Genomic DNA, 144179 nt, shown 5'->3' with positions numbered 1-144179 from the left:
TATTTGAACAAGGTTGTAGAGCTAGTTCAACTCTAGTGTAATATTATTTGTACTAGGTTATAGAGTGATACGTTTCCAACGTATCTATAATTTTTGATTGCTCGATGCTATATTATCTACTGTTTTGGACATTATTGGGCTTTATTATCCACTTTTATATTATTTTTGGGACTAACCTATTAACCGGAGGCCCAGCCAAGAATTGTTGTTTTTTGCCTGTTTTAGGGTTCCGAAGAAAAGGAATATCAAACGAACTCCAAACGGAATGAAACCTTCGGGAACGTGATTTTCTCATCGAAGAAGACCCAGGAGACTTGGACCCTACGTCAAGGCACAAGAGAGGAGGCCACGAGGTAGGGGGCGCGCCTGCCTACCCCAGGCGCACCCTCCACCCTCGTGGGCCCCCTGTTGCTCCACCGAGGTACTCCTTTCTCCTATATATATCCACGTACCCCAAACGATCAAACACAGAGCCAAAACCTTAATTCCACCGCCGTAACTTTCTGTATCCACGAGATCCCATCTTGGGGCCTATTCCGGAGCTCCGCCGGAGGGGGCATCGATCACGAAGGGCTTCTACATCAACACCATAGCCCCTCCGATGAAGTGTGAATAGTTTACCTCAGACCTACAAGTCCATAGTTAGTAGCTAGATGGCTTCTTCTCTCTTTTTGGATCTCAATACAATGTTCTCCCCCTCTCTTGTGGAGAACTATTCGATGTAATCTTCTTTTTGCGGTGTGTTTGTTGAGAGCGATGAATTGTGGGTTTATGATCAAGTCTATCTATGAATAATATTTGAATCTTCTCTGAATTCTTTTATGTATGATTGGTTATCTTTGCAAGTCTCTTCGAATTATTAGTTTGGTTTGGCCTAGTAGATTGATCTTTCTTGCAATGGAAGAAGTGCTTAGCTTTGGGTTCAATCTTGTGGTGTCCTTTCTCGGTGACAGTAAGGGCAGCAAGGCACGTATTGTATTGTTGCCATTGAGGATAACAAGATGGGGTTTTCTTCATATTGCATGAGTCTATCCCTCTACATCATGTCATCTTGCTTAAGGCGTTACTCTGTTTTTAACTTAATACTCTAGATGCATGCTGGACAACGGTGGATGGGTGGAGTAATAGTAGTAGATGTAGGCAGGAGTCGGTCTACTTGTCTCAGACGTGATGCCTATATACATGATCATACCTAGATATTCTCATAACTATGTTCAGTTCTGTCAATTGCTCAACAGTAATTTGTTCACCCACCGTAGAATACTTATGCTCTCGAGAGAAGCCACTAGTGAAACCTATGTCCCACGGGTCTATCTTTATTATATTGATCTTCTATTACTTAGTTATTTCCTTTGTTATTTACTTTGCCTTTATTTTACTTTGCATCTTTATCACAAAAATACCAACAATATTATCTTTATCATATCTATCAGATCTCACTCCTGTAAGTGGCCTTATAGGGATTGACAACCCCTATTTGTGTTGGTTACGAGGATTTATTTGTTTTGTGGAGGTACGAGGGACTAGCGCGTAGCCTCCTACTGGATTGATACCTTGGTTCTCAAAAACTGAGGGAAATACTTACGCTACTTTGCTGCATCATCCCTTCCTCTTCGGGGAAAACCAACATAGTGCTCAAGAGGTAGCATAGAGCTAGTAAAACTATTTGAACTAGCCTTTAGAGCTAGTTCCACTCTAGTGTAGAATTATTTCAACAAGCTTGTAGAGCTAGTTCAACTCTATTGTAAAATTATTTGAACTAGCTTGTAGATCTAGTTGAACACTAGTGTAACATTATTTGTACTAGGTTATAGAGCTAGAGAAACTCTAGTGTAAAATTACTTGTACTAGGTTATAGAGCTAGTTCAACTCCAGTGTAAAATTATTTGTACTAGGTTATAGAGCTAGTTCAACTCTAGTGTAAAATTATTTAAACTAGTTTGTAGAGCTAGTTCAACACTAGTGTAAAACTATTTGAACTAGCCTGTAGAGCTAGTTCAGTTCAAGTGTAAAATTCTTTGAACTAGGATGTAGAGCTAGTTCAACTCTAGTGTAAATTTATTTGTACTAGATTATAAAGCTAGTTCAACTGTAGTGTAAAATTATTTGAGCTAGCCTGTAGAGCTATTTCAACTCTAGTGTAAAATTATTTGTACTGGGTTATAGAGCTAGTTCAACTCTAGTGTAAAATTATTTGAACTAGCCCGTAGAGCTAGTTAAACTCTAGTGTAAAATTATTTGAACTAGACTATAGTGCTAGTTCAACACTAGTGGAAAATTATTTGAAATAGCTAGTAGAGCTAGTTCAACTCTAGTGTGAAATAATGTGTACTAGGTTATGGAGCTAGTTCAAATGTAGTGTAAAATTATTGGTACTAGGTTATAGAGCTAGTTCAACTCTAGTGTATTTGTACTAGGTTATAGAGCTAGTTCAACTCTAGTGTAAAACTATTTGAACTAGCCTCTAGAGGTAGTTCCACTCTAGTGTAAAATTATTTGAACTAGCTGCTAGAGCTAGTTCAACTCTATTGTAAAATTATTTGAACTAGCTTGTAGAGCTAGTTCAACACTAGTGTAAAATTATTTGTGCTAGGTTATAGTGCTAGAGCAACTCTAGTGTAAATTTATTTGTACTAGGTTACAGAGCTAGTTCAACTCCAATGTAAAATTATTTGTACTAGGTTATAGAGCTAGTTCAACTCTGGTGTAAAATTACTTAAACTAGCTTGTAGAGCTAGTTCAACACTAGTGTAAAACTATTGGAACTAGCCTGTAGAGCTAGTTTAGTTCTAGTGTAAAATAATTTGAACTAGATTGTAGAGCTAGTTTAACTCTAGTGTAAAATTATTTGTACTAGGTTATAGAGCTAGTTCAAGTCTAATTTAAAATTATTTGAACTAGCCTGTAGAGCTAGTTCAACTCTAGTGTAAAATTATTTGTACTAGGTTATAGAGCAAGTTAAACTCTAGTGTACAATTATTTGAACTAGATTGTTGAGCTAGTTCAACTCTAGTGTAAAATTATTTGAACTAGCCTGTACAGCTAGTTCAACTCTAGTGTATAATTATTTGAACTAGCTTGTAGAGCTAGTTCAACTCTAGTGTAAAATTATTTGTACTAGGTTATAGAGCTACTTCAACTCTAGTGTAAAATTATTTGTACTAGGTTATAGAGCTACTTCAACTCTAGTGTAAAATTATTTGAACTATCCTATAGAGCTATTTCAACTCTAGTGGAAAATTATATGATCTAGCTAGTAGAGCTAGTTCAACTCTAGTGTAAAATAATGTGTACTAGGTTATAGAGCTAGTTCAACTCTAGTGTAAAATTATTTGGACTAGGTTATAGAGCTAGTTCAACTGTAGTGTATTCGTATTAGGTTATAGAGCTAGTTCAACTCTAGTGTAAAACTATTTGAACTAGCCTCTAGAGCTAGTTCCACTCTAGTGTAGAATTATTTGAACTAGCTTGTAGAGCTAGTTCAACTCTATTGTAAAATTATTTGAACTAGCTTGTAGATCTAGTTCAACACTAGTGTAAAATTATTTGTACTAGGTTATAGAGCTAGAGCAACTCTAGTGTAAAATTATTTGTACTAGGTTATAGAGCTAGTTCAACTCCATTGTAAAATTAGTTGTACTTGGTTATAGAGCTAGTTTAACTCTAGTGTAAAATTATTCAAACTAGCTTGTAGAGCTAGTTCAACACTAGTGTAAAACTATTTGAACTAGCCTGTAGAGCTAGTTCAGTTCTAGTGTAAAATTATTTGAACTGGCCTATAGAGCTAGTTCAACTCTAGTGTAAAATTATTTGTACTAGGTTTTAGAGCTAGTTCAACTCTAGTGTAAAATTATGTGTACTAGATTATAGAGCTAGAGCAACTCTAGTGTAAAATTATTTGTACGAGGTTATAGAGCTAGTTCAACTCTAGTGTAAAATTATTTAAACTAGCTTGTAGACCTAGTTCAACACTCGTGTAAAACTATTGGAACTAGCCTGTAGAGCTAGTTCAGTTCTTGTGTAAAATTATTTGAACTAGGTTATAGAGCTAGTTCAACTCTAGTGTAAAATTATTTGAAATAGTTTGTTGAGCTAGTTTAACTCTAGTGTAAAATTATTTAAACTAGCCTATAGAGCTAGTTCAACTCTAGTGTAAAATTATTTGTACTAGGTGATAGAGCTAGCTCAACTCTAGTGTAAAATTATTTAAACTAGCGTGTAAAGCTAGTTCAACACTAGTGTAAAACTATTTGAAGTAGCCTGTAGAGCTAGTTCAGTTCTAGTGCAAAATTATTTGAACTATGTTGTAGAGCTAGTTCAACTCTAGTGTAAAATTATTTGTACTAGGTTACAGAGCTACTTCAACTCTAGTGTAAATTTTTTTGTACTACGTAATAGATCTAGTTCAACTCTAGTGTAAAATTATTTGAACTAGCCTGTAGAGCTAGTTCAACTGTACTGTAAAATTATTTGAACTAGCCTATAGAGCTAATTCAACTAGTTTGTAGAGCTAGTTCAACTCTAGTGTAAAATAATGTGTACTAGGTTATAGAGCTAGTTCAATTGTAGTGTAAAATTATTTGTACTAGGTTATAGAGCTAGTTCAACTCTAGTGTATTTGTACTAGGTTATAGAGCTAGTTCAACTCTAGTGTAAAACTATTTGAACTAGCCTCTAGAGCTAGTTCCACTCTAGTGTAAAATTGTTTGAACAAGCTGGTAGAGCTAGTTCAACTCTATTGTAAAATTATTTGAACTAGCTTGTAGAGCTAGTTCAACACTAGTGTAAAATTAATTGTGCTAGGTTATAGAGCTATAGCAACTCTAGTTTAAATTATTTGTACTAGGTTATAGAGCTAGTTGAACACTAGTGTAAAACTATTGGAACTAGCCTATAGAGCTAGTTCTAGGGTAAAATTATAACTAGGTTATAGAGCTAGTTCAACTCTAGTGTAAAATTATTTGAACTAGCTTGTTGAGCTAGTTCAACTCTAGTGTAAAATTATTTGAACTAGCCTGTAGAGCTAGTTCAACTCTAGTGTAAAATTATTTGTACTAGGTTATAGAGCTAGTTTAACTCTAGTGTAAAATTATTTGAACTAGCCTGTAGAGCTAGTTCAACTCTAGTGTAAAATTATTTGTACTAGGTTATAGAGCTAGTTCAACTCAAGTGTAAAATTATTTGAACTAGCCTGTAGAGCTTGTTCAACTCTAGTGTAAATTTATTTGTACTAGGTTATAGAGCTAGTTCAACTCTAGTGTAAAATTATTTAAACTAGCTTGTAGAGCTAGTTCAACACTAGTGCAAAACTATTTGAACTAGCCTGTAGAGCTAGTTCAACTCAAGTGTAAAATTATTTGTACTAGGTTATAGAGATAGTTCAACTCTAGTGTAAAATTATTTGAACTAGGCTATAGAGCTATTTCAACTCTAGTGGAAAATTAATTGAACTAGCTCAACTCTAGTGTTCAACTCTAGTGTAAAATTATTTGTACTAGGTTATAGAGTTAGTTCAACTCTAGTGTATTTGTACTAGGTTATAGAGCTAGTTCAACTCTAGTGTAAAACTATTTGAACTAGCCTCTAGAGCTAGTTCCACTCTAGTGTAGAATTATTTGAACTAGCTTGTAGATCTAATTCAACACTAGTGTACAATTATTTGAACTAGCCCGTAGAGCTAGTTCAACTCTAGTGTAAAATTATATGTACTAGGTTATAGAGCTAGTTCAACTCTAGTGTAAAATTATTTGAACTAGCTTGTTGAGATAGTTCAACTCTAGTGTAAAATTATTTGAACTAGCCTTTAGAGCTAGATCAACTCTAGTGTATAATTATTTGAACTAGCTTGTAGATCTTGTTCAACTCTAGTGTAAAATTATTTGAACTAGCCTAAAGAGCTAGTTCAACTCTAGTGTAGAACTATTTGAACTTTCTTGTAGAGCTAGTTCAACTCTTGTGTAAAATTATGTGTACTAGGTTATAGAGCTAGTTCAACTCTAGTTTAAAATTATTTGTACTATGTTAGAGCTAGTTCAACTCTAGTGTAAATTTTTTTGAACTAGCCTAAAGAGGTAGTTCAACTCTAGTGTAAAATTATTTGAACTAGCTTGTAGAGCTAGTTAAACTCTAGTGTAAAATTATTTGAACTAGCTTGTAGAGCTAGTTCAACTCTAGTGTAAAATTATGTGTACTAGGTTATAGAGCTAGTTCAACTCTAGTGTAAAATTATTTGTACTAAGTTATAGAGCTAGTTCAACTCTAGTGTATTTGTACTAGGTTATATAGCTAGTTCAACTCTGTTGTGAAATTATTTGAACTAGCTTGTAGAGCTAGTTCAACACTATTGTAATATTATTTGTACTAGGTTATAGAACTAGTTCAACTCTAGTGGAAAATTATTTGTACTAGGTTATAGAGCTAGTTCAACTCTAGTGTTAAATTATTTGACCTAGCTTGTAGAGCTAGTTCAACTCTAGTGTAAAATTATTTCTATTAGGTTATAGAGCTAGTTCAAACCTAGTGTAAAATTATTTGACCTTGCTTGTAGAGCTAGTTCAACTCTAGTGTAAAATTATCTGTACTAGGTTATAGAGCTAGTTCAATTATAATGTAAAATTATTTAAACTAGCTTGTGATACGTCCATTTTGCATCATGCTTTTATATCGATATTTATTGCATTATGGACTGTTATTACGCATTATGTCACAATAAGTTTACCTATTCTCTCTTATTTTCCAAGGTTTACATAAAGAGGGAGAATGCCGGCAGCTGGGATTCTGGGTTGGAAAAGGAGCAAATATTAGAGACCTATTCTGCACAGCTCCATAAGTCGTGAAACCTCATGAAAGTCATTTTCAGAATATATAAAAAATACTGAGTGCAAGAAGTTCACCAGGGGGCCACACCCTGTCCATGAGGGTGGGGGCGCGCCCTACCACCCTGGGCGCGCCCCCTACCTTGTGGGCCCCCTGGTGGCCCTCCAATGTCCATCTTCTGCTATATGGAGTCTTTCGATGAGAAAAAAATCATCGGCCATCTTTCCGGACGAGATTCCGCCACCACGAGGCAGAACCTTGGCGGAACCAATCTAGGGCTCTGGCGGAGCTATTCTGCCGAGGAAACTTCCCTCCAGGAGGTGGAAATCATCGCCATCGTCATCACCAACGATCCTCTCATCGGGAGGGGGGCAATGTCCATCAACATCTTCACCAGCACCATCTCTTCTCAAACCCTAGTTCATCTCTTGTATCCAATTCTTGTCTCCAAGTCTGGGATTGGTACTTATGGGTTGCTAGTAGTGTTGATTACTCCTTGTAGTTGATGCTAGTTGGTTTACTTGGTGGAAGATCATATGTTCAGATCCTATATGCATATTAATACCCCTCTGATTATGAACATGAATATGCTTTGTGAGTAGCTATGTTTGTTCCTGAGGACATGGGAGAAGTCTTGGTATTAGTAGTCATGTGAATTTGGTATTCGTTTGATATTTTGATGAGATGTATGGTGTGTCTCCTCTAGTGGTGTTATGTGAACATCGACTACATGACACTTCACCATTATTTGGGCCTAGAGGAAGGCATTGGGAAGTAATAAGTAGATGATGGGTTGCTAGAGTGACAGAAGCTTAAACCCTAGTTTATGCGTTGCTTCGTAAGGGGCTGATTTAGATCCATATGTTTCATGCTATGGTTAGGTTTACCTTAATACTTTTGTTGTTGTTGCGGATGCTTGCAATAGAGGTTAATCAAAAGTGGGATGCTTGTCCAAGTAAGGACAGTACCCAAGCACCGGTCCACCCACATAACAAATTATCAAAGTACCGAGCGCGAATCATATGAACGTGATGAACACTAGCTTGACGATATTCCCATGTGTCCTCGGGAGCACTTTACATCATATAAGAGTTTGTCCAGGCTTGTCCTTTGCTACAAAAAGGATTGGGCCACCTTGCTTCACTTTATTTACTTTTGTTACTTGTTGCTCGTTACCAATTATCTTATCACAAAACTATCTGTTATATATAATTTCTGTGCTTGCAGAGAATATCTTGCTGAAAACCGCTTATCATTTCCTTCTGCTCCTCGTTGGGTTCGACACTCTTACTTATCGAAAGGACTATGATAGATCCCCTATACTTGTTGGTCATCAAGACTCTTTTCTGGCGCCGTTGTCGGGGAGTGAAGCGCCTTTATTATTATGAAGACTATTGAATTCAAATGGGATTTATTGGAAACAATTAAACACAACTCTGAAGATTGGGACCTCGACGAAGGTAAGGAGTCAGGTATGACACCTAAGTATGATTGTGTTAAATCTTTTATGGATACCGATGTTTTCCTTAAATTTAGCACTAAATATGGACTTGACTCTGAGATAGTAGCCTCTTTCTATGAATCTTTTGCTGCTCATATCGATCTCCCTAAGGAGAAGTGGTTTAAATATCATCCTCCCATAGAAGTAAAAGTAGCTACACCTATTAAAGTTGAAGAAAAGACTATCACTTATAATGATCCTATTGTTCCTACTTCTTATGTTGGGAAACCACCTTTCCCTGTTAGGATAAAGGATCATGCTAAAGCTTCAACTGTGGTTCGTAAAAGCAATATTAGAACTTATACACCTCCTGAGCAAATTAAAGTTGAACCTAATATTGCTATTGTTAAAGATCTCTTGGCTGATAATATTGATGGGCATGTTATTCATTTCTGTAATGAAACCGCTAGAATTGCCATACCTTGTGCCAAAGATAAACATAGACCTGTGGTAGGCATGCCTGTTATTTCTGTTAAAATAGGAGATCATTGTTATCATGGCTTATGTGATATGGGTGCTAGTGCTAGTGCAATATCTTTTGACTTATACAAAGAAATTATGCATGAGATTGCACCCACTAAGTTAGAAGATATTGATGTCACAATTAAACTTGCCAATAGAGATACTATTTCACCAAAGGGAATTGTTAGAGATGTTGAAGTCTTGTATGGGAAAACTAAATATCCTGCTGATTTTCTTGTTCTTGGCTCCCCACAAGATAGCTTTTGTCCCATTATTTTCTGTAGACCCTTCTTGAACACAGTTAATGCTAAGATAGATTGCAAAAAGGATGTTGTTACTATTGGTTTAGGTGAAATGGCTCATGAATTTAATTTCTCTAAATTTCGTAGACAACACTTTGAAGAGGAATTTCCTAGTAAAGATGAAATTATTGGTCTTGCTTCTATTGTCATGCCTCCGAGTGACCCTTTAGAACAATATTTGCTAGACCATGAAAATGATATGTTTATGAATGAAAGAACGGAAATAGATGAAGTATTCTTTAAACAGGAACCCATCCTGAAACACAATTTGTCTGTTGAAATCCTAGGGGATCCTCCTCTACCCAAGGGTGATCCCGTGTTTGAGCTCAAACTGTTACCTGATACTCTTAAATATGCTTATCTTGATGAGAAAAAGATATATCCTGTTATTATTAGTGCTAACCTTTCAGAGCATGAAGAAGAGAGATTATTGAAAACTCTGAAGAAGCACCGTGCTGCTATTGGATATACTCTCGATGATCTTAAGGGCATTAGTCCAACACTATGTCAACACAAAATAAATTCGGAGAAAGATGCCGAACCAGTTCGTGATCACCAACGACGGCTGAATCCTAAGATGAAAGAAGTGGTAAGACAGGAAATACTAAAGCTCCTTGAGGCAGGTATAATTTATCCCGTAGCTGATAGTCAGTGGGTAAGTCATGTCCATTGTGTCCCTAAAATGGGAAGTATTACTATCGTTCCTAATGATAAAGATGAATTGATTCCGCAAAGAATTATTACAGGTTATAGGATGGTAATTGATTTCCACAAATTAAATAAGGCTACTAAAAAGATCATTACACCTTACCTTTTATTGATCAAATGCTAGAAAGATTATCCAAACATACACATTTTTCTTTCTAGATGGTTATTCTGGTTTCTCTCAAATACCTGTGTCAGCTGATGATCAATCTAAGACCACTTTTACTTGCCCGTTCAGTACTTTTGCTTATAGACGTATGCCTTTTGGTTTATGTAATGCACCTGCTACCTTCCACAGATGCATGATGGCTATATTCTCTGACTTTTGTGAAAAGATTGGTGAGGTTTTCATGGACGATTTCTCCGTCTATGGATCCTCTTTTGATGATTGCTTGAGCAACCTGGATCGAGTTTTGCAGAGATGTGAAGAAACTAATCTTGTCTTGAATTGGGAAAAGTGCCACTTTATGGTTAATGAAGGTATTGTCTTGCGGCATAAAGTTTCCGAAAGAGGTATTGAAGTTGATAAAGCCAAGGTTGATGCTATTGAAAAGATGCCATGTCCCAAGGACATCAAAGGTATAAGGAGTTTCCTTGGTCACGCCGGTTTTTATAGGAGGTTCATTAAGGACTTCTCAAAAATTTCTCGGCCTTTGACTAATTTATTACAAAAAGATATACCATTTTTTGATGATGATTGTGTAGAAGCATTTGTAATACTTAAGAAAGCATTGATCTCTGCACCTATTGTTCAGCCACCTGATTGGAATTTACCTTTTGAAATTATGTGTGATGCTAGTGATTATGCTGTAGGTGCTATTCTAGGGCAAAGAGTTGATAAGAAATTAAATGTTATTCAATATGCTAGTAAAACTCTAGACAATGCTCAGAGAAATTATGCTACTACTGAAAAGGAATTCCTAGTGGTTGTATTTGCTTGTGATAAGTTTAGACCATATATTGTTGATTCTAAAGTAACTATTCACATGTATCATGCTACTATTAAATACCTTATGGAAAAGAAAGATGCTAACCCTAGACTTATTAGATGGGTTCTCTTGCTACAAGAATTTGATTTGCATATTGTTGATAGAAAAGGAGCTGAGAACCCCGTTGCAGACAACTTGTCTAGGTTAGAGAATGTTCTTGATGACCCACTACCTATTGATGATAGCTTTTCTAATGGACAATTAAGTGTCATAAATGCTTCTCACACTGCTCCATGGCATGCTGATTATGCTAATTACATTGTTGCTAAATTTATACCACCTAGTTTCACATACCAGCAAAAGAAAAAGGTTTTCTATGATTTGAGGCATTACTTTTGGGATGACCCACACCTTTATTGTCGGGGGAAACTGATCCACGAACACCTATGGGGACGGTGGACCGGGCCCCTTTCGCTTCGGCGGGGGGCGGAGGTCGCACGAAGAGCAGATCGAGGCGAAGCACACGAGCAGTTTACCCAGCTTCGGAGCTCTCCAGAGAGATAACACTCCTACTGCTGCTTGTCTGGTTGTATTATCTTCTTGCTCTAGAGAGAGAGCGTAGTGTTTTTCTGGGTTTCGAATGAGTCGAAACGAACCGAACCGAACCGAACCGAACCTCCCCTACGTTGTGCATGGGCCTCCTTTTATACGCTAAAGGGGTCACCGACAGGTGGCAACGCAGAGAAGGGTACAAATGTCAAAAGTGAGGTGGTTGGTATAGTTACTTGTACAGGGCACCCTACCTAACCCTGACGGCAGGGGACAAGGGCATTAAATGCCCGTCTGAGTCGCCCAAACAGTGCAGAAAGGGACCGTTAGGGGCACCACCGTTCGCCACGATGGCGATCTTGTCAGCTTCGCATGCCACTGCGCACCGCTGGCTGCACAGCCTCCCGCCACGCGCGCCTGGAGAGGCCCCCAGAACGACACGTTGGTGGATGTGCTGGAGCGTGGGCACATAGTGGCCGCCTGCCGCGGCAAGCGCCTTGCCGCTGCTGCTATCTTGTCGGGTCCGGAAGCTTGTCGCTCACCGGGCCTCGGGGTACCTTGGTTGGTCTTCCCGGCAAGCTCCTCTTGTCGGGGCCTTGTTGCCTTGCCGGAGCGCGAGGCGCGTCGCGGCAAGTTCCTTGGAGTGCCTTGGTTGGCCTTCCCGGCAAGCTCCTCTTGCCGGGGCCTTGTCTCCTGAGCTTAAATACTTTGTTCTTGAATGGCTCCAAGGGAATGACGGAGGATCTTGGCGTTATCCCGGCAAACCTTGCCGCGGGGTGCTGCAACTGCCCGTGCACAAGTTCGGGGTACTAGGGTACCCCTATTCTAGTACACCGACAGGAGCCCCCGGGCCTGGGCCAGACACGGTGCCGAGCGCTGTTGGGCCAGGCCCAAGACAGGGCACGGGCACACGCGGACTGGGCCACGCCGAATCCTGCTCCGTATCCACCGCGCTCTCCCCTAACGGCACGCGTTGAATGCGGCGTCGTGGGAGAGATTGTGGGTGGTTCTTTATTCGGAAGGGCGAAACGTCCGCCCCGTCCCTCTTTATAAGCAGAGGAAGCAGGGGTAGTTCGTTCCCCCTCGCTGGTTGCTACTACTCCACCTTCACGAACCTCCGCCACTCCCCCTCTTCTTCCCGAAGCCGAGAGAGCAGCGCTCCGCCCCCCATTGCCACCAGCATCACCAACGCCGTCGACCTCCCCCACCACCTCCGCCATGGCTCCGAAAGCCGACAAGGGAAAGGGCGTGAAGTCGGCCGAGGCACAGCGGCTCGCGGCGCTGCGGAAGGAGCGGGCGATCTTTTCCCCTCAGCTCGGCGTGCAGGAGCTGAGGGAGTACTTCTACCTCTTTTGGGCGATGGAGACGCGTGCACATCCGCGCACGAGGGTACTCCCGGCCGCTGCTTCGGAGCTGGCTCCAAACGGGTACCCATTCTTCGCGCTATCATTCTATTGCGGGCTCTGCCCGCCCTTCTCGGAGTTCTTCTGCGATGTCATGAACACATACGGCTTCCGCCTCCTTGACTTCACCCCCAACGCCGTTCTGACCATGGTAGTTTTCGCACATCTATGCGAAAACTTTGTCGGAGTCCACCCCAATGTTGCCCTTTTCCGCCACTTCTTCATACCTCGGGTAGAGAGAGGAGAGCCGCTTGCCGGAGGGATCGCCTGGATCTCGAGAGTCGGCAAGAAGGAGGCGTACTTGGAGGGTGAGCTCCGCAGCAAGTGGGATGAGTGGAGAGCGGAGTGGTGCTGGATCGTCGAGGAGAATCCGCAGCCCTTCACCGTCGTGCGCCAAGCTCCAATAGTGTGCGGCAATGACTGGAGCAACGTGGCCCCGGAAGACGAGAGGCTGAAGATCGCCATCACTAGGATTCTTCGTCTCAGGCTTGCCGGGCTCACTGTAGGCGCTGTAGGCGCAGATTTCCTCCGCCGCCGCATCGCCCCCCTGCAGGAGAGGGGGAGGCCCGCCTGGGAATTCAAGAACTCGGCGGACATCATGAGGCTGCGGCCGGGCCTCAACTATAACTTCACCGTCTTGGAGCTGGATGCAATGCTCCTGGAGTTGTTCAAACGCGAACCCCAGCACCCATTCACGCTGCCGAGGGGCGTAGTTCCTTTGTGCAATAATTCTTCGCTTGACCGGATCCGCGCCATGATGCCGTTGTGCAATTCACACGGAATCGTTCCAACTTGGCAAGAGCCTGCGGATGACGTCGTGCAAGCGTTCTTCGACAACTTGGAATAAGTGCCGGTCCATGCTGACGAGCAGAAGAGCCTCACCCGTGACACCACCGACGAGGAGCTGCAGCGCATCGCCACAAGGGCGGAAGAGGTTGTGGCCGCAGCTGCCGCGGGCGTGTTCGGGTTCACTGTGGAGGAGGCGGAGGCTGCAGAGGCGGCAAACCTTGCCGAGTGCGTGGAGTTCATTGGCGAGGAGGAGCCTGCCGGTTCCGAAGCCGAGCCGAGCGAGGCCGGCGAGGAGGAGCCTGAGCCTTCAGAAAACTTGCCGCAGGCGGAGCCCCCGGCCCCGCCAAGAAGGCGCCTTCGCAGGGCCGGGGACGCAGCGGGGAGGGAGCCGGGTCAACAGCCGCCGAGTCGTGCGACGCGCTCTACCGCGGCAAGCAATGTTGCCGCGGGAGCGCCTCACGCAGCAGCGGCAACTGGAGCGGGATCTTCCCGGGCCACCGCCACCGCCCCCGCCAAGCGGGCAAGGGATCCTACTCCTCCGCCTCGCCGCACCAGAGGGGAGCTGGACTTCGATCTTTCCGCGCTCAGCTCCGATGAGGAGGAAGAAGAGTAAGCTTCTTTGGTGCTCTTGTAGTTCTTCAATTTTGCTGTTTTTATCTTGTATCTGACTTGCTTCAATCTGGACTCCTTCCTTTTCAGGACGCTGGCCCAGAGAGCGGCGAAGAGGGCCAAGGCCGCGGTGATCGTCATTGAGGATGACCCCACCGTGTCAGCAGGGGGTGGGTCCGAGACCACCTTGACGGACACGGCAATCACTCCTCAAAGCAGCCCCCAGCGCAGCCCCCAGCGTAAGTTTAACTTTCTGTTGTCGGGCGCGCATGAGTGCTTTTTCCTTTGTTGATATCTTGTTTGTTGATTTGTGTAGGAGCAGAGCAGCCACATCAGGAGCGCCCGGAAGCTGGTCCCGAAGTGCCATCTGCTTCGACTACGCCGCCAAGGGAGGGGTTCCTGGTAAGGGAGCGCTCTCCGGCAAGGGAGAACTCTCCGGCAAGGGGCAGCACCGTCGATCCTGCGGCGGCCGAGACCGCAACTACAGATCTTGGCACAGGTAATCCACTTGTCCAAAAACTTTCCCTTGGGTTCTTCTTCTTCTGATTTTCTTCTCTTGGATTTTTGATTGGTTTTTCTCCCTTCTTCGTTCTTCAGACCCATCTCCCGCTGAGCCCATGGAGACAGAGGGCGCCGACGAGGAAGGAACCGGTGCTGATGAGGCCGCCGGCGAGGAGGCCGCCAAGGCTGCCGCCGCAGAAGATGGCGAAGGGTCGAGCGATCGCACTGACGACCCTGAGGCCGCAGGAGCGCCAGGCGCTGCACCGACCGCCGATCCCTCTACCGCTTCTGCGGAGCCGGGCTCCGAGGTGCCCCAGCCCGGCGCCTACTTGAAGGCTGGCGACGGTATCTTCATCAAGCTACCCTGGGCATCGAGCTCCAGGGCGCCGGTCGAGGGGGAAACCTTTGATGGGGAGGTGCTCGCCTCTGCTGGCCTATCGTTGGTCGACGCGCCTAGCAGCAGCAGTGGCAAGCCTGAGGAGGAGCAGCTGCTGCGGAAGCTGCTGTCACTCTACCGCGCCCGGCAAGCCAAGCTAGCTTCCCGGGAAGCGCTTGTCGCGAAGGAGGGAGTTGACATGGAGAAGCGCGCGGAGGAGCTCCGGGGCCAAAATCAAGAAGCTCTCCGGTCTCTGGCACAGGAGTGGGAGCGACTCGACGAGGAGCGCACGGCCTTCCTTCTCGAGAAGGCCGAGGCTGAGGAGGAACAAAGGCTGGCCGCTGAGAAGCAGTCCGCGCGAGAAGGAGAATTGGTGCAGTGGAAGGCCAACTTCGCAGCTACGAGGAGGAGCTCGCCGAGCGCGAGCAAGCACTTGGCGGGGCGCTCAAGGAGGCAAAGGACGCTGCCGCGATCGCGGAGGCCGCCAAGAAAGAGCTGGAGGAGAAGGTGGTGCAGCTGGAGGCCAACATTGGGAAGAGCGGCGAGGAGCTTGCCGCGCTCAAGCGTGAGCGTGAGAAGGATGCTGCCGCCCACGGTGAGCTGCAAGGCCTTCTTGCTGAGAGAGGCAAGGAGCTCAGCGCCGCCAAGGATTCCAATGCGGACCTGGAGTTGAAGCTGGCCATGCTGATGCAGACGCTGGAGGCCGCCAAGGAGCGGGAGAGGACCTTGTCGGAGAAGGTCAAGGCTGACAAGGCGCTGCTGGAGAGCATCGCAGTTACCCAGAACTCGTTCAGAGACACTATGGAGCACTGGACCGAGGGTCTGGTAAATATCGCCACGGTTATCAAATAGGAGCTGGCGCAGCTGGGGATGGAAGACTTTGGGTATCCCTCCGACAAGAATCTCCAACCCAGCGCCAAGCTCAGCCTATTCTTCAAGGGCGTGGCGACGACACTCCAGCGGCTCCGGGAGAGGATCCCAAAGCAGCTGGCCGACGAGTCGCGCAAGATCTGTGCCGGGGTTCTCCAGAAGGTGCTGATGAAGGTGGCCTTCCGCAATCCAGGCCTCAGCTTCACCAACGTCCTCAAGTCCTTGCCGCCAGATGCCGATCGGGACGCACTCAAGGCCCGTGTCGCACCCATTGTGGACAAGGTGAGCGAAATCAAGAGGGTCGAGGGCGGACGCGTAGACTAGGCCGCCCATTTCTTCTTTTCCCTTGTCGCTGCTAATCATGTTATGCAAACAGTCTGTTAGAGCTGCGACAAGTTATCTTGTAATATAACTTTATTTCTGTTATCAATTGCTATGTTATTTCCTCTACTAGATTCCTTTCTTTGTATGTTTTTACCCTACGCTTCTAGGGAACTTGTCAGCGCAGGCGCCCGAGCTGCGAGCGCTGAGTGCGGAACTTCAGCAGCCTGCTGGCGGCGCTGCTTCCGACAAGAAACCTTGTCGCGACTAGATGCAGCACACTTAAGTTGTTGAGCGGACTCGAAACAAAGTAAGGGCGCAACTAGCCATGAGTTGGTTCCTCCGCGCACAGGTTTTCCATACAAAGCAAGGTCGTTCGAGGAAGATAACTCAAAAATTTAAAAACTGATTGCTCAAACTTTGGCAACTTAGCTTTTCTGTCGTTTGCTTCCCGGCAAGGCAAAACTTTGCTTGAACGACGCCTGGTCCATACCACAATCTTCTCCTTCCCCCCCAGCAAACATGTGCACGAGGGAACCTTCTTTTCCTTTGTTGAAAAAGAAGAAAGAAGAGAAAATAATAATATGGAGCCCTTCGGCTCGTTACTGCTTACCGGATGTATGTGCTGCACAAAATGTCAGATAACACATGCAAGAAAGGAAACTAATGTATGAAATGGACAAGTTGTGCGGAGCACATGGGGTTCTATTTATGCACGGGATCTGCGCCCGGCTTTGTACAAAGGATTACATGCAACAGCGGCAAGACTTGTACAAAAGGTGGTTGCCGGAACGGGGTTCCGGCAACCGCGCCCTACGGGAAAAACTTAAGAAGATGTTCTATGTTCCAGGAGTTGCTCACCGGAATGCCATCTTCGGTCTCAAGGCGGACATCGCCGGGCCTTGTGACTCGTTTCACCCGATAAGGGACTTCCCACTTCGGCGTCAACTTGTTGGAATTCTTGGCGGACTGAACGCGCCGAAGAACAAGGTTACCTTCCTCGAAGCTTCTGGCCTTAACTTTGCGGCTATGGTAGCGGCGCAAAGCTTGCTGGTATCGAGCAGCTCGTACAGCAGCCTGAAGACGATCTTCCTCAAGGAGCAGCGCGTCATCTTGTCGCAGCTGTTCTTGCTCAAGCTCATCGTAAGCGAGCACTCGAGGCGATCCGTATACGAGTTCCGTGGGGAGAACTGCCTCTGCTCCATAGACTAGAGCGAAAGGTGTCTGGCCAGTGGCTCGATTTGGCGTCGTTCTGATCGACCAAAGAACCACCGGCAGCTCCTCGATCCAGTTTCTTCCGCACTTGCGCAGCCTGTCGAAAGTTCTGGTCTTGAGCCCGCGCAGCACTTCAGCATTTGCCCTCTCTGCTTGACCGTTGCTTCTCGGATGAGCAACAGAAGCAAAGCAGACCTTGGCGCCAAGGTCTTGGACGTACTGCATGAAGGTGCGGCTCGTGAATTGCGTGCCGTTGTCAGTGATGATCCTGTTAGGGATCCTGAAACGGCAAACAATCGACCTGAAGAACTTGACTGCTGACTGTGCTGTCACCTTCCTCACTGGCTGCACTTCCGTCCACTTTGTGAACTTGTCGATTGCAACATACAAGTACTCAAAGCCCCCGACAGCTTGGGGGAAGGGGCCGAGGATATCGAGCCCCCAGACCGAAAATGGCCAGAATAAAGGGATCGTCTGGAGAGCTTGAGCTGGCTGGTGTATCTGTTTGGAGTGGAACTGGCACGCTTCACACTTGGTTACTTGTGCAGTTGCATCCTGGAGAGCTGTCGGCCAAAAGAAACCTTGCCGGAAAGCTTTGCCGACAAGTGCTCTTGCGCCAATGTGGTGGCCACATATGCCTCCATGTATCTCTGCCAACAGCTTTTGTCCATCTTCCCGGCAAATACACTTCAATTTCACACCATTGAGTCTTCTTCTGTATAGTATGCTATCGACAAACTGGTACATACTTGACTGCCAGGCTACTTTTTCTGCTTCTTCTTGCTCTTCGGGAAGTTCTCCTGTCTGAAGGAAATGGACAATCTGCTGCGCCCATGCTGGAGCTTGTGGCTCGACAACAAGGACTAAAGGCACATATGCTGCTGCGGGAACATCCGCTTCTACGGCAAGGACTTGTGGCCCTGCTGGAGCTTGATGTTCCCCGGCAAGCTTGCCGGAGCGAAACTTGTCGGGAGCGTCTGCTTCAACGGAACAAACCATAAGGCTTGCCGGAGCAGACTGCCCCTCAGCGTCCTTGGTGTTGATCTTGGGGACTTTCTTGGCGGCGGCTTCGGGGAGCTCTGCCGGAAAGTAGTCACCAGAAACCAACTTCCTCTTCTTGCTTTGTCCAGTTGATGGTGTTACAGATGGTTGAGTCAACTTGAGCACAAAGATCCCTGGTTCCACAGGCAACTTTCGTGCGGCGCACTTTGACAGGCCATCAGCAATGTCATTCTGAACTCTTGGGATATGCTCCATCTGTAGGCCGTCAAAGTGCCCTTCTAGCTTCCTCACTTCATCGACATATGCTTCCATCAATGGACTCTGGTAGTTCTTGTTCACTTGGCGGACGACAAGCTGTGAGTCACCCCTGACAATGAGCTTCTTGATCCCAAGGTCTGCTGCAATTCTAAGGCCGGCAAGCAATCCTTCATACTCTGCAGTATTGTTGGTTGCTTGCTCCTTGGGAAAGTGCATCTGGACTATGTACTTGAGGTGCTCTCCGGTGGGCGCGACAAGCAGCACGCCCGCACCGGTGCCTTGCAGCGAGAAAGCACCATCAAAGTACATCAGCCACTCTCTGCTTGCCTCTTTGACGGGGATGCTCGTCTCTGGAATTTTCTCATCTGGGGTTGTCGTCCATTCTTCTATGAACTCTGCCAATGCTCTGCTTTGGATAGTTGAAGTGCTTTCAAACTTGAGGCCAAAGCTTGACAGTTCCAGCGCCCACTCGACAATCCTGCCTGTCGCTTTTGGATTTTGCAGTATCTTCTTCAGCGGAAAGCGAGTGACGACTGTGATCTCATGTGCTTGGAAGTAATGGCGCAGCTTTCTCGAGGCCATGAGGAGGCCAAAAAGCAACTTCTGCACACCAGAGTACCTTGATCTAGCCCCCTGTAGAAGGGAACTGACAAAGTAAACTGGACGCTGCACCATTCTCTTCTGCATCTTATCATGCTCCTGCGCAGATCCATCTTTGTCGGGACCAGAGCTTGTCGGCGAAGCCCCCTGCTTGTCGCTGGATGCATCTACTATGGTTGCTGGCTCATCATCTGCCTCCCTCTCCGCCACTAACGCAGCACTAACCACTTGATTGGTTGCCGCTATATACTGCAACAACTTCTCTTGCGGCTTAGGTGCAACAAGTATTGGAGTGGAGGACAGGTATCTCTTCAAGTCCTGCAGCGCAGCCTCCGCCTCCGGAGTCCATTTCATTGGACCTGCCTTTTTCAAAATTTTGAAAAATGGCAGGGCGCGCTCAGCAGATCTAGAGATAAACCTGCTGAGAGCAGCCACGCAACCGGCAAGCCTTCGTACATCCTTGACGCGCTTTGGTGCTTCGATCTGCTCAATGGCCTTGACCTTGTCGGGATTGGCTTCTATTCCCCGCTGAGACACGAAGAACCCGAGAAGCTTTCCGGATGGGACTCCGAACACGCACTTCTCGGGGTTAAGCTTGAGGTTGATCCTGCACAGATTTGCAAATGTCTCATCTAAATCTTGAATCAGGGTCGCCCTGTTCTTGCTTTTGACCACTATGTCATCCATGTAGGCTTCCACATTTCTGTGCATCTGCGGCTCAAAAGCGTGGTGGACTACCCTTGCGAATGTTGAACCAGCATTCTTCAAACCGAAAGGCATCCGTATGAAGCAGTACGTGCCACACGGGGTGATGAATGCGGTTTTCTCTTCATCTTCTTCTGCCATGAAGATCTGATGGTATCCTGAGTATGCATCAAGAAATGAAAGCAAATCACATTTGGCTGTGGAGTCAACAATCTGGTCGATGCGCGGCAAGGGAAATGGGTCTTTGGGACAAGCTTTATTAACATCAGTGAAGTCAATACAAAGCCTCCATTTCCTGTTAGCCTTGCGCATGACAACAGGATTGGCCAACCACGTGGGATGGAGCACTCCTCTGACAAGGCCTACTGCTTCCAACTTCTTTATTTCTTCTGCGATGAATTCTTGGCGCTCCACTGCTTGTTTCCTAACTTTCTGCTTAACGGGCCGCGCATGAGGACAGACGGCAAGGTGGTGCTCAATTACTTTCCTGGGAACACCGGGGATATCAGATGGTTGCCACGCAAACACGTCGACGTTCGCCCGCAGGAAAGCAACGAGCGCGCTTTCCTATTTGGGGTCAAGAGTGGCGCTGATGGTGAAGGTACCACCAGCGCCGTCCTCCTTGGCGGACACCTTCTTGGTCTCAGGTGGAGCTGCCATTGCCTTCTTACACTTGCCGGTGGAGCTCGATGGTGCGTCCTCGATGGTAGTGCAGCACTCCGAAGAGGTGCGCTTGCCGGAGTGGGCATCAGAGCTCTTGCCGGACTTGGTCTTCTTCTTCCCCCTGGGAGCTTCAGCGGCAAGTGTCCTGCGTTCTGCTGCGGCTGCTGCTTCCCGGTAGATCTTGTCGGCGCAGATAAGAGCATCCTTCTTGTCGCCAGGGACAGAGATGACACTTATCGGGCCTAGCATTTTCAGTACGTTGTACGCATAGTGAGAGGCTGCCATGAACTTGGCGAGTGTCGGATGGCCAAGGATTCCATTGTAAGGTAATGGAAAGTCGGCAACATCAAATGTGACCCTCTCAGTCCTGAAGTTCAGCTCGCTGCCAAATGTTACCGGCAATGTGATCTTTCCCTTCGGCTTGCTTCTTCCCGGGTTGATTCCTTGAAATGTACCGGTCTCTTCGAGCTCGCTGTCAGGGATTTGGAGTTTCTGGAGCACCGCGGAGGAGATCAGGTTCAAGCCGGCCCCGCCGTCAACTAGCATCTTAGTGACCTTGAGGTTGCGGATTGTTGGTGAAACCAACATCGGCAAGCACCCGACCGCAGTTATGCGATCAGGGTGGTCCTCAATATCAAAGATGATAGGCGTGCTGGACCATTTCAGAGGCTTGCGTGACTCGACGGGTGGTTCTGCTGCATTAACTTCCCGCACCCACTGCTTGAGCTGGCGGTGCGAGGTGTGCACAGAAGCACCATCGTCAACGCACAGGACCTCTGTGGCTTTCTGGAACTCCTGCTCATCAGTCTCCTCATCATCCATGTCTTCATCGTTGTCGTCATCTTCATCCTTGTCGCGGCCGCGAGGAGGTCTGTCTCCTTGCCGCAGCGTCCTCCTCGGCCGGGACGTTTCTTGCCGGATCCCCTAGCACCTTCCTGGGCCTTCTCCTTGTCGCGCCACTCGTATTCAGCTTTCTGTTGCTCAACAAACTGCTCGACTTTCTTACAGTTTTGGAGATCATGGCCCTTGGTGCGGTGGATCTTGCAATACTGCTTGTTGGTGCCGTCCTGCTTGTCGGCGACCGCCACCTCCGCGACAACCTCCTTGTTGGAGTCACCAACTTTGGCTTCCTTGGCGCTACCACCGTTGCCGGACTGCTCAACAACTAGCACTTCTTTGCCTTTCCTCCTTCTGTTGTTCCGCCGCCGGTTTTTCCTTGCCGGGGCAGCATCTTCACTGTCAGATCCTCCCGCTCCTACATTCTCTCTGGGGAGTCTCCTCCCTTCCTCAGCACGTGCACACTTGTCGGCCAGTGCATATAACTCACTGACGTCCCTGATCTTGTACATCGCCATTTCCTCCCGCATCCTGCGGTTCCGCACATTCTGATGGAACGCGCTGATCACCGCGGCAGGGTGGACGTCTAGGATGTTGTGCTGCACACTGCTGAATCTCTGAATGTACTTGCGCAGGGGCTCTCCTTCCTTCTGGGCGAGCAGATGAAGATCACTCTCCTGGCCATGAGGCTTGTGTCCGCCTGTGAAGGCGCCGACAAACTGATGGCACAGATCAGCCCAAGAGGATATGGAGTTGTCCGGCGAGTGCATGAGCCAGGACCTGACGTTGGGCTTGAGTACCAGCGGGAAGTAGTTGGCAAGGATCTTGTCATCCCGTCCCCCGGCAGCCTGCACCGCAATGGTGTAAATGCTGAGGAACTCCGACGGATGCGTCTTGCCGTCGTACTTCTCCGGTACGTCTGGCTTGAAGTTCTTTATGCTAGGCCACTGGACTTGCCGCAGCTCACGAGTGAATGCAGGGCAACCTACCGCGTACGGCAGATCGCCTGGTTCCCCTGGCGCATGCATGTCAACAGAGGGCCCAGTGCGCTTGTCGGATTGACGTCGCGCTTCTCTTCGGCGCTCGAAGCGATTTCGAGTGTCTTCTTGTTGCCGATCATGACGAACTTGGCGCTGATCGCGACGAGCTCGTGGATCCGACGATGCAGTGGAGTCGCTGTCGAGGTGGATCCGGCGAGTCGGCGATCTTGGCCTTCGGGGTGGTGATTGCATGGTAGTTGCACCTCCACCGGTTTTGTCGCCACCGGCTCGCGCCCGGCAACCCTGCCGCGGCGGCGACGCGCTCGGCCGCCGTGGAGTGTCGCCGTTGGTGTAGCCGATGAGACTCTGAATGGTGGCCCTCCATTCGTCGATCTTGTCCGACGTCGCAGGGTAATCTAGGAGTGGCGGACGGCGCGAGGAGCGGGACGGCAGTGGCGGACGGCGCGAGGAGCGGGACGTGCTCGGACTTCTAACTATGTTAGAAGGAGCAGTATCCCGTCCAGGCGACCGTGCCCCGCTCGTGCCAGCACGCTGGCGTGCATGCTGGTCTTGAGCGCCCCGAGATCCACCAGCTTGGTCTTGGCCTATCATGCGTATGGCACTGCAAGTGCCATGACGCTGTTGGTCTTGCGCCTCCTGAGAGTGGCGTGGAACATGTACAGTCGCCGAGGTTTGTGCAGCCTTGTCCTTGGACCTGGCAGCATAATGAGCTTCCTCGTCGACGTCTATTCTTCCACCGGCGTCCATTCCACCACCCGTTTGCTCCAACGGTGGTGGAAGTGACGTGGACGGAGCGGCTGCCGCCAAAGTCTTCTTCTTCGGTGGCATGTTGATGAAGGGAATGAAGATCTGGCTCGTGTGAACGCCGGATCAGGTTCACACAATCTCGATGCCCCCTACCTGGCACGCCAAAGATGTCGGGGGAAACTGATCCACGAACACCTATGGGGCCGGCGGACCGGGCCCCTTTCAGTTCGGCGGGGGGCGGAGGTCGCACGAAGAGCAGATCGAGGCGAAGCACACGAGCAGTTTACCCAGCTTCGGAGCTCTCCGGAGAGATAACACTCCTACTGCTGCTTGTCTGGTTGTATTATCTTCTTGCTCTAGAGAGAGAGCGTAGTGTTTTTCTGGGTTTCGAATGAGTCGAAACGAACCGAACCGAACCGAACCAAACCTCCCCTATGTTGCGCATGGGCCTCCTTTTATACGCTAAAGGGGTCACCGACAGGTGGCAATGCAGAGAAGGGTACAAATGTCAAAAGTGAGGTGGTTGGTACAGTTACTTGTACAGGGCAACCTACCTAACCCTGACGGTAGGGGACAAGGGCATTAAATGCCCGTCTGAGTCGCCCAAACAGTGCAGAAAGGGACCATTAGGGGCGCCACCGTTCGCCATGATGGCGATCTTGTCAGCTTCGCATGCCACTGCGCACCGCTGGCTGCACAGCCTCCCGCCACGCGCACTGGAGAGGCCCCCAGAACGACATGTTGGTGGATGTGCTGGAGCGTGGGCACATAGTGGCCGCCTGCCGCGGCAAGTGCCTTGCCGCTGCTGCTATCTTGTCGGGTCCGGAAGCTTGTCGCTCACCGGGCCTCGGGGTACCTTGGTTGGTCTTCCCGGCAAGCTCCTCTTGCCGGGGCCTTGTTGCCTTGCCGGAGCGCGAGGCGCGTCGCGGCAAGTTCCTTAGAGTGCCTTGGTTGGCCTTCCCGGCAAGCTCCTCTTGCCGGGGCCTTGTCTCCTGAGCTTAAATACTTTGTTCTTGAATGGCTCCAAGGGAATCACGGAGGATCTTGGCGTTATCCCGGCAAACCTTGCCGCGGGGTGCTGCAACTGCCCGTGCACAAGTTCGGGGTACTAGGGTACCCCTATTCTAGTACACCGACATTTATAAAGAAGGAGTAGATGGTGTTATTGCACGTTGAGTACCTGAGCATGAACAGGAATAGATCCTGCGCAAGTGTCATTCCGAGGCTTATGGAGGACACCACACGGGAGATAGAACTGCACATAAGGTATTGCAATCCGGTTTTTATTGGCCTACTCTCTTCAAGGATGCTCGTAAGTTTGTCTTATCTTGTGATGAATGTCAAAGAATTGGTAATATTAGTAGACATCAAGAAATGCCTATGAATTATTCACTTGTTATTGAACCATTTGATGTTTGGGGCTTTGATTATATGGGACCTTTTCCTGCCTCTAATGGATATACACATATTTTAGTTGCTGTTGATTATGTTACTAAGTGGGTAGAAGCTATTCCAACTAGTAGTGCTGATCATAACACCTCTATTAAGATGCTTAAAGAAGTTATTTTTCCAAAGTTTGGAGTCCCTAGATATTTAATGACTGATGGTGGTTCACATTTTATTCATGGTGCTTTCCGTAAAATGCTTGTTAAGTATGATGTTAATCATAGAATTGCATCTCCTTATCACCCACAGTCTAGTGGTCAAGTAGAATTGAGTAATGGAGAACACAAATTAATTTTGCAAAAGACTGTTAATAGATCTAGAAAGATTGGTCAAAGAAACTTGATGATGCATTATGGGCCTATAGAACTGCATATAAAAATCCTATGGGTATGTCTCTGTATAAAATGGTCTATGGTAAAGCATGTCACTTACCTCTCGAACTAGAACATAAGGCTTATTGGGATATTAAAGAACTCAGTTATGATTTCAAACTTGCCGGTGAGAAGAGGTTATTTGACATTAGCTCACTTGATGAATGGAGAACCCAAGCCTACGAAAATGCCAAGTTGTTTAAAGAAAAAGTCAAAAGATGGCATGACAAAAGAATACAAAAGCGTGAGTTTAATGTAGGTGATTATGTATTATTATACAACTCTTGTTTAAGATTTTTTGCAAGAAAAATTCTCTCTAAATGGGAAGGTCCTTACGTTATCGAGGAGGTCTATCATTCCGGTGCCATAAAAATCAACAACTTCGAAGGCACAAATCCGAAGGTGGTGAACGGTCAAAGAATTAAACAATATATCTCAGGTAATCCCATAAATGTTGAAACCATAACCCCGGGGAATACATAAGGGACACTTCCCACAATGTTTCAGACTTCGGAAAGGAATAGGTATGTCGTACGTTAAGTAAACCGACTCCAAAACTGTTTTTATGGCAATATTTCTCTGTTTTGGAATATTTAGAAAAATGGAAAAATAAGAAGCAGTCCAGGAAGGACACGAGGCCTCCACGAGGGTGGAGGGCGCGCCCCCTACCTCGTGGGCACCTCGTGTGCTCTCCGAACTCCGTTTTCTTGCATGTTATGTATTTTGGTTGGTAAAAATTCATTATATAATCTCTCTAAGGTTTTGACTCTTGTATCACGCAATTATCCTTTGTTCTTGTTTTGAGTTGTCCTGCTGCAGATTAGAGCAACATGTCGTCCCAGGATTCGGAAGGAGAAAGCTATGTGGGTGATTACCTTGCAGATCCTAAGGTCTATGGAGATGTGGAGCATTGTGGTTGGACTACGGAGGAATAAGAGGACTATGAACCTAAGAGAAAGGAGGAGACGAGCTCAGAAGAAGATGAAGTCCCATTACCTCAACCCGGGGACATGCATGTGGAGTTCAAAAAGTCAAGCCTCCCTAATAGGGCGAAGAAACTTAAGATCAAGTTTATCCCTTTTCGTCTCTTGCAGGAAAACAAGCAGGAACTATGCAAAAAGATATTAATCCTGGAGCAGGTGATTGATGACTTGAGGGATCAAAATTATGTCCTCAGGCACAAATTAAGGTAGAAGCCTACGCCATCAACTAAACCATCACCTCCAACTTCTTCACCAACAAAGGAGACATAATCACATGGGTATGGGCACTACCCTTGGCAACTGCCAAGCTTGGGGGAGTGCCCCGGTATCGTATCACCATCACTTCTATCTTTACCGTTTTTCTTAGTTCGATCCTTTTGGTAATATCTTGAACTAGCAGAATAAAATTTTAGTATGATCTAGTTGTGAGTTTTGCTTTATGATCCTTCTATGTAATCGAGTCTGTGAGCTATATATACTAAAGATTAGTGTTGAGTCAAGGGCTTGACTATTTTTCCATGATCTTGAGTGAATAAAAGAAAAGAGGAAGAATAAAAAGGAAATAAAAGAGATCATATAGATCTTATGGAGAGTAATAAGCTCACATATAAAAAGTATGATGAATAAAAGTTGTTGAGAGTTGACAAACATAGTTTTGGTCATCGTTGCAATTAATAAGAAGTAATAAAGAAAGAGAGGTCTTCACATATAAATATACTATCTTGGACATCTTTTATGATTGTGAGCACTCATTAAAATATAACATGCTAAAGAGTTGACGTTGGACAAGGAAGACAATGTAAGGGCTATGTTTTCTTACATATGAGATAAATTATATTGTCATGGATCATCCAACATGATTGAGCTTGCCTTTCCCGCTCATGCTAGCCAAATTATTTGCACCAAGTAGAGATACTACTTGTGCTTCCAAATATCCCTAAACCCAGTTTTTCCATGAGAGTCCACCATACCTACCTATGGATTGAGTAAGATCCTCCAAGTAAGTTGTCATCGGTGCAAGCAATAAAAATTGCTCTCTAAATATGTATGACTTATTAGTGTGGGAGAAAATAAGCTTTATACGATCGTGTGATATGGAAGAAATAAAAGCGACAGACTGCATAATAAAGGTCGATATCACAAGTGGCAATATAAAGTGACATTCTTTCGCATTAAGATTTTGTGCAACCAACCATTAAAGCGCATGAAAACCTCTGCTTCCCTCTGCGAAGGGCCTATCTTTCACTTTTATCTCCTGCCTTACATAAGAGTCATGGTGATCTTCAACCTACCTTTTTTACATTTTATCTTTTGGTAAGCACAACATGTTGGAAGATCCTGGTATATATGGCTAATTGGATGTGAGTTTTCATGAACTATTATTGTTGACATTACCCTTGAGGTAAAACGCTAGGAGGCAAAACTATAAGCCCCTATCTTTCTTTGTGTCCGATTAAAACTCCAAACCCATAAGTATTGCGTGAGTGTTAGAAATTGTGAAAGACTATATGATAGTTGAGTATGTGGACTTGCTGAAAAGATCTTATATTGACTATTTCCTATGTTATGATAAATTGCAATTGCTCCAAAGACTGAGATTACAGTTTGTTAGTTTTCAATGAATTTTACGATTCATACTTGAAATTGTGATTGAATTGTTACTTTGGCATAAGAGATCATATGACAACAATCATATAAGTTGTTGTTCCAAGAATAATCATGATGCTCTCATGTCTATATTTTATTTTTGTCGACACCTCTATCTCTAAACATGTGGACATATTTTCCGATTTCGGCTTTCGCTTGAGGACAAGCGAGGTCTAAGCTTGGGGAAGTTGATACGTCCATTTTGCATCATGCTTTTATATCGATATTTATTGCATTATGGACTGTTATTACACATTATGTCACAATACTTATGCCTATTCTCTATTATTTTACGAGGTTTACATAAAGAGGGAGAATGTCGGCAGCTGGGATTCTGGGTTGGAAAAGGAGCAAATATTAGAGACCTATTCTGCACAGCTCCAAAAGTCCTGAAACTTCACGAAAGTCATTTTCAGAATATATAAAAAATACTGTGCGCAAGAAGTTCACCAGGGGGTCACACCCTGCCCATGTGGGTGGGGGGCGCGCCCTACCCCCTGGGCGCGCCCCCCTACCTCGTGGGCCTCCTTGTGGCCCTCCGATGTCCATATTCTGCTATATGGAGTCTTTCGATGAGAAAAAAAATCATAACCCATCTTTCTGGACGAGACTCCGCCGCCACGAGGCGGAACCTTGGCAGAACCAATCTAGGGCTCTGGTGGAGCTGTTCTACCGGGGAAACTTCCCTCTGGGAGGGGAAAATCACCGTCATCATCATCACCAACGATCCTCTCATCGGGAGGGGGTCAATCTCCATCAACATCTTCACCAGCACCATCTCCTCTCAAACCCTAGTTCATCTCTTGTATCCAATTCTTGTCTCCAAGTCTGGGATTGGTACCTGTGGGTTGCTAGTAGTGTTGATTACTCCTTGTAGTTGATGCTAGTTGGTTTACTTGGTGGAAGATCATATGTTCAGATCCTATATGCATATTAATACCCCTCTGATTATTAACATGAATATGCTTTGTGAGTAGTTACGTTTGTTCCTGAGGACATGGGAGAAGTCTTGCTATTAGTAGTCATGTGAATTTGGTATTCGTTCGATATTTTGATGAGATGTATGTTGTCTCTCCTCTAGTGGTGTTATGTGAACGTCGATTACATGACACTTCACCATTATTTGGGCCTAGAGGAAGGCATTGGGAAGTAATAAGTAGATGATGGGTTGCTAGAGTGACAGAAGCTTAAACCCTAGTTTATGCGTTGCTTCGTAATGGGCTGATTTGGATCCATTTGTTTCATGCTATGGTTAGGTTTACCTTAATACTTTTGTTCTAGTTGCGGATGCTTGCAATAGAGTTTAATCATAAGTGGGATGCTTGTCCAAGTAAGGACAGTACCCAAGCACCGGTCCACCCACATACCAAACTATCAAAGTACCAAACGCGAATCATATGAACGTGATGGAAACTAGCTTGACGATATTCCCATGTGTCCTCGGGAGCGCTTTACATCATATAAGAGTTTTTCCAGGCTTGTCCTTTGCTACAAAAAGGATTGGGCCACCTTGCTGCACTTTATTTACTTTTGTTACTTGTTGCTCGTTACCAATTATCTTATCACAAACTATCTGTTACCTATAATTTCAGTGCTTGCAGAGAATACCTTGCTGAAAACCGCTTACCATTTCCTTCTGCTCCTCGTTGGGTTCGACACTCTTACTTATCGAAAGGACTACGATAGATCCCCTATACTTGTGGGTCATCAGCTTGTATAGCTAGTTCAACACTAGTGTAAAACTATTTGAACTAGCCTGTAGAGCTAGTTCAGTTCTAGTGTAAAATTATTTGAACTAGGTTGTAGAGCTAGGTCAACTGTAGTGTAAAATTATTGTACTAGGTTATAGAGCTAGGTCAACTACAGTGTAAAATTATTTGAACTAGGTTGTAGAGCTAGTTCAACTCTAGTGTAAAATTATTTGAACTAGGTTGTAGAGCTAGTTCAACTCTAGTGTAAAATTATTGTACTAGGTTATAGAGCTAGGTCAATTGTAGTGTAAAATTATTTCAACTAGCTGATAACCCACAAGTATAGGGGATCACAACAGTTTTCGAGGGTAAAGTATTCAACCCAAATTTGTTGATTCGACACAAGGGGAGCCAAAGAATACTGTCAAGTATTAGCAGCTGAGTTGTCAATTCAACCACACCAGGAAACTTAATATTTATAGCAAAGTCTTTAGTAGCAAAGTAATATGATAATAGTGGTAACGGTAGCAAAAGGTAACACTAGTAGAAGTAATGTTTTTGGTATTTTGTAGTGATGATAGCAATAGCAACGGGAAAGTAAATAAGCGAAGAACAATATATGGAAAACTCGTAGGCAATGGATTAGTGATGGAGAATTATGCCGGATGCGGTTCATCATGTAACAGTCATAGCCTAGGGTGACACAGAACTAGCTCCAGTTCATTGATATAATGTAGGCATGTATTCCGAACATAGTCATACGTGCTTATGGAAAAGAACTTGCATGACATCTTTTGTCCTACCCTCCCGTGGCAGCGGGGTCCTTACGGAAACTAAGGGATATTAAGGCCTCCTTTTAATAGAGAACCAGAACAAAGCATTAACACAGAGTGAATACATGAACTCCTCAAACTACGGTCATCACCGGTAAGTATCCTGATTATTGTCACTTCAGGGTTAACATAATAGGTTCAGATCTGAAGTTATGGCATTCAGGCCCTAGTGACAAGCATTAACCATAGCAAAGTCATAGCAACATCAATCTCAGAACATAGTGGATACTACGGATCAAACCCTAACAAAACTAACTTGATTACATGATAGATCCCATCCAACCCATCACCGTCCAGCAAGCCTACGGTGGAATTACTCACGCACGGCAGTGAGAATCATGAAATTGGTGATGGAGGATGGTTGATGATGATGATGGCGACGGATTCCCCCTCTCCAGAGCCCCGAACGGACTCCAAATCAGCCCTCCCGAGAAGTTTTAGGGCTTGGCGGCGGCTCCGTATCGTAAAACGCGATGAATTCTTCTCTCTGATTTTTTCTCCCCGAAACACAATATATAGAGTTGGAGTTGGAGTCGGAGAGGCACCAGGGGCCACGAGGTAGGGGGGCGCACCCCCCACCCTCGTGGAGAGGTGGTGGGCCCCCTGGCCTTCATCTTTTGCAGGTATTTTTTATATTTTCCAAAAAGTTGCTCTGTGAAGTTTCAGGTCATTCCGAGAACGTTTGTTTCTGCACATAAATAACACCATGGTAATTCTGCTGAAAACAGCGTCAGTCCGGGTTAGTTCCATTCAAATCATGCAAGTTAGAGTCCAAAACAAGGGAAAAAGTGTTTGGAAAAGTAGATACGACGGAGACGTATCAACTCCCCCAAGCTTAAACCTTTGCTTGTCCTCAAGCAATTAAGTTGACAAACTGAAAGTGATAAAGAAAAACTTTTACAAACTCGGTTTGCTCTTGTTGTTGTAAATATGTAAAGCCGGCATTCAAGTTTTCAGCAAAGATTATAACTAACCACATTCGCAATAATGCTCAGGTCTCAAGTTTACTCATATCAATAGCATAATCAACTAGCGAGCAATAATAATAAATATCGGATGACAACACTTTCTCAAAACAATCATAATATGATATAACAAGATGGTATCTCGCTAGCCCTTTCTGAGACCGCAAAACATAAATGCAGAGCACCTTTAAAGATCAAGGATTGACTAGACATTGTAATTCATGGTAAAAGAGATCCAGTCAAGTCATACTCAATGTAAACTAACAGTAATGAATGCAAATGACAGTGGTGCTCTCCAATTGGTGCTTTTTAATAAGAAGATGATGGCTTAGCATAAAAGTAAATAGATAGGCCCTTCGTAGAGGGAAGCAGGGATTTGTAGAGGTTCCAGAGCTCGGTTTTGAAACAGAGGTGAATAATATTTTGAGCGGTATACTTTCATTGTCAACATAACAACCAATATCTTCCATGCTACACACATTATAGGCGGTTCCCAAACAGAATGGTAAAGTTTATACTCCCCCTTCCACCAACAAGCATCAATCCATGGCTTGCTCGAAACAACGAGTGCCTCCAACTAACAAGAGTCCCAGGGGGAGTTTTGTTTGCAATTATTTTGATTTAGTTTGCGTAAAGCATGGGACTGGGCATCCCAGTGACCATCCATTTATCTTGTGAGTGAGGAGCAGAGTCCACTCCTCTTGAGAATAACCCGCCTAACATGGAAGATACAGACAGCCCTAGTCGATACATGAGCTATTCGAGCATATAAAACATGATATTTATTTGAAGGTTTAGAGTTTGGCACATACAAATTTACTTGGAATGGCAGGTAGATACCGTATATAGGTAGGTATAGTGGACTCATGTGGAATAACTTTGGGGTTTAAGGGATTGGATGCACAAGCAGTATTCCCGCTTAGTACAGGTGAAGGCTAGCAGAAGACTGGGAAGCGACCAGCTAGAGAGCGACAACAGTCATGAACATGCATTAAAATTAATCAACATCGAATGCAAGCATGAGTAGGATATAATCCACCATGAACATAAATATCGTGAAGGCTATGTTGATTTTGTTTCAACTACATGCGTGAACATGTGCCAAGTCAAGTCATTTAAATCATTCAGAGGAGGATACCACCCTATCATACCACATCATAACCATTTCAATAGCATGTTGGCACGCAAGGTAAACCATTATAACTCATAGCTAATCAAGCATGGCACAAGAAACTATGATCTCTAGTTGTCATTGCAGACATGTTTATTCATAATAGGCTGAATTAGGAACGATGAACTAATCATATTTACAAAAACAAAAGAGGTCGAGTTCATACCAGCTTTTCTCATCTCAGTCAGTCCATCATAAATCGTCATAATTGCCTTTCACTTGCACGACCGAACGATGTGAATAATAATAATAGTGCACGTGCATTGGACTAAGTTGGAATCTGCAAGCATTCAATAAATAGGAGAAGACAAGGCAATATGGGCTCTTTTGTCAGATCAACAATAATGTATATAAGAGCCACTTCACCAATTTAATTATGGTCTTCTCCTATCGACCCCCAAAGGAAAGAAAAGAAATAAAACTATTTACACGGGAAAGCTCCCAACAAGCAAAAGAAGATCAGGAAATATTTTTGGGTTTTCTTTTTAATTACTACTACAAGCATGGAAATTAAAACTAGCTAAAAGCTACAACTAATTTTTTTGGTTTTTTCTTAAGGTTTATTAAACACACAAGAAGAAAGCATAAAAAGGTAATAAACTAGCATGGATGATACAATGAAAAAGTATGAGCACCGACATCTAGCAATGAGTGTGTGAACATAAATATAATGTCGGTGGGAAATACGTACTCCCCCAAGCTTAGGCTTTTGGCCTAAGTTGGTCTATGGCCACGGCTGGCCTGGCGGATATCCATAGTAATAGCTGGGGTCGTACTGCGATGCAGTGGCTATCGCCTGCTGAGCTGCAGCGTGGCGACGAGCGGCCTCCGCTCTCCTCTCGTACTCATCTGCCTCCTCTCTGGTAATAGTATATCTTCCTTTTGCCTGATGATCAAAGAAGGCAGGAGCAGGGAGAGTAATGTGGACAGCACGCCGTCTGTCAAAGATTAGTCGATACTGGAGAGGTGATTCATTCCTCTCGACAAACTGGTGGTGAACCATAGCATTAAAGTCTAGGTAAGCAGGAGGTAATTCAATATCATCTTCGCATATGGCCACACCAAGAAAATTAGCTACACGGGTTGCATAAATTCCACCAAAGAAATCTCCATTAAATCTATTAAGATGCAACCTACGTGCAACAATGGCTCCCAAATTATAAGATTTGTCTCCTAACACAGCGCTCCTAAGAATACTGAGGTCAGGAACACACATATGACATGCTTCATCTTTACCATTTATGCGTCTACCTATGAAGAGAGCAAAATAATGTATAGCAGGAAAGTGAATGCTCCCTATGGTGGCTTGTGTTATATCTCTAGATTCTCCCACAGTTACGCTAGCAAGAAAATCTCTAAATTCAGATTTGCGAGGATCCCTTATACAACCCCATTGTGGAAGTTTGCAAGAAGTGGTAAAATCCTCTAAGTCCATAGTATAAGAATTTTCATAAAGATCAAACAGGACAGTTGGAGAATTACGTGAAGATGAAAATTCAAACATCCTCACAAAGGTACTAGTGAGATTGTGATACTGACTGCACTTCTATTCCTCGAAGCTCACAAGATCGGCGTTACGCAAATATGCGTTGAATTCTTCCTTAATTCCTGCTCGATCCATAAAATTTTCCGAAGGCCACTCACAAGGATGCACTGGAGCGTCTCTTGGTGGCTCTTCATCAGCATCACGCATTGCAAGCCTAGGTCCTTGCTTCCTTGAGGAACCACCTTGGAACATTTTCTTAAGCATTTTTATTCCTTTGAAAAATTCTTATTTTTTTAGTAACTTCAAAATAAAAGTGAACCAAACTCAATAATATTGACAGCAACTACTCCTACAAGTGCTTAGGGCCTATATCATGCATCAAAACTACTTTTGACCATATAAATTTGACATGCAAGCTCAAGAACAGGGTCACCTAAGCAGCAAAAATTTGCAATGAATAAAGCACTAGAACAAAAACTAATTGGACCAATGGAGGAGTCACATACCAATGAACAATCTCCCCAAGCAGTTTTGTGAGAGGTGCTTTGAGCAAGGAGATCGAAAATGGTAGCAAGATGAGCTAGAGCTCGTGCTTGAGCTGGATATTCGTGTTTGGGGGAGGAAGAAGGAGTGTGTGGGTGAAAGGATAAGTGGAGGAGGGCCACCGTGGGCCCATGAGGCAGGGGGCGCCCAGGGGGTAGGGCGCGCCCTCCACCCTTGTGGGCAGGTGGTTGACCCCCCTATTGTGTTCTTAGTGCCAAATACTCTCAAATATTCTAGAAAAAATCATATTTAAATTTCAGGGCATTTGGAGAACTTTAATTTTCTGGGTATTTTTATATTGCACGGATAATCGGATAACAGACAGAAAAATATTTATTTTTCTTTTATTTAATATAAATAACAGAAAGTAAAAGTGGGGTACAGAAGGTTGTGCCTTCTAGTTTCATCCATCTCATGCTCATCAAAAGGAACCCACTAACAAGGTTGATCAAGTCTTGTTAACGAACTCATTCTGAATAACATGGAACCAGAGGAATTTCGAATAACACTATGTTACCTCAATGGGGATATGCACATCCCCAATAATGAGAATATCATATTTCTTCTTGATAGTAGGAAGAGGAAATTCAAAACCTCCAAATATAATCGATGGAATTTTTCCAATAGAGTTGATACTATGAACTTGAGGTTGTTTCCTCGGAAAGTGTACCGTATGCTCATTACCAATAACATGAAAAGTGGCATTGCCTTTAGTGCAATCAATAACAGCCCCTGCAGTATTCAAAAAGGGTCTTCCAAGAATAATAGACATACTATCGTCCTCGGGAATATCAAGAATAACAAAGTCCGTTAAAATAGTAACGTTTGCAACTACAACAGGCACGTCCTCACAAATACCGACAGGTATAGCAGCTGATTTATCAGCCATTTGCAAAGATATTTCAGTAGGTATCAACTTATTCAAATCAAGTCTACGATATAAAGAGAGAGGCATAACACTAACACCGGCTCCAAGATCACATAAAGCAGTTTTAACATAGTTTCTTTTAATAGAGCATGGTATAGTGGGTACACCGGGATCTCCAAGTATCTTAGGTATTCCACCCTTAAAAGTATAATTAGCAAGCATGGTGGAAATTTCAGCTTCCAGTATCTTTCTTTTATTTGTAACAATTTCTTTCATATACTTAGCATAAGGATTCTTTTTGAGCATATCAGTTAATCGCATACGCAAAAAGATAGGTCTAATCATTTTAGCATAGCGCTCAAAATCCTCATTATCCTTTTTCTTGGAGGGTTTGGGAGGAAAAGGCATGGGTTTCTGAACCCAAGGCTCTCTTTCTTTACCATGTTTCCTAGCAACAAAATATTTCTTATCATAACGTTGGTTCTTTGATTGTGGGTTATCAAGATCAACAGCAGGTTCAATTTCTACATCATTATCATTACTAGGTTGAGCATCGTCATGAACATTATCAGTAACATTATTAGTAGTTTCAGGTTCATTACCAGATTGAGTTTCAGCATCATAAATAGAAATATCATTTGGATTCTCAGGTGGTTCAGTAACAGGTTCACTAGAAGCATGCAAAGTCCTATCATTTTTCTTTTTCTTCCTTTTAGAAGGACTAGGTGCATCTATATTATTTCTCTGAGAATCTTGCTCAATTCTCTTAGGATGGCCTTCAGGATACAAAGGTTCCTGAGTCATTTTACCACCTCTAGTCATAACTCTAATAACATTATCATTATCCTTACTATTCAATTCATTGAGCAAATCATTTTGAGCTTTAAGTACTTGTTCTACTTGAGTGGTAACCATAGAAGCATGTTTACTAATAAGTTTAAGTTCACCTTTGACATTAGCCATATAATCACCCAAGTGTTCAAGCATATTTGAATTGTATTTCAATTGTCTACCAAAATAAGCATTAAAGTCTTCTTGCTTAGCCATAAATTTATCAAACTCATCTAAGAATGGGCTAGCAAACTTAGTAAATGGGATTTCATCTTTATCATATCTATAGAGAGAATTTACCTTTACTACCTGTGTCGGGTTATTAAGACCACGAGTTTCTTCAATAGGTGATGGATCAAGATCATATGTTTCTTCAACATGTGGTAAACTAAGACCCTGTATTTCTTCAATAGGAGGTAAATTCTTAACATCTTTAGTTTTAATACCTTTTTCTTTCATAGATTTCTATGCCTCTTGCATATCTTCAAGACTGAGAAATAGAATACCCCTCTTCTACGGAGTTGGTTTAGGAATAGGCTCAGGAATTGGCTCCGGAGGTGTCTAATTATTTTCATTTGTCAACATATTATTCAATAGAATTTCAGCTTCATCTGGTGTTCCTTCCCTGAAAACAGAACCAGCACAACTATCCAGGTAATCTCTGGAAGCATCGGTTAGTCCATTATAAAAGATATCAAGTATTTCATTTTTCTTAAGAGGATGATCAGGCAAAGCATTAAGTAATTGGAGAAGCCTCCCCCAAGCTTGTGAGAGACCCTCTTCTTCAATTTGCACAAAATTATATATATCCCTTAAAGCAGCTTGTTTCTTATGAGCAGGGAAATATTTAGCAGAGAAGTAATAAATCATATCCTGGGGACTACACAGGCAACCAGGATCAAGAGAATTAAGCCATATCTTAGCATAACCCTTTAATGAGAACGGAAATATTTTAAGGATACAAAAGTAGCGCGTTCTCTCATCTTTAGAAAACAGGGTAGCTATGTCATTTAATTTAGTAAGATGTGCCACAACAGTTTCAAATTCATAACCATGAAAAGGATCAGATTCGACCAAAGTAATTATATCAGGATCAACAGAGAATTCATAATCCTTATCGGTAACACAGATAGGTGAAGTAGCAAAAGCAGGGTCAGGTTTCATTCTAGCATTTAGAGATTGCTTGTTCCATTTAGCTAATAACCTCTTAACACTACTAGGAAAAGGGCTATAGATGATATGGCCACTAATGGTGCACCATACATGTGGTGCGCCACTACTATATAGTAATGGCGCACCATGAGTTGGTGCGCCATTAGTGTGGTAGACACTAATGGCGCACCAGACCCACGGTGCGCCACTAGTAACAATTTTTTTAAATATTTTTCCAAAAATACTAATGGCGCACCAGGGAACAGTGCGCCATTACTAGTTTAACTAGTAATGGCGCACCTGCCACACAATGCGCCACTACTATATTTTTTTGCAAAACTACTAATGGCGCATCTCAAGCCGATGACCCACCGCACCGTCCCCCGCTCCACCGCCGACGACGACCCACCGCACCCTCCCCCGCTCCATCGCCGCCATCGACGACACCCCGCACCCTCCCCCGCTCCACCGCCGTCGACGACCCCCCGCATCCTGCCCCGCTCCACCGTCACAAATGAATGCAACTAAAAATCCAAAAAAATCAAATTTGATTATATTTTCAAATAACAAATTGGTTGATATTTTCAAATAACAAATGTAATGAATGCAACAAAAAATAAAAAAATTACTTATGGTGCACCGCTGGATGGTGTGCCATTGCTATGCCAAAAAATTTACTTATGGCTCACCGCTGGGGGGGGGGGGTGCGCCATTGCTATCTAAAAAAAACTTACTTATGGCGCACCGCTAGGTGGTGCGCCATTGCTATACCTCCCCCACTAAAATCTCGTCCCCAATTCCTGGCCGATCCCATCTCACATCTCTCAGCCCCTGCGCGCTGATGCCCCAACGACCCATGATGCTACCGCCCCTACGTGCGCCGCCGCCGCGCCCCCCACCACTGCAGCTCCTCCGCCGCCCACTGGACAGCAAGCCGCCGTGGCCCCCAACCATCCCGCCGCCGACGACCGCACGGGGTGCAGGATGACTGTAAGTGCATCTAGTGCCACCTCTAGTTGGTTTTGGAGTATTGACGACAAACCTAGTTGAGGGACTAATGTGTTTGTGAGAATTGCAGGATAACACAGGTAGAAGTCCCTCATTGATTCGGTTTTCCTACCAGAGATGACCCCTAAAAATGTATGAAGACATTGAAGTCAAAGGTGGTATGTGAAGACATTCACATTGAAGACTATGACAAGAGAAGACATCGCGTGAAGACTATGGAGCGCGAAGACTTAGCAGTTTCGTCGTTCTGTGTTTTTCTCTGTTGAGTCATAGGAACCACCGTACTGTTAAGTGGGGTCCAAGAGAACCAGTCAAAATGACTGAAGTGATGCTTAACCGAAATCCTATGTCTTCGAGCCAAGACTATGAGAGCAAATCTTGTCCAGAGTTGGATAAGTGAGCTTTGCTTGTAGCCCAAGTAAAGTTGTCGTGTGTGTTTGAAATCTAACCGTTGGAACACGTGTCCGTTCCTTAGTGACCCAGGTGAAGGAAATATGCCCTAGAGGCAATAATAAAGTTATTATTTATTTCCTTATATCATGATAAATGTTTATTATTCATGCTAGAATTGTATTAACCGGAAACATAATACATGTGTGAGTACATAGACAAACAGAGTGTCACTAGTATGCCTCTACTTGACTAGCTCGTTAATCAAAGATGGTTATGTTTCCTAACCATAAACAAAAGAGTTGTTATTTGATTAACGGGATCACATCATTAGGAGAATGATGTGATTGACATGACCCATTCCATTAGCTTAGCACCCGATCGTTTAGTATGTTGCTATTGCTTTCTTCATGACTTATACATGTTCCTATGACTATGAGATTATGCAACTCCCGTTTGCCGGAGGAACACTTTGTGTGCTACCAAACGTCACAACATAACTAGGTGATTATAAAGGAGCTCTACAGGTGTCTCCAAAGGTACATGTTGGGTTGGCGTATTTCGAGATTAGGATTTGTCACTCCGATTGTCGGAGAGGTATCTCTGGGCCCTCTCGGTAATGCACATCACATAAGCCTTGCAAGCATTGCAACTAATGAGTTAGTTGTGAGATGTTGTATTAAGGAACGAGTAAAGAGACTTGCCGGTAACGAGATTGAACTAGGTATTAAGATACTGACGATCGAATCTCGGGCAAGTAACATACCGATGACAAAGGGAACAACGTATGTTGTTATGCGGTCTGACCGATAAAGATCTTCGTAGAATATGTAGGAGCCAATATGAGCATCCAGGTTCCGCTATTGGTTATTGACCGGAGACGTGTCTCGGTCATGTCTACATTGTTCTCGAACCCGTAGGGTCCGCACGCTTAAGGTTTCGATGGCAGTTATATTATGAGTTTATGAGCTTTGATGTACCGAAGGAGTTCGGAGTCCCGGATGGGATCGGGGACATGACGAGGAGTCTCGAAATGGTCGAGACATAAAGATTGATATATTGGAAGCCTATATTTGGATATCGGAAGTGTTCCGGGTGAAATCGGGATTTTACCGGAGTACCGGGAGGTTACCGGAACCCCCCGGGAGGTATATGGGCCTTAGTGGGCCTTAGTGGAAGAGAGGAGAGGTGGCTAGGGCTGGGCCGCGCGCCCCTCCTCCCCTCCTAGTCTGAATAGGACAAGGAGAAGGGGGCGGTGCCCCCCTTCCTTCTCTCTCTCCTCTTTCCCCCCTCCCGAATCCTATTCCAACTAGGAAAGGGGGGAATCCTACTCCCGGAGGAATAGGACTCCTCCTGGTGCGCCCTCTCCTGGCCGGCCGCACCCCCCCTTTGATCCTTTATATACGGAGGCAGGGGGCACCCCTAGAGACACAAGTTGATCCACGTGATCATATTCCTAGCCGTGTGCGGTGCCCCCTTCCACCATAGTCCTCGATAATATTGTAGCGGTGCTTAGGCGAAGCCCTGCGATGGTAGTACATCAAGATCATCACCACGCCGTCGTGCTGACGGAACTTTTCCCCGACACTTTGCTGGATCGGAGTCCGGGGATCGTCATCGAGCTGAACGTGTGCTAGAACTCAGAGGTGCCGTAGTTTCGGTACTTGATCGGTCGGGCCGTGAAGACGTACGACTACATCAACCACGTTGTGCTAACGCTTCCGTTGTCGATCTACAAGGGTACATAGATCACACTCTCCCCTCTCGTTGCTATGCATCACCATGATCTTGCGTGTGCGTAGGAATTTTTTTGAAATTACTACGTTACCCAACAGTGGCATCCGAGCCAGGTTTTATGTGTTGATGTTATTTGCACGAGTAGAACACAAGTGAGTTGTGGGCGATATAAGTCATACTGCTTACCAGCATGTCATACTTTGGTTCGGTGGTATTGTTGGACGAAGCGGCCTGGACCGACATTACGCGTACGCTTACGCGAGACCGGTTCTCCCGACGTGCTTTGCACAAAGGTGGCTAGCGGGTGACAGTTTCTCCAACTTTAGTTGAACCGAGTGTGGCTACGCCCGGTCATTGCGAAGGTTAAAACAGCACCAACTTGACAAACTATCGTTGTGGTTTTGATGCGTAGGTAAGATTGGTTCTTGCTTAAGCCCGTAGCAGCCATGTAAAACTTGCAACAACAAAGTAGAGGACGTCTAACTTGTTTTTGCAGGGCATGTTGTGATGTGATATGGTCAAGACATGATGCTAAATTTTATTGTATGAGATGATCATGTTTTGTAACCGAGTTATCGGCAACTGGCAGGAGCCATATGGTTGTCACTTTATTGTATGCAGTGCAATCGCGCTGTAATGCTTTACTTTATCACAAAGCGTTAGCGATAGTTGTGAAAGCATAAGATTGGCGAGACGACAACGATGCTATGATGGAGATCAAGGTGTCGCGCGGTGACGATGGTGATCATGACGGTGCTTCGAAGATGGAGATCACAAGCACAAGATGATGATAGCCATATCATATCACTTATATTGATTGCGTGTGATGTTTATCTTTTATGCATCTTATCTTGCTTTGATTGACGGTAAGCATTATAAGATGATCTCTCACTAATTATCAAGAAGTGTTCTCCCTGAGTATGCACCGTTGCGAAAGTTCTTCGTGCTGAGACACCACGTGATGATCGGGTGTGATAGGCTCTACGTTCAAATACAACGGGTGCAAAACAGTTGCACACGCGGAATACTCAGGTTATACTTGACCAGCCAAGCATATACAGATATGGCCTCGGAACATGGAGACCAAAAGGTCGAGCGTGAATCATATAGTAGGTATGATCAACATAGTGATGTTCACCAATGAAGCTACTCCATCTCACGTGATGATCGGACATGGTTTAGTTGATTTGGATCACGTAATCACTTAGAGGATTAGAGGGATGTCTATCTAAGTGGGAGTTCTTTAAGTAATATGATTAATTGAACCTAAATTTATCATGAACTTAGTCCTGGTAGTATTTTGCAAATTATGTTGTAGATCAATAGCTCGTGTTGTTGCTTCCCTGTGTTTATTTTGATATGTTCCTAGAGAAAATTGTGTTGAAAGATGTTAGTAGCAATGATGCGGATTGGATCCGTGATCTGAGGTTTATCCTCATTGCTGCACAGAAGAATTATGTCCTTGATGCACCGCTAGGTGATGGACCTATTGCAGGAGCAGATACACACGTTATGAACGTTTGGCTAGCTCAATATGATGACTACTTGATAGTTTAGTGCACCATGCTTAATGGCTTAGAATCGGGACTTCAAAGACGTTTTGAACGTCATGGAGCATATGAGATGTTCCAGGAGTTGAAGTTAATATTTCAAGCAAATACCCGAGTTGAGAGATGTGAAGTCTCCAACAAGTTCTATAGCTAAAAGATGGAGGAGAATCGCTCAACTAGTGAGCATGTGCTCAGATTGTCCGAGTACTACAATTGCTTGAATCAAGTGGGAGTTAATCTTCTAGATAAGATAGTGATTGACAGAATTCTCTAGTCACCATCACCAAGTTAGTAGAACTTCGTGATGAACTATGATATGCAAGGGATAACGGAAACGATTCCCAAGCTCTTCGTAATGCGGAAATTGATGAAGGTAGAAATCGAGAAAAACATCAAGTGTTGATGGTAGACAAGACCACTAGTTTCAAGAAAAGGGCAGAGGGAAGAAGGGGAACTTCAAGAAGAGCAGCAAGCAAGTTGCTGCTCAAGTGAAGAAGCCCAAGTCTGGTCCTAAGCCTGAGACTAAGTGTTTCTACTGCAAAGGGACTGGTAACTGGAAGCGGAACCACCCCAAGTGATTGGCAGATAAGAAGGATGGCAAAGTGAACATAAGTATATTTGATATACATGTTATTGATGTGTACTTTACTAGTGTTTATAGCAACCCCTCAGTATTTGACACTAGTTCAGTTGCTAAGATTAGTAACTCGAAACGGGAGTTGCAGAATAAACAGAGACTAGTTAAGGGTGAAGTGACGATGTGTCTTGGAAGTGGTTCCAAGATTGATATGATCATCATCGCACACTCCCTATACTTTTGGGATTAGTGTTGAACCTGAATAAGTGTTATTTGGTGTTTGCGTTGAGCATGAATATGATTTGATCATGTTTATTGTAATACAGTTATTCATTTAAGTAAGAGAATAAATTGTTGTTCTGTTTACATGAATAAAACCTTATATGGTTACACACCCAATGAAAATAGTTCGTTGGATCTCGATCGTAGTGATACACATAATCATAATGTTGAAACCAAAAGATGCAAAGTTAATAATGATAGTGCAACTTATTTGTGGCACTGCCATTTAGGTCATATTGGTGTAAAGCGCATGAAGAAACTCCATGCTAATGGGTTTTTGGAACCACTTGATTATGAATCACTTGGTACTTGCGAACCGTGCCTTATGGGTAAGATGACAAAAACACCGTTCTCCGGTTCTACGGAGAGAGCAACAGATTTGTTGGAAATCATACATACATATGTATGTGGTCCGATGAATATTGAGGCTCGTGGCAGATATCGTTATTTTCTCACCTTCACAGATGACTTAAGCAGATATGGGTATATCTACTTAATGAAACACAAGTCTGAAACGTTTGAAAAGTTCAAAGAATTTCAGAGTGAAGTTGAAAATCATCGTAACAAGAAAATAAAATTCCTACGATCTGATCGTGGAGGAGAATATTTGAGTTACGAGTTTGGTGTACATTTGAAACAATGTGGAATAGTTTCGCAACTCATGCCACCCGGAACACCACAGTGTAATGGTGTGTCCGAACATCATAACCGTACTTTATTAGATATGGTGCGATCTATGATGTCTCTTACCGATCTACCACTATCGTTTTGGGGTTATGCATTAAAGACAGTTGCGTTCACGTTTAAAAGGGCACCATCTAAGTCCGTTGAGACGACACAATCTGAACTGTGGTTTGGCAAGAAACCAAAGTTGTCGTTTCTTAAAGTTTGGGATTGTGATGATTATATGAAAAAGTTTCATCCTAATAAGCTCAAACCCAAATTGGAGAAATATGTCTTCATAGGATACCCAAAGGAGACTATTGGGTACACCTTCTATCACAGATCTGAAGGCAAGACATTCGTTGCTAAGAATGGATCCTTTCTAGAGAAGGAGTTTCTCTTGAAAGAAGTGAGTGGGAGGAAAGTAGAACTTGACTAGGTAACTGTACCTACTCCCTTATTGGAAAGTAGTACATCACAGAAACCTGTTTCTGCGACACCTACACCAATTAGTGAGGAAGCTAATGATAATGATCATGACACTTCACAACAAGATACTACCGAACCTCGTAGATCAACCAGAATGAGATCTGCGCCAGAGTGGTATGGTAATCCTGTTCTGGAAGTCATGCTACTAGATCATGATGAACCTACGAACTATGAAGAAGTGATGGTGAGCCCAGATTCCACAAAATGGTTTGAAGCCATGAAATCTGAGATGGGATCCATGTATGAGAACAAAGTATGGACTTTGGTTGACTTGCCCAATGATCGGCAAGCAATTGAGAATAAATGGATCTTCAAGAAGAAGACTGACGCTGATGGTAATATTACTGTCTACAAAGCTCGACTTGTCGCAAAAGGTTTCCGGCAAGTTCAAGGGATTGACTACGATGAGACCTTCTCACCCGTAGTGATGCTTAAGTCTGTCCGAATCATGTTAGCAATTGCCGCATTTTATGATTATGAAATTGGGGAGATGGATGTCAAAACTGCATTCCTGAATGGATTTCTGGAAGAAGAGTTGTATATGATGCAACCAGAAGGTTTTGTCGATCCAAAGGGAGCTAACAAAGTGTGCAAGCTCCAGCGATCCATTTATGGACTGGTGCAAGCCTCTCGGAGTTGGAATAAACGCTTTGATAGTATGATCAAAGCATATAGTTTTATACAGACTTACGGTGAAGCCTGTATTTACAAGAAAGTGAGTGGGAGCACTACAGCATTTCTGATAAGTATATGTGAATGACATATTGTTGATCGGAAATAATGTAGAATTATTCTGCAAAGCATAAAGGAGTGTTTTTAAAGAAGTTTTTCAAAGAAAGACCTTGGTGAAGCTGCTTACATATTAAGCATCAAAATCTATAGAGATAGATCAAGACGCCTGATAAGTTTTTTCAATGAGTACATACCTTGACAATATTTTGAAGTAGTTCAAAAATCAAACAGTCAAAGAAAGAGTTCTTGGCTGTGTTACAAGGTATGAAATTGAGTAAGACTCAAAGCCCGACCACGGCAGAAGATAGAAAGAGAATGAAAGTCATTCCCTATGCCTCATCCATAGGTTATAAAGTATGCCATGATGTGTACCAGATCTATTATATACCCTACACTATGTTAAGCAAGGAAGTACAATAGTGATCTTAGAGTAGATCACTGAACATTGGTCAAAATTATCCTTAGTGGAATAAGGAAATATTTCTCGATTATGGAGGTGACAAAAGGTTCGTCGTAAAAAGTTACGTCGATGCAAGTTTTGACACAGATCTGGATGACTCTAAGTCTCGATCTAGATACATATTGAAAGTGGTAGGAATTAGCTAGAGTAGCTCCATGCAGAGCATTGTAGACATAGAATTCGCAAAATACTTACGGATCTGTATGTGACAGACCCGTTGACTAAAATTATCTCACAAGAAAAACATGATCACACCTTAGTACTCTTTGGGTCTTAATCACATAAATGACGTGAACTAGATTATTGACTCTAGTAAACCCTTTGGGTATAGGTCACATGACGATGTGAACTATGGGTGTTAATCACATGGTGATGTGAACTCTTAGTATTGAATCACATGGCGATGTGAACTAGATTATTGACTCTAGTGCAAGTGGGAGACTGAAGGAAATATGCCCTAGAGGCAATAATAAAGTTATTATTTATTTCCTTATATCATGATAAATGTTTATTATTCATGCTAGAATTGTATTAACCGGAAACATAATACATGTGTGAGTACATAGACAAACAGAGTGTCACTAGTATGCCTCTACTTGACTAGCTCGTTAATCGAAGATGGTTATGTTTCCTAACCATAAACAAAAGAGTTGTTATTTGATTAATGGGATCACATCATTAGGAGAATGATGTGATTGACATGACCCATTCCATTAGCTTAGCACCCGATCATTTAGTATGTTGCTATTGCTTTCTTCATGACTTATACATGTTCCTATGACTATGAGATTATGCAACTCCCGTTTGCCGGAGGAACACTTTGTGTGCTACCAAACGTCACAACGTAACTGGGTGATTATAAAGGAGCTCTACAGGTGTCTCCAAAGGTACATGTTGGGTTGGCGTGTTTCGAGATTAGGATTTGTCACTTCGATTGTCGGAGAGGTATCTCTGGGCCCTCTCGGTAATGCACATCACATAAGCCTTGCAAGCATTTGTCACGACCGGTTTTCTGGGTAATAAATTTCCAGAAAAGACCGTCGTGCTCATCAGCCCCAGGATTACTGTTAGCTGATGAGGCTCCAACTTGATACAGAAATTCCAAGCAGAATACAACATATGTAGTACAAGACCATTCTGGCCTGTGAGTACAACAAATGGTTTCTAGTGGTTGATGGCGGAAGCGGGTTGTGAAACATCAGTGTCTATGGGACTCCATTTCCCACGGGAACAGCTGACCAGGTTAACTCCTATCTTCGCGAGGCTGCTATCTCCATTACTTAGGTTCCGGGGCTGTCATCGCGTCGCTCTTCTTCGTGCAAGAAAAATCTGGCCAAGACAATAGCCAGGGACAAGCCAGTGAGTACTTTGAATGTACTCGCAAACATTATGAACATAGGTATAATATAATAGTGATGTGCTGAAAACATTTTATGCTCATGACGTCAGTAAAAAATAGTAAATAAATTTCTGATGCGTGCATGCGGTTATTTATAAAATTGCAATAACATAGTAGTATTAAAATTTATGAAACAAATAACAAGCAATGCCACAGTCGGGCGTCTTAGCGACACCACATAAAGGGCTTTAAAAGAAATGCCACAGTCGGGCGTCTGAGCGACACCACATAAAGGGCTTTAAAAGAAATGGCACAGTCGGGCGTCTGAGCGACACCACATAAAGGGCTTTAAAAGAAACAATCATAGTGAATATCCCGGAGGTAGAACCATCCCAGAGATACTCGATAATAACAATAATATCACGGGTTAGTCAACAATAATAATAATCATAATTATCACAAGTCACAGGTAGTAGTTCCAGTTCTGGTTAACAGTTTCACCTCCGAAGACCGACACTAAGACCGACACCTGACCCATCCCAGACTGTAGTCCCTAACCATGGACACGGCTATTCGAATAGGTTTATTCTCTGCAGAGGGTGTACTCTTTACCCACGAGTAACAGAATTCTTTAGTCCATCGGGACTAATTCCGTCTACGGTCTTTTTGTTGAAAACACACCTAACTTGCACACACCAGCTTATCTCACACGTGTCTTGAATCACCCACGACACCTGTTAAGCAAACTCTAAGTGGGGAGGCTACAACCTCGCGTAGCATGGGATCAAATTTATATCGCGCGCTCTAAGGGGTGGCCTCCCCTCTCGGTCCCAACCGGAAACACCCATGCCCCCGGACCAGGTGGCCTGCCTACCAGCTACAACCGGTATCTTCCACCATGGCCTCTCTGTACGGTGTGTGCTAGAAAGAGGTTGACAACTTACTGAACTGTACTCTACTTGCTGTAGAGACGAGTGGTAGTACGAAACAAGTATGGGGGTTACTGGCACAAGACTCGATCTACGGTCGACTCAGGAGGTTTAAGTATTCCCTGCATGATTAGTATAACGAATATATTTCATCCAACAGAGTCACCGCTCATATCACCTTGCCATGCCATACCAGACATAACCATCCCGACGGAGACCGGCGACAAACTCATGCCTACCCAAGGCAGAGGTTTTCCCGGGTTCCTGCCGGTATGCATGCAAGGCACATGAGGGTGATTATCATCACAAGTGTGTCCATTTCCAACAGCATGGAAATCACTATTATGCACCCATGCATATGATCATATCACATGAAATAACAAGTTTCTCCAAAGTGAGGTGATGTTATGAACGTGTCATCGAACACACAAAAATATTATGCCGAGGTTCAGAATGCTTGCCTTCAATGTGTGGAAAGGCAGGGTGCACTCCAAAACTTGAAATATTTCTCCTCTCTTCAAAAATCCTATTTTAGCAATATAAAAGAATTAACACATAAAATAAAAACAGCACCAAAAGTTGTTCTGAAATTTTTTCAAATAAATCTTAAAATAAACTAGGTGAAATTTGAGAGAGGTAGGGAAAAAATCATTTTATTTGGAGTTGTATTTAAAAAGTTATAGCCAGTCAAAGTTCTGGTCAAAATCTGTTTTTAATAAAATCAGGAAAAGGAAAACGTTTCAAACGAGATTACGCTTTCGGTGCAGAGAAAACGTATTTGCGCCCTTTACGCCTCCACTTAACCACGTGGACCGGCGCTGGGTCTCTGACGGTGGGCCCGCCTGGCCCACTGGTCAGGTTTGACCAGTCGCCCGCGTCGTCTCCCTCCTCTGCCCGAGTGGAGCGGGGCTCCGGTGATCATCGCCGGCGAACGGTGGCTCCGTTCGGAAAGCTGACGCCACCAGTGGATTCAAGGGTCCGAGGTGGTCACTCTGGTAGTCGTAGGGTCGTCGGAGGTGGAGGATATCGCCAGGGCGAGCTCCGCGGCGGAGGGAAGCTTCGGTGGTAAAGTGGTTTTGAGGTGGCGGTGGTTCCCGATCAAAATCGAGTAGGGGAAAGGGTTCACGGGAGGATGAGGAGGTTTCTGGCAAAGAGAATGGAGAGGGGGAGGTACTGGAGGTGCCGGATTGGCCGGGGTGGTGGCGGCGGCAGGAGTTGCCGGAGATGAGGAAGGAAGCTCTCCTGGGTCGATTGGCGAGCTGGGGAAGCGTCATTGGGGTGGCCTGAGGTTGCCCATGTGCGGGAATGGCCCGGGGCGTCCATTTATAAGCGAGGCAAGGCGGTTCCGCGGCGGCCGTGGATAAGCTTCCAGCGAACCGACGTTCTGTAGCAGCAGGGCATCGTGGCGGTGACGAGCGCTAGAGGACATGGCTGCGGATGAGCTCGCACTGCTCCAGGGGGCAGGTGGCGAGCGGGAGGGGTTTGGGCGGCGCTGCCCGTGGCTGGAGCCACTGCGGACGCCGGAGTGCCGCCAAGAACGCCCTGGCGGCGGCGCTGTAGCGTGCCAGGGTGGTTTGGCGCGATGCTGCGAGGCGGGGAGTGCGTGGCGAGGTGCTGCCGTGTGGGCCAAAGCCAGGGGGCCAGCGTGTCAGCTCGGGCGCGGCATCGTGCAATACGCGCGCTCTGGGCGCGTCCCGTGCACGCACTGAGTGTGCTCGACGAAATGCCAGAGCATGCTAGAGGTCGCGGTTGAGGCTGGGGGTTAACAGGTCTAGGTTTGGGCTTGCAAGGAGATCAGTGGACAAGCTGGTTTGGTCAGGGGATCAGGTTCACAGTGCAAACCAAAAATTCATGCCAAAACAGATCTTGCCCATAAGGTGTTTGGCAAAATGCGAAGGGCACTTAGGCAAGTCTTGGAGTGGTCAAAAACTCCAGATGGAAGTCTCTTTAGATGTACAAGAGGGTGGTGAGGTTAGTTGGCCAAAAGCAGAAACTTGCTAGTGCAAGTTTTGCAAAACTACAATTCTGGACAGGAAATAAATGACATTCTTTCATGAACCAAAAATGATCCAAAGGGTGCATGCTCCTGGACTTAAGGGTTTAACATGGAGGACTACAAGTAGGAGAAAGAATCAAGGGTTAAAGAGCAAGCAAGAATATGGTTGCTGCACAAACCATCATGTTGGACCAGAATGAAGATGAGGTTGATTCACTCAAAATTTTCAAAGAACAGCACTAGCTTTTTTGCATAAAGTTGAATCATATGCTACTAACAATATCCCATAATTTTGGTGGAGGCCAGAAAGAAATATTTAAATGGGTTGTAGTGCAAAAATGCACTCTGGACCAGAGAAGAAAAATTGAGTGTAGGGTTCAAAGTATTTCATGAATGAAATATATTTTTGCACAAAAGTGATTTAAAAACATCACATGACATCTCCAAATTTTTGTGGAAATTTTAAGTGAATCTATCAAATGGTTGTAGTTCAAATATGGCCATTTAACCTTGAAAAAACCATTTCCAAGAAAGTAAAGATCAAGCAATTAAATTAGTTAATTAGTTATACTGATAAAAGGAAAGTTTTTCTTGAGAGGTTAAACAAGTCCAATAACATATTTGAAAAGTTTTCTCTTTGGGAAAAACTCATCATAACAGGGAAGGAAATGATTTAAAAATCAAAATGGAGCTCAGAAATCCAAAGTTTTAATTCTTGGAAAAAAATTTAATTCATTAAAACAAGGCCAAATTTTTGGGGTGTCACAATACTATCCCCCTTAAGAAAAATCTCGTCCTTGAGATTTGTTAAAAGCTGTGTTAAGAAAATATTACGCAATAAAGATGTGGCTCTAGTGAGAGGGCAATAAGTGGTGAAAAACCGTAGTGTGAAAACTGGTGCTGCGGGGAAGAGTCTACGGTTCGGGACAAAATCGTGAGATTTCTACGCTGGATATAAATTTAGAATAACTCCTAAATTTAGATATACGCTGGTCGTACCTGAGAGCACAGTGCTCTCTCTGGCGGACAGGTGGACCCGGGGTCCATTATCAGTCTCCTCTTCTCCCTCTGGCTCTCTATTCTTCCTCTCTCCCTCGCGCTTTCTCGCGCTTTCTCCATCGGCGATGCCTAGCGCGTAGGGCATCTAGGCCGTACCGTGGTAGTGCGCGGCGTGCTAGCTGCCGGTGCAGCGTGCACTCACCTCGCGGGCCAGTGCGTTGTCGGCACTGCTCGCGGATTCGACTCCGAACACCGGCGATCGGCGACGAGCGGCGTTGGTGGACTTCGCCCACCGTACACCGAGCTCGAGCTATAAGAACGGCCGGGGTGCCTCTCTCTTCTTCCTCACACCTGGCCTCACTCCTCCTCCTCCTTCTTTCTCCATTACTGCTTACAGAAGCTCGGGTGAGGCTCTAATGGCGGAGGCGATGCCGGACTGGTTTGTGATCCTGATATGCGGAGGGCTGGCGACACTGCTGGGGCTCTCTGTGCTCCTGTGCGCGATGATCCTCGACGAGTGTCGCGACGCTGCGGCTCGGGTGTTGGCTCTCCGCGGTGGTGGTGATCATGAGGAGTAGATGGGGTGTGCCGGGTGCTAACTGTTGTTAGGGGGTGATTAGCTGGATGTAACACCGTTGCAAAGTTTTGCAAATAGTGTATGTGTCCGAATGATTATGGTTGTGAGTCTGCTGCGTGGTGCTGTGTGAAATTAAATAATCCACGTCGTGAGAAGGGGCAGGTGTAGCAACTCAGGGAAAAGAAATCTCACTCCAGGATTTTGCGAGGGAAAAACAGTTAATTAAAAGGAGCATAAACCACAACAAAAACTACACACATTAGTAGAAGCCAAAATAATTGACTCGTCGCACAAATTTGGGGTACCATGCATAAGATACACGCAAATATAAATGCTGCAAAAACAAATACAGTAGTGACGTCTAAAATGAAAACGGTAACTGGGTGGGGTCCTGATAAAATGTCTCTGGTAAAGGGATACACTCCTCTTCTATCGGAGGAAGTGGATTGACCAGTCGATGTATGCGTCTCTCCGGGTCGGGCCTCAGTGGTCTGCCGATGGCAATCTGAGGATTTAAATCTGCGAGGCTCTGGAGATAATCCATCACTCGCTGGTTCAAATGCTCTTGAGCAATGATGTACTGGATAAGGTTGGCCAGGACTGGGTCTCTCTCAATGCGTCCACCGGGAAAAGATGTTACTTCTCCGGGTGCTGCACGGCTCGGAAAGTAATAATATCCTCGTTCGCGGGCATAGGGTACTGCGGATCGAAGGCGAGCAATCGCTTCTTTCGCAGCAGCTTCTATGGCCAAGTGTGGGGTTGGCATAGATTTCCCCACGAAGGAAACTTCCGTTGGATCTTGGTTGGGGTCTACAGGAGGAATGTGTACTGCTGCCCAATATTCCGAGGTGGATGGGGTGATTCTAGATTTGAACAGCTTGTACTGAGGTGGCTGGGTAGAAGCCATGGTACTGCGGGTAAAATCCCACAATATTTTGACAAAGCTACCTGGGGTTGCATCTGGGGTTCTCAGATGAATGCTAGGGCTCGGCATGACAGGAAAAAGTTGTGAGTGTGGTGCATAAAGTGAGGGTTGCTGGGTAAGGTCACAAGGTGGCCTTTATATAGCAATGGAGCCGGATCGTTTTACCATGGTGAAAGGTAATAAATTTACCAGCTTAGCTCCAAAGGTCAGGTCAGTGTCAGAGATACACATATCTCATAAAGAGACGTGTTACTGTGGTTGTCGTCGGGTTGGTTTTGGTAGTTGTGCCCGGAAAAATATGCAACTATGCGCTGACCAAAAATGCAAGGCCACTATTAAAACAGAGGCACAACGACAGGCTGCGTTAATATACACGGTCGTACGTTTACAAAGTGAGGATACACTGAGACTCGGTACTACTCGTACGGCTTAGTCTACCTCATTAATGTCTAAATGGGCGCGCCTGGTGGATGTCGAGGCTTCTCCACGTGTCTCACTGCCGGGATTAGTCGGAGATGGCGGAGGAACTGCAGGGTCGGGGTAGTGATGATGACCATCGCGGGGATTGTTGGCCACAACCCCGTTGGAGTGTGCTCCCAAAAGGCGACGAAGCACCTCTGGGGTCATCAAAGCATCTCGTCTGATGGCTGGAGCTGATCTCGGAGTCTCGATCGATTGTCCAAACAGCATGACTGGGTTGTCGGCTTTGGGCTCGTTTTCTTCTCTCGCCGGGGCTCGACGAACCAGCTCTCCACGAGCTGCAATTAAATCAATAGTGATTTGGTCGAATAGTGCCTCTAGTGCACTTACATAGCGCACTAGGTGCAACCATGCGGGGTCCGTCTCGTGATCTCCGTTGGCAACTTGGGTGGTTTACCATACCCTTCACGTCTGGGGTAGTAGTGGAACGAGCGACAGTTAACTCTGGGCGACACGTGCCTGAGATGAACTATAGCCTCTCGAGCAGCTAGTTGTATGGCCAGTGGCTCAAAGGAAGTTGTTCTTCCGGTGAACCTGTAGGGGCGCTCGGGTGACAGTCCCCTACCGTAGATGTGCACAGTGGCCCAAAATTGACGGTCTTCACCGCTCATGGGTCCTTGGTACACAACAAATTCTGGTGGCTCTTCTAACGCATAGGCACGACGGGTGAGGTTTGCGAGGATGGTCACAAAACCTCCAAGGTTGGTTGCTGTGGTCTCGTTGTGCACGACAGGGCCAGGCATTGTGGCTCGGTTTGGGGTAGCGGCTGTGCTATGCTGTGTTGGGACTAGCGTGCCCCTTTTTATAGGAAAAAGAGGACGGAGTCTTCCTTCGCACGCTTGCGAGAAAGGACTATTTAGGGGCCGGTCACTGGCGCATGAGTGACAGGTTAGGTTGATAGGTTGGGCACCGACTGCCAAAAAGGTGTTGGGTCACTGTGCGGCTATCTTGTGCGAGAAGCTTGGCTGGGGTTTGGTTATGGTTTGGTGGGTTGGTTTGCCTAAGTTTATAGACCCGGCTAAGATAGGATTAGCCAATGGTCAGCCTGGCTCTGATACCAAGTCTGTCACGACCGGTTTTCCGGGTAATAAATTTCCAGAAAAGACCGTCGTGCTCATCAGCCCCAGGATTACTGTTAGCTGATGAGGCTCCAACTTGATACAGAAATTCCAAGCAGAATACAACATATGTAGTACAAGACCATTCTGGCCTGTGAGTACAACAAATGGTTTCTAGTGGTTGATGGCGGAAGCGGGTTGTGAAACATCAGTGTCTATGGGACTCCATTTCCCACGGGAACAGCTGACCAGGTTAACTCCTATCTTCGCGAGGCTGCTATCTCCATTACTTAGGTTCCGGGGCTGTCATCGCGTCGCTCTTCTTCGTGCAAGAAAAATCTGGCCAAGACAATAGCCAGGGACAAGCCAGTGAGTACTTTGAATGTACTCGCAAACATTATGAACACAGGTATAATATAATAATGATGTGCTGAAAACATTTTATGCTCATGACGTCAGTCAAAAATAGTAAATAAATTTCTGATGCATGCATGCGGTTATTTATAAAATTGCAATAACATAGTAGTATTAAAATTTATGAAACAAATAACAAGCAATGCCACAGTCAGGCGTCTTAGCGACACCACATAAAGGGCTTTAAAAGAAATGCCACAGTCGGGCGTCTGAGCGACACCACATAAAGGGCTTTAAAAGAAATGCCACAGTCGGGCGTCTGAGCGACACCACATAAAGGGCTTTAAAATAAACAATCATAGTGAATATCCCGGAGGTAGAACCATCCCAGAGATACTCGATAATAACAATAATATCACGGGTTAGTCAACAATAATAATAATCATAATTATCACAAGTCACAGGTAGTAGTTCCAGTTCTGGTTAACAGTTTCACCTCCGAAGACCGACACTAAGACCGACACCTGACCCATCCCAGACTGTAATCCTTAACCATGGACACGGCTATTCGAATAGGTTTATTCTTTGCAGAGGGTGTACTCTTTACCCACGAGTAACAGATTTCTTTAGTCCATCGGGACTAATTCCGTCTACGGTCTTTTTGTTGAAAACACACCTAACTTGCACACACCAGCTTATCTCACACGTGTCTGGAATCACCCACGACACCTGTTAAGCAAACTCTAAGTGGGGAGGCTACAACCTCGCGTAGCATGGGATCAAATTTATATCGCGCGCTCTAAGGGGTGGCCTCCCCTCTCGGTCCCAACCGGAAACACCCATGCCCCCGGACCAGGTGGCCTGCCTACCAGCTACAACCGGTATCTTCCACCATGGCCTCTCTGTACGGTGTGTGCTAGAAAGAGGTTGACAACTTACTGAACCGTACTCTACTTGCTGTAGAGACGAGTGGTAGTACGAAACAAGTATGGGGGTTACTGGCACAAGACTCGATCTACGGTCGACTCAGGAGGTTTAAGTATTCCCTGCATGATTAGTATAACGAATATATTTCATCCAACAGAGTCACCGCTCATATCACCTTGCCATGCCATACCAGACATAACCATCCCGACGGAGACCGGAGACAAACTCATGCCTACCCAAGGCAGAGGTTTTCTCGGGTTCCTGCCGGTATGCATGCAAGGCACATGAGGGTGATTATCATCACAAGTGTGTCCATTTCCAACAGCATGGAAATCACTAATATGCACCCATGCATATGATCATATCACATGAAATAACAAGTTTCTCCAAAGTGAGGTGATGTTATGAACGTGTCATCGAACACACAAAAATATTATGCCGAGGTTCAGAATGCTTGCCTTCAATGTGTGGAAAGGCAGGGTGCACTCCAAAACTTGAAATATTTCTCCTCTCTTCAAAAATCCTATTTTAGCAATATAAAAGAATTAACACACAAAATAAAAACAGCACCAAAAGTTGTTCTGAAATTTTTTCAAATAAATCTTAAAATAAACTAGGTGAAATTTGAGAGAGGTAGGAAAAAAATCATTTTATTCGGAGTTGTATTTAAAAAGTTATAGCCAGTCAAAGTTCTGGTCAAAATCTAGAGGTCGCGGTTGAGGCTGGGGGTTAACAGGTCTAGGTTTGGGCTTGCAAGGAGATCAGTGGACAAGCTGGTTTGGTCAGGGGATCAGGTTCACAGTGCAAACCAAAAATTCATGCCAAAACAGATCCTGCCCATAAGGTGTTTGGCAAAATGCCAAGGGCACTTAGGCAAGTCTTGGAGTGGTCAAAAACTCCAGATGGAAGTCTCTTTAGATGTACAAGAGGGTGGTGAGGTTAGTTGGCCAAAAGCAGAAACTTGCTAGTGCAAGTTTTGCAAAACTACAATTCTGAACAGGAAATAAATGACATTATTTCATGAACCAAAAATGATCCAAAGGGTGCATGCTCCTGGACTTAAGGGTTTAACATGGAGGACTACAAGTAGGAGAAAGAATCAAGGGTTAAAGAGCAAGCAAGAATATGGTTGCTGTACAAACCATCATGTTGGACCAGAATGAAGATGAGGTTGATTCACTCAAAATTTTCAAAGAACAGCACTAGCTTTTTTGCATAAAGTTGAATCATATGCTACTAACAATATCCCATAATTTTGGTGGAGGCCAGAAAGAAATATTTAAATGGGTTGTAGTGCAAAAATGCACTCTGGACCAGAGAAGAAAAATTGAGTGTAGGGTTCAAAGTATTTCATGAATGAAATATATTTTTGCACAAAAGTGATTTAAAAACATCACATGACATCTCCAAATTTTTGTGGAAATTTTAAGTGAATCTATCAAATGGTTGTAGTTCAAATATGGCCATTTAACCTTGAAAAAACCATTTCCAAGAAAGTAAAGATCAAGCAATTAATAGTTAATTAGTTATACTGATAAAAGGAAAGTTTTTCTTGAGAGGTTAAACAAGTCCAATAACATATTTGAAAAGTTTTCCCTTTGGGAAAAACTCATCATAACAGGGAAGGAAATGATTTAAAAATCAAAATGGAGCTGAGAAATCCAAAGTTTTAATTCTTGGAAATTTTTTTAATTCATTAAAACAAGGCCAAATTTTTGGGGTGTCACAGCATTGCAACTAATGAGTTAGTTATGAGATGATGTATTACGGAACGAGTAAAGAGACTTGCCGGTAACGAGATTGAACTAGGTATTAAGATACTGACGATCGAATCTCGGGCAAGTAACATACCAATGACAAAGGGAACAACGTATGTTGTTATGCGGTCTGACCGATAAAGATCTTCGTAGAATATGTAGGAGCCAATATGAGCATCTAGGTTCCGCTATTGGTTATTGACCGGAGACGTGTCTCGGTCATGTCTACATTGTTCTCGAACCCGTAGGGTCCGCACGCTTAAGGTTTCGATGACAGTTATATTATGAGTTGATGAGTTTTGATGTACCGAAGGAGTTCGGAGTCCCGGATGGGATTGGGGACATGACGAGGAGTCTCGAAATGGTCGAGACATAAAGATTGATATATTGGAAGCCTATATTTGGATATCGGAAGTGTTCTGGGTGAAATCGGGATTATACCGGAGTACCGGGAGGTTACCGGAACCCCCCGGGAGGTATATGGGCCTTAGTGGGCCTTAGTGGAAGAGAGGAGAGGTGGCCAGGGCTGGGCCGCGCGCCCCTCCTCCCCCCCTTTCTGAATAGGCCAAGGAGAAGGGGGCGGTGCCCCCCCCTTCCTTCTCTCTCTCCTCTTTCCCCCCTCCCGAATCCTATTCCAACTAGGAAAGGGGGGAATCCTACTCCCGGAGGGAGTAGGACTCCTCCTGGTGCGCCCTCTCCTGGCCGGCCGCACCCCCCCTTTGATCCTTTATATACGGAGGCAGGGGGCACCCCTAGAGACACAAGTTGATCCACGTGATCATATTCCTAGCCGTGTGCGGTGCCCCCTTCCACCATAGTCCTCGATAATATTGTAGCGGTGCTTAGGCGAAGCCCTGCGATGGTAGTACATCAAGATCGTCACCACGCCGTCGTGCTGACGGAACTCTTCCCCGACACTTTGCTGGATCGGAGTCCGGGGATCGTCATCGATCTGAACGTGTGCTAGAACTCGGAGGTGCCGTAGTTTCGGTACTTTATCGGTCGGGCCGTGAAGACATACGACTACATCAACCACGTTGTGCTAACGCTTCCGCTGTCGATCTACAAGGGTACGTAGATCACTCTCTCCCCTCTCGTTGCTATGCATCACCATGATCTTGCGTGTGCGTAGGAATTTTTTTGAAATTACTACGTTACCCAACAGTGGCATCCGAGCCAGGTTTTATGTGTTGATGTTATTTGCACGAGTAGAACACAAGTGAGTTGTGGGCGATATAAGTCATACTTCTTACCAGCATGTCATACTTTGGTTCGGAGGTATTGTTGGACGAAGCGGCCCGGACCGACATTACGCGTACGATTACGCGAGACCGGTTCTCCCGACGTGCTTTGCACAAAGGTGGCTAGCGGGTGACAGTTTCTCCAACTTTAGTTGAACCGAGTGTGGCTACGCCCGGTCGTTGCGAAGATTAAAACAGCACCAACTTGACAAACTATCGTTGTGGTTTTGATGCGTAGGTAAGATTGGTTCTTGCTTAAGCCCGTAGCAGCCACGTAAAACTTGCAACAACAAAGTAGAGGACGTCTAACTTGTTTTTGCAGGGCATGTTGTGATGTGATATGGTCAATACATGATGCTAAATTTTATTGTATGAGATGATCATGTTTTGTAACCGAGTTATCGGCAACTGGCAGGAGCCATATGGTTGTCGCTTTATTGTATGCAGTGCAATCGCGCTGTAATGCTTTACTTTATCACTAAGCGGTAGCGATAGTCGTGAAAGCATAAGATTGGCGAGACGACAACGATGCTATGATGGAGATCAAGGTGTCGCGCCGGTGACGATGGTGATCATGACGGTGCTTCGAAGATGGAGATCACAAGCACAAGATGATGATGGCCATATCATATCACTTATATTGATTGCATGTGATGTTTATCTTTTATGCATCTTATCTTGCTTTGATTGACGGTAAGCATTATAAGATGATCTCTCACTAATTATCAAGAAGTGTTCTCCCTGAGTATGCACCGTTGCGAAAGTTCTTCGTGCTGAGACACCACGTGATGATCGGGTGTGATAGGCTCTACGTTCAAATACAACGGGTGCAAAACAGTTGCACACGCGGAATACTCAGGTTATACTTGACCAGCCAAGCATATACAGATATGGCCTCGGAACACGGAGACCGAAAGGTCGAGCGTGAATCATATAGTAGGTATGATCAACATAGTGATGTTCACCAATGAAGCTACTCCATCTCACGTGATGATCGGACATGGTTTAGTTGATTTGGATCACGTAATCACTTAGAGGATTAGAGGGATGTCTATCTAAGTGGGAGTTCTTTAAGTAATATGATTAATTGAACCTAAATTTATCATGAACTTAGTCCTGGTAGTATTTTGCAAATTATGTTGTAGATCAATAGCTCGTGTTGTTGCTTCCCTGTGTTTATTTTGATATGTTCCTAGAGAAAATTGTGTTGAAAGATGTTAGTAGCAATGATGCGGATTGGATCCGTGATTTGAGGTTTATCCTCATTGCTGCACAGAAGAATTATGTCCTTGATGCACCGCTAGGTGATGGACCTATTGCAGGAGCAGATACACACGTTATGAACGTTTGGCTAGCTCAATATGATGACTACTTGATAGTTTAGTGCACCATGCTTAATGGCTTAGAATCGGGACTTCAAAGACGTTTTGAACGTCATGGAGCATATGAGATGTTCCAGGAGTTGAAGTTAATATTTCAAGCAAATACCCGAGTTGAGAGATGTGAAGTCTCCAACAAGTTCTATAGCTAAAAGATGGAGGAGAATCGCTCAACTAGTGAGCATGTGCTCAGATTGTCCGAGTACTACAATCGCTTGAATCAAGTGGGAGTTAATCTTCCAGATAAGATAGTGATTGACAGAATTCTCTAGTCACCATCACCAAGTTAGTAGAACTTCGTGATGAACTATGATATGCAAGGGATAACGGAAATGATTCCCAAGCTCTTCGTAATGCGGAAATTGACGAAGGTAGAAATCGAGAAAAACATCAAGTGTTGATGGTAGACAAGACCACTAGTTTCAAGAAAAGGGCAGAGGGAAGAAGGGGAACTTCAAGAAGAACAGCAAGCAAGTTGCTGCTCAAGTGAAGAAGCCCAAGTCTGGTCCTAAGCCTGAGACTAAGTGTTTCTACTGCAAAGGGACTGGTAACTGGAAGCGGAACCACCCCAAGTGATTGGCAGATAAGAAGGATGGCAAAGTGAACATAAGTATATTTGATATACATGTTATTGATGTGTACTTTACTAGTGTTTATAGCAACCCCTCAGTATTTGATACTAGTTCAGTTGCTAAGATTAGTAACTCGAAACGGGAGTTGCAGAATAAACAGAGACTAGTTAAGGGTGAAGTGACGATGTGTGTTGGAAGTGGTTCCAAGATTGATATGATCATCATCGCACACTCCCTATACTTTCGGGATTAGTGTTGAACCTGAATAAGTGTTATTTGGTGTTTGCGTTGAGCATGAATATGATTTGATCATGTTTATTGTAATACGGTTATTCATTTAAGTAAGAGAATAAATTGTTGTTCTGTTTACATGAATAAAACCTTATATGGTTACACACCCAATGAAAATAGTTCGTTGGATCTCGATCGTAGTGATACACATAATCATAATATTGAAACCAAAAGATGCAAAGTTAATAATGATAGTGCAACTTATTTGTGGCACTGCCGTTTAGGTCATATTGGTGTAAAGCGCAAGAAGAAACTCCATGCTAATGGGTTTTTGGAACCACTTGATTATGAATCACTTGGTACTTGCGAACCGTGCCTTATGGGTAAGATGACAAAAACACCGTTCTCCGGTTCTATGGAGAGAGCAACAGATTTGTTGGAAATCATACATACAGATGTATGTGGTCCGATGAATATTGAGGCTCGTGGCGGATATCGTTATTTTCTCACCTTCACAGATGACTTAAGCAGATATGGGTATATCTACTTAATGAAACACAAGTCTAAAACGTTTGAAAAGTTTAAAGAATTTCAGAGTGAAGTTGAAAATCATCATAACAAGAAAATAAAATTCCTACGATCTGATCGTGGAGGAGAATATTTGAGTTACGAGTTTGGTGTACATTTGAAACAATGTGGAATAGTTTCGCAACTCATGCCACCCGGAACACCACAGCGTAATGGTGTGTCCGAACATCATAACCGTACTTTATTAGATATGGTGCGATCTATGATGTCTCTTATCGATCTACCACTATCGTTTTGGGGTTATGCATTAAAGACAGCTGCAGTCACGTTTAAAAGGGCACCATCTAAGTCCGTTGAGACGACACAATCTGAACTGTGGTTTGGCAAGAAACCAAAGTTGTCGTTTCTTAAAGTTTGGGATTGTGATGATTATATGAAAAAGTTTCATCCTGATAAGCTCAAACCCAAATTGGAGAAATATGTCTTCATAGGATACCCAAAGGAGACTATTGGGTACACCTTCTATCACAGATCCGAAGGCAAGACATTCGTTGCTAAGAATGGATCCTTTCTAGAGAAGGAGTTTCTCTTGAAAGAAGTGAGTGGGAGGAAAGTAGAACATGACTAGGTACCTGTACTTACTCCCTTATTAGAAAGTAGTACATCACAGAAACCTGTTTCTGCGACACCTACACCAATTAGTGAGGAAGCTAATGATAATGATCATGACACTTCAGAACAAGATACTACCGAACCTCGTAGATCAACCATAATGAGATCCGCGCCAGAGTGGTATGGTAATCCTGTTCTGGAAGTCATGCTACTAGATCATGATGAACCTACGAACTATGAAGAAGCGATGGTGAGCCCAGATTCCACAAAATGGCTTGAAGCCATGAAATCTGAGATGGGATCCATGTATGAGAACAAATTATGGACTTTGGTTGACTTGCCCAATGATCGGCAAGCAATTGAGAATAAATGGATCTTCAAGAAGAAGACCGACGCTGACGGTAATATTACTGTCTACAAAGCTCGACTTGTCGCAAAAGGTTTGTGGCAAGTTCAAGGGATTGACTGGGATGAGACCTTCTCACCCGTAGTGATGCTTAAGTCTATCCGAATCATGTTAGCAATTGCCGCATTTTATGATTATGAAATTGGGGAGATGGATGTCAAAACTGCATTCCTGAATGGATTTCTGGAAGAAGAGTTGTATATGATGCAACCATAAGGTTTTGTCAATCCAAAGGGAGCTAACAAAGTGTGCAAGCTCCAGCGATCCATTTATGGACTGGTGCAAGCCTCTCGGAGTTGGAATAAACGCTTTGATAGTATGATCAAAGCATATAGTTTTATACAGACTTGCGGTGAAGCCTGTATTTACAAGAAAGTGAGTGGGAGCACTACAACATTTCTGATAAGTATATGTGAATGACATATTGTTGATCGGAAATAATGTAGAATTATTCTGCAAAGCATAAAGGAGTGTTTTTAAAGAAGTTTTTCAAAGAAAGACCTCAGTGAAGCTGCTTACATATTAAGCATCAAAATCTATAGAGATAGATCAAGACGCTTGATAAGTTTTTTCAATGAGTACATACCTTGACAATATTTTGAAGTAGTTAAAAAATCGAACAGTCAAAGAAAGAGTTCTTGGCTGTGTTACAAGGTATGAAATTGAGTAAGACTCAAAGCCCGACCACGGCAGAAGATAGAAAGAGAATGAAAGTCATTCCCTATGCCTCAGCCATAGGTTCTATAAAGTATGCCATGATGTGTACCAGATCTATTATATACCCTACACTGTGTTAAGCAAGGGAGTACAATAGTGATCTAAGAGTAGATCACTGGACATTGGTCAAAATTATCCTTAGTGGAATAAGGAAATATTTCTCGATTATGTAGGTGACAAAAGGTTCGTCGTAAAAAGTTACGTCGATGCAAGTTTTGACACAGATCTGGATGACTCTAAGTCTCGATCTAGATACATATTGAAAGTGGGAGGAATTATCTAGAGTAGCTCCGTGCAGAGCATTGTAGACATAGAATTTGCAAAATACTTACGGATCTGTATGTGACAGACCCGTTGACTAAAATTATCTCACAAGAAAAACATGATCACACCTTAGTACTCTTTGGGTGTTAATCACATAAATGATGTGAACTAGATTATTGACTCTAGTAAACCTTTTGGGTATAGGTCACATGACGATGTGAACTATGGGTGTTAATCACATGGTGATGTGAACTCTTAGTGTTGAATCACATGGCGATGTGAACTAGATTATTGACTCTAGTGCAAGTGGGAGACTGAAGGAAATATGCCCTAGAGGCAATAATAAAGTTATTATTTATTTCCTTATATCATGATAAATGTTTATTATTCATGCTAGAATTGTATTAACCGGAAACATAATACATGTGTGAATACATAGACAAACAGAGTGTCACTAGTATGCCTCTACTTGACTAGCTCGTTAATCGAAGATGGTTATGTTTCCTAACCATAAACAAAAGAGTTGTTATTTGATTAACGGGATCACATCATTAGGAGAATGATGTGATTGACATGACCCATTCCATTAGCTTAGCACCCGATCGTTTAGTATGTTGCTATTGCTTTCTTCATGACTTATACATGTTCCTATGACTATGAGATTATGCAACTCCCGTTTGCCGGAGGAACACTTTGTGTGCTACCAAACGTCACAGCATAACTGGGTGATTATAAAGGAGCTCTACAGGTGTCTCCAAAGGTACATGTTGGGTTGGCGTATTTTGAGATTAGGATTTGTCACTCCGATTGTCGGAGAGGTATCTCTGGGCCCTCTCGGTAATGCACATCACATAAGCCTTGCAAGCGTTACAACTAATGAGTTAGTTGTGAGATGATGTATTACGGAACGAGTAAAGAGACTTGCCGGTAACGAGATTGAACTAGGTATTAAGATACTGACGATCGAATCTCGGGCAAGTAACATACCGATGACAAAGGGAACAACGTATGTTGTTATGCGGTCTGACCGATAAAGATCTTCATAGAATATGTAGGAGCCAATATGAGCATCCAGGTTCCGCTATTGGTTATTGACCGGAGACGTGTCTTGGTCATGTCTACATTGTTTTCGAACCTGTAGGGTCCGCACGCTTAAGGTTTCGATGACAGTTATATTATGAGTTTATGAGTTTTGATGTATCGAAGGAGTTCGGAGTCCCGGATGGGAACGGGGACATGATGAGGAGTCTCGAAATGGTCGAGACATAAAGATTGATATATTGGAAGCCTATATTTGGATATCGGAAGTGTTCCGGGTGAAATCGGGATTTTACCGGAGTACCGGGAGGTTACCGGAACCCCCCGGGAGGTATATGGGTGGTCCTTAGTGGAAGAGAGGAGAGGTGGCCAGGGCTGGGCCGCGCGCCCCTCCCCCCCTAGTCCAAATAGGACAAGGAGAAGGGGGCGGCGCCCCGCCTTCCTTCTCTCTCTCCTCTTTCCCCCCTCCCGAATCCTATTCCAACTAGGAAAGGGGGGGGATCCTACTCCCGGAGGGAGTAGGACTCCTCCTGGCGCGCCCTCTCCTGGCCGGCCGCACCCCCCTTTGATCCTTTATATACGGAGGCAGAGGGCACCCCTAGAGACACAAGTTGATCCACGTGATCATATTCCTAGCCGTGTGCGGTGCCCCCTTCCACCATAGTCCTCGATAATATTGTAGCGGTGCTTAGGCGAAGCCCTGCGACGGTAGTACATCAAGATCGTCACCACGCCGTCGTGCTGATGGAACTCTTCCCCGACACTTTGCTGGATCGGAGTCCGGGGATCGTCATCGAGATGAACATGTGCTAGAACTCGGAGGTGCCGTAGTTTCGGTACTTGATCGGTCGGGCCGTGAAGACGTACGACTACATCAACCATGTTGTGCTAACGCTTCCGTTGTCGATCTACAAGGGTACATAGATCACACTCTCCCCTCTCGTTGCTATGAATCACCATGATCTTGCGTGTGCGTAGGAATTTTTTTGAAATTACTACGTTACCCAACACTAGGGTCATTTCGGACAAATCAGGTCGGGTTGCCTAGTGGCTCTAAATAGCCTACCCCCCTACAAGCATAAACGGTTGGCTGCTCAGAGTTAGAGTACGACTTTTGTCGTTTGAGAGCAACCCACCTCGAAGCTTTTGAGAGAGAATTCCTTGCGAGGATAAAGCCCTAAACACCCAGAGCCAAAGAGTGTCAGGCATCACTTAAGTCTTCCTGTCTGTGTGATCTAAAGACTTATTACACTTGAGGACTGCGAATCCTCCAGACGGTTAGGTGTCGTGTTCTGAGCATCCAAGAGTCATTGTGGATCACCGATGAACGAAGTCTGTGAAGGTTTGGAAGTCTACCTTGAAGACTTACCAGAGTGATTGGGCGAGGACTGGGTGTCCTTAGCTCAAGGGGAATAAGGTGAAGACGAGGTCTTCTGAGTTGAATCTCAGCCTCCCTAACCAGACGTACAGTTGTCACAGCAACTGGAACTGGTCCAACAAATCATTGTCTTCAACGAGTCACTGGTTTCATCCTTCCCTTCCCTTTACTTACTGTTGGTCCTTGTGAAGTCATTGTACGATTGCATCACCATTTGACTTCACTGAGTGATTACTTGTTCTGATTGGCTTCACAATATCTTCCTACCTGATCCTTACTGCCTAGCTACTATTAGTCACTGTGCTTTCACTTCATTGAATACTTGACTATGGTTTGCCTAGTGTAGTCTACCTTCAGCTGCATGGTAATAGGTTTATTTCTATCGTTTGTCTTCGAAACTTACATGTTTTGAAGACTTCCATAAAAATCGCCTATTCACCCCCTCTAGTCGATCACTAGCACTTTCAATTGGTATCAGAGCAAGGTACTCCCTTGTTCTGTGTGATTCGGTTTAACCACCTGGAGTTTTAGCTATGTCGACTGCAGGGATAATTAAAGTCTCCGCTGCATGCCCCGTCTTCGATGGAACTGAATATCCCTACTGGAAGAATAAGATGCGCATGCATCTTGAAGCCATTGATGTCGACCTATGGTATGTCGTCAAGAATGGCGTTCCCAAGGCTGGAGAAGGTGTCACTACTGCTGATGTCAAGAAGTTCGTTCAACTGGACTCTACTGCCAAGAATATCATCTGTGGTCATCTGACCAAAGGACAGTATGGCCGCGTGAGTGCTTTGGAAACATCTAAGCTAGTCTGGGACTGGCTCTCCAAGGTCAAGGAAGGCGTCTCAACCCAGAGAGATCAGAGAATCAGTGTCCTTCGCAACCTCTTCAACCGCTTCAAGGGAAATGACAATGAGAATGTCCAGCTCACGTTTGATCGACTCACTGACATCACAAATGAGCTTCAAGCCCTCGGCGCTACTGAGATCACCAAGCATGAAGTCGTCAAGACACTCCTGAGATCACTTGACAGTTCGTTTGACACCCTAGCCCTGATGATTCAAGAACGTCCTGATTTCAAGACACTCGATCCGTCTGACATACTTGAGAGGCTCAACACACACGAGTTTCAGCTTTCTGAGAAAAGAGACATCTACGGTCCCAACTATGGGCGAACTCGTGCCTTGAAGGCAAAGGCTGTCTCCTCATCTGAAGAAGAATCTGACAACAGTTCTGATGATCCTGAAGACATTGGAAAGGAGCTTGCTCTGCTTGTGAAGAAGTTCCAAAAATTCACCAAGAAGAAAGGCTTCAGAAAGTCTTCACGATCAAGCTCAAGGAATGATGAAGCTTCTGCTCATGACTACAAGAAGAGAACATGTCACAAGTGCAAGAAACCTGGCCACTACATCTCTGAGTGTCCACAGTGGGACAATGAGAACAAGAAGAAGAAGAAGAGCAAGGAGTATGACTCTGACGACAAGAAGAAGAAATACTCAAAGTCTTCTTCCAAGTCTTCCTCCAAGTCTTCATCACACAAGAAGAGCTCATCTGGCAAGGCACGTGCGTTTGTTGGCGAGGAAATGGATTCTGAGGAGGAGTCCACTTCTGAGGAGGCGGAGGTGGAGTCTGAGGAGGAGTCCGATTCTGGCGTTGCGAGTCTGGCTACATCATACGTTGCCAAGTCCATCTTCAACACTGAAGACAATGACTTCATCACCGACACCGATGCAAATGACAAGGACTACTCCGCTCCTTCCTACTGCTTCATGGCACGCGGTGCCAAGGTAAACACATGCACTACTCACTATTAAACATCTAGTGACGATGACTCTGATTTTGGTTCCAAACCCAGCTACAAAACACTTGCTAAAATTGCAACTAAACAACAGAAAGCTATGGAACACATTCAAAAACTGTTAGACAAAAGCGATGATCTGTTAGACGCGGAAATGACTCGATCTCAGTCCTTAATTGAAGACATAAAAATCTTCACGTTAAGTATGGGGAACTTGAAAGTCGTCATGAAACGCTCTCAACAACTCATGAAAGGCTTTCCTATGATTATCTTCAAAGGAAGCAAGATCTTGAGAAATTGAGAGCGGCTCATGAAGATCTTCAAAAGGAAAACAAGTCACTTCGCGTCGAATAGATCAGTTCAGCTCAGGAAGGATTTGAACCACCATGTCTTAAATGCATTGAGCGTGATAACGCTACTTCTGTTGCTGAATGTTCTACTGCTGCTACTATTGCAATATCTTCAACTGTTGATGTGCTAACTAACCCCTCTGCTGAGGATACAACTGCTATTGCTGATGAGAATGCTAGGTTGAAGACACTGCATGAAACAGGGATGTAAAAAAGTCTCAAAGGGCATCAGACACTATGTGATGTCCTCAAAAGGCAGATCCAGAACCGAAACCCTAGGAAAGAGGGTGTTGGGTTCGAAAGGAAAAATGAATGTTGATGGCTCTTCCTGAAACCTGAGCAGTACCCCAAAACCACATGGGTTGCTGCAAAGGAACCTTCAGCGGATCCATCCACCCTATCTGGCTTCACTTGTGCTAATCCCATTGTTATTGATGAATCCTTTGATGCAAACTATAAACTGTTTAAGAATCATAATGGTGAAGTGTTTGCCAAGTATCTTGGTACTAACTGCAGGAATGGACCGCCTATGAAGAAGATCTGGGTGCCGAAAAGGTGTTTGGAGAATCTTCCTGTGAATATCATCATGACACCACAGGTGAAGAAGACAAACCCCAGACCACAGGCTTCATACGGTCCAAAGGCCTCATACAGACAGAGCACTCACCTGAGTCGCACTAACGCAAATGTTTTCCAGGGAAGCCATACTCAGGCCTATGAATATGAGCGCGGTTCAACAAACCACCATGTTCATAAGACCAAGAACTATTCTGCTTATTCTTATGAGTACTATTGTCCACCTACAAGACTTTTTGCTAGGGCTCCAAAGCCGAAGTTCTCAGATGCTGCACTTAGACTCATTGCTTCGAAGCCACCCTTGAAGATGTGGGTGGCTACGAAAGCTTAACTCTCTTTTGCAGGGAAAGGTCTCCAGACGAAAACCAAAATCGTCTAATGCTATTGCTGGGGACCTTAAACATCTTGTAGGGCGCAAGATCAAATGCCCAAATGGTCTTATTATGTACTTTGTTCCTGAATCGCTTGCTACTTGCCCTATCAGTCCTAATCTCGATCTAAGTTTTAATAATCCACTGGTTCGTCAAATGTTTTTGCTTCACAATTCTCTTTGTGAAGCCTATCCCCCTAACTGCACTGTAGGGTACGACACCAGCTGCTTCAGAATGGATTATTGATAGTGGGTGTACAAATCACATGACTGGGAAGCGAAGCCTTCTCATGGACTCAACTTTACGTCCATCTGACAAAAGTCACATCACATTTGCTGACACTGGTAAAAGCAAGGTATTGGGTCTAGGTAGAGTTGCAATCTCAAAGGATCAACACATGGATAAAGTCATGCTTGTTGAATCCCTTGGTTTCAACTTAATGTCTATCTCAATGCTTTGCAATTTAAACATGATTATGATGTTTGGAAAATATCGTTGCCTTGTACTAATGGAATCTGACAAGTCTCTAGTATTTGAAGGGTATCGGAAAGATGATTTGTACGTGGTAGATTTCTCAGCAGGACCACAACTTGAAGTATGTCTTCTAGCAAAAGCTTCTGAATGCTGGCTCTGGCATCGGAGGCTAGGGCATGCTGGCATGAGGAACCTCCACACCCTTGCAAGGAAGAAGCATGTCATAGGCATCAAGGGCGTCAAGTTCAAGAAGGATCACTTATGTGGTGCCTGTGAAGCAGGAAAGATGACGAGGGCCAAGCATCCCTCGAAGACAATCATGACAACTCAACCCTTCGAACTGCTCCACATGGATCTTTTTGGTCTCACTCATTACTCAACTCTTACTACTACTGCTTGTCTTTATGGCTTTGTCATTGTTGATTATTATTCAAGATATACTTGGGTACATATAATCCTCTACAAGACTGAAGTGCAGGATGTCTTCAGATGCTTCGCCAATCGAGCAATGAACAACTATGGCGCCAAGATAAAACACATCAGAAGTGACAATGTCACTGAATTCAAGAACACTAGCCTAGATACATATCTTGATACTTTAGGCATCACACATGAATTCTCAGCTCCATGCACGCCACAGCAGAATGGCGTCGTCGAATGCAAGAACAAAACACTTATTGAGATGGCCCGGACGATGCTTGATGAATACAAGACTCCAAGAAAGTTCTGGCCTGAAGCCATTGATACTGCATGCCATATCATCAACCGTGTTTATCTTCACAATCTTCTGAATAAGACATCCTATGAGCTCCTTACTGGCAAGAAGCCAAACGTCAGTTACTTCAGAGTATTTGGCGCCAGGTGCTGGATCAAGGATCCACATCACACTTCAAAATTTGCACCAAAAGCACATGAGGGTTTTATGCTTGGATATGGAAAGGATTCGCACTCCTACAGAGTCTTCAACCTTTTTCACTATAAAGTGATTGAAACAGTGGATGTGCGGTTTGATGAGACGAACGGCTCACAAAGAGAGCACCTGCCAAATGTGCTAGATGAAGTTCCATCCAGTGAATCAATCAAACTTCTGGGAACTGGAGAAATCATACCGTCTGAATCTCAGCCTGAAGAGGACCTTATCATCTCCGCACCTGATCAACCTGAAGACAATGCTCAGCCTGAAGACAATCCCTCTAACGATGACAATGATCAGCAAGAGCAAAATCTTTGTCATGTACATCCTCGTGTTGCAAATGAAGTACAGATTGAGAGAATAATTGATAGCATCAATGCACCAGGTCCACTCACTCGTTCAAGGGCAACACAGCTAGCAAATTTCTGTGGGCACTTCGCATTCGTCTCAATATCTGAACCCAAGAAAGTTGAAGAAGCCTTCGTGGAACCTGAATGGATTCAAGCTATGCAAGAAGAGCTTCAACAGTTTGAGCTGAATAATGTATGGGAACTGGTTAAGCGTCTTGATCCTCGCAAGCACAATATAATAGGCACCAAACGGATATATCGCAACAAGCAAGATGAGCATGGTCAAGTTGTTAGAAACAAAGCTCGTCTCGTTGCTCAAGGGTACACTCAAGTTGAAGGGATTGACTTCGATGAAACATTTGCTCCTATGGCTAGACTTGAAGCCATACGCATACTGCTGGCCTATGCAAATCATCATAACATACTTCTATATCAAATGGATGTGAAGAGCGCTTTTCTCAATGGGAAGATTGAAGAAGAAGTGTATGTTGCACAACCGCCTGGCTTTGAAGATCAAAAACATCCTGACATGGTGTACAAGCTCAACAAGGCACTGTATGGCCTCAAACAAGCCCCTCGGGCTTGGTATGACATACTCAAAGACTTCCTGAAGAGCAAAGGCTTCAAACCTAGTTCCCTCGACCCCACTCTCTTCACGAAGACATATGATGGTGAACTGTTTGTGTGCCAAATATATGTGGATGACATTATCTTTGGCTGCACCAATCAGAAATACAGTGAAGAGTTTGGATATATGATGCAAGAGCAATATCATATGTCCATGATGGGTGAGCTGAAGTTCTTCCTTGGTCTTCAAATACGTCAGCAACGCAATGGCATCTTCATATCTCAAGAGAAGTATCTCAAAGATTGCCTCAAGAAATTTGGGATGCAAGACCGCAAAGGCTTCACAACTCCAATGCCAGCCAAACATCATCTGGGTCCCGACGACAATGGTAAAGAGTTCAATCAAAAGGTATACCGCTCCATGATTGGGTCTTTACTTTATCTATGTGCATCTAGGCTAGATATTATGCTTAGTGTTTGCATGTGTGCTCGATTCCAAGCGGCACCAAAGGAATCGCATCACTTCGCTGTGAAGCGAATTCTTCGATATTTGGCTCACACCCCAACATTAGGATTATGGTATCCAAAGGGCTTAGAGTTTGATCTGGTTGGATTCTCGGATGCTGATTATGCTGGTGACAAGGTGGATTGCAAGTCTACATCAGGCACATGTCATTTTCTAGGACGATCACTTGTATGTTGGTCTTCAAAGAAGCAGAACTGTGTATCTCTCTCCACTGCTGAATCTGAATACATTGCTATTGGGTCTTGCTACGCTCAGCTTCTATGGATGAAGCAAACACTCAAAGACTGGCATTCATCTGAAGCAAGTGCCACTCTACTGCGACAATGAAAGCGCCATCAAGATCGCCAACAACCCAGTTCAGCACTCGAAGACAAAGCACATTGAAATTCGTCATCACTTTCTCAGAGATCATGTTGTGAAGGAAGATATTGATATCATACACATCAACACTGAAGAGCAATTGGCAGATATCTTCACCAAGCCCTTGGATGAGAAGAGATTTTGCAAGTTACGGTGTGAGCTAAATATCTTGGAATCCTCAAATGTCCTGTGATCAGGCACACATCCTAACACTTATGCATATTGATGACTTAGATGTGCAACACACGAAGTAAAGTATATCTTCAATCAATGAAGACCTACATTCTAAGTGTGAATACATTAATGTGGAATTTGACTTCGGAGCGCCACGATAATTGTGCGCCGTGTCTGGTCTAATACTTCCTATACGGCGGGTAACGCCACCACCAAATTCTTCTGTTTGAAGTGTTTTACCCATGGCGTTACATTTGCTATGTCTTCACATTTTGTTTGTCTTCATTCTCAACTTGTCTTCATGATTATCTTCACTATGTTGGTTTGATTGTCTTTCTCACATATATATATACATATACTAGTGTTCTGTCCTCTACAACATTCACTTATAGCTATGTCTTCCTGTTGAATCTTTTGAACTAAGTGAATGTGATCGGACCCTAACCTCTCTATGCTTTCTATCTCAAACTCTATCTCTCCATATCATATGCATTCTCTTGAAACTGTTGAATGTCTTCTCTGCGTCCTTGTCAGCAGAAGATACAGAGACAAACATTAAGTCCGCTTTCAATGCTAATTCCTTCACCTGAAACCCGGAGAAGTGGGAACGACCACCCGACAATCCAGGCGTGCGTGGGAACGTGGAACAACCTCCGATATGTTGTATGATGGCCACGTGTCCTTCAGATGTGAATCGCCAGGGGCACCTGTGTAATAACATTGTGCCGTCCCTGTCCCTATAAATACACGCCTCACCACAGTCATTATCCTTTCTTCCACTCTCGCACAAACCCTAGCGCCACCGCTAGCCCTCGACGACGCCGGCGACGAAGCGCTTAGCTGCCATGACCTCTCCGACGCCGTCTTCACGCCGGCCGCGGACATCGTCTTCTCCGCCGTCGCCGTAGGTGTCCTCCGTCGCCAAGTTAGGGCACGGACGATCGAACTGCTCGGCCTCATCTCCCTCTCCGTCTAGCAGTTCTTTGTGTGGTAAATAAAACTTCCTTTTTACGGCCCCTTTGATCCTATAGATTCATCAATTTCTGCCACAAGAAGTTTCTATTCACACAAGTTGGATCTATTTCATACTGCATCTCATAATATGCCTAGTATGTTCACTTATGCTACACATAGTAGTTAGATTCCTCACTTGTATTGATCGATGGATTCGTACAAATCTGGAACCAACTCTTTATCTATGAGTGAATGTCTTCACACGTTGAGGTCAATGTCTTCTAAACTGATTTATCTTCAAAATCTTCTGAGAATGCATATGACCTCTTCCCCTTCCCTCGCACCTTAATGCTGTCACAGGTACATGTCCGTGGGAGAATCCCTTGGTTCTCATAGTATGCATTCATTTGCAGAATTCTTACAGCATCATATAAATTCTCCCAAAGCCAGTTCCTGTTTGTCCAGCAAGTGAAAGCCTTTGAACGTGTTGAAGCCATTCAGTTTAAAGTTCATGGCTGCAGAGAAATCAATAAGGAAGGGTGGCAGAAAGCGTCGAGGTGAAACATCAAGAGATCTGCCCAATGACCTCTCAGAGCTGTACAAGACAGATCCAGAAGAGCATTACAATCAGCGCAAGACACGAATCCAATGGATTCGACGATATTGGGCAGAACAGTGGTTCAAGTACAGGTTTGTGAACAAGGAATATGCTGAGAAGAATGCCATCAAGCGACCATGGGGAGACATCCTATACAGAAATCTTCAACCCAGGTCCAGAGATGAAGCCATTGAACAAGGCTTCTATCCCTGCATGGTCCATGGACCACAGCCTGCGGATGCTGACCCATCGTCATTGCTATGGTGTCGTGACGACAATTTGTTCAAGCGCAACTTCCAGTTTGCCCAAAATTCGGCAAAGCAGAACAAGAAGTCATTGGGACTAGACTTCAACCCTGTTCCCTTCGCTCCCCGTGCCGATGGCACCCGCGAAGCTGAACCCAATCTTGTTGGGCCCTTCTACAACCTGGAAGGTCTCATCACTCATATCATGGTTCAAGAGACAGCCGTGGATGAGCCTGCAGATGACGCTGAATCTAATGAAGCGCCTGCACCGCCGAAGCCAAAGAAACTGAAGCAGCATAAAGCTTCAAAGCCTGCCTCAGCACCAAAAATCTCACGGGCGAAGCCACTGGCTACTGCACCTCCTGAAGACAGTGTGCAGTCTGAAGATTTGTCACGCATCTCCAGGCCCTCGAGAGTAAAGATGCCTTTGAAACACACCAGCCAAGAACTGACTGCTGCTGCTATTCTGTGCAACGACGCCATTGATCTGTCCAGCGATGAAGATCTTGTAGATGACGCTCTTGAGCAACTGATCAAGAGCAAAGAATAAGTAGAAATCTTCAATGATTTGCCTCTCTTTGACGTGGCAATCATCCACAACTTCATTGATGAGTGGTTTGACACGCCCAACCTCAGCTTTGAAGATCTGCAACTTCCAATTGGCCTCAGTGTCGCCTTCCATGGCGCCATTGCTTCAGAGCTAGCTCTAGCTCAGCGCATCGTTGAACTAAAGCAAAAGATCGACTTTGAGAAAGCTCAGTTCAAGACGCACATGGCCAAGCTCAGCGTGCAAGAGGTCAAAAATTTCAAGATCATGTTGCATGAGCTCAAAGAAGCCTTTCTCAAGAAGCGTGAAGAAGCTCAAGGTTCTCGTGAGCGCATGAAGAGCCTGGCTAACAATTGTGTGCAAGCCTACAATGAGGTTGAGAAGCGCAAGGCCCTTGGTCATCCTGGCATCGATCCCAGGATGGCTGCAAAGAAGAAGAAGAAGCCAGCTGTGGCCGAACCCGAAGCACCAAGGCAGGAAGCACATCCCATTGTCTTCCCAGCCAGCATGACTGGCTCGAAGCCAAAGGTCAGGTCAACCGCTTCAGAACTGAAGAAGACGAGGACTGCTGAGGCTGAAGCCAGAAAGAGGAAACATCCTGAAGCCTCTAATGCTGCTCCCTCCAAGAAGAAGCGCAAGACCAAGAAGGATCGGACTGCTCCCATAGAGCCCTTAGTTGTTGAACCTATCTCAATGGTTCGCCCTACATCTACACACCAAGAGCACCAACTGATTGTCCATGAGCCCGCTTCCACAGAGGCTCATGCAGCTGAAGACATTCCAGCAGTTGATCTCACCGCTGCTGAAGACATTGGTCACCATGACAATGTTGAAGATGATGTAGTTCTTCCTCAGATCGAGCACCAACAGGTATCATCGCCTGTGCTTACGCACAGCGAACTCATCAGCATTGGTCGTCCTCTGACGCCAATTGCACAGGATGCATCATGGGCTGGTCACCCACAACAACAAATCACACCACCCCGGCAAGAAGAAGAAGATGACTTTGAGGCCCAGCCAACTCCATCTCCAACGGCGTCGCCAGCATTATGCAGGCTTGGCAAAGGACCAAGGTCTCAAGTCCCTCTTTCGAGTGTTCCAGAAGGAGAAGTGCCCCACCAATCTGTTACACGTCAAGTGTTTCCAGATGCCACTCCTACTGCGAATGTCTTCGAGTCTGAGGCTAAAGCTGCTGAAGACATTCCAGCTGCATTAGCCGACGACACACAAGAAGAAGAACGTGTCCCTACTCCTCCATTACTGAAGAAGCTATTCTCAAGGAGAACGTGTCTGTGCCCGACCCTCCAGCTCATCAAGTGGAGGTTGAGAATCTCGAGGCTTCCACCACCAACTCAAATGAAGCCAATGACGTTGTCATGGCTGAAGCAAATGTGGAGTCTGCACCAAACAATGTGCCAGAAGTCAATGAAGCCAATGATGCAACTGCTCCTATTCCTGCGCCTGCTGCTGGTCCTCAGTTTGACTATCACGTTGAGCACAGACCTCAGGTACAGAAGCCAATGCCAAGGTTGCCCAGGTTTCCAGGTCCTGCATCAGCACCCGGATCCTTTAATGTCAACGGCTTCAAAGCAGACAACACCTTCTTCAATAGCGCCAAGAACCCCTACTCAAGGGAAAGAATAGCTTTTGATCGGAGCTATCCGCAGTGAAGTTATTACTCATGCATTCTGTACAATCAAGGTCGCATTTTCCCTCATATGCGTCTTGACACTGAAGCCATAACTGGTCTGCCTTGCTTCGAAGAAGCTCTGGATTGCTTCAAAGAGTCTGGATTGTTGCCTTTCGTCACCGACCAAGAGCACTGGAACGAAGAGTTTCTGCTCCAATTCTATGCCACTCTTCACATTCGTGGCTACAACAGAGATCCGAAGACTTGGGTCCTTGAGTGGATGACCGGCAATGTTCATCACGAATCCAAAGCCTTTGATATCATTGAGCTCACTGGTCTGCCCACTCCTGGAGATCTTTATGAACCTGGTTGTCAGCTTCACAGTGCAGCTATGGACAACATCTTTCAGAAGCCTGAACCAAACATGAGTCAGATGCTTAGCATGATGAAGCCTTTGCCTCTAGATGCTGCATATCCTAAGGAGTACTTGGTTGAAGACCTTGAATATCTGCCAAGCACTATCTATCACAATATAAGGCGAACTCTCTGGCCCATCAAAGGACATTCTCCACATGCAAAGCTGGAAGGTGCAATGAAGACTTTGGTCTTCTATATTCTTCATGGCAAATGCTTCAATGCACAAGACTTCTTCATCCGCCAACTTGCTGCCTGAGGATCTGATCTTTTTGGCTTGAAGTTTTACGCTCCATGGATAATGCGGTTGATCAAACTACACTCAGCTGTCTCATATCAACCCTCTGCTCGCAATCATCAGATCTTTCTGCCTGACGTTGATATGTCCGTTGAAGCCATCTATCCAGAGCCTGCCAAGGAGCCTCTTAGTCTTCAGAATGCTGAGCATCAAAGTTTCTCTCAGAACATTGAAGGAGTTGAAGCAGTCACTCGTGTTTATCCTCTGGCTGGTACTACACGTGCACCTCATCATGCCCTCACTGAAGCCACTGAAAGCACTATTTCCCAATGGCCCAAGAAGCGATCTCGTGTTCTCAACGACCGAGAGCTTCTGGTCGCCCTTCATCAGAAACAGGATAGGCATCATGACTGGCTGAAGCGCCAAATGCAAAGCCTCTTGGTGGATGTCAACCGCATTCGCAATCTTGCCATCAAGAATGCCTTTGTTGCCCATGAAACATGTCGGCGTACATGGAAAGGGCTGACGCTTATGTGTTCTGAAGATGATCTTCAAGAGGATGGCTTCTCTGAACGTTTCAAGTTTGACTCTACACCTCCAAGAAGGACTGTGCTGCGACGAACTCCGTCTCTTGAAGACTCTGAGTTCTCTTCCTCCGCGGCAACTGTGAATGCCAGAGTGATCGAGGACGAAGACTATGCCACTTCACCGCTCCCTACTTCTGCATGCATCGACACTGCCCCGAGTTCGACTGCACCACCAAACAACACCGACGACCTTGCTGCTTCACCTACTCCTCATGGGAACGAGTAGATGCTCTATGTCTTCAAACCTTTTTGGTCCTTACTGACAAAAGGGGGAGAAGCATATGAGTTTGATAGTCTTCAAGCGGGTCCATATGGGTGGTTGTTTATGTTTTGCCTAGTGTTTATAACTCTCGTTTTGATACATTTGGTTCTTCGAGTTGTAACACTTAAACTCAATGGTCGTCTGCTACTTATTGCGACGATAAATTCCGCATGTGCGACGATAAATTCCGCACTTAGATCATTTTGTAGATGCCCATTTTTAATTATGCATGTCATTATCTTCACATACTTTCCATGCATGATGAATTGTCATCATAAGTTGAAGAGGATCTCCACAAGTACAACCTGCCATGTGCATTTGCATTCCAAAAGAAAATTACTTATGTGCACATCTTCAGGGGGAGCCCTTGCAACTTATGAAGACAATTCCTTATCCTTTACAATTTCACATATTATATTCCCTGTTGAAAACTTCAACTAGTTTGTCATCAATCACCAAAAAGGAGGAGATTGTAAGTGCATCTAGTGCCACCCCTAGTTGGTTTTGGAGTATTGACGATAAACCTAGTTGAGGGACTAATGTGTTTGTGAGAATTGCAGGATAACACAGGTAGAAATCCCTCATTGATTCAGTTTTCCTACTAGAGATGACCCCTAAAAATGTGTGAAGACATTGAAGTAAAAGGTGGTATGTGAAGACATTCACATTGAAGACTATGACAAGAGAAGACACCGCGTGAAGACTATGGAGCGCGAAGACTTAGCAGTTTCGTCGTTCTGTGTTTTTCTTTGTTGAGTCATAGGAATCACCGTACTGTTAAGTGGGGTCCAAGAGAACCAGTCAAAATGACTGAAGTGATGCTTAACCGAAATCCTATGTATTCGAGTGAAGACTATGAGAGCAAATCTTGTCCAGAGTTGGATAAGTCAGCTTTGCTTGTAGCCCAAGTAAAGTTGCCGTGTGTGATTGAAATCTGACGGTTGGAACACGTGTCAGTTCCTTAGTGACCCCGGGTCATTCCGGACAAATCAGGTCAGGTTGCCTAGTGGCTATAAATAGCCCACCCCCTACAACCATAAACGGTTGGCTGCTCAGAGTTAGAGTACGACTTTTGTCGTTTGAGAGCAACCCACCTCGAAGCTTTTGAGAGAGAATTCCTTGCGAGGATAAAGCCCTAAACACCCAGAGCCAAAGAGTGTTAGGCATCACTTAAATCTTCATGTCTGTGTGATCTGAAGACTTATTACACTTGAGGACTGTGAATCCCCCAGCCGGTTAGGCGTCGCGTTCTGAGCATCCAAGAGTCATTGTGGATCGCCGGTGAACGAAGTCTGTGAAGGTTTGGAAGTCTACCTTGAAGACTTACCAGAGTGATTGGGCGAGGACTGGGTGTCCTTAGCTCAAGGGGAATAAGGTGAAGACGAGGTCTTCTGAGTTGAATCCCAGCCTCCCTAACTAGACATACAGTTGTCACAGCAACTGGAACTGGTCCAACAAATCATTGTCTTCAACGAGTCACTGGTTTCATCCTTCCCTTCCCTTTACTTACTGTTGGTCCTTGTGAAGTCATTGTACGATTGCATCACCATTTGACTTCACTGAGTGATTACTTGTTCTGATTGGCTTCACAATATCTTCCTACCTGATCCTTACTGCCTAGCTGCTATTAGTCATTGTGCTTTCACTTCATTGAACACTTGACTATGGTTTGCCTAGTGTAGTCTACCTTCCGTTGCATGGTAATAGGTTTATTTCTATCGTTTGTCTTCGAAACTTACATGTTTTGAAGACTTCCATAAAAATCGCCTATTCACCCCCCTCTAGTCGATCACTAGCACTTTCAATGACGACCGCCGCCGACCCGCTACCATCCCGCCGCCGCCCGTAAGCCCCCCTCCTCCTCCGCCCGACGTCCACAGCATCGACGTCTTCGTCCCCGATGACGCACCCGTCTTCTACGCCCGCAGCTACCCCATCCAACTCACCCCCGCCTCCATTTCCCACCTCTCCCTCTCTGCTCATAGTTCTTTTTTTTCAAGTTCTTTCCTCATAGTTTTTTTTCAAGTTCTTTCCTCATAGTTCTTCCAAATTTCAGCTACTCCAGCCATTCCTCCGGTTGCCTCCCTCCTCTCCACACTCCAGACAGGACGACCGACGGTCGACTCCCTCCGCTACTGAACAGGACGTTGGTAATATGAACTCTCTCGTGTTCTCTCTATTTACCAATTCTACTATTGTATACAAACATATTTATGTGATATGTCAACTTGTGAAGTTTGTGAACTACGAGAATTAGAAAGATTAGGGAAAGGAACTAGTTGATGAGAGGGATGCATGAGAAGCTAGCTACACTGCCATGAACTTTGTTTTTCCTTTTGACAAACACTCTTGTTAACATCAGGAATTAAAAATGCACCATAAAACAAGATATATAGATAGCTGAAACAAAGAGGTGTGCTTTGAAAGAAAAAAAAGTGCACCTGCAAGTGAGACTTGACATGTGCCAAGCTAGCAAACAAACTGTATATGTACATACTCTCATAAGGTTCTAAGAGATTTTATTATAAGCATGACGTTCCTTGTCGTTGACTTATCACTGTTAAACAGAGACCTCTGAGCTGATGCTCTGCATGTATGCACACAAACAATAATCCTATTAGGCTGGTCATCAACTCTAATCCAGAAGTTTTAAGTTTTAAGTTGGTGATAACAACACATATATTCCCTTCCAAAAAAGAAAAAAGAAAGAAATGTATGCATCTGCTACTATTTATAATTAGCCCCCTCCCTCCCTAACTAACTAGAATAATTAACAACACTAGCTAATTAACAATACTAGCCAGCTTGCTAGCTTGATGAGTCATCACCAATTTCTCAAATCTTGTTTCCTCTGATGATCAATACATACGTTCAGAGATTAATATGCTAGCTTGATGAGTCATCACCAACCAATATGATGATCAAAGCTTGTCTGTAATTGCTTCTCTGTCTGTCTGTAATATGCTAGCTTGATTAACAATACATATGATGCAAATCAACCATTAGAGATTGTGGTTGGGATTTTATGGATTGTTCATTTTGGTTGTTACATGTTACTGTGCTGGCTGGCTGGCCAGCGTCTTCTTTGACTTGTTTTCCTTTCCCACTGCTCACATGTTACTGTCATATTTTCCAGCAAAGTCTTGGTCTGGCATTGCTGCTAAGGCACTTGATTTTTGTCCATATGAAAGTAGAGGACCATATGGTCTGTGGCCTTTTCATCCATATGAAAGTAGAGGCACATTGTGGTGCTAGTTTGCTGGGTTTTGTCTCCGATCATCGTGTCGTGATGATTTTGCAGGTACCCCGAGAGGCCCTTGAGTTTGCCGGAATGTCGATTAACTTCCGTTCCGGCAAATTCGGGTACTCCATATGTCCTATTTTCAGCAAAGGTCATGCTGAAATTTTCCATGAATTTTAGCATGACTTTGCTAAAAATAGGACATATAGGGTACTTGCGACTAATGCATGGGCCGGGTATCTTAGTACTTAATTAAGTAGGATCAACTGCCTCTTGTGTTATACATATTCTATTTGGATGGCCCTACTAACCCTTGACCATAAATACTTGAGATGGATGTAGCAGGCTTAAAGAAAGAAATGTTTTTAGACCAACTCCACAGGGCCTGGCTGAAAATGCACAAGTGTGCATGACTAACACTATTCTACTGTAAAGATAAACAGGAAAAAGGAACCACTCATCCTAACCATTTGCTCTCAAAATTACCACTTCACTTCTTACTACTAAAAATCTTAGACCATCTCCATTCACCAATAGCTCAAACCAGTTCGAAGGGCGTGTTTTCACCACACTGTGGATTATCTTATTGGACCCAACGCAAGAGATGATGTAGTTTTGAATTATGAACGTAGGATATGTCGTCATTGGACGAAGAAGTCTCCCGGGGGAGTGTGGCTGGTGCCACGACGATCGAGGTCTGTGCGACATGCCTCACCTGGACGATGATCGGAGCTTCAGCATTAAGCTCGAGGAGACCTTCGAAGTTGAAATGGTACACAACGATGACAAGTGCTATTTTCATAATTAAGCATGACTTCCACTATTTCAACGTGTAATTTTCATCTTTTGCAATTCGAGTATAGCTTATCCCATGCCATGCAAGACACTATGTCTTGGAGAGGATGGATTTTGAAGACCATGAAATTTCTGAAACAAAGAAAATTCACCTAAGGACTCATCACGATGTGGATTTTGAAGTAAATCTGTATAATTCTGGGAGCCTATCACTCGTCCCATGGATCTTGGTGATCCTAAAATCGAGCAAGACAATATGGACATATGGGTCCTTGTTGATACGCCTCCAATTCTACCGCTATGTGAGTTTCTCAAACATAGTTACTAAATACTTTGCTGCAGATATTAAGTTTCCAGGTGTGGTTGAATTGACAACTCAACTGCTAATACTTGAGAGTATTCTTTGGCTCCCCTTGTGTCGAATCAATAAATTTGGGTTGAATACTTAACCCTCGAAAACTGTTGCGATCCCCTATACTTGTGGGTTATCAAGACTATTTTCTGGCACCGTTGCCGGGGAGCATAGCTCTATTCTTTGAGTCACTTGGGATTTATATCTGCTTATCATTATGAAGAACTTGAAAGATCCAAGAACCAAGATTTATCCCTCAACTACGAGGGGAGGTAAGGAACTACCATCTAGCTCTGCACTTCATTCACCTTCTGTTTTGAGTAAGCTTGTGATACCTAAACCTGCTTCTGCTATTCGGTCTGATATGTCACATGTTATTGATGATTCTACTTCTGCTATACATGATACTTATGATGAAACTACTTCTGTGCTTGATACTACTATGCCACTTGGTGAATTTCTGGATGAACAACTTGCTAGGGCTAGAGAGATTGAAAATATTGAATCTGATAATACTGATGAAAGTGATGATGAAAAATCACTTGTTATTCCTGAGGGTTATGTTTTTGATCAAGAAGCCTCTTTAGCTATTTTAGCTTGCAAAGATAGATACGAACTTACACTACTAGCAAAAGTCCTACTAGTGGCACACCTATTTTGCCTACTAATGGCGCACTACAGGTCCTCCACTAGTATCACGCCATTAGTATTTTTTTACTAATGGCGGTATACTAATGGCGCACCATGCAGTGCGCCATTAGTATAGCCCGTGGTGCGCCATTAGTATGCCTCCCAGGGGGCCATATTTACCCATGTGCTTTGGCATACTAATAGCGCACTGGAGGATGATGCGCCATTAGTGTGCTCTGGCTTACTAATGGCGCACTATATGGTGGTGCGCCACTAGTATGAATATTACGGATTTTTTTTCTTTTCTGATATTTTCATAGGTTATAAAATATATTATTGGACAGAATATAGACAACACCACACAGCAACAGCAGATTCATCGAATACAATAGAAGATTAGTCTCCGAATACAATTCATCATATTAGTCTCCGAATTCAAAAGACCAAACAAAGATAGAACATTACAAGTCTCGAGTCCGCGAGTAGCGAGTTTGTCGGAAGTAATACTAATCCTAACAAGTCCTACTAATCATCATCATACAACTTCTACTCGTTATTAATAACAAGTCACATGATCATCATCTTGATAGTCATCGAACCAACCCTACTTAATTGTTCTTAGCACATGATCGTCAGTATTAGGCAGGACCTAAATACCCTATTCAAGGTAAAATAGCATAAAACAATATAGACCCTGACTCTCCACTATGGAGAATGGAGATTATTCTGTCTCCAATTCTTGCGCTTCACTTCCTTTTGCTTCCAAGAACCTACTTACGACTATCCATACATTTTTTCCATCCTTTGATTTGCATGTCTCCACTTCTTTTAGAAATCACGTATGGACAGTTGAGATTCGTAGGATGACCTGGCTGTATGTTCAAAACATTAAGACTACCTTTCTGATACATCAAATGAGGCACACAATTCTCTGATATTATCTGTTGAAAAACATAGTAATAACTTCATAGTTAGCAATGATGTACTAGTTTTAGAAGTATGCAAAAGATGTGCGGATGTCGTAATAGTAAAAAATCTTACCAGGGTATCTCCATGGTAGTTACCGTAGTTGAACACATGCACTAGTGGCACGTATTGACCATAATGTTGAGGAGTTTGATTGTAGATATTGTAATTCTCAATGTCAGTACAAAATCTGACCAGATGATTTTTCTCCTTGTAAGTTGTTAATTCGGAGCCATCGGTGTAGTGGGTTTTGTCTACATCTCTCGCACATTCTTTGAACAATAAAAATAAGTTTTCAATGGAAATAAGCTGTCAACTATTTTGAAATAAACAATATAATATGGTAATTGTGGTAACAGTAGCAAAAGGTAACAGTAGTAGAAGTAATGTTTTGGTATTTTGTAGTGATGATAGCAATAGCAACGGGAAAGTAAATAAGCGAAGAAAAATATATGGAAAACTCGTAGGCAATGATTCAGTGATGGAGAATTATGCCGGATGTGGTACATCTTGTAACAGTCATAACCTAGGGTGACACAGAACTAGCTCCAGTTAATTGATATAATGTAGGCATGTATTCCAAACATAGTCATACGTGCTTATGGAAAAGAACTTGCATGACATCTTTTGTCCTACCCTCCCGTGGTAGCGGGGTCCTTACGGAAACTAAGGGATATTAAGGCCTCCTTTTAATAGAGTACCGAAACAAAGCATTAACACATAGTGAATACATGAACTCCTCAAACTATGGTCATCACTGGTAAGTATCCCGATTATTGTCACTTCGAGGTTAATGGATCATAACACATAATAGGTGATTACAGACTTGCAAGATAGGATCAAGAACACTCATATATTGATGAAAACATAATAGGTTCAGATCTGAAATCATGGCACTCGGGCCCTAGTGACAAGCATTAAGCATAGCAAAGTCATAGCATTATCAATCTCAGAACATAGTGGATACTAGGGATCAAACGCTAACAAAACTAACTCGATTACATGATAGATCCCATCCAACCCATCACCGTCCAGCAAGCCTACGGTGGAATTACTCACGCACGGCAGTGAGCATCATGAAATTGGTGATGGAGGATGGTTGATGATGATGATGATGGCGACGGATTCCCCTCTCCGGAGCCCCGAACGGACTCCAGATCAGCCCTCCTGAGAGGTTTTAGGGCTTGGCGGCGGCTCTGTATCGTAAAACACGATGAATTTTTCTCTCTGTTTTTTTCTCCCTGAAACACAATATATAGAGTTGGAGTTGGAGTCGGAGAGGCAGCAGGGGGCCCACGAGGTAGGGGGCGCGCCCTAGGGGGCCAGGCGGGCCCCCCCACCCTCGTGGAGAGGTGGTGGGCCCCCTGGCCTTCATCTTTTGCAGGTATTTTTTACATTTTCCAAAAAGTTCCTCCGTGAAGTTTCAGGTCATTCTGAGAACGTTTATTTCTGCACATAAATAACACCATGGTAATTCTGCTGAAAACAGCATCAGTCCGGGTTAGTTGCATTCAAATCATCCAAGTTAGAGTCCAAAACAAGGGCAAAAGTGTTTGGGAAAGTAGATACGATGGAAACGCATCACTAGCTTATACAGCTAGTTCAACTCCAGTGTAAAATTATTTGTACTAGGTTATAGAGCTAGTTCAACTCTAGTGTATAATTATTTGAACTAGCTTGTTGAGCTAGTTCAACTCTAGTGTAAAATTATTTGAACTAGCCCGAAGAGCTAGTTCAACTCTAGTGTATAATTATTTGAACTAGCCTAAAGAGCTAGTTCAACTCTAGTGTAAAATAATTTGAACTTTGTTGTAGAGCTAGTTCAACTCTAGTGTAAAATTATGTGTACTAGGTTATAGAGCTAGGTCAACTCTAGTATAAAATTATTTGTACTAGGTTATATAGCTAGTTACACTCTAGTGTAAAATTATTTGAACTAGCCTGTAGAGCTAGTTCAACTCTAGTGTAAAATTATTTGAACTAGCCTAAAGAGCTAGTTCAACTCTAGTGTAAAATTATTTGAACTAGCTTGTAGAGCTAGTTCAACTCTAGTGTAAAATATTTTTACTAGGTTATAGAGCTAGTTCAAATCTAGTGTAAAATTATTTGTACTAGGTTGTAGAGCTAGTTCAACTCTAGTGTATTTGTACTAGGTTATAGAGCTAATTCAACTGTATTGTAAAATTATTTGAACTAGCTTGTAGAGTTAGTTCAACACTAGTGTAAAATTATTTGTACTAGGTTATAGAGCTAGTTCAACTCTAGTGTAAAATTATTTGTGCTAGGTTATAGAGCTACTTCAAATCTAATGTAAAATTATTTGTACTAGGTTATAGAGCTAGTTCAACTCTAGTGCAAAATTGTTTGTACCAGGTTATAAAGCTAGTTCAACTCTAGTGTAAAATTATTTAAACTAGCTTGTAGAGCTAGTTCAACACAGGTGTAAAACTATTTAAACTAGCCCATAGAGCTAGTTCAGTTCTAGTGTAAAATTATTTGAACTAGGTTGTAGAGCTAGTTCGACTCTAGTGTAAAATTATTTGTACTAGGTTATAGAGCTAGTTTGAATGTAGTGTAAAATTATTTGAACTAGCCTATAGAGCTACTTCAACTCTAGTGTAAAATTATTTGTACTAGGTTATAGAGCTAGTTCAACTCTAGTGTAAAATTATTTGAACTAGCTTGTTGAGCTAGTTCAACTCTAGTGTAAAATTATTTGAACTAGCCTGTAGAGCTAGTTCAAATCTAGTGTATAATTATTTGAACTAGCCTGTAGAGCTAGTTCAAATCTAGTGTATAATTATTTCTACTAGGTTATAGAGCTAGTTCAACTCTAGTGTAAAATTATTTGAACTAGCCTGTAGAGCTAGTTCAACTCTAGTGTAAAATTATTTGAACTAGCCTATAGAGCTAGTTCAACTCTAGTGGAGAATTATTTGAACTAGCTTGTAGAGTTAGTTCTACTCTAGTGTAAAATAATGTGTACTATGTCATATAACTAGTTCAACTGTAGTTTAAAACTATTTGAACTAGCCTCTAGAGCTAGTTCCACTCTAGTGTAAAATTATTTGAACTAGCTGGTAGAGCTAGTTCAACTCTATTGTAAAATTATTTGAACTAGCTTGTAGAGGTAGTTCAACACTAGTGTAAAATTATTTGTACTAGGTTATAGAGCTAGTTCAACTCTAGTGTAAAATTATTTGAACTAGCCTCTAGAGCTAGTTCAACTCTAGTGTAAAATTATTTGAACTAGCCTAAAGAGCTAGTTCAACTCTTGTGTAAAATTATTTGAACTTTCTTATAGAGCTAGTTCAACTCTAGTGTAAAATTATGTGTACTAGGTTATAGAGCTAGTTCAACTCTTGTGTAAAATTATTTGTACTAGGTTGTAGAGCTAGTTCAACTCTAGTGTATTTATACTAGGTTATAGAGCTAATTCAACTCTATTGTAAAATTATTTGAACTAGCTTGTAGAGCTAGTTCAACACTAGTGTAAAATTATTTGTACTAGGTTATAGAGCTAGTTCAACTCTAGTGGAAAATTATTTCTACTAGGTTATAGAGCTAGTTCAAATCTAGTGTAAAATTATTTGACCTAGCTTGTAGAGCTAGTTCAACTCTAGTGTAAAATTATTTGTTCTAGGTTATAGAGCTAGTTCAACTCTTGTGTAAAATTATTTAAACTAGCTTGTAGAGCTAGTTCAACACTAGTGTAAAACTATTTGAACTATCCTGTAGAGCTAGTTCAGTTCTAGTGTAAAATTATTTGAACTAGGTTGTAGAGCTAGTTCAACTCTAGTTTAAAATTATTTGTACTAGGTTATAGAGCTAGTTCAACAGTAGTGTAAAATTATTTGAACTAGCCTGTAGAGCTACTTCAACTCTGGTGTAAAATTATTTGTACTAGGTTATAGAGCTAGTTCAAATCTAGTGTAAATTTATTTGAACTAGCTTGTTGAGCTAGTTCAACTCCAGTGTAATATTATTTGAATTTGCCTTTAGAGCTAGTTTAACTCTAGTGTATAATTATTTGAACTAGCTTGTAGAGCTATGTGACGCCTGGATAATTAGACTACAGTAATCCCCTGCTAATGATGCCACGTCACCTCGATTACTGTATATAATGTCGCGTTAGTTCATATCTGATTCAAATTCAAATTGAATTAAAAGCAAACATCAAAAGTTTTCAAACTTTAAAACTAAAATGTTCAAGTTGTAGAAAATATATCAAAAAATATTGATACAGAAACCACATTTTTGTGAAGTGTTTAGATGCACTAAGGTAATTAAAACAGCAGCAAAACATTTAATTTACTATGTTTTTCAAATTAATAAAATATTAAACTATTTTATTTAGTTGTCCAAATTAATGTGGCAGTGTTGTATTCCTAAATACTAATTTAGGTGCTGGAATTATATTTTACAAAACTAAAATAAATTGATGAATGTAAAAAACAGAAAAGAAATAAATAAATAAATAAATAAGAAACAAAAACAAAACTAAATAGAAAGAAGCCCTCATGTCCCACTGGGCTTCAACCCATCTGTCCTCTGGGCCGCCAGGCCGGCCCACCCCACTCCCCTTATCCATCCTACCGAAACCCTAGCCACCACCGACCGCACCCACTTCCCCCCACTCGTCCCACTTCCCCCTTCTGCGCTGCCTCCCCGATCCAGATCGGGATCGGAGGCACCCGGCCCCGCGCCCCGCTCGGTCACCGCGGTGCCACCCTCCCGGTCTCTCGACCCTGCAACATGGGTGGGCCCCTGGATCCGACCTCGCTCCTTCTTCTCTGCTTCTGCGGCTATTGCTGCGCGCCGTCGCCATCGTGTCCCTCCCCCGCCGTGGCTCGCACCGCACGCGCCACAACTGCGCCGGCCGTGTCATCGCTCCCCCTGGCTCACATCCGCCCCGCTCGCCGCCCCTGCTTCACTCCCCGTCCACCCCTGCGCCGCCCCCGCTCCTCGCGACCACCACCGTGCCACCGCCCCCGCCTCACCCGCCGGCTCCCCTCGCCCGCGCTGGCTCGCCCAGCCGCGCCCTTGCTCCGACCGGCCGCAGGACACCGGAGCCACCTGCCGCTCACGCCGGTTGCGCCCCTCAACCGCATCGCGCGACGCTTGCCGCTCTCCATCACTGCTCCTGCTCCATCCCACCTCCGCTAGTGTTGCCGCCTACACGCGTGCACGCCTCCGCTCCCCTCGCCCCGCTCTAGTCCGAGCTCGCGCTGACGTCGCGCCGCACTACTCCGGCTGCCGCCGTGGCCGGCGGCCCACTTGTTGGCCTCGGGCCTCCAAGCGGGCGCCCTTCCCTCTAAGCCCGCTAACTGCATGCATGTTAGCCCTTCCGGGCCACACACACGTGGGGCCCAACCCCAGAACGTTTTAAGAAAAATGAAAAATAAAAATAAATTAGTAAAAATTATAATTAATTAATCCTAATTAATTAATCTAATTAACTTGTTAGTTTAAATAAACAGTAATTAGTTAGATAAACCCTAATTAGCTTAAATAGTGAATGATAGGTGGGTCCCACTAGACCCACACGTCAGTTTGACCAGTCAACACCTCTGTTGACTGCTGATGTCATGATGATGTCAGCAAGCACTGTTCTGGTCTTCTGGATAATGTTGAATTAAAATAATTAAATAAATGCTAAAATTAAATCAAATCTTTTAAAATTAATATAAAATAAACCGTAGCTCGGATGGAAAAACTTTGTACATGAAAGTTGCTCAGAACGACGAGACGAATCCGGATACGCATCCCGTTCGTCCGCTACACACCCCTAACATTTCGAACTCGCAATTTCCCCCTTCGGTTCATCTGTCCGAAAACGCGAAACACCGGGAATACTTTCCCGGATGTTTTCCCCCTTCACTGGTACCACCTCATACCGCGTTAGGGCACACCTAGCATTACGCTTTGTCATGTCATGCATCGTCATGCATTTGTTTGCATTATATTTATTGTTTCTTCCCCCTCTTGTCTCGCTAGACACCGAGACCGATGCCGCTGCTACCCAGTACTACTATGGTGTTGACGACCCCTCTCTCTTGCCAGAGCAACCAGGCAAGCCCCCCTTGATCACCAGATATCGCCTACCCTTCTCTATACTGCTTGCATTAGAGTAGTGTAGCATGTTACTGTTTTCCTTAATCCTATCCTGATGGATAGCCTGTCCTTGCTACTACTGTTGTTACCTTTACTGGCAATCCTAAATGCTTAGTATATGATGCTAGTATTCCATCGGTGGCCCTACATTCTTGTCCGTCTGCCATGCTATACTATCGGGCCGTGATCACTAGGGAAGTGATCACGGGTATATACTATATACTTTAAACATGATACATGTGGTGACTAAAGTCGGGTCGGCTCGTGGAGCACCCGCGAGTGATTCACGGATTGGGGGCTGAAAGGACCTTTGTCCCAACGGCCCTCTATGTGGATCTTTGTGGCGAAGCGACAGGGCAGGTTGAGACCACCTAGGAGAGAGGTGGGCCTGGCCCTGGTCAGCGTTCCCGATTATTTCAAGATAACACGTTTAACGAGATCTTGGTATTTGATCTGAGTCTGGCCACTGGCCTATACGCACTAACCATCTACGCGGGGACAGTTATGGGCACTCGACGTCGTGGTATCAGCCAAAGCCTTCGTGACGTTAGTGACTGAGCGGCGCGCGCCGGGTTGGACCGCGTAACACAACATCCTTTGTAATGGAGGTTGCTAGGTCTGCTCTCCGGCCGCCCACACAACGTGCAGGTGTGCAATGGGCGATGGGCCCAAACCCCTGCGCCATAGGATTTAGACCGGCGTGCTGACCTCTCTGTTGTGCCTAGGTAGGGCTACGATGTGTTGATCTTCTGAGGCCGGGCATGACCCAGGAAAGTGTGTCTGGCCAAATGGGATCGAGCGTGTTGGGTTATGTGGTGCACCCCTGCAGGGAAGTTAATCTATTCAAATATCCATGATCTTCGGTAACAGGACGACTTGGAGTTGTACCTTGACCTTATGACAACTAGAACTGGATACTTAATAAAACACACCCTTCCAAGTGCCAGATACAACCCGGTGGTCGCTCTCTAACAGGGCGACGAGGAGAGGATCGCTGGGTAGGATTATGCTACACGATGCCACTTGGAGGACCTCAGTCTACTCTCTTCTACATGCTGCAAGATGGAGGCTGCCAGAAGCGTAGTTTTCAAGAGGATTAGCTATCCCCCTCTTATTCTGGCATTCTGTAGTTCAGTCCACCGATATGGCCCCTTTACACATATACCCATGCATATGTAGTGTATCTCCTTGCTTGCGAGTACTTTGGATGAGTACTCATGGTTGCTTTCTCCTTCTTTTCCCCCTATCCCTTCTACCTGATTGTCGCAACCAGATGTGGGAGCCCAGGAGCCAGATGCCACCGTTGACAAGGACTCCTACTACACTGGAGGTGCCTACTACTACGTGCAGCCCGCTGACGACGACCAGGAGTAGTTTAGGAGGATCCCAGGCAGGAGGCCTGCGCCTCTTTCGATCTGTATCCCAGTTTGTGCTAGCCTTCTTAAGGCAACTTGTTTAACTTATGTCTGTACTCAGATATTGTTTCTTCCGCTGACTCGTCTATGATTGAGCTCTTGTATTCGAGCCCTCGAGGCCCCTGGCTTGTAATATGATGCTTGTATGACTTATTTTATTTGTAGAGTTGTGTTGTGATATCTTCCCGTGAGTCCCTGACCTTGATCGTACATGTTTGTGTGTATAATTAGTGTACGATTGAATCGGGGGCGTCACAAGTTGGTATCAGAGCCGACTGCCTATAGGAATCCCCCTTCCACACTCCTTGGCCGAAGTTGAGTCTAGACATTGAAAAACTTTTACTAACATGGTTGTGCGGCTTACGGGCCCACATCGCCATTGGGTGGTATTAGGATCTTTTATTCCTCGACCTATACTCTGGGGATCTGATCTCTCTTCTATTCGGGTTAAATGAATTTGCTAAACTCTAACATTAGGTTCTCGTAGCAACTTTCTCCCGGAGAGCCCCTTGTTACAGATGATCGTCTGCTGCACCAGAAGGATCCGAAGATACTCTCCGATGTTCTCTCGATACTTTGTGCCATCGCTTATGCAATTCCCTTCCATCGATAAACCCCTATGGATAACCATGTATACTCGCCATTCATACAATGTTTCCCAGTTGATCTTGTTACTACAAGATACCCCGATATTCTCTCTGTTGTTCCGAGAATCCTTTGAGCTTAGTGCCTTGCTGTTTTTTGTCACCTGAATACCCCTATGAATAATTCTCGCACTTACCGAGTATCCGCTCATCCCCAGTTGATTCAGGTATTTCACAAAAGTCTTCGTAATACCGTTCGTTCTTATGAAAATTCTCAACAGCCTATTGCTCTTGAAAATTCTTGCTTGCTAGCATTATGATTAATCCAATAAGTCTGGTAATCTTATTGGCATCCTTTGTCATTATCATCTAGAGTCTATTGATTCGATATGCTGTGGATGCTTGCAATCCTCAGGATTTATCCTTCCGGCTCAGACATCATTTTAAACATGAGCTGGTTCTCGACCAATCGGATTGCCATCGATTGTACCCCTAAGCATACACAACTTATCTATCCTTAATCAGAGTGTTTGCTTCTGATCCCTTGATCGGAAATCATAATTCTTTTGCATTTGAGCTTTGAATTAGTCAGTTACTATAGTCTGATCTCCTTGCATGGATTCTTCCTCTGGTTGAGTACCGATGCTCACTGAGGACCACCGGATCCTTTGTTGGATTTTATCCGATAGCGTCTTTCATATTCAATCCCTTTGGAAGTTCTTTCACCATTGGTAAATCCTATCCTCTGATTGACCAACCATGCTCTACTTTCGATCTTGTGTTATTTAGTCCTGAAGTTTGTGGTATATGTTCCTAAGAGACCCTGATGGGTTGAACCTATGCCTTCCTTACTCCGTGTGAACCCGAAAGATTTCACGGGTCATACTTATCAGGTATTGCGCCAGGTAAAGCTTTCAACAACTAATGTCATTTTCGAATAGAGAGAAGTGATTGAAAGGTTATACATTGAAGAAGTGGGAGTCGACCTTGAACTTTGTGTTCATGCCCATGGACATGATGTGGAACCTACCATAGAAGCTTCTTGTTATAATAACTATTTCGTTGATATAATATCATCTGGTATCTATGAATTGATCCTATGCAATCGTGGTTCCGACCATATTTTCTCCTTGATCCCATTTCTCGGGCAAGTTAAAGCACTTGTCTTTTGCAAGTCAATACACCAGTCCAACCTCTACCTTGATCTACCGTCGAGTATTACCCTCTGGTATCTCGAGAATATCTAAGAATTGTGTTGCATCTTATGAGTCTTCATCAGCTGTTATTTCTCACTGATTCCAATTTTCTCGGGTTCTGGGTTGTCGTCAACTGAGAACACCGAATATTGAATCAAGTCCGCACTCCGATTCAATAACCCTAAATAATTTCCGTTGCTTATGAGTTTAAATAGCCCTTTAAGTCATTACTAGCTTGATCGGCTATATCCTTATCGTGCTGCTCTTAACTGTGCTACCTGGTCCTTCTTCCCGTAGCACAAATTTCAACGGTGAGCTAATCTTACAATCAATCTTCCTCGTCATATAGTTTGTCCTTGAACAACAAGCTTGATTTCGAGTTTGTGTCGTACCCATGGTTCCAATAACTTTTTTCTTCATCATTCCGTTGACTTGATGTCATCGTCAATCAGTTACATCTTCTCAAAACCTCTCGACAAATGTGTCATGATCATCATCAACATCCTGAGGTCTTCCAAGATATCTATCGAATTCTTGGTGAGAAATAACTTCCTTTGCCCTCGATGATTTGGGTTATCATTGACAACATTATTGCATTCCCTCTAACACAAAACTTGTTCCGGTTTTGTGTTATACCTTGAGTTTCTTGCTATCCAACATTTGTTCTTCTTTACCTTGGAGTATTACCATCTTTTATATCCAGGATGTCGTGCTTAGCACACCTGGCCGGAGGCCCTATGGTTATAGATTCCTTTTCAGCAAGGTTATCCATTCTTCCATGAGGAAATTGTGAGGCTTATTCTATAAGTTATTCCTGATGGATCCTTTGTGTTTCCAAAGTCTGACCTTTGCCTAAAGACCATGTCAATGCTATCTCGAAGCATATATATTTTACTCCAATTATCAACAAGACCATTTAAAGCCTAATGTTAAATGTTTCCTGCTCAATTATCCAAACACCGCTGTATGGGTAAAGTCATGAAATTCCTCTCTCCCTACCTAAAGAGTTTTCTACATTATATCATGTCATGGATATCATACTCTGCTGGTCCTTGGGAAGGATATACCCTTGAAATATGTGTTTAAACACATTTTCCTTTCCATTGTTCTATTAATCTGATGCTCACATTTCCTTTACATTGGATTGTTTAACCTATCGGGTGATCTATATGATCTAAGCAGCAATATTCTTCTGCTTATGTAAACACCTAGGTGCACAATCGTGTCGGTAAGACCCTGTTACTATTGTTGATGACATTCAGGTAACCACCAATGTACGAGAACTTTGCCTATTGGTCCGCCTCGTTCAACGAGCGGGAAAATGGTTCTCTTCGTTCCTCGCCCTTGGTACTGATGTTGTTGCCGACATAACTGACAGGCTATCATTTGACATGCCTTGCCACCTTGACCGTGCGAGATGTCAGTGCCCTTCCTACTTTTAACCCACATGGTGGGCCCATAACCCACAGTTCCACAGGATCGAAACCTGACTCTCCTATACAACCCTGTTTCTAATGGTTATTCTCCATGCTTGTCTTCGTATTTAATTCACGGGCCACCTTCCTAGTGCTCTATTCTGGTATCAGACGCAATACTTACTCTCGCTGCTCTGAACCCCTTTCTCACTCTGGTTCAGACTTCAAGCAGCTATCTATCTGCTTGGAACCTCTTATTGTGCCTTCGTACCTTACTCTCGATGTATTTTATATGTTCAACTCGAGAGATAATCTTATGCTCATTCATGGTTTAACCCAGATTGTTTCCCTCATAAGCATTTTGTCATAGCCGAACTGCCCCTTACCTATTCGTAATTACGAGACAGACCCCAAAGAAAGGATGCGACTTCGTCAAGATGACCTAAAGTAGAGAAATGAAGACATCAACGACAGGGATCAACTTCTTCGCAAAGAGCAAGCCAGGATGAGAAGTCCCGCTAGATTCGTAACCAAAAACCTTTCCCCTTTCACTACCTCTTAAATCTCGAGACGAGATTTCTTGTAGTGGAGGAGAATTTTCATGCCCGGATAATTAGACTACAGTAATCCCCTGCTAATGATGCCACGTCACCTCAATTACTGTTGATAATGTCGTGTTAGTTCAAAACCGATTCAAATTCAAATTGAATTAAAAGTAAACATCAAAAGTTTTCAAACTTTAAAACTAAAATGTTCAAGTTGTAGAAAATAAATCATAAATAATATTGATACAAAAACCACATTTTTGTAAAGTGTTTAGATGCACTAAGGTAATTAAAACAACAGCAAAACATTTAATTTAATACCTTTTCAAATTAATAAAATATTAAACTATTTTATTTAGCTGTCCAAATTAATGTGGCAGTGTTGTATTCCTAAATACTATTTTAGGTGTTGAAATTATATTTTACAAAACTAAAATAAATTGATGAATGTAATAAAACAGAAAAGAAATAAATAAATAAATAAGAAACAAAAACAAAACTAAATAGAAAGAAGCCCCCATGTCCCACTGGGCTTCAACCCACCTGTCCTTTGGGCCGCCAGGCCGGCCCACCCCACTCCCCTTATCCATCCTACCGAAACCCTAGCCACCACCGACCGCACCCACTTCCCCCACTTGTCCCACTTCCCCCCTTTTGCGCTGCCTCCCCGATCCATATCGGGATAGGAGGCACCCGGCCCCGCGCCCCGCTCGGTCACCGCGGCGCCACCCTCCCGGTCTCCTTCCTCCCCCTCCTACACCGCGCCGTCCTCCCTGACGCCGCTGCAGGACACCGCCGTTGTCCGAGGACCTCTACGCCCGTCGCCACCACCAAGTTGCTCGTCCCCGTCCTCCTCCCCAAAGGCACCCCGAGCCACGCCGCCCCTCGACCCTGCAACGTGGGTGAGCCCCCGAGCTCCGGCCTCGCTCCTTCTTCTCTTCTTCTGCAGCTATTACTGCGCGTCGTCGCCGTTGTGTCCTTCCCTCGTCGTGGCTCGCACCGCACGCGCCACAACCGCGTCGGCCGCGTCATCGCTCCCCCTGGCTCGCATCCGCCCCGCTCGCCGCCCCTGCTTCACTCCCCGCCTGCCCCTGCGCCGCCCCCGCTCCTCGCGACCACCACCGTGCCACCGCCCCCGCCTTACCCACCTGCTCCCCTCGCCCGTGCTGGCTCGCCCAAACGCGCCCTTGCTCCGACCGGCCGCAGGACGCCTGAGCCACCTGCCGCTCACGCCGGTTGCGCCCCTCAACTGCATCGCGCGACGCCTGCCGCTCTCCATTACCGCTCCTGCTCCATCCCACCTCCGCCAGTGCTGCCGCCTACATGCGTGCACGCCTCCGCTCCCCTCGTCCCGCTCTAGTTCGAGCTCGCACCGACGTCGCGCCGCACTACTCCGGCTGCCGCCGTGGCCGGCGGCCCCCTTGTTGGCCTCGGGCCTCCAGGCGGGCGCCTGTCCCTCTACGCCCGCTAACCGCATGCCCTTTAGCCCTTTTGGGCCACAGACACGTGGGGCCCAGCCCAGAACGTTTTAAGAAAAATAAAAAATAGAAATAAAAATAAATTAGTAAAATTATAATTAATTAATTAATTAAATTAATTAATCCTAATTAATTAATCTAATTAACTTGTTAGTTTAATTAAAAAGTAATTAGTTAGCTAAACCCTAATTAGCCTAAATAGTGAATGACAGGTGGGTCCCACTGGACCCACACGTCAGTTTGACCAATCAACACCTCTGTTGACTACTGACGTCATGATGACGTCAGCAAGCACTGTTCTGGATAATGTTGAATTAAAATAATTAAATAAATGCTAAAATTAAATCAAATCTTTTAAAATTAATATAAAATAAACCGTAGCACGGATGGAAAAAGTTTGTACATGAAAGTTGCTCAGAACGACGAGACGAATCCGGATACGCAGTCCGTTCGTCCGCCACACACCCCTAAAATATCAAACTCGCAACTTCCCCCTCCGCTTCATCTGTCCAAAAACGCGAAACACCGGGAATACTTTCCCGGATGTTTTCCCCCTTCACTGGTACCACCTCGTACCGCGTTAGGGCACACCTAGCATCACGCTTTGTCATGTCATGCATCGTCATGCATTTGTTTGCATTATATTTATTGTTTCTTCCTCCTCTTCTCTCGCTAGACACCGAGAACGACGCCGCTGCTACCCAGTACGACTATGGTGTTGACGACCCCTCTCTCTTGCCAGAGCAACCAGGCAAGCCCCCCTTGATCACCAGATATCGCCTACTCTTCTCTATACTGCTTGCATTAGAGTAGTGTAGCATGTTACTGTTTTCCTTTAATCCTATCCTGATGCATAGCCTGTCCTTGCTACTACTGTTGTTACCTTTACCTGCAATCCTAAATGCTTAGTATAGGATGCTAGTATTCCATCGGTGGCCCTACATTCTTGTCCGTCTGCCATGCTATACTATCGGGCCGTGATCACTAGGGAAGTGATCACGGGTATATACTATATACTTTATACATGATACATGTGGTGACTAAAGTCGGGTCGGCTCGTGGAGCACCCGCGAGTGATTCACGGATTGGGGGCTGAAAGGACCTTTGTCCCAACGGCCCTCTATGTGGATCTTTGTGGAAAAGCGACAGGGCAGGTTGAGACCACCTAGGAGAGAGGTGGGCCTGGCCCTGGCCGGCGTTCGCGGTTATTTCAAGATAACACGTTTAACGAGATCTTGGTATTTGATTTGAGTCTGGCCACTGGCCTATACGCACTAACCATCTACGTGGGGACAATTATGGGCACTCGACGTCATGGTATCAGCCGAAGCCTTCGTGACGTCAGCGACTTAGCGGCGCGCGTCGGGTTGGACCGCGTAACGCAACTTCCTTTGTAATGGAGGTTGCTAGGTCTGCTCTCCGGCCGCCCACGCAACATGCAGGTGTGCAATGGGCGATGGGCCCAGACCCCTGCGCCATAGGATTTAGACCGGCGTGCTGACCTCTCTATTGTGCCTAGGTAGGGCTGCGATGTGTTGATCTTCTGAGGCCGGGCATGACCCAGGAAAGTGTGCCCGGCGAAATGGGATCGAGCGTGTTGGGTTATGTGGTGCACCCCTGCAGGGAAGTTAATCTATTCAAATAGCCGTGATCTTCAGTAACAGGATGACTTGGAGTTGTACCTTGACCTTATGACAACTAGAACCGGATACTTAATAAAACACACCCTTCCAAGTGCCAGATACAACCCGGTGGTCGCTGTCTAACAGGGCGACGAGGAGAGGATCGCCGGGTAGGATTATGCTACAGGATGCTACTTGGAGGACCTCAGTCTACTCTCTTCTACATGCTGCAAGACGGAGGCTGCCAGAAGCGTAGTCTTCGATAGGATTAGCTATCCCCCTCTTATTCTGGCATTCTGCAGTTCAGTCCACCGATATGACCCCTTTACACATATACCCATGCATATGTAGTGTAGCTCCTTGCTTGCGAGTACTTTGGATGAGTACTCACGGTTGCTTTCTCCTTCTTTTCCCCCTATCCCGTCTACCTGGTTGTCGCAACCAGATGTGGGATCCCAGGAGCCAGACGCCACCGTCGACGATGACTCCTACTACACTGGAGGTGCCTACTACTACATGCAGCCCGCTGACGATGACCAGGAGTAGTTTAGGATGATCCCAGGCAGGAGGCTGCGCCTCTTTCGATCTGTATCCCAGTTTGTTCTAGCCTTCTTAAGGCAACTTGTTTAACTTATGTATGTACTCAGATATTGTTGCTTCCGCTGACTCGTCTATGATCGAGCTCTTGTATTCGAGCCCTGAAGGCCCTTGGCTTGTAATATGATGCTTGTATGACTTATTTTATTTGTAGAGTTGTGTTGTGATATCTTCCCGTGAGTCCCTGACCTTGATCATACACGTTTGCGTGTATGATTAGTGTATGATTGAATCGGGGGCGTCACAAGCTAGTTCAAATCTAGTGTAAAATTATTTGTACTACGTTATAGAGCTAGTTCAACTCTAGTGTAAATTTATTTGAACTAGCCTGTAGAGCTAGTTCAACTCTAGTGTAAAATTATTTGAACTAGCCTATAGAGCTAGTTCAACTCTAGTGGAAAATTATTTGAACTAACTTATAAAGCTAGTTCTACTCTAGTGTAAAATAATGTGTACTAGGTTATAGACCTAGTTCAACTGTGGTGTAAAATTATTTGTACTAGGTTTTAGAGGTAGTTCAACTCTAGTGTATTTGTACTATGTTATAAAGCTAGTTCAACTCTTGTGTAAAACTATTTGAACTAGCCTCTAGAGCTAGTTCCACTCTAGTGTAAAATTCTTTGAACTAGCAGGTAGAGCTAGTTCAACTCTATTGTAAAATTATTTGAACTATCTTGTAGAGCTAGTTCAACACTAGTGTAAAATTATTTGTACTAGGTTATAGAGCTAGAGCAACCCTAGTGTAAAATTATTTGTACTAGGTTATAGAGCTAGTTCAACTCCAATGTAAAATTATTTTTACTAGGTTATAGAGCTAGTTCAACTCTAGTGTAAAATTATTTAAACTAGCTTGTAGAGATAGTTCACCACTAGTGTAAAACTATTTGAACTAGCCTGTAGAGCTAGTTCAGTTCTAATGTAAAACTATTTGAGTTAGGTTGTAGAGCTAGTTCAACTCTAGTGTACACTACAAAAAAATACACTTCCGTGATTATACGTGTTTGTCACATTAGGTCGCGTTTTCCGTCATGCATGTACATCCATGACAAATTTATGACGGAATCAAGATAGTCATACGTGTGCTGTCGTAGAAGTTTCCCATGACATTGCCAAAATTATCATCACGGAAATGTCCACTTCCATGACGATAAATCGCATGTCACGGAAGTGCTTTCGTCAAGGGTGACCGACACGTGGCATCCACCGTAACGGAACACCGTTAACCTATCAGGTCAGATTTTGGATCCAATAACCCGTTAACAGCCACGACCAATGCCGATTTTCCACGTGTAAAATTCTCATTGGCTGATGGATCCACGTGTCAGCTCCGCGTTGGCACAGGTGTCACTCATCCAACGGTCGAGATGGGCCTATGATATGTTGACACGTGGACCGGCCCAAAAGTGGCCCACAAAGTTTAAATGGGCCAGCCCAACCGAAGGCCCATAAGATTTAGCGGACCATAATGGGCCGGCCCAGCTAAAGGCCCACAAAATTTAGCGGACCATAGTGGGTCGGCCCAGCTAAAGGCCCACACGATTTTGCAGACCATAGTGGGCCGGCCCAGCTAAAGGCCCACAAGATTTTGCGGACCACAATGGGCTGACCCAGCTAAAGGCCCACAAGATTCTGCAGACCATAATGGGCCGGCGCAGCTGAAGGCCCAACATTCTCTATCAAATCGGCCCGTCAACGGTCTGTCCTAAACTTGTCATCAACGTGGCCCATGGTCACTTCTGGCCAGTTAAGAGTCCGCTAAGTAATTGGGCCAAATTACGGCCCGGTGTATTTCCGGCCTGTTAAAGGTCCCGCTTTATTTCAGCCCATTTACAGAACATCAAAACTTTCGGCCCATAAGCGACCGTGAAGGATTTGGGTCATATTCGGCCATGTCTGACATTCAGCCTGTTAGAGGCCCACTATAGCTTTGGGCCACTTTCGGCCTGTTGTCATTTTCGGTCTGTTAACGCCGGACGTAAACCATTGGCCATATGTGGCCCAATGTCATATCGGGCCCATTAACGGCCCATATAAAAATGACAATAATCTAGCCCGACCGAAGTTCTGGCCTGTTAAAGGCCCGTGTATTAGGACGGCGCATTTACGGCCCGTCCGAATTTTGGCCTGTCAAAGATCCGCATCGTAAATGGGCCACCATTTCGGCCCGCTAAGTCCAGTGGGTTATTTGTCACAATCAGGGCCCAATCTCACTTTCGGTCTATTAAAGGCCCATGTCTTTTATGGGCTCGAGATATTTACACCTGTAAACGGCCTATTTTTACAGAGGGCCCAAATTATATTTGGGCCTGTTAAAGGCCCACTATGGGCACATGCCTACCAAAAAAATATGAAAGCTTAAGCTGATTTAGGCCCAAATATTTTTAGTGGGCTACATGCCAATTTTGTCCCGTAATCGTTTTTAGCCCAATTGGAATGGGCCCGACGAATGTTGGCATGTTGGGCTCTGTCGGTGTCAAAACCGGCGGATCTCGGGTAGCGGGTCCCGAACTATGCGTCTAGGCCGGATGGTAACAGGAGGCGGGGAACACGATGTTTTACCCAGGTTCGGGCCCTCTTGATGGAGGTAAAACCCTACGTCCTGCTTGATTAATATTGATGATATGGGTAGTACAAGAGTAGATCTACCACGAGATCAAGGAGGCTAAACCCTAGAAGCTAGCCTATGGTATGATTGTTGTGTATGGAGTTGATTGCCTACGCACTACAACCCTCTGGTTTATATAGACACTGGATAGGGTTAGGGTTACATAGAGTCGGTTACAATGGTAGGAGATCTTGAATATCCGCATCGCCAAGCTTGCCTTCCACGCCAAGGAAAGTCCCATCCGGACACGGGACGAAGTCTTCAATCTTGTATCTTCATAGTCCTGGAGTCCGGCTGAAGGTATAGTCCAGCTACCCGAACACCCCCTAATCCAGGACTCCCTCAGTAGCCCCCGAACCAGGCTTCAATGACGACGAGTCCAGCGCGCAGATTGTTCGGCATTGCAAGGCGGGTTCTTCTCCAAATCTTATGTACCTATAGGAATAATGTCCGATTTTTGTAATGTAGTGTTCCTCGGCTTCCACGCCCAATAATGGCCGTCTTCCATGTGTCAAACGAATGCGAAAAGCCAGGGCGTTTTTACATCCACACCCCTAGCCGTATAAACGAGCCGCCTATTTAACGGGATGGGGATTTAGGTCCAAACCACATCTTCTCCTTTCCGCGAGTTATCATCAGAGTGCTTCCAGCAAAGGTCCATTCCAACATGACCAGCCGTCGCAGCTCCTCCCCTCGCCCCTCCGGTCCCAAACCCGGGGACTGGGAGAGTTGCACCATCCCGCATAGCGAGTTAGCATCACTTCAGGCCAAGGGATCTCTCCCTCAGGCATACATGGTCCCGGTCCGAGCCGGTCTCGCCACCTACAATGGCGGAAAACAAGCGAAGAGCACCCCCAATCCTTCTAAAGGAGAGCGGGTGTGCCTCGTCCCCTATCTAATAAGGGGACTGGGATTTCCAATTCATCCATTTCTCCGCGGGATTCTAGAGTTCTACGGCCTCCAGCTGCACAATCTCACGCCCGCCTCCGTATTGCATATTGCGGGTTTCGTCGCCCTTTGCGAGCTATTTTTAGGCGTTGAGGCTCATTTCGCGCTGTGGAAGAGGTTATTCTGCCTGGTGCCCCATTCTCAAAAGGGGTCTATATACCAAGTGGGCGGAGCCGAAGTATGGCGCATCACCGGGACCAGATACCTATCCGGAACCCCAAAGAAGGTGTCCGAGGACTGGCCTTCGGAATGGTTTTATATAGATGACGTCCCGCTACCGGACCCTACCTGGGTCGGTCTCCCTGAGTTCAACAGTGCTCCATTGAAGAAACGCTTGAGCTGGCGTCCGCGGAGCTCTTAGAGAGAAAGCGACAGAGACGTCCTTTACCTGATGGGCTGGATAAGACTGTTGGCTCATTCCGGACTAACCATGATTGGAGTCATGGTCGCATGTATTATGCGGGGGGTGCAGCCACTTCAATATAGAGGCCACCCCATGTGGGATTTCAACGGGGAGGATGACGCCACCCGTTACGGTCGTAAGGGGCCGGCCTCAGCTGCCGCTCTAGTAAAGATCTTATCCTCTTTGTACAAGGGAGAAAAGGAGGAATTCCTCCGCGTCAACCCGCAGGCCGGATTTACTATGTATGATCCTCCAAGCTGGGTAAGTGAACAACTGCGCTTGCCCGTTTGTTTTATACTCCCACGGTTAGATATGTAGTCTAACGTCTTCAATGCAGGAACTGCGACATGTGGTAAAGGATATAAACAGCCGCCCTCCACAGCCCGAGGACCCAGAACGGTCCCTCGATCCGGACTCCGAAGAGGATCCGGACATATCAGTGGAGCTTATCGACGGGGTGTTCCATCAGCTAAGCAAGGACAATACCTTGGTAGCCATCATGGCTAATTACCCAGGGTTAATCCTGGCCTCCCAGGTGACAGAAACCAGGGTCTCATTCCCTTGAGAGAGATTCCACTCTCACATATTCCGGTGTTTCAGATGACAACCGTGTTTTGCAGGGGAGATTTCCGAGGCAGGAGGCCGAACCTACGGCGGCTAGCCAACGAGGGGCCGCAGGGCCCCGTGGGGCAAAAAGGAATGTTGTCCGGATTGAGATGCCAGCGCAAAGGTATAGCGCACCCTCTATTTCCCTGGTGTTATTCTGTCAGGGCATATTAACTTTCATTCTATCTTCAGAACGAAGAGACCTCGCCGGACTACATCCGGAGAGGTTGCCAATCGCGCCTCCACCAGCCAGGCTCCAACGTCTGGCCAGGAAGCGGAGGTGAGCACAAGGTGCGCACCGGACGCTCCTCCGACAGAGGATGCGGACAGGCTGTCTGCCACAAATTCTGAAGTGGAGAGTGCCATGAACCACAGGCATCGCCGGACAGTTCTACGTGACGCTTGTTTCTCCCAAGAGGCTTTAGATGCCTTTAATTCAGGAGATGTGTACCTCCGTGCCGCTCAAAATGGTTTAGGCAGAGCCACGGAGCAGTATGTAAAAGACATACGGGTAAGAAAATTTTGGTCAAATATATATATACCAGTAGCCCCCGAGACTTGAAACAGTTAGAGCAACTGATTTAAGGATCATTTAATATGCAGCTTCTTACAGAGAAGAATACCGTACTGTCCCAGGAGTTGGAAAAGTGCAAGGCCCAACTAGAGGCCGCACTAGCCGCAGCAGGGGATCCCAAAGAGACCCCCTCAGGTAAGATACACTTCGAAAGATTAGTATTGTGCGGTGTGGGTGCAAATCTGACAAATCATATTGCAGATGGCGCCGGACTAGATCCGGACAAGCAACAACTCTTATGCCTGCAAAAGGCCGGTGAGAGTATGTTGACAAAGGTGAGGCGAGAGAAGAATGATCTTCAGGATGCCAACACCAAGATGGACGTCGAACTTAAAGATGTTCGTGGCCAGCTATGGACTCCACGAAGGAGAATCAGCGGCTTCGACGCAACATTTTTAGTAAGTGCTTGAACGAACTTTGAAAAAAGAGTTCGGCGAGGAAGTCGACTAACAGAGTAATGTCTGTAGGTATGCTCACAGGTCGTCCTGTAGAGGAGATGCCCGGTTCTACGGGTGACCTTCTTCCCGAACTCATGCAACTGCACAAGCGAATTCGGCAGGCGATGCGAGGCGTTGCCCAAGCCTTATGGCCTGCCCACTCCATGCCCGAGGGCCTTGGAGAGCTTGCGGAGAAGCTGAAGGGAGCTCGGCGGTGCTTCCGGTTGTGGAAGATATCGGCCTGGCGACAAGGTGCTAGGGAGGCCTGGGCCATGGTGAAGACCCGTTTTACGAAGTCTGACCCAAACCACATGGCCGAGGTCGGACCAGTGGGGCCTGACGGGAAGGAGATCCCTGTAAGCTTAGTATACGACCAAGTAGAGTTAGCCGCGAAGTATTCCCAGCAGGACTACAAATTAGACAGCCTGTTAGATGGTATAGAAGAGGAATACAATCAGTCAGAATGACTATGTAATTTTGAATTGACATGTGTAATGCCTTCTAGCTGGACTGTAGATCGTTTGTCGTTGCCGACCTTTTCGCTTCAACCTCGGGACCTGACGGTCCGGAGTGTGTCCGAATACCATAGCGGTTATATAAGAACCGTGGTATGCATGGAGACCAGGCGTAGGGGTCATTAGTGCTTTATCAGACAAGTGCCCAACTAGTTATGTTATATTACATGGTTAGTAAGAAACATCTTCCAGAGAGAATAGTTCCTTTAGGGGTTCCTTTCGCTGGAAGGCATGCCCTAAAGTGCATGTCCGGACTGCGTAAAAAGACGCAGAAAAAAGCATCTGGGGGCGCATAAAATGAGTAAAAAGATCATCTTTTATCTCACCGACCGAATATTCCCTTAAGAACGCTAGCTTTCGGCTTCACCCAGTCTGAGGTACACATCCGGCTGACCCAGCAGTAACAATCGCAGAGGTGCTCCCTTTACCGCCTAGCCGAACAATCGGGAACGTAGGGGTAAGCACAGGAGCCAGGCAACCCAGCTTGGCCAAAACTTAAGTCATATCGATGCATATAATGGTGAAGAAAAAGGTACATGCGGAAGTTTGACGCATGTGTTGGGCGTGAAGCCCGTATAAATAAGCTTCTGTTAAAGAAGCCCCCAGGTTTAATGAGTGCGAGTAGCACGTCACTAGATGAGCCTTTAAGGGCTATAAAAGAAAAAAGGGGAAGGAGAGAAATGTAAGACAGAAAAATGCAAAAAATGGACAGAGGAAGGAGACGAACACAGAGTCCGGCGCTAGGCTTAGAATCTTCGGAGACGGGTGGCGTTCCACGGGTTCAGCTCGAGTCGGTTATCCGACGCATCTCGCAGGCGGTACGCCCCGCCAGTCAGGACTTGGTCGATTATGAATGGACCTTCCCACTTGAGCTTGAGTTTGTCCTTTTTCTTATCCGGCAGGCGTAGAACTAGTTCGCCAACATTGTAATTTTTGGCCCGTACTTCTCTGCTTTGATATCTTCGGGCCTACTGTTGATAAAATGCGGAACGGGCTTTTGCCACGTCACGCTCCTCCTCCAGGGCGTCCAAGTTGTCCTGCCGATCGAGCTCGGCTTCTCTTTCTTCGTACATGCGCACTCTAGGTGAGTCATGAATTATGTCGCAGGGCAGAACTGCCTCTGCGCCGTACACCATAAAAAATGGTGTGTATCCGGTGGTGCGATTTGGCGTGGTCCGCAGCCCCCATAGCACGGAGTCGAGCTCCTCTACCCAGTGCGTGTTAGATTCCTTGAGGGACCGCACCAGTCTGGGTTTAATGCTGCTCATGATAAGACCATTTGCATGTTCGACCTGGCCGTTGGTTTGTGGGTGATAGAGGGAAGCATAATCGAGCTTGATGCCCATGTTTTTGCACCAGAGTTTTACCTCGTCGGCGGTAAAGTTTGTACCATTATCGGTTATGATGCTGTGGGGGACGCCATAACGGTGTACAACCCCGGATATGAAGTCTATCACAGGTCCGGATTCGGCCGTTTTAACAGGCTTGGCTTCTATCCATTTGGTGAATTTATCCACCATGACCAGTAAGTATTTTTTCCTATCGGTCCTACCTTTAAGGGGTCCGACCATGTCAAGCCCCCAGACCGCAAAAGGCCAGGTGATGGGTATAGTTTGGAGTGCGGTGGGTGGCATATGGCTTTGGTTGGCGAAAATTTGGCAACCAGCGCATCGTTGGACTAGGTCTTGAGCATCTGCCCAGGCCGTCGGCCAATAAAAGCCTGTACGGAAAGCCTTGATAACAAGGGACCGAGCAGCGGCGTGGTGACCAACGAGTCCGGCATGAATTTCATCCAGAAGGTTCTACCCTTCCTCTTCGGAGATGCACCTTTGAAGGACTCCGGTAGTGCTTTTCTTATAAAGCTCTCCCTCATGGACTCTATAGGCTTTAGATCGCCGCACTATGCAACGGGCCTCATTTCGGTCCTCCGGGAGTTCCTGCCTAATAAGGTAGGCTAGGAATGATTCTGCCCACGGGGCGATGACCGCCATTATTACGTGGGCTGAAGGTGTAATTTCATTGGCCGAGCCTCCAATTGTGTCAGATTGTTCGGCGTCGAGTGGTGCAGCTGGGTCCGGGCTGTTATTTACGGGTTCCCCCTCCCATGCTACGGATGGCTTGAAAAATCTTTCACAAAAAGATGTTGGGGGGGACTGCATCATGTTTTGCTCTGATGCGTGCCAGGACGTCCGCTGCTTGATTGTTTTCTCGGGCTATATGGTGAAACTCCAGCCCTTCGAACCGAGCTGACATTTTTAGGACGTCGTTGTGGTAAGCTGCCATTTTTGGGTCTTTGGCGTCGAAGTCTCCATTTATTTGGGATATCACGAGGTTTGAATCCCCGCGTACCTCTAGGCGCTGGATACCCATGGATACTGCTATCCGGAGACCATGTAGGAGGGCCTCATATTCGGCTGCATTGTTGGAATTCATGTACATGATCTGGAGCACATATTGGACTGTGTCTCCTATGGGGGACGTTAGGACGACGCCAGCCCCCAGTCCGGCCAACATTTTGGAGCCGTCGAAATGCATAATCCGGTTTGAATATGTGCCGTACTGTTTAGGGAGCTCGGCCTCCGTCCATTCTGCGACGAAGTCGGCCAAAACTTGCGATTTAATAGCTTGCCGTGGCTTATAGGTTATATCGAACGGGAGAAGCTCGATGGCCCATTTTGCAATCCGGCCCATTGCATCGCGGTTGTTGATAATATCGTTTAGTGGCACTTCCGAGGCTACTGTTATGGAACACTCTTGAAAGTAGTGTCGTAGCTTCCGGGATGCCATGAATACCGCGTATGCAATCTTTTGATAATGCGGGTACCGTGATTTGCATGGAGTGAGGACAGTGGACACGTAGTAGACCGACCTTTGAAGGGGGAATTTGTGTCCGTCCGTTTCCCGCTCGACAACAAGCACTGCACTGACAACTTGGTGTGTTGCTGCAATGTACAATAACATTGGTTCGCCGGTGATTGGCGCGACAGGACTGGGTTTGTTGCCAATATGGCTTTTATTTCATCAAGTCCGGCTGTGGCGGCATCCGTCCACTCGAAGTGTTCGGTGCGCCGAAGGAGGCGATAAAGGGGTAGTGCCTTTTCTCCCAAGCGGGAGATGAAGCGGCTTAAAGCCGCCATGCACCCAGTTAATTTTTGTATTTGTTTAAGGTCCTTTGGCACATCCAATTGTGACAAAGCTTGGATCTTGGCTGGGTTTGCTTCGATTCCTCTACCAGATACAATGAAGCCCAAGAGCTTTCCGGCTGGAATGCCGAAGACACATTTTTCCGGGTTGAGCTTGATGTCATATTTTCGAAGGTTATCGAATGTAAGCCTCAAGTCGTCTACTAGAGATTCAACATTCTTGATTTGACGACCACATCATCCACATAAGCCTCCACTGTTTTGCCGATCTGATTTGCCAGACATGTCTGGATCATGCGCTGATATGTTGCACCGGTGTTTTTCAGCCCGAAGGGCATTGTGTTGAAGCAGAATGGGCCGTATGGTGTGATGAATGTTGTTGCGGCTTGGTCTGATTCTGCCATCTTGATTTGATGGTATCCGGAGTATGCGTCGAGGAAACACAACGAGTCGTGTCCTGCGGTGGCATCGATAATTTGATCGATACGGGGGAGGGGGAAGGGATCCTTTGGGCAAGCCTTGTTAAGGTCTTTAAAATCGACACACAGGCGCCAGGATTTGTCCTTCTTTGGTACCATCACCAAGTTTGCTAGCCAGTCCGGATGTTTCATGTCTCTAATGAATCCGGCCTCCAATAGCTTGGCTAGCTCCTCTCCCATAGCCTGTCTCTTGGGTTCAGAAAAACGCCGAAGGGCTTGTTTGACAGGTTTGAATCCTTTTAGGATATTTAAGCTGTGTTCGGCCAGCCTGCGTGGGATCCCTGGCATGTCTGAAGGGTGCCAGGCGAAAATGTCCCAGTTCTCTCATAGGAACTCTCGCAGTGCGGCGTCTACATCAGGGTTCAGTCGTGCCCCGATGGAAGCTGTTTTATTGGGGTCCGTTGGATGGACCTGGAATTTGACTATTTCATCAGCTGGCTTGAAGGATGTGGATTTGGATCTCTTATTGAGTATCACATCATCCCTGTTAACCATGGAGCGCAGCGCAGTCAGTTCCTCCGCCACTAAGGCTTCGGATAGCGCCTCAAGGGCTAATGCGGCCGTCTTGCTTTCGGCGCGGAGTGCTATGTCCGGATCACTAGCTAGAGTGATAATTCCATTCGGCCCGGGCATCTTAAGCTTCATGTACCCGTAATGGGGTATTGCTTGGAAGATTGTGAATGCTTCCCGCCCTAGTAAAACGTGATATCCGCTCTTAAACGGGGCCACCTGAAACGTGACTTCTTCGGACCTGTAATTATTCGGCGTGCCGAACACCACATCTAGTGTGATTTTTCCTGTGCAGCGCGCTTCCCGACTGGGGATTATTCCTCTAAAGGTTGTGCTGCTTCGCTCGATGCGGTTCCAGTCTATTTCCATTTTTTGAAGGGTTTCCTCATAAATGAGGTTCAGTCCACTGCCTCCATCCATGAGCACCTTGGTGAGGCGAAAGCCGTCCACTATGGGACTGAGGACCAATGCGGCTGGTGCTCGGGCTGTTCGGAATCTAGGTTCATCACTTGCGTTGAAGGTAATAGCAGTGTCGCTCCATGGATTTATTGTTGCAACTTGATAGACTTCAACGAGGCTACGAAGTGTTCTTTTTCGCATATTGTTTGATGCGAAAGTCTCGAAGACTGTGAGAACGGTACTGGTGTTCTCGGGCTGGCTTTCTGCGGCCTCCAGAATTAAGAGGTCCTCGCCAATTTTGGCCACCTGTAGGAGTATCCAACATGCTCTAAGGCTGTGAGTTGGTGTGGCGTCCTCTGTACTATGAATTCTACAGGGTCCATCAAGCCACCTTTCCAGTATGGTTCCATGCCCTGTAGAGGGTTTTGGCTTTTTGGTGTTTATCTCGGGTGTCCTATGATGATGCACCCTCTTAGTTCGAACGGGATTATTATTCAAGGCCGGATTATCCCAAAATTTTATTTCGGTTTTCCAGGCGCTTTCCATTGCACAGTATTTTTGTACAATGGACGCCAAGTCAGCGAAGCGTGTAATATCACGACGACTTACGGCGTTAAGGATTCCCTCGTCCTTGCAATTACTGTAGAAAATTGAGATTGCGTCTCCCTCGCGGCAATCCTTTATCCTGTTCATAACCAGGAGGAATCTGGCCCAGTAATGATGTACTGTTTCCTCGGGCTTCTGCCTGATTTGGGAGAGATCGCTTATGTTCGGGTGGGCGGGTGTCGTTGAATCTGAAACCTCACCCAATCCAAGATTCGGAGGCCGAAGAGTTGCTGAACTCTGAAGTTCAGATTCTTGGATGTTGTCCAACGAATCTAGCCCATTGCCTGATCCTAAGCTCAGGTCTTGAGTTACATCCTCCTCTCCGCGGGTGTCTGGCTTGGAGGAGTCGGGAATTCGGATGTAGCTAGTCCTTAAAATAGATGAAAGGTCACCGCACTGCGCCTCTACCATGGCAACGTGGTGGGTGACTTGGGGAGAGTTAATTTCTCTTAGATCGGGGTTAAGCCCAACCTGGTCGTAATCCATAGCGACCCCCAGGGCGGCGATGCGATCCAGGAGCTCGTTTACGGAAGAGAGCTCCATTGGATCTAGCTGCTCGACGAGCTCCGAGCTGACGTGTAGGTTGCTTTTGATGACCCGATAGGTCACCGTCGGCGCAACAGCCGAACAGGCGGTCATGAGGAAACCACCTAGCTGGAGGGTTTGGCCGACAGCCAAGGCTCCCTTAGCAACGACGCCGTCTTTAAAGACGGGAGGAGGCATCCTTCCTGATTGCGACGGCATAGAGGAACTCTCAATGAAAGCACCAATGTCGGTGTCAAAACCGACGGATCTTGGGTAGGGGGTCCTGAACTGTGCGTCTAGGCCGGATGGTAACAGGAGGCAAGGAACACGATGTTTTACCCAGGTTCGGGCCCTCTTGATGGAGGTAAAACCCTACGTCCTGCTTGATTAATATTGATGATATGGGTAGTACAAGAGTAGATCTACCACGAGATCAGGGAGGCTAAACCCTAGAAGCTGGCCTATGGTATGATTGTTGTGTATGGAGTTGATTGCCTACGGACTACAACCCTCCGGTTTATATAGACACTGGATAGGGTTAGGGTTACATAGAGTCGGTTACAATGGTAGGAGATCTTGAATATCCGCATCGCCAAGCTTGCCTTCCACGCCAAGGAAAGTCCCATCCAGACACGGGACGAAGTCTTCAATCTTCTATCTTCATAGTCCTGGAGTCCGGCTGAAGGTATAGTCCGGCTACCCGAACACCCCCTAATCCAGGACTCCCTCAGGCTCCTATGAAGCTTTCGGCCGAATACATTACTAAGATAAACCTACACTATACAAAAATAGCATCGTAATTACTGCAGCCTGAGGCAGCATCATAAATGTTGTATCACAACAAAAAAATTCCAACCATACAACAAAAGGCCTGTTGGCATAAAGTTTATAGTCCTTCCAGATAAAAGCACCATCAGATGTATAGAAGCACAGATCATTTGACCTGAGTGCTAATGTTTCAGGCTGTAGAATCTAATGGAGCAGCACGATCTCCACCTTTTTTTCGCCATTGCTCTCGAACAACGAAGTGAATGTCTGATAGTCTGGTTTCAAAACCATTCATATCTTGACGACATTTCTTAACCACTATTCTTCTTTCCGAAACAACATCCATTAGGGATTGTACTTGTGTCTGGAGCATAGATATATCACTCTGTCTAGCAGGAAGATTTTGTTCAGTAGGCGATTTGGACGAGGTTACCTTGACAACCAACCCATAATTACACAGGAAGGTGCTTTTTGCATTGTTAGTGGAGAGATACTGACGCACTGCAGCAAGAGTTGACATTGTGCCTATAGTAGCCTCGTCACCTTCAGGTGGTTGTGGCTGTTCAATCATTTGTTCCATAGCTTCCTAAAAATTTGAACTTGTAGATTAGTGTACCAGATAAGTTACTAATGAGACGAAAACAAACAAAGTAGGTTAAATGTTTATACATTACTTATTTTGGTGAACTACTGTAATACATTAGCATGTATTATAGTGCCAACTACATAACAAAATCACTTTCGGAACATATGTCCATGTAGCATGCCTACTGCATTGTCTATTTCCTCACATTCTTTGACATCTAAGGATAAAGAGACATGGTTTAAAGTAGGATGAACATAGTATGACATCATTCATATCATGGGAAAACAGATACAAAACAAACATGCTATTTTATCATTGTGTGCGCACATGAACATAACAACTAGATTACAGATCAAGACCAAAAGAATATCCTTCATCTCTTTTAAACCATGTAAGGTGAAATGATACGTTTAGACAACTGTGAATAAAAGTGAACAGAGTAACTGACATTGGCTGCAAACCAAGTAGTTAAATGAACACATCTCAGTACCAATTAGTTCAAGGCAGGAGGAGTAAGGACTAACAACAACGGCTTGAACTGGTGTGCTCATTCCCTTCATCTTGCTGGTGTGGAAATCCTTGAAGATTTGCACTGCATTCAGTTCAGGTTCTTTTTGGTCCGCACGGGCTTTCCTCTGTATTTGGAACAAGTCAATATAGATACGATAATATGGCACAAAAAAAGAGAAGGAAGTAGCAGGTATTTACAAGAGCCTCGCAATGTGCAATATACCTACGAGATCCTGTTGTCTGTGGGAATTTCACTTTAGAACGGTTGGTTTTGTTCTTCAAACAGTTAGCCTAGAAGAAGATACACTTGTAAGGCACATACATAAATACAAGTTCAATATGTGGTCTGATCAAATACATATAGCCTACCTGATACTTTAGATCAGACCAGTGTTTAATGAGGGTTGTCCGGTCTTCATCTGTAATATATTCCACTGGAGATGTTTGGGCGATTTCATTATTAGCATTGCCTTCAAAGTGAGATTTTCTAAGGTGTCGGGGAAACTGATCCACGAACACCTATGGGGCCGGCGGACCGGGCCCCTTCTCGGTTCGGCGGGGGGCGGAGATCGCACGAAGAGCAGATCGAGGCGAAGCACACGAGCAGTTTACCCAGCTTCGGAGCTCTCCGGAGAGATAACACTCCTACTGCTGCTTGTCTGGTTGTATTATGTTCTTGCTCGCGAGAGCTAAGTGTTTTCTGGCTCACGAATGAATCTGGAGTCGAACCGAACCTCCTCTACGTTGCGCATGGGCCTCCTTTTATACACTAAAGGGGTCACCGACAGGTGGCAATGCAGAGAAGGGTACAAATGTAAAAAGTGAGGTGGTTGGTACAGTTACTTGTAAAGTGAACCCTACCTAACCATGACGGCAGGGGACAAGGGCATTAAATGCCCGTCGGAGTCGCCCAAACAGTGCAGAAAAGGACCGTTATGGGCGCCACCGTTCGCCACGATGGCGATCTTGTCAGCTTCGCATGCCACTGTGCACCGCTGGCTGCACAGCCTCCCGCCACGCGCGCCTGGAGAGGCCCCCAGAGCGACACGTTGGTGGATGCGCTGGAGCATGGGCACAGAGTGGCCGCCTGCCGCGGCAAGCGCCTTGCCGCTGTTGTTATCTTGTCGGGTCCGGAAGCTTGTCGCTCACCGGGCCTCGAGGTACCTTGGTTGGTCTTCCCAGCAAGCTCCTCTTGCCGGGGCCTTGTTGCCCTGCCGGAGCGCGTGGCACGTCGCAGCAAGTTCCTTCGAGTGCCTTGGTTGGCCTTCCCGGCAAGCTCCTCTTGCTGGGGCCTTGTCTCCTGAGCTTAAATACTTTGTTCTTGAATGGCCCCAAGGGAACCATGGAGGATCTTGGCGTTCGCCCGGCAAGCCTTGCCGTGGGGTGCTGCAACTGCCCGTGCACAACTTCGGGGTACTAGGGTACCCCTATTCTAGTACACCGACAGGAGCCCCCGGGCCTGGGCCAGACACGGTGCCGAGCGCTGTTGGGCCAGGCCCAAGACAGGGCACGGGCACACGCGGACTGGGCCACGCCGAATCTAGTTCCGTATCCACCGCGCTCTCCCCTAACGGCACGCGTTGAATGCGGTATCATGGGAGATATTGTGGGTGGTTCTTTATTCGGAAGGGCGAAACGTCCGCCCCGTCCCTCTTTATAAGCAGAGGAAACAGGGGCAGTTCGTTCCCCCTTGCTGGTTGCTACTACTCCGTCGCTCCCCCCTTTCTTCTCGAAGCCGAGAGAGCAGCGCTCCGCCCCCCATTGCCACCAGCATCACCACGCCGTCGACCTCCCCCACCACCCCCGCCATGGCTCCGAAAGCCGACAAGGGAAAGGGCGTGAAGTCGGCCGAGGCGCAGCGGCTCGCGGCGCTGCGGAAGGAGCGGGCGATCTTCTCCCACTAGCTCGGCGTGCAGGAGCTGAGGGAGTACTTCTACCTCTTTTGGGCGACGGAGACGCGGGCGCATCCGCGCACGAGGGTACTCCCGGCCGCTGCTTTGGAGTTGGCTCCAAATGGGTACCCATTCTTCGCGCTGTTCTTCTATTGCGGGCTCTGCCCGCCCTTCTCGGAGTTCCTCTGTGATATCATGAACACCTACGACTTCCGCCTCCTTGACTTCACCCCCAACGCCGTTCTGACCATGGCAGTTTTCGCACACTTGTGCGAAAACTTTGTCGGAGTCCACCCCAATGTTGCCCTTTTCCGCCACTTCTTCATACCTCGGGTAGAGAGAGGAGAGCCGCTTGCCGGAGGGATCGCCTGGATCTCGAGAGTCGGCAAGAAGGAGGCGTACTTGGAGGGTGAGCTCCGCAGCAAGTGGGATGAGTGGAGAGCGGAGTGGTGCTAGATCGTCGAGGAGAATCCATAGCCCTTCTCCGCCGTGCGCCAAGCTCCAATAGTGCGCGACAATGACTGGAGCAACGTGGCCCCGGAAGACGAGAGGCTGAAGATCGCCATTACTAGGATCCTTCGCCTCAGGCTTGCCGGGCTCACTGTAGGCGCTGTAGGCGTAGATTTCCTCCGCCGCCGCATCGCCCCCCTGCAGGAGAGGGGGAGGCCCTCCTGGGAATTCAAGAACTCGGCGGACATCATGAGGCTGCGGCCGGGCCTCAACTACAACTTCACCGTCTTGGAGCTGGATGCAATGCTCCTGGAGTTGTTCAAACGCGACCCCCAGCACCCATTCACGCTGCTGAGGGGCGTCGTTCCCTTGTGCAACAATTCTTCGCTTGACCGGATCCGCGCCATGATGTCGTTGTGCGATTCACACGGAATCGTTCCAACCTGGCAAGAGCCTGCGGATGACGTCGTGCAAGCGTTCCTCGACAACTTGGAAGAAGTGCCGGTCCACGCTGACGAGCAGAAGAGCCTCACCCGTGACACCACCGACGAGGAGCTGCAGCGCATCGCCACTAGGGCGGAAGAGGTTGCGGCCGCAGCTGCCGCGGGCGTGTTCGGGTTCACTGTGGAGGAGGCGGAGGCGGCAGAAGCGGCAAACCATGCCGAGCGCGCGGAGTTCATTGGCGAGGAAGAGCCTGCCGGTTCTGAAGCCGAGCCGAGCGAGGCCGGCGAGGAAGAGCCCGAGCCTTCAGAAAGCTTGCCGCAGGCGGAGCCCCAGGCCCCGCCAAGGAGGCGTCTTCGCAGGGCCACGGACGTAGCGGGGCGGCAGCCGGCTCAACAGCCGCCAAGCCGTGCGACGCGCTCTACCGCGGCAAGCAATGTTGCCACGGGAGCGTCTCACGCAGCAGCGGCAACTGGAGCGGGATCTTCCCGGGCCACCGCCACCGCCCCCGCCAAGCGGGCAAGGGATCCTACTCCTCCGCCTCGCTGCACCAGAGGGGAGCCAGACTTCGATCTTTCCGCGCTCAGCTCCGATGAGGAGGAAGAAGAGTAAGATTCCTTGGTGCTCTAGTAGTTCTTCAATTTTGCTGTTTTTATCTTGTATCTGACTTGCTTCAATCTGGACTCCTTTCTTTTCAGGACGCTGGCCCAGAGAGCGGCGAAGAGGGCCAAGGCCGCGGTGATCGTCATCGAAGATGACCCCACCGTGTCAGCGGGGGGTGGGTCCGAGACCACCTTGATGGACCCGGCAATCACTCCTCAAAGCAGCCCCCAGCGCAGCCCCCAGCGTAAGTTCATAGTTAGCTTTCTGCTGTCGGGCGCGCATGAGTGCATTTTCCTTTGTTGATATCTTGCTTGTTGATTTGTGTAGGAGCAGAGCAGCCCCATCAGGAGCGCCCGGAAGCTGGTTTTGAAGTGCCATCTGCTTCGACTACGCCGCCAAGGGAGGGGTTCCCGGTAAGGGAGCGCTCTCCGGCAAGAGAGAACTCTCCGGCAAGGGGCAGCACCGTCGATCCTGCGGCGGCCGAGACCGCAACTACAGATCTTGGCACAAGTAATTCCCTTGTCCAAAAACTTTCCCTTGGGTTCTTCTTCTTCTGATTTTCTTCTCTTGTATTTTTGATTGATTTTTCCCCCTTCTTCGTTCTTCAGACCCATCTGCGGCTGAGCCAATGGAGACAGAGGGCGCCGGCGAGGAAGGGGCCGGTGCTGATGAGACTGCCGGCGAGGAGGCCGCCAAGGCTGCCGCCGCAGAAGCCGGCGAGGGTTCGGGCGATCGCACTGATGACCCTGAGGCCGCAGGAGCGCCAGGCGCTGCATCGACCGCCGATCCTTCTACCGCTGCTGTGGGGCCGGGCTCCGAGGAGCCCCAGCCCGGCGCCTACTTGAAGGCCGGCGACGATATCTTCATCAAGCTACCCTGGGCGTCGAGCTCCAGGGCGCCGGTTGAGGGGGAAACTTTTGATGGGGAGGTGCTCGCCTCTGCTGGACTGTCATTGGTCGATGCGCCCAACAGCAGCAGTGGCGAGCCTGAGGAGGAGCAGCTGCTGCGGAAGCTGCTGTCACTCTACCGCGCCCGGCAAGCCAAGCTGGCTTCCCAGGAAGCGCTTATCGCGAAGGCGGGAGTTGACATGGAGAAGCGCGCGGAGGAGCTCTGGGGCCAAAATCAAGAAGCTCTCCGGTCTCTGGCACAGTAGCGGGAGCGACTCGACGAGGAGCGCACGGCCTTCCTTCTCGAGAAGGCCGAAGCTGAGGAGGAGCAAAGGCTGGCCGCCGAGAAGCAGTCCGTGCGAGAAGGTGAATTGGTGCAGCGGAAGGCCAACCTCGACAGCTATGAGGAGGAGCTCGCCGAGCGCGAGCAAGCACTTGGCGGGGCGCTCAAGGAAGCAAAGGACGCTGCCGCGATCGCAGAGGCCGCCAAGAAAGAGCTGGAGGAGAAGGTGGCGCAGCTGGAGGCCAATATCGGGAAGAGCGGCGAGGAGCTTGCCGCGCTCAAGCGTGAGCGTGAGAAGGATGCTGCCGCCCATGGTGAGCTGCAAGGTCTTCTCGCTGAGAGGGGCAAGGAGCTCAGCGCCGCCAAGGATTCAAATGCGGACCTGGAGTTGAAGCTGGCCACGCTGATGCAGACGCTAGAGGCCGCCAAGGAGCAGGAGAAAACCTTGTCGGAGAAGGTCAAAGCTGACAAGGCGCTGCTGGAGAGCATCGCAGTTACCCAGAACTCGTTCAGAGACACTGTGGAGCACTGGACCGAGGGTCTGGTGAATATTGCCGCAGTCATCAACGAGGAGCTGGCGCAGCTGGGGATGGAGGACTTTGGGTATCCTTCCGACGAGAATCTCCAACCCAGCGCCAAGCTCAGCCTGTTCTTCAAGGGCGTGGCGACGGCACTCCAGCGGCTCCGGGAGAGGATCCCAAAGCAGCTGGCCGACGAGTCGCGCAAAATCTACGCCGGGGTTCTCCAGAAGGTGCTGATGAAGGTGGCCTTCCGCAATCCAGGCCTCAGCTTCACCAACGTCCTCAAGTCCTTGCCGCCAGACGCCGATCAGGACGCACTCAAGGCCCTTGTCGCACCCATTGTCGACAAGGTGAGCGAGATCAAGAGGGTCGAGGGCGGACGCGTAGACTAGGCCGCCCATTTCTTCTTTTCCCTTGTCGCTGCTAATCATGTTATGAAAACAGTCTGTTAGAGCTGCGACAAGTTATCTTGTAATATAACTTTATTTCAGTTATCAATTGCTATGTTATTTCCTCTACTAGATTCCTTCCTTTGTGTGTTTTTACCCTACGCTTCTAGGGAACTTGTCGGTGCAGGCGCCCGAGCCGCGAGCGCTGAGTGCGGAACTTCAGCAGCCTGCTGGCGGTGCTGCTTCCGACAAGAAACCTTGTCGCGACTAGATGCAGCACACTTAAGTTGTTGAGCGGACTCGAAACAAAGTAAGGGCGCAACTAGCCACGAGTTGGTTCCTCCGCGCACAGGTTTTCCATACAAAGCAGGGTCGTTCGAGGAAGATAACTCAAAAAATTTAAAAATTGATTGCTCAAACTTTGGCAACTTAGCTTTTCTGTCGTTTGCTTCCCGGCAAGGCAAAACTTTGTTTGAATGACGCCTGGTCCATACCACAATCTTCTCCTCCCCCCCCCCGGCAAACTTGTGTGCGAGGGAACCTTCTTTCCATTATTGAAAAAGAAGAAAGAAGGGAAAATAATAATATGGAGCCCTTCGGCTCGTTATTGCTTACCGGATGTAGGTGCTGCACAAAGTGTCAGATAACACATGCAAGAAAGAAACTAATGCATGAAATGGACAAGTTGTGTGGAGCACATGGGATTTTACTTATGCACGGGATCTGCGCCCAGCTTTGTACAAAGGATTACATGCAACAGCGGCAAGACTTGTACAAAAGGTGGTTGCCGGAACGGGTTCCGGCAACCGCGCCCTACGGGAAAAACTTGCGAAGATGTGCTATGTTCCAGGAGTTGCTCACTGGAATGTCATCTTCGGTCTCAAGGCGGACAGCGCCGGGCCTTGTGACTCGTTTCACCCGATAAGGGCCTTCCCACTTCGGCGTCAACTTGTTGGAATTCTTGGCGGACTGAACGCGCCGAAGAACAAGGTCGCCTTCCTCGAAGCTTCTGGCTTTAACTTTGCGGCTATGGTAGCGGCACAAAGCTTGCTGGTATCGAGCAGCTCATACAGCAGCCTGAAGACGATCTTCCTCAAGGAGCAGCGCGTCGTCTTGTCGCAGCTGTTCTTGCTCAAGCTCATCATAAGCGAGCACTCGAGGCGATCCGTATACGAGTTCCGTGGGGAGAACTGCCTCTGCTCCATATACTAGAGCGAAAGGCGTCTGGCCAGTGGCTCGATTTGGCGTCATTCTGATCGACCAAAGAACCACCGGCAGCTCCTCGATCCAGTTTCTTCCGCACTTGCGCAGCTTGTCGAAAGTTCTGGTCTTGAGCCCGCGCAGCACTTCAGCATTTGCCCTCTCTGCTTGACCGTTGCTTCTTGGGTGAGCAACAGAAGCGAAGCAGACCTTGGCGCTAAGGTCTTGGACGTACTGCATGAAGGTGCGGCTCGTGAATTGCGTGCTGTTGTCGGTGACGATCCTGTTAGGGATCCCGAAACGGCAAACAATTGACCTGAAGAACTTGACTGCTGACTGTGATGTCACCTTCCTCACTGGCTGCACTTCCGGCCACTTTGTGAACTTGTCGATTGCGACGTACAAGTACTCAAAGCCCCCGACAGCTCGGGGGAAAGGGCCGAGGATATCGAGCCCCCAGACCGAAAATGGCCAGGATAAAGGGATTGTCTAGAGAGCTTGAGCTGGCTGGTGTATCTGTTTGGAGTGGAACTGGCACGCTTCACACTTGGTTACTTGTGCAGTTGCATCCTGGAGGGCTGTCGGCCAAAAGAAACCTTGCCGGAAAGCTTTGCCGGCAAGTGCTCTTGCGCCAATGTGGTGGCCACATATGCCTCCATGTATCTCTGCCAACAGCTTTTGTCCATCTTCCTGGCAAATACACTTCAATTTCACACCATTGAGTCTTCTTCTGTACAGTATGCTATCGACAAACTGGTACATACTTGACTGCCAGGCTACTTTTTCCGCTTCTTCTTGCTCTTCGGGAAGTTCTCCTGTCTGAAGGAAATGGACAATCTGCTGTGCCCATGCTGGAGCTTGTGGCTCGACAACAAGGACTAAAGGCACATCTGCTGCTGCGGGAACATCCGCTTCCACGGCAAGGACTTGCGGCCCTGCCGGAGCTTGATGTTCCCCGGCAAGCTTGCTAGAGCAAAACTTGTCGGGAGCGTCTGCTTCAACGGAACAAACCATAAGGCTTGCCGGAGCAGACTGCCCCTCAGCAACCTTGGTGTTGATCTTGGGGACTTTCTTGGCGGCGGCTTCGGGGAGCTCTGCCGGAAAGTAGTCACCAGAAATCAACTTCCTCTTCTTGCTTTGTCCAGTTGATGGTGTTACGGATGGTTGAGTCAACTTGAGCACAAAGATCCCTGGTTCCACAGGTAACTTTAGTGCGGCGCACTTTGACAGGCCATCAGCAATGTCATTCTGAGCTCTTGGGATGTGTTCCATCTGTAGGCCGTCAAAGTGCTCTTCTAGCTTACTCACTTCATCAACATATGCTTCCATCAATGGACTCTGGTAGTTCTTGTTCACTTGGCGGACGACAAGCTGTGAGTCACCCCTGACAATGAGCTTCTTGATCCCAAGGTCTGCTGCGATTCTGAGACTGGCAAGCAATCCTTCATACTCTGCAGTATTGTTGGTTGCTTGCTCCTTGGGAAAGTGCATCTGGACTACGTACTTGAGGTGCTCTCCGGTGGGCGCGACAAGCAGCACGCCCGCACCGGCGCCTTGCAGCGAGAAAGCACCATCAAAGTACATCAGCCACTCTCTGCTTGCCTCTTTGACGGGGATGCTCATCTCTGGAATTTCTTCATCTGGGGTTGGCGTCCATTCTGCTATGAACTCTGCCAATGCTCTGCTTTGGATAGTTGAAGTGCTCTCAAACTTGAGGCCAAAGCTTGACAGTTCCAACGCCCACTCGACAATCCTGCCTGTTGCTTCTGGATTTTGCAGTATCCTCTTCAGCGGAAAGCGAGTGACGACTGTGATCTCATGTGCTTGGAAGTAATGGCGCAGCTTTCTCGAGGCCATGAGGAGGCCGAAAAGCAACTTCTGCACACCAGAGTATCTTGATCTAGCCCCCTGTAGAAGGGAACTGACAAAGTAAACTAGGCGCTGCACCATTCTCTTCTGCATCTTATCATGCTCCTGCGCAGATCCATCTTTGCCGGGACCAGAGCTTGTCGGTGAAGCCCCCTGCTTGTCGCTGGATGCATCTGCCGTGGTTGCTGGCTCATCATCTGCCTCCCCCTCCGCCACTAACGCAGCACTAACCACTTGATTGGTTGCTGCTATATATAGCAGCAACTTCTCTTGCGGCTTAGGTGCGACAAGTATTGGAGTGGAGGACAGGTATCTCTTCAAGTCCTGCAGTGCGGCCTCCGCCTCCGGAGTCCATTTCATTGGACCTGCCTTTTTCCAAATTTTGAAAAATGGCAGGGCGCGCTCAGCAGATCTAGAGATAAACCTGCTGAGAGCAGCCACACAACCGGCAAGCCTTCGTACATCCTTGACGCGCTTTGGTGCTTCGATCTGCTCAATGGCCTTGACCTTGTCGGGATTGGCTTCAATTCCCCGCTGAGACACGAAGAACCCGAGAAGCTTGCCGGAAGGGACTCCAAACACGCACTTCTCGGGGTTAAGCTTGAGGTTGATCCTGCACAGATTTGCAAATGTCTCGTCTAAATCTTGAATCAGGGTCGCCCTGTTCTTGCTCTTGACCACTATATCATCCATGTAAGCTTCCACATTTCTGTGCATCTACGGCTCAAAAGCATGGTGGACTACCCTTGCAAATGTTGAACCAGCATTCTTCAAGCTGAAAGGTATCCGTACGAAGCAGTACGTGCCACACGGGGTGATAAATGCGGTTTTCTCTTCATCTTCTTCTGCCATGAAGATCTGATGGTATCCTGAGTATGCATCAAGAAATGAAAGCAAATCACATCCGGCTGTGGAGTCAACAATCTGGTCAATGCGCGGCAAGGGAAACGGGACTTTGGGACAAGCTTTATTAACATCAGTAAAGTCAATACAAAGCCTCCATTTCCCGTTAGCCTTGCGCACGACAACAGGATTGGCCAACCACGTGGGATGGAGCACTCCTCTGACAAGGCCTGCTGCTTCCAACTTCTTGATTTCTTCTGCGATGAATTCTTGGCACTCCACTGCCTGCTTCCTGACTCTCTGCTTGACGGGCCGCGCATGGGGACAGACGGCAAGGTGGTGCTCAATTACTTTCCTGGGAACACCGGGGATATCAGACGGTTGCCACGCAAACACGTCGACATTCGCCCGCAGGAAAGCAACGAGCGCACTTTCCTATTTGGGGTCAAGAGTGGCGCTGATGGTGAAGGTACCACCAGTGTCGTCCTCCTTGGCGGACACCTTCTTGGTCTTAGGTGGAGCTGCCATTGCCTTCTTAAACTTGCCGGTGGAGCTCGATGGTGCGTCCTCGACGGTAGCGCAGCACTCCGAAGAGGTGCGCTTGCCGGAGTGGGCATCAGAGCTCTTGCCAGATTTGGTCTTCTTCTTCCCCCCGGGAGCTTCAGCGGCAAGTGTCTTGCATTCTGCTGCGGTTGCTGCTTCCCGGTAGATCTTGTCGGCACAAATAAGAGCATCCTTCTTGTTGCCAGGGACAGAGATGACACTTATCGGTCCTGGCATTTTCAGTATGTTGTACGCATAGTGAGAGGCTGCCATGAACTTGGCGAGTGCCGGCCGGCCAAGGATTCCATTGTAAGGTAATGGAAAGTCAGCAACATCAAATGTGACCCTCTCCGTCCTGAAGTTCAGCTCGCTGCCAAATGTTACAGGCAACGTGATCTTTCCCTTCGGCTTGCTCCTTCCCGGGTTGATTCCTTGAAATGTACCGGTCTCTTCGAGCTCGCTGTCAGGGATCTGGAGTTTCTGGAGCACCGCGGAGGAGATCAGGTTCAAGCCGGCCCCGCCGTCAACTAGCATCTTAGTGACCTTGAGGTTGCGGATTGTTGGTGAAACCAACATCGGCAAGCACCCGACCGCAGTTATGCAATCAGGGTGGTCCTCAATATCAAAGATGATAGGCATGCTGGACCATTTCAGAGGCTTCCGTGACTCGACGGGTGGTTCTGCTGCATTAACTTCCCGCATCCACTGCTTGAGCTGACGGTGCGAGGTATGCAGAGAAGCACCACCGTCAATGCACAGGACCTCTGTGGCCTTCTGGAACTCCTGCTCATCAGTCTCCTCATCATCCATGTCTTCATCGTCGTCGTCATCTTCATCCTTGTCGCGGCCACGGGGGGGTCTGTCTCCTTGCCGCTGCTTGGCCTTGCCGCGGCGTCCTCCTCGGCCGGGACGTTTCTTGCCGGATCCCCCAGCACCTTCCTGGGCCTTCTCCTTGTCGCGCCGCTCGTATTCAGCTTTCTATTGCTCAACAAGCTGCTCGACTTTCTTACAGTTCTGGAGATCATGGCCCTTGGTGCGGTGGATCTTGCAATACTGCTTGTTGGTGCCGTCCTGCTTGTCAGCGACCGCCACCTCCGCGGCAACCTCCTTACCGGAGTCACCAGCTTTGGCTTCCTTGGCGCCACCACCGTTGCCGGACTGCTCAACAACTAACACCTCTTTGCCTTTCCTCCTTCTGTTGTTCCGCCGCCGGTTTTTCCTTGCCGGGGCAGCATCTTCACTGTCAGATCCTCCCGCTCCTACATTCTCTCCGAGGAGTCTCCTCCCTTCCTCAGCACGTGCACACTTGTCGGCCAGTGCATATAACACACTGACGTCCCTGATCTTGCACATCGCCATTTCCTCCCGCATCCTGCGGTTTCGCACATTCTGATGGAACGCGCTAATCACCACGGCAGGGTGGACGTCTGGGATGTTGTGCTGCACACTGCTGAATCTCTGAATGTACTTGCGCAGGGGCTCTCCTTCCTTCTGGGCGAGCAGATGAAGATCACTCTCCTGCCCATGAGGCTTCTGTCCGCTTGTGAAGGCGCCGACAAACTGATGGCACAGATCAGCCCAAGAGGATATGGAGTTGTCCGGCAAGTGCATGAGCCAGGATCTGACGTTGGGCTTGAGCACCAGCGGGAAGTAGTTGGCAAGGATCTTGTCGTCCCGTCCCCCGGCAGCCTGCACCTCAATGGTGTAGATGCTGAGGAACTCTGATGGATGCGTCTTGCCGTCGTACTTCTCCGGTACGTCTGGCTTGAAGTTCTTCGTGCTGGGCCACTGGACTTGCGGCAGCTCACGAGTGAACGCAGGGCAACCTACTGCGTACGGCAGATCGCCTGGTTCCCCTGGCGCATGCATGTCAACAGAGGGCCCAGCGCGCTTGTCGGATTGACGTCGCGCTTCTCTTTGGCGCTCGATGCGAGTTCGAGCGTCTTCTTGTTGTCGATCATGAAGAACTTGGCGCTGATCGCGACGAGCTCGTGGATTCGACGATGCAGTGGAGTCGCTGTCGAGGTGGATCTGGCGAGCCGGCGATCTTGGCCTTCGGGTGGTGATTGCATGGTAGTTGCACCTCCACCTGTTTCGTCGCCACCGGCTCGCGCCCGGCAACCCTGCCGCGGCGGCGACGCGCTCGGCCGCCATGGAGTGTCGCCGTTGGCGTAGCCGATGAGACTCTGAATGGTGGCCCTCCATTCATCGATATTGTCCGACGTTGGAGGGTAATCTAGGAGAAGTTGAGCTCGCGCCAAAGCTTCTGCTGGAGTGGTGGGTGGCAGTGGCGGACGGCGCGAGGAGCGGGACGTGCTCGGACTTCTAACTATGTTAGAAGGAGCAGTATCCCGTCCAGGCGACCGTGCCCCGCTCGTGCCAGCATGCTGGCGTGCATGTTGGTCTTGAGCGCCTCGAGATCCACCAGCTTGGTCTTGGCCTATCATGCGTATGGCACTGCAAGTGCCATGACGCTGTTGGTCTTGCGCCTCCTGAGAGTGGCGTGGAACATGTACAGTCGTCGAGGTTTGTGTAGCCTTGTTCTTGGACCTGGCAGCGTCATAAGCTTCCTCGTCGACGTCCATTCTTCCGCCGACGTCCATTCCACCACCCGTTTGCTCCAACGGTGGCGGAAGTGACGTGGACGGAGCGGCTGCCGCCGAAGTCTACTTCTTCGGTGGCATGTTGATGAAGGGAATGAAGATCTAGCTCGTGTGAACACCGGATCAGGTTCACACAATCTCGACGCCCCCTACCTAGCGCGCCAAAGATGTCGGGGAAACTGATCCACAAACACCTATGGGGCCGGCGGACCGGGCCCCTTCTTGGTTCGGCGGGGGGCGGAGATCGCACGAAGAGCAGATCGAGGCGAAGCACACGAGCAGTTTACCCAGCTTCGGAGCTCTCCGGAGAGATAACACTCCTACTGCTGCTTGTCTGGTTGTATTATGTTCTTGCTCGCGAGAGCTAAGTGTTTTCTGGCTCACGAATGAATCTGGAGTCGAACCGAACCTCCTCTACGTTGCGCATGGGCCTCCTTTTATACGCTAAAGGGGTCACCGACAGGTGGCAACGCAGAGAAGGGTACAAATGTAAAAAGTGAGGTGGTTGGTACAGTTACTTGTACAGTGAACCCTACCTAACCATGACGGCAGGCGACAAGGGCATTAAATGCCCGTCTGAGTCGCCCAAACAGTGCAGAAAAGGACCGTTATGGGCGCCACCGTTTGCCACGATGGCGATCTTGTCAGCTTCGCATGCCACTGTGCACCGCTGGCTGCACAGCCTCCCGCCACGCGCGCCTGGAGAGGCCCCCAGAGCGACACGTTGGTGGATGCGCTGGAGCGTGGGCACTGAGTGGCCGCCTGCCGCGGCAAGCGCCTTGCCGCTGTTGTTATCTTGTCGGGTCCGGAAGCTTGTCGCTCACCGGGCCTCGAGGTACCTTGGTTGGTCTTCCCGGCAAGCTCCTCTTGCCGGGGCCTTGTTGCCCTGCCGGAGCGCGTAGCGCATCGCGGCAAGTTCCTTGGAGTGCCTTGGTTGGCCTTCCCGGCAAGCTCCTCTTGCCGGGGCCTTGTCTCCTGAGCTTAAATACTTTGTTCTTGAATGGCCCCAAGGGAACCATGGAGGATCTTGGCGTTCGCCTGGCAAGCCTTGCCGCGGGGTGCTGCAACTGCCCGTGCACAAGTTCGGGGTACTAGGGTACCCCTATTCTAGTACACCGACATAAGGTGGTACCGATACTGTCGCAGAGCAGACTGAAAAACATGAGTGCATGCTTGTTTAGTTGCATCATCTTTCGGATCCAACTTGAACCTCATCTATTGAAAAAAGAATGTGAGTCTTATTAGGAGGAAGCTAGGAAGTATGGGACAGAGCAATACAATAGTACTAATTGCGATGAATAACATTACTTATGGATAAATGGTCAAGGAAGGTGTTGAACTGGGTATTGTCTTTCTCATTCCTTTACTGGATCCACGTTGGGAGGATACGTGCATGACACCTAACGGCAACGGCTGCCTCTGATACTAACTTGGCTGACTCTATAGCATCATGTGGCCTTTTTAAACCTACCTCAAAATGGATCTCCATTCTTCCTCCTTTAGATTTTGTTAATCTGTCAAGCATTATCCCTGATGTCTGTTTCCGCTTGCGCTGTGGTGCTAGTTCAACAAAGAATATGGAAAGTGTTAGTGTACATCAAACTGTGAGAGTACATATAAAGGAGCATGCAACTGCAACTTGACTCGGTCAGGTACCATCTTGGTGTTGATACTCATGAGGTTCATCTGATCTTGCCAAGTCATGTTGTGTCAGCAGTGCTTCAGAAGTAGTGTTAGGTGTGAAGGCAGCTTGGGAACTGGCCAGTTCCGAAGAAAACGAACGAGTAACTGGTTGAGATGCTGGTATAGTTGAAGCGGATGCTGCAACTGGTGGAGCAGGTGATACTGTGTTTGTAGATTTAGCCGGTGGACTTGGACCTTCCACTACACTATAAGTACCAGCAAAATCTCGACGGCAGAACCTTTTCCGTTTCACCCGACGAGTAACAACACTCCCTACTATATTATTTTCCTTGCTCTTTTTTGACTTTGTCATGTCAAGATGTACCCACAACACAAAAGAATAAAATCACTCTTCAGAACTCATTGATGCATGATACAGACAAGCAATACTTTGATGTAAGACAACCATATGAGGATGGAATATGTAAGAAAAACAGGACGGCATGACATATTCACAGCTTTGATGTGCAAACTAAGCAGAAGGATTTTCAAGAAAATAGAAGTAATGCAAGCTAGACACCATATGAAAGATGCAACCAATATTACTTTGCCAAGTTAAAAGTGTCTTGTCATAAGTGGCAATTCGAAAAATTAGAAGCAGTACAACATAGAAATCAATGCAAGATGCAACCACTATCAAACTGCCATGTTAAAAGCGTCCAATCATGAGTGACTGATGCGGGATACACAACAACAGTACTTTGATGTAAGAACATGGTACGATAGATAGATGCAGCGTATTCTAGACACAAAAAGCCATGTCATATGCACATGTATAACGTATAAACTCAGCAGGTGCAATTTAATCAAAATAGAAGAAATACAGGCTAGACAACATATGCAACATGAAACCAATTATCACACTGTCAACTTAGAGCAAGCACCTGCGATGGTGGAGTACGTGAGATGAACTCATCATGTAGACTTGGGACTTCAACTTCATTAGCAGTAGCAGTGGCAAATCTAGAGAGTCTCTGTTTGCGTCAGTGCGGAGGACCACCAACATCCCTTAACTTACTCTTATGAAGTCAAAACCACAAGAAGATGAATAAAATTAGCTCTGCATAACTGGTTGATGCATGATACAGACGAACACTACTTTGATGTAAGGCAAGCGCGGGATAGGAGGATGGAATATATACAAAAAAAGACAGCATTTAATATTCACACGTACGATATGAGGATGGAATATGTATGAAAAAACAGTAAGCGGAAGGCATTTCAACAAAATTAGAAGAAATGAAAGCTAGGCACCATATGAACATGCAACCAATATCACTCTATCAGGTAAAAAGTGTCTCATTGTAAGTGCCATTTCAAGAAATTAGAAGCAGTACAAGCTAGAAGACAATGCAAGATGCAACCTACATCACAGTCCCAAGTTAAATGTGTCTTATGGGTAAGTGATCATTGCAGGTATAAGTTGTAAGCTACGCAGATGCAATTCAACATAATCAAAAGCAATACAAACTAGACATCATACGGAAAACGCGACCGCGTATAACAGTTCCAAGTAAGAGCAAGCACCTGTGATGGTGGAGTAGGGGAGATGTGCTCATCATGTACACGTATGTTCTAGAAACAGGAACACGTGTCATATTCACATGCATTATGTGTAAAGTAAGCAGATGCAATTCAAGTTAGAAGCAATACAAGCCAGACATCATACGCAACATGCAACCACATATAATAGTGTCAAGTTAGAGCAAGCACCTGTGATGGTGGAGTAGGGGAGATGTGCTCATCATCTACACAACTACGTTGACTGTCCAGCCTTGTGTTGTCTTGCGAATCTTGTTGGCAGGATGGTGGAGTAGAATCTGTAGAGACCCCCTGTTTGAGTTGCTCCGAAGGACCACCATCATCCACTGCCGGACTAATTTCCTTCAGCTGTAATGATTTTGCATTGTGAAGTCAAACCGATAAGAAAAAGGAATAAAATTCGCTCTTCAGAACTCATTCATGCATGATACTGACGAACACTACTCGGATGAAAGACAAACACATGATGCGAGGATGGAATATGCATGAAAAACAAGATGGTGTGACATATTCACACCTATGATGTGGTAACTAAGCAGAAGGCATTTCAAAAAATTAGAAGCACTACAAGCTAGACACCATATGAAAGATGCAACCAATATCACTCTGCCAAGTTCAAACTGTATGGCGTTTCAACAAAATTAGAAGCAGTACATGCTAGAAATCATATGCAAGACACAACCAATATCAAAGTTGCGACTTAAAGGTGCCTTATCATAAGTGGCTGATGCGGGATATGCAAGAATAGTAGTCTGATGTAGAAACAGGAACACATGTCATATTCACAGGCATTATGTGTAAAGTAAGCAGATGCAATTCAACAAAGTTAGAAGAAATACAAGCTAGACATCATACGCAACATGCAACCACATATAATAGTCCCAAGTTAGAGCAAGCACCTATGATGGTGGAGTAGGGAAGATGTGCTCATCATCTACACAGCTACGTTGACTGTCTAGCCTTGCGTTGTCTTGCAAATCTTGTTGGGAGGATGGTAGAGTAGAATCTGTAGAGAACCTCCGTTTCAGTTGCTCAGAAGGACCACCATCATCCAATGCCTTGCCAATATCCTTCAGCTTTATTGATTTTGCATTGTGCGGTCATACCGACAAGAAAAAGGAATATCATTCGCTCTTCAGAACTCATTCATGCATGATACTGACGAACACTACTCTGATGAATGGCAAAGTCATGATACGAGGATGGAATATGTACGAAAAAATGGACGGCTTGACATGTTAAAACCTATGATGTGGTAACTAAGTGGCACTTCAACAAATTAGAAACATTGCAAGACACCATATGGAAGGTGCAATCAATATCACTCTGCCAAGTTAAAACTGTCTCGTCATAGGTGGCGTTCATCAAACTAGAAGCAATACATGCTAGAAATCATATTCAGGATGCAAACCAATATGACACTGCCAACTTAAAGGTGTCCCATCATAAGTGACTGATGCAGGATACACAAGAAGAGTAGTTTCATGTAAGAACATGGTGTGATAGACAGATATAGTATGTACCAAAAACATGAAAGCATGTCATATTCACATGTATCATGTGTAAGCTAAGCAGATGCAGTTTACGCTAATTAGGAGCAATACGAGCTAGACACCATATGCAACATGCAACCAGATATCACACTGCCAAGTTAGAGCAAGCACCTTGGATGGTGGAGTAGGGGAGCGGAGACTTGGACCTTGTAATGCACTATCAGTACAAGGAGAATCGGTACAGATGCTCCATTTATGTTGCTGCAGAGGACCACCATTGTCAGAGTAATTGGACACAGATACCCCAAAGACGGCGAGACAATAATTCAAGACATCGGGGCTAGCAAAGCCCCTCAGTCCAACTACCTGGCTGACTATTGGCTGCTGGCTGCTGACTGCTCCACCAGGCCGACTGCTGGCTGCCGACTGCCCGGCCCCCCTACCGGCTGCTGGTTGCCGACTACCCGGTGCTACGTCTTGAGCTTGCTTTGGTTTTCCCCGAAGAGGAAGGGATGATGCAGCGGAGTAGCGTAAGTATTTCCCTCAGTTTTTGAGAACCAAGGTATCAATCCAGTAGGAGGCCACGCTCAAGTCCCTCGTACCTGCACAAAACGATAGCTACTCGCAACCAACGTGATTAGGGGTTGTCAATCCCTTCACGGTCACTTATGAGAGTGAGATCTGATAGATATAATATTTTTGGTATTTTTGGTATAAAGATGCAAAGTAAAAAGTAAAAGCAAAGTAAAAAAGCAAAGCAAGATGAAAGTGATGGAGATTGATATGATGAGAATAGACCCAGGGGCCATAGGTTTCACTAGTGGCTTCTCTCAAGAGCATAAGTATTCTACGGTGGGTGAACAAATTACTGTTGAGCAATTGGCAGAATAGAGCATATTTATGAGAATATCTAGGCACGATCATGTATATAGGCATCACGTCCGTGACAAGTAGATCGAAACGATTCTGCATCTACTACTATTACTCCACTCATCGACCGCTATCCAGCATGCATCTAGAGTATTAAGTTAAAAACAGAGTAACGCCTTAAGCAAGATGACATGATGTAGAGAGATAAATTCATGCAATATGAAATAAACCCCATCTTGTTATCCTTGATGGCAACGATACAATACGTGCCTTGCTGCCCCTTCTGTCACTGGGTAAGGACACGACAAGATCGAACCCAAAGCTAAGCACTTCTCCCATGGCAAGAACTACAAATCTAGTTGGCCAAACCAAATGGATAATTCGAAGAGACTTGCAAAGATAACCAATCATACATAAAAGAATTCAGAGAAGATTCAAATATTATTCATAGATAGACTTGATCATGAACCCACAATTCATCGGTCTCAACAAACACACCGCAAAAAGAAGATTACATCGAATAGATCTCCACAAGAGAGGGGGAGAACTTTGTATTGAGATTCAAAGAGAGAGAAGAAGCCATCTAGCTACTATCTATGGACCCGAAGGTCTGAGGTAAACTATTCACACTTCATCGGAGGGGCTAGGATGATGTAGAAGCCCACCGTGATGACGGTCCTCTTCCGGTGGAGCTCCAGAACAGGCCCCAAGATGGGATCTCGTGGATACAGAAAGTTGCGGCGATGGAATTAGGTTTTTGGCTCCTGTTCTGATCGTTTGGGGGTATGTGTGTATATATAGGAGGAAGAAGTACATCGGTGGAGCACCGAGGGGCCCACGAGGCAGGGGGCGCGCCCCCCACACTTGTGACCTCCTCTTTGACTCCCTAGAGTAGGATCCAAGTCTCCTGGATCACGTTCGGTGAGAAAATCACGTTCCCGAAGATTTTATTCTGTTTGGACTCCGTTTGATATTCTGTTTCTCCAAAACACTGAAATAGGCAAAAAAAACAGCAATTCTGGGTTGGGCCTCCGGTTATAGGTTAGTCCCAAAAATAATATAAAAGTGGAAAATAAAGCCCAATATAGTCGAAAATAGTAAATAATATAGCATGGAGCAATGAAAAATTATAGATACGTTGGAGACGTATCAGGCATCCCCAAGCTTAATTCCTGCTCGTCCTTGAGTAGGTAAATGATAAAAAGAGAAATTTTGATGCGGAGTGCTACTTGGCATAATTTCAATGCAAATCTTCTTAATTGTGGTATGAATATTCAGATTAGAAAGATTCAAGACAAAAGTTTATATTGACATAAAAATAATAATACTTCAAGCATACTATCAAAGCAATTATGTCTTCTCAAAATAACATGGCCAAAGAAAGTTATCCCTACAAAATCATATAGTCTGGCTATGCTCCATCTTCACCACACAAAGTATTTAAATCATGCACAAGCCTGATGACAAGCCAAGCAATTGTTTCATACTCTAACTTTTTCAAAAATTTTTCAATCTTCACGCAATACATGAGCGTGAGCCATGGATATAGCACTATAGGTGGAATAGAATGGTGGTTGTGGAGAAGACAAAAAGGAGGGGAAGATAGTCTCACATCAACTAGGCGTATCAACGGGCTATGGAGATGCCCATCAATAGATATCAATGTGAGTGAGTAGGGATTGCCATGCAACGGATGCACTAGAGCTACAAATGTATTAAAGCTCAACAAAAGAAACTAAGTGGGTGTGCATCCAACTTGCTTGCTCACGAAGACCTAGGGCATTTTTGAGGAAGCCCATCATTGGAATATACAAGCCAAGTTCTATAATGAAAAATTCTCACTAGTATATGAAAGTGACAACATATGAGACTCTCTATATGAAGAACATGGTGCTACTTTGAAGCACAATATATGAGACTCGCTATATCATGGTGCTACTTTGAAGCACAAGTGTGGAAAAAAAGGATAGTAGCATTGCCCCTTTTTATTTATTTTCTCTTTTTTGGGCCTTCTTTTTTTCTTTGGCCTTACTTTTTTTATTTGGGACAATGCTCTATTGAATGATGATCATCACACTTTTATTTATTTACAACTCAATGATTACAACTCGATTCTAAAACAAAGTATGACTCTATATGGATGCCTCCGGCGGTGTACCGGGATATGCAATGAATCAAGAGTGATAAGTATGAAGAAATTATGAACGGTGGCTTTGCCACAAATACTATATCAACTACATGATCATGCTAAGCAATATGACAATGATGAATGTGTCATGATGAACTAGATGGTGGAAAGTTGTATGGCAATATATCTCGGAATGGCTATGGAAATGCCATAATAGGTAGGTATGGTGGCTGTTTTGAGGAAAGTATATGGTAGGTGTATGATACCGGCGAAAGGTGCGCGGTATTAGAGAGGCTAGCAAAGGTGGAAGGGTGAGAGTGCGTATAATCCATGGACTCAACATTAGTCATAAAGAACTCATATACTTATTGCAAAAATCTAGAAGTTATCAAAGCAAAGTATTACGCGCATGCTCCTAGGGGGATAGATTGGTAGGAAAAGACCATCGCTCATCCCAGACCACCACTCATAAGGAAGACAATCAATAAATAAATCATGCTCCGACTTCGTCACATAACGGTTCACCATACGTGCATGCTACGGGAATCACAAACTTTAACACAAGTATTCTTTAAATTCACAACTACTCAACTAGCATGACTTTAATATTATCACCTCCATATCTCAAAACAATTACCATTCTTCAATCTTTTCTTAGTATTCAACACACTCAAAAGAAAGTTTCACAAATCTTGAATACCAAGCATATTATTATTAAGCAAATTACCATGCTATTAAGAGACTCTCAAAATAATTTAAGTGAAGCATGAGAGATCAACAGTTTTTTTAAAACAAATCCACCACCGTGCTCTAAAAGATCTAAGTGAATCACATAGAGCAAAATTATAACGCTCAAAAGATATAAGTGAATCACATAGAGCAAAACTACTTAGCTCCAAAGATATAAGTGAAGCACATAGAGCAAAACTACTTAGCTCAAAAGATATAAGTGAAGCACATAGAGTATTCTATCAAGTTTTAATTCATGTATGGCTCTCTCAAAAGGTGTGTACACCAAGGATGATTGTGGCATACTAAGACACAAAGACACAAATAATACAAGACGCTCCGAGCAAAACACATATCATGTTGGTGAATAAAAATATAGCTCCAAGTAAATTACCGATGGAAGTGGACGAAAGAGGGGATGTCGTCCGGGGCATCCCCAAGCTTTGACTTTTTGGTGTCCTTGTATTATCTTGGGGGTGCCATGGGCATCCCCAAGATTAGGCTCTTGGCACTCCTTGTTCAATGATCCATCAAAAGAATTCACCCAAAACTTGAAAACTTCACAACACAAAACTCAAAATAGAAAACTCGTGAGCTCCGTTAGCGAAAGAAAACAAAGAACCACTTCAAGGTACTTTAATGAACTCATTATTTATTTATATTGGTGTTAAACCTAATGTATTCCAACTTCTCTATGGATTATAAACTATTTTACTAGCCATAGATTCATCAAAATAAGCAAACAACACACGAAAAACAGAATCTGTCAAAAACAGAACAGTCTGTAGTAATCTGTAGCTAGCGCAAGATCTGGAACAACAAAAATTCTAAAATAAATTGATGGACGTGAGGAATTTATCTATTAATCATCTTCAAAAAGAATTAACTAAATGTCACTCTTCAAATAAAAATGACAGCAGTTCTCGTGAGCGCTAAAGTTTCTGTTTTTTACAGCAAGTTCAACAAGACTTTCCCCAAGTCTTCCCAACGGTTCTACTTGGCACAAAAACTAATTAAACACAAAAAACACAACCAAAACATAGGCTAAATAATTTATTTATTACTAAACAGGAGCAAAAATCAAGGAATAAAAATAAAATTGGGTTTCCTCCCAACAAGCGCTATCGTTTAACGCCCCTAGCTAGGCATAAAAGCGAGGATAGATCTAGGTATTGCCATCTTTGTTAGGCAATTCTTCGATGAGGCATATGTTTCCCTTAGAAATTTCTTTCTTTCTAGTGATTATTAAACTTTTAGTCACAAGATCAAAAAATTCATGTGTAGCAATTGGTTCCTTAATGATATCAAAAAGATTGGGATGAATACTTATAGATTTAAGATCCGCAGTTTCCTTAGATGATTCACCCTTATTTTCAGGAACATACATAAGCTTGGCAATTTTAGTAGGAGGACTTGGAGTATTCTTTATGGAAGAAAAAGCGGTTCCCAAGTTTGTAATGATACCCTCAAGTTTATCAATTCTAGTAGAATCTAAGTTCATTTTCTCATTAACTATGGGTTCTTTTTCCTTAATATTTTTCAAAGTCATTCCTACCTTAGATCCATATTGAGTAATTTGATTGTGGATCTTTTTATCTAGATTTTCAATTGATTCAATAGTAGCAACTTTATTTTCAATAATTTCAAGTCTTTGCATAACATGCTCCAAAGTTAACATGGTTCCATTAACCAAAAGAGGTGGTGAGCCAAATAAATTTGGCATAGCATTATAAGAATCAAAAGTATGGCTACCCAAGAAGGTCCCTCCGGTAATGGTATCGAGGATATATCTATACCAAGGATTAGCACCTACATAAAAATTGCGGAGAAGAACTAAGGTAGATTGCTTTCTAGTAGATCTATTTTGAGCATTGCAAATTCTATACCAAGCATCTTTTAGATTTTCTCCCTCCCTTTGTTTAAAAGTTAGAACTTCACTCTCGGGAGACAACAGAGAAGATATGAGACTAGTCATGATGACAAGCAAACAAACTAGCACGCAAGCAAACAAGAGGCAAATAGAGAGGGAGGATAGAGAGAGAGAGAGCGAATAAAACGGCAAGGGTGAATTGGGGGGAGAGGAAAACGAGAGGCAAGTGGCAAATAATGTAATGCGAGAGATAGGGATTGTGATGGGTACTTGGTCTGTTGACTTTTTGCGTAGACTCCCCGGCAACGGCGCCAGAAATCCTTCTTGCTACTTCTTGAGCTTGCGTTGGTTTTCCCTGAAGAGAAAGGGATGATGCAGCAGAGTAGCGTAAGTATTTCCCTTAGTTTTTGAGAACCAAGGTATCAATCCAGTAGGAGGCCACGCTCAAGTCCCTCGTACCTGCACAAAACGATAGCTACTCGCAACCAATGCGATTAGGGGTTGTCAATCCCTTCACGGTCACTTACAAGAGTGAGATCTGATAGATATAATATTTTTGGTATTTTTGGTATAAAGATGCAAAGTAAAAAGTAAATCAAAGTAAAAAAGCAAAGCAAGATTAAAGTGATGGAGATTGATATGATGAGAATAGACCCGGGGGGCATAGGTTTCACTAGTGGCTTCTCTCAAGAGCATAAGTATTCTACGGTGGGTGAACAAATTACTATTGAGCAATTGACAGAATTGAGCATAGTTATGAGAATATCTAGGCACGATCATGTATATAGGCATCACGTCTGTGACAAGTAGATTGAAACGATTCTGCATCTACTACTATTACTCCACTCATCGACCGCTATCCAGCATGCATCTAGAGTATTAAGTTAAAAACAGAGTAATGCCTTAAGCAAGATGACATGATGTAGAGAGATAAATTCATGTAATATGAAATAAACCCCATCTTGTTATCCTCGATGGCAACGATACAATACGTGCCTTGCTGCCCCTTCTGTCACTGGGTAAGGACACCACAAGATCGAACCCAAAGCTAAGCACTTCTCCCATGGCAAGAACTACCAATCTAGTTGGCCAAACCAAATGGATAATTCGAAGAGACTTGCAAAGAAAACCAATCATACATAAAAGAATTTAGAGAAGATTCAAATATTATTCATAGATAGACTTGATCATAAACCCACAATTCATCGGTCTCAACAAACACACCGCAAAAAGAAGATTACATCGAATAGATCTCCACAAGAGAGGGGGAGAACTTTGTATTGAGATTCAAAGAGAGAGAAGAAGCCATCTAGCTACTATCTATGGACCCGAAGGTCTGAGGTAAACTACTCACACTTCATCGGAGGGGCTAGGATGATGTAGAAGCCCTCCTTGATGACGGCCCTCTTCCGGCGGAGCTCCGGAATAGGCCCCAAGATGGGATCTCGTGGATACAGAAAGTTGCAGCGGTGGAATTAGGTTTTTGGCTCCTATTCTGATCGTTTGGGGGTACGTGTGTATATATAGGAGGAAGAAGTACGTCGGTGGAGCACCGAGGGGCCCACGAGGCGGGGGGCGCACCCTAGGGGGGCGCCCCCCACCCTCGTGACCTCCTTTTTGACTCCCTGGAGTAGGGTCCAAGTCTCTTGGATCACCTTCGGTGAGAAAATCACGTTCCCGAAGATTTTATTCCGTTTGGACTCCATTTGATATTCTGTTTCTCCGAAACACAGAAATAGGCAAAAAAACAGTAATTCTGGGTTGGGTCTCCGGTTAATAGGTTAGTCCCAAAAATAATATAAAAGTGGAAAATAAAGCCCAATCTAGTCCAAAACAGTAGATAATATAGCAAGGAGCAATCAAAAATTATAGATACGTTGGAGACGTATCACCCGGCCACCCCTGCCGGCTGCTGGCTGCCGACTTCCCGGCCGCTCCTGCCGGCTGCTGGCTGCCCACTGCTCCACCAGGTCGGCTGCTGGCTGCCGACTCCTCCACCAGGCCGGCTGCCCAAAGTCAACTGTAGCCTGACGCGACCCCGACGTGATGGCCGTACCTGGCACTGTTCACGTGTCACCCCAGCCATCATGTACAGTGTCATTTGTCCCCTAGCTCTATTTGTGAAGTGACCCAGGGGACAAGCATGACACCCCACCATGCCTTGCCCATGCCACCACATAGCTTACTCCCTAAGCTAGCCATGCCTATATATATGGGCACACATCCATCCAACCAGGATGGACTCTCACACACACACCCACGAGCAAGCTAGCTAGCAAGAGAGCTAGCTAGCGATCCATCCATCCACTCCCACGGGCAAGTATGCCCAAGCACACCCATACGGCCACCATGCCACATACATATGCAAAGCCAGATGCCTATGGCACTGAGCTTAGAAAGAGCTCCAGGAGCACTCTGTACCAGATATACATACCACATATACTCAGACATGCAGGAGTAGGGGTATTATCTCTCCGGAGAGCCTCGAACCTAGGTAAACTACCGCGTGCTACTCGCATACCCGCTCCTGGGCCTATCAGCAGCAGTCTTGCCCTCACACGAAGCCACCTTGTGGCATATGTCGTCCTGCACCCCCCCGTTAGAATACCACGATATTTGGCGCCCACCGTGGGGCGGTACTATGCTACCGCGCTGCTGCTGGTTTCGCTGTCCAGGCGGGACCTTTTTGTCTTCACTGCCGTGGCGTCGCGCCGTCTCTCCAGTAGTGGTTGAGGGCTCGACATCGACATGACCCCGGGACGGCCGCACGGGATGGCGCGTCCGCGTCGTCGGCCTCGACACCGCTGAGCTTGCTCACGCTCGTCCCGCTCACTTGGATCTGCTTGCAAGCTAGCTAGATGCAAGTCAACCGTGGTCATATGCCTGCCATACACTAGCAAAATACCCCCGAGATGCAGGCCATACATTGCACATACACTGCTTGGCTACTACTCGCACTCAAGTCAGATACAAGCCAGATATTGCTCATACTCTACCCATACATCAGTCAGAAAACAGAGACTAAGCTCGCCGCACACTAATACACAAGAAAGCTCGCGTTGTTCTATGCCAACCACCGCGCGGGCACTGCTCTGCCTTGTGCCCGAGCTCCTCCCTGCTCGTGGACGCCTGCATCCCCATGGTGCTGCGGCCCCGCCGCTGCTCCCGTCGGCCTCGCTCGCTATGCCTCGCCTCCGCTGACTCGCGCCCGAGGGCCTTGTTCGATGCCGCTTCTGCCATCCCTCGCGCGGCCTGCCGTCTCCGCACCACGGCCGGCTCCCGCGAGCCCGGCTGCCCTGTCCCGACGCCCGCACCGCCCCGCTGCGCGCGCCAGCTGCCAGGTCCGCGCTGCTCCTCCTCCCTGCTGTGACTGCACGCCTGAACCGGCTCCTCACGCGCCTGCCGTCTCGTGGACCTGCGCTGGCCGCCTCCCGCGCATCCTGGCCGACTCCTGCGCGTCCGGCTCCCCAGCGTCGCCTCCGCCTGGCCACGTCGCTCGCGCCCGCTGGCTTCGGCCCCGCGCGCCGGCCTCTCCCGCGCCGGGTCTGGCCTCCGCTCCGCCGGCTGCTGGCCTCCCGCGCCGGGTCCGGCCTCTGCCCTGCCGGCTCCGCCTCCCGCCCCTGCGTCCGAGCTCTCCGACATCGGCCCGCCATCCCCATGGCTCTAGTACCCAGCTGCCGCCTCCAACTGGAAGCGTCGGCTCCCCCGTGCGCCACCGCGGCCGCCTCCCCATGCTGTGGGGTCCCTGCCGCGGCCGGCCGTCACAGCGCGCTTCGGTGACGCCTCGCTCTTCCGAGGGCCAGCTCCCGCGCTGGCCGGCTTCGCTTGCCCCGAGGCCGCCTCGCCGCTGGCCGGCCTCGCCGCCCCACGGGCCGGTTCCGCCTGTCCCCCGCGGGCCGGCCTCTCCAGGCCTCCTCCCCCGCCCCGCGCCGCAGCGCCAGCTCCCGGCCGCTATTGTGCCCCTTATCGGCTTCAGCTCTCGCGCCCCGCGAGCTCCGCCCACCGGGATGTCGCCCTGCGCCGACTGCTCCGCCTCCCGTGTTGCCCGGCTCCGCCAGCATCGCCCTGGCCGCATCCGGCACCGCTGGTCGGCTCCCGGCCACATCCGTTGCCGGCCTCTGCGCCCCCGGCTGCTTGTCGTCGTCCCCACGCTTCGGCTCCCGCCGTGGCCAGCTGCTTGGGCAAAAGAAGAAGTGAGATGCCGGCTTCTCGAAAGAGAGAGAGAGAGAAAGGGGTTGGGTGCCCATCCGGCTAGAGAAAACAAAGAAGAGGCCGGCTGTTGTGCTCCCACTGCAGCCACCTGCTGCGGTTGCGTGCCCAAAGAAGAAAAGAAAAATAAAAGCCAGGTGAGGTCGGGTGCTCGGGGAAAATAAAAGAGGCCGAATGCCCAATCCGGCTGACAAGAGGCCGAGTGCCCAATCTGGCTGAGAAGTGCCGAGTGCCCGAAAGAAAAAAAAGAGAAAGAGATGTGCGTTCGACTGCACGTAGCCGATTGGAATTTTTGTCTGATTGCCAGATGTGCGTCTGATCACCTGCTGTGAAGAAGGTGTTGGCTGCCTAGCCGGCTGCAAAGAAGTCCGACTGCTGAGTCGGAGTTCGGCTGCCACAGCCGGACAAAGAGAAGAAAAGAAAAAACATCCGTCTGCCGTCTGCCTGCTTCGCCACTCGGACTGCCAGACGCGACCCGACCTGCCTGCCCGCTTCAACGTCTGGCCGGCAAGAGCGCCGGCTTGGCCGCGTCCCGCTCGCCCCCTGGCCGGTCAAGCCCGACCGGCTGGACCCTCCTTGAGCGCCCAGAGGCTCGAGGGCTACACCCAGAGGGTGCGCTGACGCGCCCCCGCGAAGAAGAAGACAAAGTAGTTGCCGGGAGATCCGGCCCGACTGCTAAGTAGTCGGCCCAAATCTCGGGGGCTACACCCAGCGGGTGCGCTGACGCGCCCCCGCGAAGAAGAAGACAAGTTAGTTGCCGCGAGATCCGGCCTGACTGCTCAGCAGTTGGCCCGAATCTCAGGGGCTACACCCAGGGGGTGCCCTGACGCGCCCCCGTGAAGATTGCAGACAAGAGAAGAGTTTTTTCCGGCTCCCAGCAGCCGGTAGAAGAGAAAAAAGAGAGAAGAAGAAAATTGGCGCTGCAAGATGCCTCGCCGCCTGGCCGATCGAGCCTGACCGAACAGAACCCCCCTTCGAGCACCCGGAAGATCGAGGGCTACACCCGCTGGGTGCACCGGCGCACTCCGCGAGCGCCAAGCCGCGCTGGCTGTCTTCGGCAAGCTCCGCCTCGGCTACGCAAAAACCAATGTGAGCTCCTCACCCGCATATTTTTTGCACCACGCAAGCACGAATAACCTCGAGCGATACGCAGGGGTTGTCTTCGCATTTTATTACAGTAGCATCACTGTTCGCCCCGGCGCCAGCCAGAGTTGGCCCGGGGGCTGGCCGCTTTGCCTGAGATGTTAGTTCCTGCAGACGGCTTAGTACCGTGTGCGGTACCAAAGGCCCACTCTTAGTCACAGACCACAGAGCGGCTGTCCGACTAGCAAGAGTGAACGCTGGAGGCCACCCACGCGAAAAAAGTCTGGGAAGAAAAACGGTTCGGGCGACCCGACCGTTTCCTTTACAAGTATCTACTAGGTTGAATCTGCTCCCAGACTCTGAGTACTGTACACTCCACTTCGCGGCCCACTCTCAGCCACAGACCGCGGAGCGGCTGTCTGGCGAGCAAGAGCACAAGCCAAAAAGCGGAGAGAACACGAAAAAGATTAAGGGGGCTCGGACGAAACCGAGTCGGCACCCTCCGCATAAATCTTGCAATGCTAAAAGCAAACATTTGATACATCTCCGTGGACTAAATTTGTCTTTTTCATGATCATTTCCATGAACACTCGCCAAAAAACCTCCGCCCAACTTTGCCAAGTTGCCCGGAGGCTTGGGGGCTACTGTCAGAGTAATTGGACACGGATACCCCGAAGACGGCGAGACAATAATTCAAGACATCGGGGCTAGCAAAGCCCCTCAGTCCAACTACCCGGCCGGCTGCTGGCTGCTGACTACTCCACCAGGCCGACTGCTGGCTGCCGACTGCCCGGCCCCCCTGCCGGCTGCTGGCTGCCGACTGCCCGGCCACCCCTGCCGGCTGCTGGCTGCCGACTTCCCGACCGCTCCTGCCGGCTGCTGGTTGCCGACTGCTCCACCAGGCCGGCTGCTGGCTGCCGACTGCTCCACCAGGCCGGCTGCCCGAAGTCAACTGCAGCCTGACGCGACCCCGACGTGACGGCCGTACCCGGCACTGTTCACGTGTCACCCCAGCCATCATGTACAGTGTCACTTGTCCCCTGGCACTATTTATGATGTGACCCAGGGGACAATCATGACACCCCACCATTCCTTGCCCATGCCACCACATAGCTTACTCTCTAAGCTAGCCATGCTGATACGTCTCCAACGTATCTATAATTTTTGATTGCTCCAAGCTATATTATCTACTGTTTTAGGCAATAATGGGCTTTATTATCCACTTTTATATTATTTTTGGAACTAACCTATTAACCGGAGGCCCAGCCCAGATTTGCTGTTTTATGCCTATTTCAGTGTTTTGAAGAAAAGGAATATCAGACGGAGTCGAAACGGAACGAAATCAACTGGAGAAGTTATTTTTGGAAGGAAACACACCTGATGGACTTGGACCCCACGTCAAAAGATACGGGAGCTACCCACGAGGGTGGGGGCGCGCCCTCCACCCTCGTGAGCCCGTCATGGCCCCCCTGACGTACTTCTTTCGCCTATATATCTCCATATACCCTAAAACATCCGTGAGCACAATAGATCGGGAGTTCCGCCGCTAGAAGCCTCCGTAGCCACCGAAAGCCAATCTAGACCCGTTCTGGCACCCTGCCGGAGGGGGAAATCCTTCACCGGTGGCCATCTTCATCATCCCGGCGCTCTCCATGACGAGGAGGGAGTAGTTCCCCCTCGGGGCTGAGGGTATGTACTAGTAGCTATGTGTTTGATCTCTCTCTCTCTCTTTCTCGTGTTCTTGAGGTGATATGATCTTGATGTATCGCGAGCTTTGCTATTATAGTTGGATCTTATGTTTCTCCTCCCCCTCTTCTCTCTTGTAATGAATTGAGTTTCCCCTTTGAAGTAATCTTATCAGATTGAGTCTTTAAAGATTTGAGAACACTTGATGTATGTCTTGTCGTGGATATCTGTGGTGACAATGGGATATCACGTGATTCACTTGATGTATGTTTTGGTGATCAACTTGCGGGTTCCGCCCATGAACCTATGCATAGGGGTTGGCACACGTTTTCATCGTGATTCTCCGGTAGGAACTTTGGGGCACTCTTTGAGGTCCTTTGTGTTGGTTGAATAGATGAATTCGAGATTCTGTGATGCATATCGTATAATCATACCCACGGATACTTGAGGTGACATTGGAGTATCTAGGTGACATTAGGGTTTTGATTGATTTGTCTCTTAAGGTGTTATTCTAGTACGAACTCTAGAACTTATAGGAATAGCCCAACGGATTGATTGGAAAGAATAACTTTGAGGTGGTTTCATACCCTACCATAATCTCTTCGTTCGTTCTCCGCTATTAGTGAATTAGAGTGACTCTTTGTTGCATGTTGAGGGATTGTTATGTGATCCAATTATGTTATCAATTTTGAAGGAACTTACACTAGTGAAAGTATGAACCCTACGCCTTGTTTCAACACATTGCAATACCGTTTACGCTCACTTTTATCACTTGCTACCTTGCTGTTTTTATTATTTCAGATTACAAAAACTATTATCTACTATCCATATTGCACTTGTATCACCATCTCTTCGCCGAACTAGTGCACCTATACAATTTACCATTGTATTGGGTGTGTTGGGGACACAAGAGACTCTTTGTTATTTGGTTGCAGGGTTGCTTGAGAGAGACCATCTTCATCCTACGCCTCCTACGGATTGATAAACCTTAGGTCATCCACTTGAGGGAAATTTGCTACTGTCCTACAAACCTCTGCACTTGGAGGCCCAACAACGTCTATAAGAAGAAGGTTGTGTAGTAGACATCAAGCTCATTTCTGGCACCGTTGCCGGGGAGGTTAGCGCTTGAAGGTATATCTTTAGATCTTGCAATCAAGTCTTTTAGTTTCTTGTTTTATCACTAGTTTAGTTTATAAAAGAAAACTATAAAAATATAGAATTGAGTTTGTCTCATACGCTTCATCTTTTTAATATCTTTTTTGAGTATGATGGAAAGGAAAATTGTGCCAAAGTGCTAGAAGAAGAAATCTATAAAATGATTGGCGCTAAATATGTGAATAATGAGCATGATTGCAATGTTGTTAGTATGAATTCCTTGAATATCCATGATGCTAATGATATGCAAAGCCACAAGCTTGGGGAAGCTATGTTTGATGAAGATGACATTTTTTGTCCCCCAAGTTTTGATGAGCAAATTTATTATGATGAAAGCATGCCTCCTATTTATGATGATTATATTAATGAAAGTTGATTTGGAGAGGTCACGACTTTATTTTGTGATGAATCCACTATTCCTTAAGAGGTTCCAATTGATTATGAGAACAAAGTTGCTATCTATGATGATTATTGTGATGACTTGTATGCTATAAAGAATAATGATATACATGAAACTTTTCATCATGATTTTAGTTTTAAATTGGATTATGCCCCACATGATAATTATTTTGTTGAGTTTGCTATCGCTATTATTCATGAGAAGAATTTTGCTTATGTGGAGAGTAATAAAAATTCTATGCTTGTAGATCATGAAAAGAATGCTTTAGGTGCTGGTTATATTGTTGAATTCATTGATGATGCTACTGAAAATTATTATGAGGGAGGAACATATGCTTGTAGGAATTGCAATAATATCAAGCTTCCTCTCTATGTGCTTTAAATTTTGAAGTTATGCTTGTTTTACCTTCATATGCAAGTTGATCCTTGTTCGCACAAGTTGTTTGCTCATAAAATCCCTATGCATAGGAAGTATGTTAGACTTAAATGTGCTAGTCATATTCTTCATGATGCTCTCTTTATGTTACAATTCTTATCCTTTATGTGAGCATCATTGAAATCATCATGCCTAGCTAGGGGCGTTAAACGATAGCGCTTGTTGGGAGGCAACCCAATTTTATTTTATTCCTTGCTTTTTGTTTCTGTTTAGTAATAAATAATTAATCTAGCCTCTGTTTAGATGTGGTTTTATGCTTTTAATTAATGTTTGTGCCAAGTAGAAACTTTGGGAAGACTTGGGGAAAGTCTTGTTGATCATGCTATCAAAAACAGAAACTTTAGCGCTCACGAGAACTGCTGCCATTTTTATTTGGAGAGTGCTATTTAGTTAATTATTTTTTAATATGATTAATAGATAAATTCCTCAGGTCCATCAATTCATTTGAGAATTTTATGAGTTCCAGAAGTGTACGTTTGATCCAGATTAATACATATTGTTCTGTTTTTGACAGATTCTGTTTTGTGTGTGTTGTTTGCTTATTTTGATGAATCTATGGCTAGTAAAATAGTTTATAAACCATAGAGAAGTCGGAATACAGTATGTTTTACACCAATATAAATAAATAATGAGTTCATTACAGTACCTTGAAGTGGTGATTTATTTTCTTATACTAACGGAGCTTACGAGTTTTCTGTTAAGTTTTGTGTTGTGAAGTTTTCAAGTTTTGGGTAAGGATTCGATGGACTATGGAATAAGGAGTGGCAAGAGCCTAAGATTGGGGATGCCCAAGTCACCCCAAGGTAATATTCAAGGATAGCCAAGAGCCTAAGCTTGGGGATGCCCCGGAAGGCATCCCCTCTTTCGTCTTCGTTCATCGGTAACTTTACTTGGAGCTATATTTTTATTCACCACATGATATGTGTTTTGCTTGGAGCATCAATTTATTTTGTTACTATTTGCTTGATGTTATTTATAACAATGTTTTGCATCTTTTATTTCAATAAAAGTAGCATTGATAGCCTTTACTATGCTTATGTTACAAGTATACATGTTGCTGTTTGAGAAAAGAAAGTTTACCGCTGTTGCAATAATTACCTAGAAAAGTAAGAATGTGATAAAATGTTG

The sequence above is a fragment of the Triticum dicoccoides genome, chromosome 3A (genome assembly GCF_002162155.2).
Source record: "Triticum dicoccoides isolate Atlit2015 ecotype Zavitan chromosome 3A, WEW_v2.0, whole genome shotgun sequence".
Lineage (NCBI taxonomy): Eukaryota > Viridiplantae > Streptophyta > Magnoliopsida > Poales > Poaceae > Triticum > Triticum dicoccoides.
The sequence above is the reverse complement of the archived record's forward strand: the minus strand, read 5'-3'. Positions refer to the sequence as shown.